Raw genomic sequence first — 144179 nt, forward strand, 5'->3', positions numbered from 1 at the left:
AGAAGCTATTAAAATAATGCTGATAACCTAAGCTTGACAATGAAGGAAAAAATGTTCTGTTATAGCAAAATAAAAAAAAAAAAAACGGGATACAGAAAGCATATTTTTAGAATCACAATTATGTCAAAAAAGGCATACAAAAACTTATGATCACACATATAAAAATATTAAAAATAAATAAACCAAAGTTTAGAGAGGTCTCAAAGTAGGGGAGTGATAATAGCTTTAAAAGGCACTTGACATTTCTACAATAACTATGCATTTACAATTATAGTGGAAATAGCAAATGGGCGCATTGAGTAATGGACAGGTGTGCTATACTCTGAGCCTTGGTCCCTTGCATAAATCTTAGGAAAGCCTTGTGGGTAGGCCATGGGTCAAAGTAGGCACTTTGTTCCTTTCCAGGGGTCCCTCACTCACCTCTGGAACCAGGATGATGTAAGGCTCCTGGATGAACCTGGGTGCCTCATCATTGGCATCTGTCACCAGTATCACAACTTTCTCAGCCACCTGAAGGTCAGAAGTTGGGGCAGGGAGACCCTTTTAGGAGATACAAAAGATGGCCTCTAAACCCCCCAGGTGTATGTTTCATATCTCTATCTCTCCCTCCCTTCCTCTTTTCTTTCCTCCTTCCCTCCTTCCTTCCTCCCTCCTTCTTCCCATCCTTCTTTTGTTTATTCATGCAACAAATATTCTTAAGCAACCTATTAATAACAAGCAATTTGTTCCACCCTAGAGACAGAGGAACTTTTGATGGTACATTCTCAGGGACCACAGTGGCTTAGATATGGGCCGGAATCAGCACATAGAGATACCATTTAGAATGAAAAATGTAACATACGAGTCCCAAAAGCAATGCCCTAAATAGAACCACCCGAGATATTATGTGCCTATGGCCTGTGCCAACATGTCTTTTGTGTTGAAGGCTGCATCCACAGGCCCTGCAAGGAGCCTGAACTGTGGAGCTGGACAGCTGGGAGCTTCTGGGACAGAAGTTCTCAACCCTTCACCACAGAGTTTTCCAGAGAGAAGAGTCAGAAACAAGCCACAGAGTAGGGGTCAATGTGCAGAGCCTAGAGGTGATGGCCACACCGGGAGTTCAGAGTACAAGAGAGTCTGGCTGGATGCTTGGCAGGATGGATGGGAGAGGAGCACCGGGAGAGGCAGATGGCACCTGACAGGGAGGCCTTGCAGGGCAACTTGGATTTCATCCTGAGGGAGATGAGTGCCAGCTGTCAGCGCGTTCACAACTGGAGAGCAGCCAGATCTACATTTCACAGTGAAAGTCATGACAGCACTCCGAATGCGGATTGGGTGGTCAGTTAGCCCCTGAGGCCTGCTGTAATCATGTCAACACTGAAGTGGCTTGCAGAAAGTAGTTGTTGTGGGAGTTGGGGAGAAGAGGGGGAACACCTGGCACCCAGGGCCAAGAGCCAGCAGCGATAGATGCTGGCAGATGGGGAGTGAACAGACAGCTTTGGGAAGATGTAGGTAAGACCCATGTGAAGCGATGCTGAGAGGATTTGATCTCTGCTTGTCTCTTTCCTTTCTTCACCTATGGCCTCACTGTGCCCCTCGAATATGGTCACCTTTATTAGGCTTTCACTGTCCTGGGCTTGCTTTGATCAGGGAGCCCCACAGCTGGAAGAGGAACTTTGCCCCTTTCAGGCTGGGAAACTGTCTGATGAAGGCTGACTCACCAGGTTCAGGCCATCCGAAATGCTGATGATGGCTTCGATCTCATCTTCCCTCTGCGAAGCAAAAAGATTGAGTGAATGTCTAGATTCTGACAAGCTGGGAGCAGCTTAGACTTGAGGTTGTGGTAAGCTGTAGCGCCATCAGAGAAGGCTGTTCTGGGGAACCCAGAAGCTGAACAAGGTGGTGCAAGGCCCATGAAGCTCCCCCTTGCCAGGTTTGGGTCTGCATTTGGGAGCGCTCTGTGGTCCAGATTAGTCCCAGAGGGTTTCTTGTGTCCCCAAGGGATGCTGTCCTGCTAGAAAGAGTGGCAACCCTGCTGTAGCCAAGAGAGAAGTCTTCCTTACTTCGCTTTTCCTCTCCCCTCTCATGTCTCTCTATACCTCTCCATACTCCAGGATTTGGCAATGGTCTGTGTTCATGGTGTCCCAAGTGTTTCCTAAGACTTGGTGGGATCTCTAGGAGGTCACTAGATCCACATGTATGCAAGGCAGTGTGCTGGCAGCAATCTGCCCTCACTGTAAAGTCCTCACCTCAGTGGTGAGTGCTCTTTTTCTCCCCAACCCCCCTTCAACCCCTGCAGCTGACCTGCAGTTTGAAGGTTTTACTGTGGAACCAGAAATCCCAGTAGCCTCACAGCCGAGATCAATTTATGTAGGCAAGTGGGGGGAAAGGAAACCTCATGCTCCAACATTCCGGGGTTCAAAGTGCTCAGAATCAGGGGTGTTTTCCAAAGTCAAATGCACTCACTCTCTCATAATCTGTGGCATTCCCTGTGTTTTGTGGGGCTTCTCCAAGGTCAGGCTTTAAAAATCCACTATGGGGGGTAGGGGGCTCTTTCAAAAATGTCTAAGAGCTTTTTGTTGTTGTTGTTGTTGTTAAATATGTTTAAAGATAAGCACAACTAACAGGTGCCATTGAAAGGATTACCACTCTTCACCCTGGAAGAATGAGGAAGTCTTTGCTAATGAGAGTCAGTCTAGGAGCAGAGCTGCAGTATGGTGGTCACCCTCTCCCTCATGTCCTTTTCCACAAAGAGCAACACAGAGGTATCTGAACACTAAGCCAGCAACAGCCCAATTCTCTCCTACACTTCTTTGTACCTCTCGGTCCAGCTCTTCCACCAGGGTGATGTTTCCAAAATTGGGATCAACAGAAAAGACACTTCTCGTGCTGGGGTCAAAGCTGATGTGGTAGGAGATAGGATCTCCCTCAGGGTCAGTCCCATTTAGGGTGTACACATGCGAACCTGGAAGGAGACAAAGGGAATATCTGGAACCTGGGACCCAACTTTTCTGAAAACAGCGGATGCTCAGAGCCAAAGATTCAATTATTAATATTCGGTGCCAAGGGGCCAGCCCCCAACCAAGCCTCACATCCGCTGCCTGCTTCCTGCTTCCTGCTTCATCTTTATTCCCAGAGCAATCAGATGTTATAATGAGCCACGTTACAGACTGTGATCTGTACTACAGCCTATGGAGAAGGTGTCTAACTGTACTGACGTTCCCTGTCCTGGAATGACTTCTCTCCCAAAAGTTGAAACTGCGGGGGACCCTGGGATCAGGAGCCAAGGAGAGCAACACAGTCATTCAGAGTCTCCTCTTAATGAGGAGACTTTCTTTTCAGGTCTGAATGCAAGCGTATCTGTTCTTCTGCTCACTTCCCAGGAACTACATAAACTGTGACAGAGTAAAGTACAGGGCATCTCAGCTGGTTGAAGTTCCTGGGTTTAAATCCTAGACACAGTAGTCTTGTGCAGGCAAATGTCTTTGCCCAAAGTCACACCCTAAAGAGCAACAAGCACCCGACAACTGTGCTTCTGAGGGAGCCAGGCAACCCTGTGTTTGGGAGACCCCAGCCCAGTCCCCAGGAGAGGTCCAGTTTGGGTCACCATAGCAGCAGTGACCTTCTTTTTTGCCATCACCCTCGGGCATTCAGAGCACAAACAGGGTACCCCCGGGAACCAACACTGTGTGGCATGGGCACGCCATAGGCTCCAGAGGAGTCCCGAGTGGGTAGTTCCACTGAGTTCTGGGAGATTAGTTCCCTCTAGCGAAAACTGTCTCTGGGAGACTGGGATGGCTGCTGTGGTCAAGGCTACTCTCTTACCTACAGGAGTGTCTTCTGGAAGGCTGAACAGGGCCATGTTTCCGTTGGTGCTGCCCACTCCATTGTCAAAGAAGTGAGGGGCAAAGTTGGCCTGGGCTACAAAAAAAAAAAAAAAAAAAAAAAAAAAAAAAAAAAAACAAAGAAAAGGAAAGAAAGAAAAAGAAACCAGAAGGACAAACAGACTCTCAGACACCCCACGGGAGCTTCACACACCAGCAAAGTAACCTGTCTGGGCCCAGCTAATGAAAAGGAGGGCTGGGGTACCGGAGAAGGGTTTGCTTGAGCTAGGATCAAGCTTTTCGGGGCCACATTTTATGGCAGGAGCCTAGAAAAACGGTGAAGGACAATATACCCCTTTAAAGAGCTCAGAGAGGTGCAGTGCACCGGGCCAAGGTCATACTTCCTGCCTTGCCTAAAGGCAGCCAGCAGAGCAAACCCCAGCCTCCCGCTGTGAGTTTGAAGGAGCCAAAAGATCTAGCGGCAGAGCCCCAGTTTGCCAGGATGCTGGCTCTTAGTCTCTGGAGAAGCGCCCAGGAAGCGTCCCATAGTCCCGTCTCGGGGCTGCAAGGCTGCTCCCTGGACAGTGCAGCCTCAGTCCCCGGGTCACCCATCCTCTCTGACCCTCGACACTCACCGAGGTAAATGCGCAGCAGCCCCAGGACCAGGGCGGCTCGTGGGCCGAGCCTCATGTCTCCGAGGACTGGTCGCAAGCCTGGCCACTGCCGAGGCGGGGTGCTGGACCTCGGAGCATGCCCTAGGCGCTAGAGGAGAGCAGAGGCGACGTCGTAGGTGGCTGAGGCGGCGGCGGTGGCAGCGGCAGTAGCGGGAGGGAGGGAGAGCGAGCCGGTGGTGCGAGGGCGCTAAGCGGATGACAGCTTTCTCGTGGATCTACACAGCTGGATGGCTCCGGTCAGACAACTAATGAGACCAATTACTGGAACCGGCTTAGTGAAGCGGGCGGGAGAACCACTTCCCTCCTGCCACGCCCTCTATGCCCTAGCAACCCAGGAGCACCAGGTGCAGAGGTGGAGCTTTGCGCATAGAGGAACTGTGTGCCTGCCCCGTCTACCTTGAGCAAGCTGCAAGAAATTCGGGGTTTCCTGGGATTTGATGTGGCTCTGGCTGCGCACGGATTCTCCCGCGTTGTTTATTAATTCATAACTGTAATTTTGCTACTGCTATGGATTGTAATGTAAATATTTTGTTTGAGGGTAGTAGGTTGGCCAGGGGGGTCGCGGCCCACAGTTTGAGAACCATACAGCTATCTACAACACAAACATGAGATCTAGTCCTGTTTTCAGACACATTTGTATACACACACACCCCATCTGCAAATGAATTTTCTCATCAACGTGTGGGTTTTTTGTTTGTTTGTTTTTGTTTGTTTGTTTGTCTGTTTTCGGATTTTCAAGACAGGGTTACTTTGTATAACCTTGGCAGTGGTGAAATTCTCTCTGTAGACCAGGCTGGCCTCGAACTCATAGAGTTCTCACAGAGGCCGGCCTCTGCATCCCGAGTGTTCTGATCAAGGGCATGTGCCACCTCTTCTCTCCATGTAATTTTATCTGTGCATGTAAATACGCACGTCCATCATGAACAAACAAAAGGAGGTGAGCCAGGCTCTCGAGGCCCTCTCTAGGGATAAAGAAGCAGCATATGCTCACTATGCTATCTCAGGCTCATGGACCTGAAGACTGGAACACAGATACGCTCAGAGATGTGACGGGTATTTTACAGATGGGAAAACTGAGGCTCTTAGAAGTCACCTGATCTCACCCAACATCACATAAATGTATGTGTGACAGAGCCATTGTTTGATCCCCAAGTCTGTCTCAGAAACTCATGCTCCACCTTACCAAGTGGATCACTCCTCTGGGGCCATGGACTCCTTTAGTTCTCATGGAAATTGTATACTTTCTCTAATGACCCTACTGTATCCTCTATGCATGTCTAGGATCTTCAAGGAGCTAACAAAGGAAATATGTGACTTGTAGTCTCAATATTTAAAGTCACTTCTATATGCTTTGTTTTTTTTCTCCAAGTGTGAGTAGCCACGTTCATTTATTGCCATCTGCCCTTTGTGAGCAAAGTTCTTCACTGATGGGTGATGTTGCTGGAAGCCAGTAAGAAGAAGGAACAGGAGGAAGAGGAGGAGGAGAAGGAGGAGGAGGAGGAGGAGGAGGAGGAGGAGGAGGAGGAGGAGGAGGAGGAGGAGGAGGAGGAGGAGGAGGAGAGGGCTGTAGATATAGCTTAGTGGTTAAGAGCACTAGTTGCTCTTCCAGATGTCCTGAGTTCAAGTCTCAGCAACCACAGGGTGGCTCACAACCACCTGTATTAAGATCTGGTGCCCTCTTCTTTTGTGCATGAGAACAGAGCGCTCATGTACGTACAATAAATAAATAATTAAAAATGGTGTGTGTTACCACACCTGCATCTGCCTTGTTAAAAAACAAAAAACAAAAACAAAAATAGGAAAAGAAAGAGCTGCCTGGTCTTTGAGGGGATCAGCATCCACCTCATGGGTGATGGGCTTTGGTGAGGCCTGCCACTGAGCTAAGTTGCAGCTATAAGCCAGACTCTGGATTTCTTTTATTTCTATTTTTATTTTTTTGTCTTAGGGAAAAGATGCATGTGGGCTCAGGGTGGGTGTGGGGAGCAGGTGCCAGATCTTCGCTCCGTTTTGAGTTCATATGGCCTGAGCTGCTCTGGGGCTGGTGTCCCTGCAAGAACTGACCTCCATAGCACTCCTTTGAAGGAAGTAGTTTGGGGCTGGGACATTGCAGTCCCTACCATCCACTGCCCCAGGAGCTGCTCCCCTTCTCCAAGCACCAGTCATGTGCTTCTGTTACTTACTCATCTTGTTTTTTACCAATCTTGTCCCTTACCCCCAGGGATGCTGGGGCTTCATGTCATGTGCTTACCTTGTTGTGCCCATTTCCAGGATGGGATGGGCTCTTTCCTTGGACTCATCTTTCTTTCTCCATTAGACTCAAGTACATGTGTAAAATCTTACATACATGTGTTTCTTTACTTTTTTAAAGGAATAATGGAGGGGAGATGAGGATGAGAGATAGAAGCTATCAGCCCTCCTATTGCCAATAAGATGGGAGTTTCATATACAAGGAGGTCCTGATAGATCAAAAAGAGCCATGAACAGACTGGGAACATTCCTCACTACCCAGGAAGCCTGGGAAGCATGAAACCAATACTGCTGTTTCTGGAGCCTGTTCCTGCATTCTGTACCTCTCACTAGAGCTCACTCTAGCTGCTGTTACTTGCATTCCCTTGTTCTCACCTGCTCTCATTCTCCCTTGTTCTCAAGAAAATACAAGCACACAATGATACTCTGAGTCCTAATTTTCTGCTTTTCCTCTGGCCCACAACACAGTGATTTAGTTGATGAGTTGTGCTCCAATTCTCAAATCTTCCTGCCTTTATACCATCCCAAGACATGCAGGGCCGTACACACACTACACACTTAGACACCACGCAACAGACACCATGTATTGTGGATGACGCACAGCACAGCACATACCACCATGCATAGCTGGGCCTCCCTGTCTAGCTGGGCCTATCTCACCGAGCTCATGCCCCGAGCACTCATCTTCTTTGCTCTACTCTTACACATCACCATCAGTTCACCTTGTGCCTACTACGCAGCGATGCTGACCTCTCAGATGTCCGAGGACCTTGTTCTTTGAGCCTTAGGACCCAATACAGAATCCGATCACTGTTGTCCCTGGGGATGGGTAAGTAGAGGAGGGAGGAAGGGAGGGAAGGAACAATCATGAAAGGAAGGTGGAAAGTTGGCCCATGACAAGATAAAGGCTCTGATTTGCCTGAGCTGATAAGGATGGTCCCCTTATCAGCCCCACATTTCATGGTCCTGCTCTTCTCACCTAGGCCTGAAAATAATGCAGGAATGAGGGCTTCTCACCTCGCTGGGAGGATCCGATTAGAGAAAGCTTTATTGAGACAAGCCTCTTAGACCTGAGCCACCTGTCTCCTCTGTGTTTACTGTAGATGGAAACTGTGCTCCTGGGCCTTTCTAAGCATAGCACTACACAGGGACCCTATAGCTGTCTGTTTGCTCCTGAGTAGATCCTTCCTGTCATTTCTGTTTTACAGAAAATTGAGCTGTCAAGCCTAAGTCATACAGAAAAACCTGGACAAGACTAGGCTCTGTGACCTGGTGTATACAATCCAGTCATCCTTTTCCTTACTGGTCAGATTGTTCTGTGATGAAGGAGTAAAATCCAAGTTTTTCCAGACACTTTTATTTATATAACATTGTATCTCAGACCATGGCAATAACTTTCTTAGTCAAGGATGCTCCATGTGTAGTGTGTATGCTTATTTATTATTTATTATTTTCAGTGTTCTCCTGATGAGTACATTAGGAAGTTACAAAATTTGGTTCAGAGATCATTGATTAAATGCTAAGTATTTGGGATTGTCTGGGGATTCCTGAGATGCTGGAGTCTTGGCTGATCACACTGAGGTCTTGCTACTCTACACTCTAGTCAATTTGGAAGTCTCTAGAGTTGTAGAGCTCACAGATGGAATCTTTGACTTTTACTCTGGAGGAGCCATGAGGATGTATGGGATGAGTCTGGATCATAGAGATTCTGAAGGTTGGTGGCACCACTGGAATGAGGGCTTGGGCTTCTGGAATGTTCCTGGCTGTCTGAAATGAAGCATCCTGGTGTCATAGCTCACTGCTTCCATGAAGGTTGGCAGGGGTCAAGTCAAGGCTCCTGGTCTCTCCATAGCTGGGCATCGAGGTCTCATCTGGTTGGGTCCAGGCTTCAAGAGGCTCCTATATCTGTGGGAGAGCCCCAGGCACAACCCATAACTTGGATGGGGGCTTGCTTCTGCATGGTTTGCAGGGCCTTGTATAGTTTCCTGGGCATGAGTGGCAGCAGACAAGAACAAGGGGCATGGGAAGGCAAAGTGAAGTGGGTAGAACACGGGTGGGACAAGGAGGAAGGCATGATTAAGACTCATACATAAAAATTTAAAGACATCAAATAAGTAGATCTCAGTGCCCTCCCTGGAGCCTAAATAGACCTTTCCTGGCATCAATTAAAATAACACTGAGCAAGTGTTATTTGAGTGAAAATGGAAAGGACTATGAAGTAATGGTGATGAGATTATTTTCCCTCAATGTTTCAAGTTTATTCATGTCTGCATTGTGATGTGGAAATTAATGGCATGGAATCTAGAGCTGAACTGCCTGGATTCAAAGCCTGTAAAGTATTCACTAACTGTCAACTGACAAGACCTTCAACAAGATCCTTGAAACGTCTCTGTTGTTTGACCCTGAATCCATTAAAAAAAAAAAAAAAGGAACCAATAACAGTATCTAATTTTCAGGATATTGTAAAAATTAAAAGTGTTAGCAGATGTAAATGTTTATGAAAAACAAAATTTAAGAATCCTTATTTATCCTCAACCAAATGCATTCGTCACAAATTAGAGCCCATCACTCTATCACAAACATTCAAACAAGCAAATAAACAAATGAAAGTGATTTGCTATGGTGAAAGCCATGCCGATCTGATATGCAAACTCACTGAAAACTGTATTTGCTACTTTCAGTTACCCAAGATGAGGAAGATAGGTTATTGTGAGGCTAATAAACAGAAATACAAGGATCAGGAGACAGGGAACTGTTTCCTTTGATTACACCCCTGGGCAGTGAGGCTGCCAGCTCTGGCCAGAACCTCCTTTCTAGGGTTATGGTTCTGGGCCTATATGTTATATGTCTACTCTAGCATTGCTATCCTGAAACCCTCAAGAAACTCCTCTTTCCCAATGGGTAACCTTTATCACTTCAGTTAAGCCTCCTTGTAAAGACAGAGACAGCTGCATGGTGGGGCACTCAGTCTTCTCTGAGTCTGCCTCTGTGGGTTAACTCATTTTGTTGAGCTTTGAAACTGAGAGTGTGCCACATATCCTTAGGACCTGGGCTTGTCTCAGATATCAGAAGTCTTTCTACAGGGCCTCCCCGGAGCCTCTCTGGTGACCTTGTGACAGGTGGAGAGAAGATAACCTGACAAAGGCTCATAATTTTGATCTGATGGGATCTAAGAAGCTGAGAGTCTAATGTAGGCCAGTGTCTGAGGCCCTTCAATAGCCAACTGTGTCAGTGTATTCAAGTTCCTTTCAAAAGTGCTGCCTGGACAGTGTCACTATGCAGTTTGTAAAACTACTATTAAAAAAATCTCTATCCCTTCTTTAAGTAAGCTGGTAAATGCAGTTACTTCATTTATAGTGTTAACTTTCAAAGATGTTTTTGTTACTTCAACACAGAATCTCAAGCCTTGCATATTGTGTCATTGCATGGGCCTCGCCCAGCAGGTGGACATAAAGCAGAGTTCGGAAAGGTTTTAGGATGAGCAGCAGTCATTCTCAATTTGTCTTTTGTCCCAGACAGCATTAATTTCTCTTCCCGTAGAAAATGGAGAAGGCACTCTCCTGCCAGGCACAGGGGACTAGATTACAGGAACACAAAACATTCTGAAATCCTGCCATTTGATTGCCCAATACCCTGATTCATCTTCTCCTTCCTTCTCTCTGGATTTCAGGGTCTGTCCTGGGAGATGCTGGGTGGAAGCACCACGCCTGGGCAAGCATGTGCTCTGGGTGTTGAGTAATCATCAGCAGTGAAGAGTCAAGAGAGACAAGAGAAGCTGGAGAGAGGAGAGGTTTGCACACACGTATACATACACACACAGGTACATAGATGCATTTACAAATACTACATACATAACACCTATGCTTTATGTAACTCCATACACAAATATATACAATAAATAGGGGTTCTGGGGTGAGTTCAGCTGCCTTGGAAACCCAGCCTCCTCCATTTTGACAGCAAGACAGGTTCACAGGGTGTCATGGGCTTGGCCTGATGCTGTCCGTGTGCCCTGTGGGCATAACCTTACCAACTTCTCAATAACAGCAAGCTGGACCCTGTTGCCACATACTTTCTACAGAGGAGAATTCTCAGGAGCATAAAGCCAGTGAGTGGTGGAGCTGAGCCCCTACCCTGAGGGCGCTTTCCTATGGAAGATTCATCCTCACATTCTGTGGGAAACTTCCCTCCGAAAATGAGGCAGTCTGTTATAGTGCAAGAGCCCCACAGACCCTGGTGTTCAGTTCTATCTTTGAGACTTTCTGAGCCTCAGTTTCCTCATTCTACTTAACTGTGGCAAGGTCTTCCTGGGATGGGGCTTAGGGTTTAAAGGCAACTACGTAGTAAGGGTCCAGAAAAGATGTCTGCTTCTGTCTTCTTGTTTTAAATTACTCATGAATTCCACCAAGAAAGTTTTGAAATATATGCTCAACATAGAATCCATAACTTGGGTCATTCTTCTATTGTCCTGTAGAGTGTGGTGCATGTGTTTATCCAGGCTTCTCTGTACATAGTCTGTATGTGTGTTTATGTACCTAAGTCTGTGTGTGACACATAGGTATATGTTCGTGTGCATGTGGTGTCCATATTTGTGTGTATGCATGTATTTGTCTTTCTATATGTGTGTAGTGTTTGTGATTATATATGTAGTTGGTGATGTGTGTAGTTGTGTTTGTGATCCTAGATGTGTGATATGAGTGTATATAATGTGGTGTGCTTAGGTTTGTGCATGTAGTGTCTATGTTTTTGTGTCATTATGTGTTGTGCATGTGTTTATATTCATGTGCTTGCATGTACATACATGCATCTGTATGGTTGAGTGGGTATGTGTGTAGGGTGTGTGCATGCACCCCTCCTCCCAATTTCTCTTTTCTGCCTTTGTGCATTTGTGCAGGGAGGGGCTAGAGGTGAGGACAGGTTCCAGCAAGCCTTCAGTGGGGAGTCGACATCTCTCTCCCCTACATTTGCACTTTATTTCACAAGCTGCTGTGGGGAGAAGAGCTGCTGGCAGCCAGTGCTCACCCTCCACCTTCCCTAGGCGGGTGCCTCACACTTGCTTATTCACGAGGTGTGTGTGAGAGAAATGCTTATTTTTACCCAGCCCTGACAGGGTGTGATGGCAGTGTGGAGGAGGGGCCTGTCAGCCTCTCAGGGGTACTGAAGTTGGAACTATCTTGGCTTTCTCATTTTGTTCCCCTCTTCATTCACACTACAGTTTTCTCTTGGGAGTCAGGACTCTTGGTAGCTGGTGGTGGGCTTTAGTGCCATAGCTTGGAGGAGCAAGGAGAGCCGTAGCCTTGGACATCCCAGAATTAGCACTAACACTGTGGCGAGCTGAGACACAGGCCCTAAGTTGAAGTCAGACATGTCTGGTCTGAGTTCTGCAGCCTTTCCACTGGGCTCTGCCTGCTCTAAGTGCTCTCTACAAAATCCACAGAAGTCAGCTCTTAGCCAGCAACTCAGAGCTTCAGCCTGCACTGGCCTGGAGTCCTACTGCCGGGGTCTATGTGCTTTTGGATCTGAACCTGGGCCTGTCTTCCTTACAACCCACTTTTCAGTCTCCCAAGTCTGGGAGAGAGAACATTGGCTGTTCCAGGATCATGCTGCTGATGAAGCCCAGCATGGTGTCAAGACTGAGCCTTAATGCACCTACCTACATGTTTGGGTGCTGTCTTGTCTCCTAGGAAGCCAAGTTCTCTGTACCCACAAACTCCACACACTGGCTGGAGACCCTCTTGCAGTTCCTGTCTTAGGTCTATGGGTGGCTATGGTTTGTACTGCTCTAGGCACCTCCTGTCCTGTAGCATCTCTGTCTCTGTTCCTCCTGTTTGCCCATGTCAGACTTTTATGCTTGCTGTTCATTTCTATTCTCCACCATCTGCATTCAGACTCGAAATATTTCCCGTAAGGTCTCCCATGCAGGGATGACTGATTTCCCACACCTCTCCTCTTTTCTTCTCCCTTCCTTCCCTCCCCTCCCCTTCCGTGTCCTTCCCTTCCTTCCCTTTTCTCCCTTTTTCCCTCCTTTCTTCTCCCCTCCTCTCCCTCCTTCTCCTCCCCTCCTTTTTTCTTTTTTCTCTATTTTTTTCCTTTCTTTTCTTTCAATAGGCACTAAACTCAGGGTCCTGAGCTTTCTAGGCAAGTACTCTTGACTGACTGACCCAGCCCTTGAGCCATGACTTCACTGAATATCTCTAGCTGGTCTCAAGATTCACATTCATCTTAGGTTAGCCTCTCTAATTCTGGGATTACTGTGTTCACATGCTTGGTGCCTACACCATTCTTAAGAGCTTTTTCTTAACAGAAAGTGTCCAGTTTTAAATGGTTAAATTGTTGACCCTTCGGAGGACTCTAAACTCTATGTGGCTAAGATGGAATGTGGTCCCTTTCAACTAGCCCTTGACACCAGGTACTGACTGGCCTGCCCCATGGCCATCCTAGAAGTCCTCCCACTTCCAGCCTAGACGGGATGAGGTCACTTACCTTTCTTGGCTGTCGGTTTGTATCTAGGAGCTAGGTGACAGCAGGGCTTGAGTCTTGGGAGCTTGACAAGATTCCTTCTGCCTGAGAAGTAAAGGAGTACAGATCCTTTTTCAGTGGGCCAGGACCACCATGGGCCTGATCTGTATAAGGATGACTTGGAAGAGCTTCTACTCAGAAAATGTGGAGTTCAAAAATATTTGTTAAAAGCTGGGCAGTGGTGGCACACCTCTTTAGTCTTAGCACTCAGTAGACAGAAGCAGGCAGATCTCTGAGTTCAGGGACACCCTGGACTACAGAGAAAGTTCTAAGACAGCCAGGGTTACACAGAGAAACCCTGTGTTGAAAAACAAATCAATCAAACAAACAAACAACAAAAAATATTTCTTAAAAAACAAATAACCACCTCCAACAACAACAACAAACCAGGATGAGGTTGGTGAGGGAGAGAAGAGGTAGCCTATGTCATGTGACTTTCCAGAGCTAAAGTAGATGTTGGAGGTCACTATACACTCTGAATGTTTCCTCCTCATGATGATGTTTGAAAACACTGTGGAAAAATGTCTTTGTGCTTAGACATTAATTCTGACTGGCAATCCAGATCTGTAGTCTAAGAAAACATCCTAAATACAGCAAACCTTTTATATACATAAAGATTTTGTGACTGTATAGTTAATATAGTGTGTTTGAGCACATGAATTCATGAATGAACACTCAGGATGGCAAGTCATGCACACACATGTCTGTTGAGCAATTATATACCCTGAAGCTGCTGGATACAGTCCTAAATGGAGGGAAGGTTTATGGTCAAAGACGTCATTCTCATTTACTTTCCATTAGAATCATATTGGTGACTTTGAAATTGTCCAAAAATAGAGGTCTGATAAGGCAGTGCCGTGGACTGTGCTGAAGAATCTAACCACTGTCTTCCTTATTAGGAGGTACATTTTCACTCCAGAAACTTTGGAGAAAACAAACAAACAAACAAACCAACCAACCAAACAAACAACCAACCAAACAAAAACAAATGTTTCTTGTAACCCTACTTCTCAGAGAGGATACTGTACAGGGCTGAAGTTAATCATCAGTATTTTGGGAAATTAAATATATGGTGAGAGGCTGTTGTTATTTTTTAAATTCGTTATGTCCACTGATTGTTAAAATCATAAAGATTGATATAATAGAGTAGGTAGAAGGAGGTTAAGTAAGAGAAAAGCTCCAATAGCTTTTAGACTGAAGAAAAGCAATAAGGAGATGGAAAGGTGACTCAGGCTTTAAGAGCTCTTGCTGCTCTTCAAGACAGCCCACATTTGCTTCCAAGAACTTAAGTCCAGTGGCCCACAACCACCTGTAATTGCAACAGCAGGGAATCCATCCCTCTCTTCTGGCCCTTGAGGGGATCTGCACATATGTGGCATATCCACACACAGACCCATAAATAAAACCTTACAGGCAGCAGGTATAAATAGTCTTCTCTACAAGGATAAAAAGATCCCAGCCAGGATACAAAGTAAATAAAATGTAATACATGAATAAAAGATCATGTATGTTCCCCATATCTGAACACACATCAGCATCCCACACAATACATCCCCCTATTGTACATACTCATTCCTTCTGCCCATGGAGCCTTCTGTGAAGAGGATTTGAAATACTCAAGTTCAAATAGTCAATTGTCCATTTACTTTGTCCCAAACACAACATAAGTGACAACAGGGTTTTCCTGATTTTCCAGACGAGAATGACTCAGGTGAGTGGCTGAGCCGATTTGTGCTTGCATGGTCTCAGCTTGCAGCTTCATATACGTGTCAGGTCCAAAAGAAACTCCACTTCCCCAAATTCTGTGTGCATGTTTTCCTCAACCAAAGGAGCCATTTCCTTGTTACTTTCAGAAGAAAAGATGGTTGTTTGTGATGCCTATTAGCATACCAAAGCACAGGCTGGCCTCCAGGACTTGTCAGTAGAACAACTACTCCTGCTCCTCTCAGTTCTTCTCATCCTGCTCTTCTACCCTAAACTGCTCTAGCTCATGGGATTCCCTTCCCCAGCTTCTCCTTCCCATTTAACCCTGACATTTCAGCCATGTGCTCTCTCTTTTCTCTTCCTATCTTGCCCCCTCCCTGACTCTCTTGGTTTCCTTTGCCAGAATTCTTTTTGTCTTCTTCTCTCCCTCCTCTCCTTCCTCTCTTCTCTCATGGCCAAGTTTGCTGGCACATTCACTTTTACTACCTCCTCTCTCTGCTCTGGATTGTTCTAGATGACTCTGGCTGTACTTACCTGACATCTACAAGAAAAAGCTTCTCCTTAAATGGTTAAGCAACCTTGAAACAGCCATGTTCTCCATTTATACAACTGGTGCCAAAACCTTCAATTTACACAGTAGGCCCTCAGCATATTTGGGAGCACACAAACCCTATGAGGCCTAACGTCCCCCAAGTTATCTTCTACCTTATTGGGCGCTGTGGCAGATGGAATATCTGCATTGTTCTCTCCAGTGTTCAGGATTGTCTGCCGGGACCCCACCAGTTTCTGTTTGAAGCCTCCCCAGACTATGGAATCAATGATCAGATGCACGTTACCTTCTGAGGAGAGAATGCAGAAGCTGAGGAGCAGCATGCAGAGAAGACTGGAAAGGACTAGAAGTCTCATAGTGAGGTAGCTGGAACCTCACAGCTAAGGCAGGAGTGGCACAACAAAAGGCCTCCCTTTGGCCTCTGGAGACATTTATAGGGTGGCAGAGAGGCGTTACCCAACAGGAAAGGCATGAGCCCTAGAAGTCTCACAAGTACAGTCGGCCCCTCCCAACAAGACAATAAACCAGCTCTTCAAGAAGTCAGCAAGATTAGCTGACTTGTTGCATGGACCTGTAAATGTCTAGCCCTGAGAGCTGTTCTGCGTTGGCCTTAGTGCTTAGAGAAGGAAACTCTTGGACAAGGAAAAGCCACTGTCCAGGGTTGAACGTTAACTTTTAGAGTCAGCAATAACTCCATAGAATTCAGATCTTCCTGATCTCTTGTAAATGTGGCTGGAAAAGGGGCCATAAAACCAAAGGCAAAGCCTTGTGGAGAGCCAAATGGCTTAGGTTTGAATCCTTTGACATTCATCAGCAGTGGTATCTTGAACTTGTCATCATTAAATATCTCTGAGTCGGCTGTCCATATGTGAAGTGGACACAGAGCTGCCTGAGGATATGTTCCAGAAGTCATCTATTCCAAGCTGGCCACTTATAACATTGCTAACTTATGTGGGCACCACAGCTAGTCCCTGGTGGGCAATTGGCAAGGTGATTAAAGAGTGCTATATGTCAGCCCGAGCAAGGCATGACAACTAGGAGAATCTGACTCAAGGAGTAAGGAAGTGTTACACAGTGGCAAGAGGCTAGATCACCTCCTGCCATGTCTCCTGGACCTCTACTGTCCTAGACATGTCCTGCACTGGGATGTGATGCTGTACCTGACCCCAGAGCCTGCTGTGCAGAGAGGTGACTGCCACACCACATAGCTCCACGTCAAAGGCCCGCGAAAGCTGCACAGTCAGTTGTTAACGAACGGGAGAAGGCTGTGCAGGGGTGGAGTACATAGGGTTTGGTACTAGAGTGGGCTGGTATGGTAGATCAGGTGGTGGACTTCCTGGACCACAGAGGAGTTATATTGGACAAGATAAAAAAGGGAGGGCTAGTGTCTTTTGGTTGAGTAGACAGTCGGCTGGATGCTTAGGGCTCCTTTTCTGTTAGGAATGGTCTATTGTCTCTAAGACACATGTCCTAAGCCAAGGGAGTGAATGGAAGGCAGCTTCCTGTGGGGCAGGGCAAACACAATATTGTATGCATGCCTTAGCACGTGCCAGGCCTTGGTCTTGAGGGTAAGAGGAGCCAGGTGAGAGATAGTGAGAAATAGTGGGTGAGCAATTTCTATACACTTTGATGAGCCTTTGCTCAAGTCTGCTCAAATACCCAACTCCTGAGTCAGTTCCTGTTCCTTCTCCCAGGCCGAGCCCAGAAATCTTCTCTCTCAGGCTTTTCTGACACCTGGTGTGGTAATGTTGAAGGTTAACTCCCAGACTTCTCTTTCTTCCCAGGAATAGAGGTCCAGGAGACAAATGGCCTGAATCCAGGGAGCAAAAGCAGTGTAGGACAGACACTGAGCCTGTGGCAGGATTATGATTCATGGGCATCTCTGAGGAGATGTGAACAACACAGGGCTCTGCAATGCCAAGACTGTGCTGGAGTCTAAGGTACATGGCCACCTCTGCCCAGGTCAGGTTGTCATTCTGGAGAGGATTGAAGATAAGGTGTTAATCCTAAGATTTGCTGAGGAAAAACAAATTCCACCATTTTGGATTAAATTTAAAGGAAGCTTTATTAAAAATGAAATACTGGCCAAGAGATGGACTTTAGTCAGGACCATTCCCTGGGATTTTCCAGCTGAATGGCCCTGAGACCATTGTGGCAGTTTATAAAGACTAACTTATAGGCCTCTGAATTTCACCACGGGGTTTTGTTATTTTCCAAGAACTACAACCCCCATTCCAGGAATGGGATTCCAGATGGGGCTTACAAGTTAATTTTTGGGTATTTAAAAGGCTTGGGCATGAGGAGGTAAACTAACAGAGGAGAAACTGGCTACATTACATACGTCCACATCAGAACTTAAGGAATAAAAGACCGAGAAGCCTGCAAATGTTCTTCCAGTCAAGTGCAAGGGACAGTGTGGGAGGCACTTTCTATCCGATTGGGCACGAAGAAGCAGTTGACTCTGGCTTTAGGAGAAGTATGGAATATTAGCAGGTGGGCCAGCCTGCAGGAACTCCCTTCTGGAAGGTTTCTAGAGCCTTCCTGTATCCTGAGATCACTATTATGGTGGGACAGCAACTGTCCTTTGCCCTGATAGGCATACCTTTCCTGTAATAGGGAATAGATGGCTGGTTTCTAACCCAGCAGGTACCGTAGGAGGGTGTCACATTCTAGCCAACTCTCCAGGATATGCCTTGCTGCTGGACACTGGCCCATGGTGCCTACACTTTCCTTGGGGCTCTTTCTGCTGCAGGCTAGAGACACACTTTAGGCTCATGCGCAAAATGGTTCAGAGAGAAAAATCAATGGCCAGGGGACATTTTAACCAGCAGCCTATTCTTTTTATAGATGTGAGAAAATTTACAGTTAGTTCACCCAAAGGAACTAGTTCAGATTCCTGGTTTATGTAGGACTGTAGGTCATGTTAGACCAGTCCTTGCCTCTCTGCCAGCTAAGGTGTTCTTTTTACTCTAATGCTACCTCAAGAGAAGATGAATGTTTCCAACAGTGGCTGCCCCACCTCTCTCCTGGGCACCAGCTCTGGAGTTCTTCCTGAACTCAAACTGTTTAGTGGGTACAGAGATTAGAGGAGAGCTAACCCGAATCTTCTGACCCACTACCTCAGGCTCCCATCATTCTCCTGGGATTTGTCAGCACTCCACCATGGAAACAGAAATGGGCTTTTTGTTATCAGCACAGCCTGCTCCTCATTGCAGGACAAAGCCACAAGGACAATGGGTGGGAGGAATCAACCATTTTGGGGGCTTTTCCTGACAGACACATAACACAGAATTCTCACATTTGTGGGGGTTTGCTAGAAGAATGGATTCCTATGTTGGAATTTTGCCTGCTTTTTAAATGTTCACAAAAAACTACTGAAGCAAATTAAAATAGTACAGGGTATATAACATAAACTCTGAGCTCAGCCTCAGCCCCAGGGACAATCACTCTTCTCAGATTTTCACTTACTTTTAACATTTCAAAGATAACTGCCAACTTCTTAAGAAAAGGAAGAAACACTTTTGGCTTTTTAGAATATTCAAAATCTCATGTTGAGGTGAAAATGAGAAGCATCTTAATGGGGACACCTGTTAGTCTTAAGCATATGCAGTTTTAGTCTGGAAAAACAATACCTAACTTATAATGATTTCCAAAGATGTTGAAAACTTGGCAGCCATCCTGAGAAGAGAGTCTCTGGAGACACACCCAAAACAAGGGTGAGTTTATAAGGAAGGGGTAAAAAAAAAAAAAAAAAACAAAACAAACAAACAAACAAAAAAAAACAAAAAAAAACATTTCAAACCAAATTTGTCATTTCTAAGAACAGCAAGGAAGAAGCTGCCTGAGGCTTCCCCACCCTGTTTGCTCACTTTTTGGGCTGAGTTCCACACCCCAGGCAGCACCTGCCTTTTCTTTATGGACCACGTGGTTGACAAGAAATTACTCTCCCTCCTGTGTCCTTGGCAAACTGCAGAGCAGCAAGTAATGCAGGGTGACAGCAGGTCCCAGGCTCTGGTCTTTCCTCATCCCCACCCACTTGATCCTAGGGAAATGCAAGAAGTCATGGCCTTGCAGTTCTGAGTTTCTCAACTGGAACTGTATTTTTCAGACTCCAAAGCTGTTGTTCTCATCAGAGTTTTAAGGTGCATGCACAGTGGAAGCCCAGCTGATGGTTTTAATAGTTCACAGCTAACCTGAACTGAACTTCCTCATATGCCTTTAGTCTATCCACTTGGTCTTGCCTGCCTGCGGGCTTTGTGCTGCTGATGGCAAGGCTGGTGTGTGTGGTGGGGTTGTGGGGGTGCTCCCTCAATCCATGCCCTTGATGAGGGATTAGCCTCTGCTCTCACTGTTGTGGTGAAACTTCTACTGTTATCTCTCATCTCCCTGACACCAGGTAGTTCTCCCACAGCATTGGTTGTGGAACTACCCTGTCTTTCTATGGAGGCAGCAGTTGGTCAGTTTTTTCCACAGATAAGGTTCCCAAGTGTTGTATTTTCTACCAGCCCACAAAGGCTTGCAGGAAGACTTTTTTTTTCTTCTTCTTCTCTTTCTCTGCTCTTCCATGGTTGCTGCTGATTGGTGTTGAAGGCAGTCTCTGTGCTCTTGATGTAAACAGCCCACCACCATTCACTTCTTTGCTTGAATTTAATGGCTTTAGAGTTCATACATGAGCACATACCACTTTTGTTTCTGTGCCTGGCTTATTTAACACAACACCCAGGTTGTTGCTTTTAGAAGATTTGCCCTTTCAAGTCTAGTAGGATTATGTTGGATATATATATTAGATGTCTGTTGTCCATTCAGCCACTGATGGACACTCAGGTTGATTCTCCACCTTGGCTACTGTGAACAGCTCTGAGATGGATACAGGTGTACAAATATCTTTTCAACATGCTGATTTCACTTAGGTATATAACTAGAAATGGGATGCCTAGCTTTCTTTTCCAATAACCTGTCTCCAAACAGTATACAATCACCACCTATGTTAAAAGATATCTGATGCTTAATAGAAACCTTCTCTTGCTATACCACACACACACACACACCACACACACACTGAGAGAGAGAGACAGACAGACAGACAGACAGAATTTTAGGTCTTCCTTAGTTATAACAGGAGACAGTCAATAATACATGCACATGCTGATTTTGATGAATAAAAGGTAAGGACAAGTAGCGCCCATTTGAGACTTGGCAGAAAGGAGGGGTTGGTCTTGGGTTTTCTCCACTGATAAGGTTCCTGAATGTCGCATTCTCTACCAGCCCACAACGGCTTGCTGGAAGATTTTTCTCTCTCTGCTCTTCCATGGCCACTGCAGGTTGGTATTAAAGCCAGGGTGGCAGCCTCTGTGCTCTTGATGTAAACAGCCCACCTCCATTCACTTCTTTGCTTGAGTTTAATGGCTTTAGAGTTCATACATGAGCACATACCCCTTTTGTTTCTGTGCCAGGCTTATTTCATTTAACAGATAGAGCAGAAATGACAAGTTTCTGCTTAGGACTGAACAGGAAGAAGGCATCTGTTCTGTCCCTTGCTGCTCGGCAGCAGCCTTATCAGGAGAGGTGTCACCTTGCTTCCTCACCACTATACACCATAGAATAGAATGTAGACTCGTGTGTTGCTGCTAGAGATGGGCAGACCTGGGGTAAAGCTAACTCAGCTGGTAGAGTAAAGGTTACAGGTTACAGACAAGGCATGCTGGGCCACGGAGGCTGGAAGGCTTAAGGCTGCTGCTACACTGCTCTTTCTGAACATTTTCCTAGGGGATTCCTATCAAATGTGCCAATGGTTCTCACTCACTCTCCATATGGATTTCCTAAGTTTATTACCCAGGGAATGGAGAGATGGTTCATCAGTTAAGGGCACTGGCTGCTCTTCCAGAAGACGCAGATTTGACTGCCAGTACTTACAAGACAGCTTATAACTCCAGTTCCAAGGAATCTGAAGTGAAAGAGCACAAGGCACACACATGGAAGCAGAACACTCATACACATAAACTACTACCCAGGGGTGATTATACTATACTAAAAAATACTGAACTCTCCCTTTTCTAACCAAATGATTTTCTTTCCTGTCACTCAATTTACTAGTGAAAAAAGGAAAAAAAAAAAAACCCACAAAAAACTAGTTTCTGCAGCTCAGTACTTTTGTTACTGTTGTGCCTGTGTGTATGTGATCACATGCATGCCCATACATCGTAGCCCATGTATAAGCTATGATACCTGTGTGAAGATGAGGGGACAACTTGCCAGAGTTGGTTCTCACCTTCTACCATATGACTCCTAGGAAACAAACTCATGTCATCAAGTTTGTTGCCAGGTGACTTTACCCACAAAGTCATCTTGACACACCTCCCTCAACTTAAACGATTCAGCTGATTATACTTATGTTCTGAGACACCCACAGTGGCATTACTTGACCTTGAGCACAAGTAGAGTCCTGAAGACTTTATAGTTTTCACCATACAGAATTTGGCCAGGGTCCTGTAGTGGAGCTGAGTTCTCTTCTAAGTAGGTCAACACTCCCCACACCTGTAGGGATGAGGCTAGACTTTCTTCTTCCTAGCAAAGTACCAACACCTCTCAGAACTTGTTAAAATTACTATGGATAATCCTTTTTTACTTTCTGGATAATCTTGAGTCATTTAAGTGTTACTTCTTATGATCTATTAACGTATGAGTGTCTTATGGATATACTAATCCCCTGACAGTGGTTCATGAGTCACTCAGGTGTGCTGACATCTGAAGAGTGAGTCAAGCTGTGAAGACCAAGTGTTGTCGATACTTCAGCATTCTCCAGCTCTAGCAAAGGTCTCTGCCTTAAGCACTGTGTGCTTCAAGGTCAGCAAGGCCAACTGCCTTTATTTGACAAGGTCAGATTTCTCCTGGTTACTGGCAATCAGTTGCAAGATTTCAGACTGTTCAGACTGACATGCCTCTGCCCGCTCACTTATTTCCACAGTTGGTACCAAGAATTCCTTCAAGAGCTATTAAACTTTGCTGAGTGTGGTGGTGCATGCCTATAATCCTAGCATTCTGGGAGGCAGAGGCAGGTGGATCTCTGTGAGTTCGAGGCCAGCCTAAGCTACAAAGTGAGTCCAAGATAGCCAAGGCTACACAGGGAAACCCTGTCTTGAAAAACAAAAAAATGATCTGCCGAATTTCATAATCTTGAAAACAGATCGCATCTCAACTTCCAGCCTCAGTCATTCTGCATTGCCAAGATCAATCTATTCAATGTGCTTTCTTGTAATGCTCTCTGAAGCCTCACCCCCTTAAAATAACACATGGGTGGTAAGTGTAGAAGTCAGAGGGACAGGACTCTGTTCTCTCCCTCTATCATGTGAATCCCTGAGATGCAACTCAGATCATCAGGCTCTGTGGCACATTACTTGCTGAGCCATCTCACCTGCCTTCATTAAAAACAGGTAAAGGCAATTATAGATGCAGAAGTATCTCTGGAGTAGGATGTAAAGTGTTGTTGGTTATATGCTCAGGAATGAAATAGCTGGGTCGTGATACTTCTATTTTTAGCTATTAAGAAATCTCTAGACTGATTTCCAGAGTGGCTCTCTGGAAATTTTACCCTTAACAGTGTACAAGGGTGCCCATATCTGAAGAGGCATTTGTCATTTCTATCTTGATTTTGGCAGTTCTGAATGAGGTCTGATTCACAATAGTAGGAAATAGCATGAAGATGTCTACCAACTGTTGAATAAGCAGTACTCAGTAGCATAGAAAAATTATGAAATTTGCAGGTAAATGGAACTAGAAAAACAATACAGAATGGTTAATCAGGGAAAGACAAAAGCTTTGTCTCTTACGTGGATACTTTGAATTTGTTTTATGTTTAACCTGGAGTATGGGGAAACAAGGAAACTGGAAATGAGCCACTGTAACTGGATGCCTTAAGGGAGGGGACAGTAAAATCAGAGGGAATACTAAGTGTGGAAAGGTTCAAGCAGAGGGGTTGAGGAATGAGAAAATATGATTGGAAACATGGCTCCATCAAACTGAAGGGGACATAGCCAACATACATGGCTGTATGGAAACCCATGATTTTGTAACCAAATATAAAAGCCCTATTGAAGTGGAGAGTGGAACAGAGGTTACAGGAAAGGGGGGGAGGGTTCTTGAGATTAAGAGAACATAGGGTGATCAGTGTAAGGAGTGTAGAGGTTTGGTTGCTACCAAAACTAAAGATACATAAAGAAGCCTTATGGAAATCAACAAGTTGGTAAGCAAATATATACAAAAGGACTTTGAACAGAATGAGTAGATAATGCTGCTCCTACAAGACATTTAAATGAAAATTTCAGTGCCAAGCATGGGATCCAAGTTACTGGTCTGACAGGCCCCAGAGGAACCTCAAATAAGCTGATTGCCCACTATAGCTAGATACCCAAACTCTATTGCTCAGGACATACAGAAATCAACATTGAAATGGCCAGAACACACTGACACAATGATAGAAAGTAGTGTGCAGGCTGCTGCTCTCACTTGATGTTGGGCTAGGATACTCACTTGCAGGCAGTACGAGGATATTGGTGCAATGATGGACACGAAGGTTTTGAAGGTAACCAAGTGCTTTCTGATTGAAAATGAGGCCTGTGCCATGGAAGGGATTTTATACTTGGTACTAAAAACCTACTTAGATGCTTTTAAGGCCCTAGAGGATAAAATGTTTCACTAAAATGTCACGCTACCTTCTAGATATGCACGCTAATACAGACTATTGTTGCTTTTAACATTGGTCAGCCAAGCTTCTTTTTGCAGTGGGTAGGGGTTAATGCAGATTCCTAATTCACGAAAGACTGAGTGTAACTGAGCACTCAGTTATGCACTGGTCTTCTATAGCAATCCCCCACCATCCAAGGCTGAGGGAACTTCACAGGCTATGCAAAGAAATGTAGGACAGAGTGCTGTGAAATGCCGACTTCTGAATACGGCCACTACACACATCAACTCAAAGCATATGTGATTACCTGCACAAGATCAAGGCAGGCAAACTTCTAAGTGGGACATGGGGTTCTACCCTCCTGGTTGTTGGTAGTTGATGGCAACTGAGGGCCATTCTCCACCAGGGCCATGTTGGCTGTTGTTACTCATGTGCCTCTGTGGATGGCCACAGAACCATGTATGTATGTGCAGCACCAACTGAATTCCGGGTTATTAATAAGTAAAAAAGGGAGGGAGAGAGCGAGAGCACATAGGCGGTGAGGCACCAGGGGGAAGAATGAGTGGATAATCATGACAAATGTATAAAACTTTCAAAGACTAAACAAACAAAAGAAATCCCCAAGTACAGAATAGACAAATGTGCTCACCATTGCCTGGAACTGAATGTATACACCAGTTTTGTATTTGCATGCCTCCAAGCCTGGCCAAATAAATTAAAAAACCAAAAACCCTGTGATTTTTAAACCATTTGTTTGTTATACCTTAAGATTTCAAATGATAAAAAAAGGTCATTTTTACCTAAAAACTATTATTTTGTATGTTAACTCTCTTCTGTGAGGAAAATACCTACTCACCCAAATACCCAGGATATCAAGATCCAAGAACAGGTTTTTCCATTATCATTTCAGAAACAATACCCAGCTAATCACATTTTATATAACTCACTTTACAGTCTTTATTGTCTCAGCAATGAAGCTAAACACTATAAAATACTACTGTTGAAATAAGATGGCCCTCAGCAGACAAAATGGCTCAATGGGTAAAAGGTGCTTGCTACTTGAGACCCACAGGGCAGAGGGACAGAACTCTTCAAGTTGTCTCCAGATTGTCACATGTCCACATGATACCATGACATGTATGTAATCACACATGTAAAAGAACTCTCATCAATTTCTATTCAACACTGCTGTTGAAATTACTCATTTTTTTAAAGTATATGGAACTGAAAGATTAAATGTTGGGTTTTGAACTGCGACTGAAAACAATAGGCCCTTTAAGATTTCAACTTGACAATGAAACTTCATGGAGACTAAAATAAAGACCAGATTTTTTTACTTCAAGAAAGAAAAATAAACCCAACAGCAACAGCTAAAACCCACAGAATAACCAGCCATTTATGTGTTTATCCTTATCCCCACAGGTGGATGTTGTCTCCATTTTGTAGATAAGAATACTGTGTGTGGGAGGTTAGGTAATTGTTAAGGATCATAAGATGTCAGTCAAAATCCAAATGGGGGTAGGCCATCTAGCCAGCCACAGGTCTCCCCAGAATATAAATATGGCCAAAAATGTTCATTACTAAAAGCCTTCAATTATTACAGTGGTTATTATAACCCGCTAGCGTATAAATGAATGACATAGACACCTGACAGAATTCTAAATAAGCCTTATTTCACCTGGGGCTGGGTAGATATTACCCCCTAAGCTACCTTGTTACCTTTCAGCTCCACATCGTCATTTGCTTTAATCATTCCTATCTGGGTTATTTCCCATCCAGTACTCACATAAATACTTGTACATGCTTTCCCTCTGGATTGCTCCTCTCCAAGCCATTCTCAGAGTTCACTCCTCTTGGCCTACGTTGTTCCTGTCTTACCACACTGCAGTAATGTACTGCACAGCAAAAGCCCAACTTACTTTCTTACCCCAAGACTCCAGTGAGATGAATGTTTTAGGGATAAAAAGTACAGCAATCACCATCTGGCTGAAACTTTTATTTCAGATATAAGCATTCTGTGTACTTTAAAATGATTAAAAGTTATTTATGAATTACTGTAATATTTCTTCAAAATAGAACTGTGTAAATATTCATAGACTTCACTGAAGAACCCCTCACCCCAAATAACTGAACTGTATCAAGAGCTTACAAATGTCACAAGGAAGCTGAGCAATGGTGTGCACAGGACATTTGAAAAGGAGACTAATGAAGTATCTCCCCATTACAATTTTCATTCAAAAATTTCCCAAGGTCAACTAAGTTTGCTGTATTTGTTCATGCTTAACCTGAGAGGGAATGTAGGAAGTAAAACAGTTTTAGAAAAAAAACTGATCCTAATCTTAGCATAAGTCATAAAGAGGCTCTTCTGACAGCTGTCAAAGCTATGATGAGCAAAGCACATACACTTTCAATTAGACACTAAGAAAACACCAATACACCATATATTTGAAAACAAAGAAATCTTATGCTTTGGATGTTATATTGAGTATAATTTTGTTTTGTAGAGACAGGGTTTTTGATGTAGACCAGTTTGGCCTTGAACTCCCAAGGATATACCTGCCTCTGCAGTACTGGGGTTAAAGGCATAACCCACCACTGCCTGGCTTCTTTTAAAAGACTTAAGTAAAACTCACACACATGTAATTCCACAGGGATTTTAGGTATGATTAACTCTCTGGACTAACCTTACAATGAGCAGTTAACACAGAGGCTATTAAAAGCAAAGAAAACGTGTTTTCACTAATACCATATACAGTGCTCACTTGTTTCCACATCTCAGATGTCTCCCATTGGCTGACCACAATCAGTGCTGTCCTAAGCATTCAAAATATGACTGCAGGTGACTTTCTATTTCTCTCTAATCTCTATACCAAAACCTCTGTCCCTTATGATATCACTTAAATATTCTGCAAACTCCCCAAAATGACACACACACATTTGCTAAAATACCTGAAATTCATAACACCAATCAGTTCACACATTTATTAAAGCATTTTAACTTACTCAAGCATGGCAGATGAAAATGTATGTGCGTATCTGAAAGACATGTACTGAGTTTATTTTCTAAAAGAAAAAGCAGGCCTGAAGGGTCACATTACTGAACATTTTAAACACAGTGACAGGTTATCGCCTAAACCTCAAGGAGTTCTGATGATGTAAATGGTAATGACTATCTGCTTCTATTAAACAAGCAAGACATCAGTGAGCAGAGACACCACAAGTGGTCACTTCATTTCTTTCTGTTGCTTCCAGTTGCTAGCATAGTTGCAACTCGCATAAATATATTTAATGTATCCATGTAGATGCTCAACATCCTAAAAAAGAGAATTATAGATGTGATTCTAATAATGACAATCTAGTTCTTAGTACAAAAAAAGGAAAAACAATGCTCATTATTCTTAGTGTTATTAAATGGAAATTAAATATACAATGTTTAAAATGTTAGCTGGGAGTCCTAAATTAGATAACGCTCAGTTTTCCTTCTGGTAGAACCAGTTTTTAAATGGGGAACACAATTTTTACAAAGATTACCTAGCATTTGACATCCTGCTATGAGTACCAAACCTGGGTGTCAGACAATGGAATAACCAAAACAAATCAAAGAAACACACCTTTAAAAACTTGCAAGACACAGTCTGGCATTTTCAAATAAAATATACTCACTTTATGTCCTTTAAGAAAGTTGCTACAAAACTACAAGTGTTATACCAAACTATTACATTATTTTATTTTTAGGTCAAGGAAAGCATAACTAAAAATGTGAGAGACACTCCGAAAGTCTAGGCACTATCTAGGAAGAGAAAGAACACTGTATTACTGAATGCTAACTAAAGTTAAGTGTCTGTCTCTAAAATAAACACAAGAAAAAATATTTTTGAAATTGGTTTTCCCTCCTTAAACATTCTAGTTGTTATGTGCATTCCAACAAGAGGTACTGATAACTGATACCTAAATACTATACTCAATTGCATTGCAATCAGTTTTCTAAGCAGAGAGCGCAGATGATACACAAGTAGCAAAATTTGACCCGCTGGAAGTCCCAGTACTGGTCTTGTGTGCCCTTATTTGGAAATATGGTTTTCAAAGATATGATTATAATGTAAGTTAGAATGAGGTCAGACTAGACTATAGTATGTATGATGGCCTTATTACCAGCAGTGATAAGCAGCTGAGAGACAATATTCTCACTCAGAGCCTTCAAAGTCCCCTACCTTGCTGATTTAGTATTCTGGCCTCGGGCACTAAAGAGAATAAATTTTAAGCCACTTATCTTAAGCTACTTTGTTATGGTAGTACCCTGTGAAGCAAACACACATAACAAAGCAGCCATACCCATGTAACACAGTAGTAACAGCAAGGATTACTTACGAATTGATGGGATCATACTTATGAACTCCATACATTGGTGTTACTTCTGCACGCTTGATTACTTTCTGTGTATCATACAGAAGGAACATGCTGAAAAGAACTAATCCACCATACATTGCCACTGAGTACAGAGTGGCACCAGCTACCGAGGTAGGGGGAAGAAACATAGACCCTGAAACAAGAAAAAAAGAAAAAGGAAAAAAAAAAAAAAAAAAGAACATGAGAGCCATTTCCAAGTCAGTTCGATCATTTCAGAATTATTTAATAAACAGACTAGTTAAACTATAAGTCTAGATTTTATGATGTCAAATAAGCAAAAACCAATCAAACTAGCTTATCTTTTAAACAACTTTTAAAAATAAACCTCAATGCTTCAGGGTACCTAAACTTTTCAAAGCACAGCAGCTTACCCAGTGAAGACACAAAAACAAGACCCAGGCCCACTCCCAGGGGTGCTCCCATGTTCAGAAACTTTTCACTGGGTGCACACATGGCCACAGTAGAGAGGCCTCCCACAATTCCAGCGGTGTACCATGCAGCTCTCAGAAGAAGAGGTCCCCCTAAGATTGTCAGAGGAGCCACCACTGCACCCATCACACCTGGGGAGAGAGAATAATCGAGGCCTTATTAAATATCTACTAGATGACCATGAAAAAGAAAATGTCACTGTGATGGTGTACTTTACGCTAAGCAATGTAAGTAAATTTTACATTTGGGCAGTTCTACCGTAGCTTTCAAGTTATACAATCAGTATCTGCGGCTACACATATTCTCTACCGCATCAACACTGGGCCACAGATCAAATGCGAATAGCAGTCTGCATTTTGAGTAATTTTGTGAAAGTCTATGTAGGCCACTATTTCAACCTGAGGCCACTACTAGATTTCACAATTACTAAAGACAGAACTCAGACAAAACCGATACTAGAAGGTCAAACCAACTGCTGCCCCAAAGAAAAAAACTGAAAGAGAAGTGTGTGACAGAACTCAGAAATGTACAGGTTTCCTAGGCAGACACTGGATTTGCCTCACCTAATGAGGAGCACAGTCTCATTTCAGCCTATAGTAAAAAAACCTCGTCAGGATTTACAAAAGCCTTCCTTAAAAATGACAGGGGAGTCGGGCATAGTGGCACATGCCTTTAATCCCAGCTCTTGGAAGGCAGAGGGAGGCAGATCTCTTTTAACCTGGAGGCCAATCTGGTCTACATAGTGAGTTCCAGGACAGCCAGTGCTGCAATAGTGAGACCCTGTCTTAAATAAACAAAACAACAGAGAAATACTTCAGTGGCATGTTATTGACAATCACCAAACATCAATGCAAACCCTCCAACTAGAAGATTCCAGGATACGAAATTATGTCAATAGAGAAATAATGTATGTTGCTTCTTTTTCACGATGCTGGGAAGCAAGCCAGGACTTTGTGTAGCAAGTGTAATAAACACTGAGCTACATGGTCTGCTGCTGTCTTTTGAGAGAGGGTCTCACTACATTTCTGAGGTGGTCTGTAATTTCCCTGATTTAGCCTCATGAATAGGTATGATTACAGGCCTGTTTCATGAGACCTTGCTCTTGTTTTAAATTACTATTGTATAAGCATGTGTGTGGGATGGAGGTTGGGGATCAGGTACACATACTATGCTATGGAGACCAGAGAACAACTCCGTAATGCTAGTTCTGCTCTATCTTTATGTGGGTATGCTGGGTATTGAAGACAGACTGCCACACTTGTGTAGCAAACCTTATCTGCTGAGACACCTTGCTAGCCTCTCAGCTCTTTTCTTATACATAATTTATCTTACCCCATAACCATATTAAGCTATCTTAATATGAACCTTTAATACCAATACCTTTAAAGCAAAAGTCTCGCAATGATGCACCAACAATAAGTGTATTAAACTGTGTTTTCCAACTGGGCACAGTGGCATATGCCTGTAATCCCAGCAGAAGCTGGCAGATCTCTGTGAGCTTAAGGCCAGCCTGGGCTCCTCAGAGAAATCCTGTACCGAAAAACAACACCCCCCCCAAAAAAAAAAAACAAGAAAGAAATTGTGTTTTCCAAAAATGAGGTTCATGAATCATTATTGCCAACTGAAGGGCTACTCAAAGAGGCCAATATTTAGAAGTCAGAGATGTAAAGAAACTGAAGGAGGACGACTGTTGGACAGTATGGCATACATATTAAAACTGTCTCAAAACTGAACAAAATAAAATTAACCAAATAAATAACATGAGAGTGAATAATGTTCAAGACATTTTAATAAACATACCAGAATGCAGCATCCAAGCCAGATGCTTTGGGCCTGGGTTCTCTTCATATGGTATGGAATGTACCAGTAAACCAGCTCCAATCATGGCTGCAAAGGTCACACCAATTGTCTGGAAGACACATTAAGAGAAACAGATCCTTAAAGGAGAAGCCCACAGATTCAAATACAGTTAATCACTTAGAAGAAAAATAAACCGAATCCTGTCTTTCTCCATTACACTTGGGTTTCTACTTCAAATTCATTTCTACATTATTGACTACATTAGCAAGAGTGCCCTCTGCTGCCACAGACATAATTTTCAACCTGACTTAAGAGCCCATGTTTTGCACTTTCCACGTTCTACAGTTTAGTAATACTGAACTGGTAGGATTGAATAAGCGCTCCAAAATTTCATGCTTCTTTAATTGTGCCCACTGTGCCCTGAGAATGCCTGGTGGTGCACATCTTTATTTCCAGCACTTGCAAGGCAGACGGACCTCTGAATTCAAGACCTGCCTGGTCTACACACTAAGTTCTAGGACAGCCAGGTCCAGATAGAGACCTTGTTCAAGAAAACCAAGGCCAGCCTTGCTAAAAACTGAGTTTTAGGACAGTTAAGGTTGATAGAAAGACACTGTCTCAAACAAACAAATGAAACCAAAACTGAGAGAGAAAGCAAACCAAGAAACAAAAAAACATCTTGGCAGGACAGTGAAATGGGTCAAATGCAAACCTGAGCTCCATCTTCAGAATCCACATATAAGTGGGAAGGAGAGAACCAATTCCATAAAGTTGTCCTCTGACCTCCACATTCAAATAGCATGTATGTCTGTGTCTTAAATACACAGACACATTCACATACCTTTCATACTATCTGACCTACCTTTCCTACTTCCTGACTTAATAAGACTAACTTAATAAACTTATTTCAGAAGTTTCTAGTAAGCAGTTTGCCAAACACCTCTCCTGTTCCAAATGCACTTGAGAGATACTAGGTTTCAAACCTGGGAAAATGGCTAAGGTGCCTATTTAACATATCAAAGCAGACCGTGCTGCCAGTCTCCCTGCATCCCTCAGTTACAGGGCCCTCCAGGCTGGCGTACCCTACTCTCTATCCTGAACTCTCTAGCCCAGGGGCCTTGCTCTTCCCTATATAATCCGGACATTTTGATTAACCACCCTCTCATTGTACGTTGGGCGTCCTGGCTGCTGTACCTGGTTCCCTTCTCTTTTCCCCTTCCCCTCTTCCCAGGGTAATGACCACATTGGACTCTCGCAAGTGTCCTAGCCTCTGACTAGAAGCAATCAAGTTTCCTTCCCACAATACCCCCAATTGCCTTCCTATCTATCTCAGCTCCAAAAACACTCCACTCTTTTTATTCTGTACCATCTACCTAGCTCTATCAACTCTATTTTGGAAGCTATTTTTAGTAGCTGAGAATGGCATTTCGCTGCAGTGATTATGGCCTCACATCAAAGTTTCCTTTCCTTTTTATTTTTTTGTTTTTATTTTTCCAGAGAGCTTTTCTGTGTAGTCCTGGCTGTGCTGGAACTCATTTTGTAGACCAGAGTGGCCTCGAACTCAGAGATCCACTGCCTCTGCTTCCTGAGTGCTGGGATTAAAGGCACACAACACCACTGCCTGGGTCCTTGTAGTCTTTGGTATTCTATTTTTATATACATTTTAATCTTACAGACTACTGTTATGTTTATTATGTTGAGATAATTTTAAATTATTTGCCTTGATTCGAACTGACTTTCCTAGTGAAAACTCACCTTCACTTATTCTTTGCCTTCACAAACCCCTGTGCTAGCACAATCAGATCTGATGGCCATCGACTTTAGACTATGTAAGAGTTCAAATGGCTATTATCATAGTGGTTCTCCTCTTGGTGAGCATAGTGCTTAGACTATGCAATGGCCACATGATCATAATGGTTCTCCTCTTTGAATGCAGAACATAGGAAATACCATGGAGTCTAAACTTAGAGTTCTGGGTTCCTCACTTGCAGGAAACAGTTGTGTTAATTTCTACCTCTTTACTTGCCCAGTCTCATACTCATCATAGTTCGTGCTCTAATGTCATTCTGAAACTCAAGAGGCACAGCTGATGTACCCACTTTGTGTCTCTCCCACATTAGTTCTTAACACTCAAACAGAATCACATTTTCTGCCTGCCACCCCAGTCTCTACAGTAGTCACTGTTTAGGTACTTCGCCTCTGCTTAGAAATAAAAGATACCTTTCTAACCATGTCCTCTCAAACACTTGAAATTTCCCTCAAATGGGACCATAAACTGCTTTCACATTAGGCCTTCCTAGCTCTTCACCTCTGCTCAGCTGTTTGGTCAGACTGTGCTGACCTTGTCCTCTTCTAAAACAAAACATGCTACAAAGTCTGCTCCACAGAACTGCCCTTGATGGTCCAACACAGGGTGGTCTTTCACTGACTTTCTATTTCACTTTCAATTTTCTATTTTTTCACTAAACATCCTATACAGTGAACTCTGGATCTCTTCCGCCACAGAGCAGGAGCAGAACCCATAGCTGAAATCACACAATGGTAGCTGGCAAACCAGCAAAAACTTTAAGAAACATTCACTTAATTAACCAAGTGCCTTGTAGTTCAGGAGTAAGCAGCAACAGCACTATATTAACTAATGTCCTGTAACAGTACAGAAAGCTTGGGATTTGAGGACAGGAATGTCACACTGACCTGCAAGGTGGGTTAGAGGTTATTTTTTAGCCAGTGGGTACAAAACAGAAGTTGTTTGCTAGCTGCAGCTAGACAAGGATGCTCCTAAGCTCAGTTTCCAACTCCTTTCATCCTATTAAGACATATATTTAACAATAAGTGATAGAATATTCTTCCATTTAATGTCCTCTCTCTTTCCCATTATCTATTTTAGCAAATCTTTTTTTTTTCTTCCTTGTATCAAGAACTGAACATTCCACACATTCTAGGCAAGTTCTTTACCACTAAAATATATTAATGATCCTACTTCAGGAAATCTTTCATTTTTGCACACACACACACACACACACACACACACACACGAACACACAAAACAACAAAAACAACCGAACACCCAGTACCGCCTTCCCCACAAAACTAGCAAGTATCTAACTTACCACCCAAGAGCCTCTCATCATGAAGTTCATGAGAGCAGGTGTTCTGGCTACTGCCAAGGCAGACAAAGCTGTTAAACCAATACTCCCTGCTAAGTACATGTAAGTAGAATGAATTCTATCCTTCACATATTGAGGCCAAATTCTGTAAAAAACATGACAAGGTTAGCTTATAGAACTATGGGTGTAAATTTTGAAAAATTATTCATTAGATACGAAAGACTCTGGGATAATCACTTTAATGAACTCAATTTTATTTAAGATGGAAATAATTATTATTTTATGTTTTTGGTTTTTCGAGAAAAGGTTTCTCTCTGTAGCCCTGCCTGTCCTGGAACTCACTCTGGAGATCAGGTTGACCTGCTGGGATTAAAGGTGTGCACTACCATGCCTGGCTATGATAGAAACAGGTATGCACATCTTAGAGCTATTGACGATTAAATAGCATAAGCCATACAATTGATACACATAAATTTTTTTTTCTCCTTGTCTGAATACATAAACTTGATAAAAGATGCTTATTTAGGCTTGAATAAATCTATGACAAATGAATAGAAAAAACTTTATACATTCATGAATATTCACAAATAAGAACCAGACAAGGCATTCTAAAAGTAACTAGAGACTAATGGGAAGAAAACGGGAACCTTACTTGAAGAAAGGATTTTGGTTGTTTAGGGACACTTTACTTACACAGCCTTTTCGATAGCTCCAATCTCATTAGACATTCCCAAGCCATAGTAGCACAGCGCTCCAAGACCAACAGCTGCTCCTCCAGCAACAAACCACCTTCCCATCTGATCAACTGCAAACACAGCACCAAACACAGGCAAAGATCAACATATTCAAGCTAAAGTAAAGTGTGCAGGTAATGATTCAAAATGCTCAGGAGGGGAATTAAATCATAACTATTTCTTCACAGTAGTCACATGGGGGATACAGATACTTCTCAACATTAGGAGACCAGAAAGAAATGTACTCCAGAATCAAACGTACAGGTACCACAAGTATCACTACAAAGAATAGCGGAACATTTTAGTGCAGAGGTCCACACAACTGTTAAAGCACTTGGGAGACTGAGGCCAAAGATCATGAATCTGAGACAGGCAGCTGGGTCTTTATAGCAAGAACATGTCTTAGATAAAATAAATATTTAAAAAAATAAAGGAAAACTGAGAGAGAAATGGTCATCAGTCACTGGATACCATGCCTTGTGTACTAGCCCAGGTGAAGCTTTATGTGACTCTAGAAAAACAAAGAAAAATGCTATTCATGTTTATGTAGTCAACAAAGGGACAGATGCTCTTGCTTTAGAAGGCTGAAAATTTATCAACTCTGAGGCAGGTGTTCATAAAGAACATCTTTGACTTAAATTTGCTCACTAGAGGGGCTGGAGAGGTGGCTTGGTAGTTAAGAACACTCGGCTCTTCCTGAGGTTCTGCAGTCAAGTCCAAACAACCACATGGTGGTTCACAACCATCTACACTGAGATAGGATGCCTTCTTCTAGCATGCAGGCATGCATGGAGATAGAGCACTCATATATATAAAATCTTAAAAAAAAATTAAAAAATGTTATAAAAAAAAAGCATGATTTCTTCTGTGGCCAGGCCTCTAATCAAAAAGAAATGCCAGGTGGGCGGTGATGGCACATGAGTTTAATCCTCTGCACTCAGGGAGGCAGAGGCAGGCAGATCTCTGTGAGTTCAAGGCCAGCCTGGCCTACAGAGGGAGTTCCAGGACAGCCAAGGCTACACACAAAATCCGTCTTTAAAAAAAAAAATGAAGAGAGAGAAAGGAAGGGAAACAAGGAGTGAGGGAGGGAGGGAGGGAGGGAAAGAGGGAGAGAGAGAGAGGAAGAGAGGGAGGGAGAGAGAGAGAGGAATGTCCTGCAAGATACTGATTAGGGATCGCCTCAGCTACAATAGTGACATCTCTAAGACTATTAAGTAGCAGTGCTGTTGTTTAAATAGTTTAGGGAAGATTAACAATCTGGTTTTACAATCTTCAAAGTTAGTATACAAAGTACGAATAAAAATGACTTCTTTAAGGACTGAACTATGGCTCTGTGGTTAAGGGTCCTTTGTTACTCTTTCAGAAGACCCGAGTTCAGTTCCCAGCACTCACTTCAGGTGGCACATAATAACCTATAACTTGAGTCCAGGGGATCAGATGTCTTCTTCTGGCATCTGCACCTGGCAGATACTCAAACAAACAACGTACATGAATGAGTAGCAACTTAAAAAAAGACAGTGCTCATGGATTCTTCTTGGATGGTTAAGCTTTTACTAACATGTTTTAGTAACTTATTTTTAATTTGAGACATTCACAAACAAATGCTTCAATGAAGATTCTAAATAACTTAAACTTCCTGAATAGGCTCTACCACTTTAGAAAATAGTATGAGAATAATTTGGTTTCCTAAAAACAATAAACGCTACTATAATTAGGAGCCATATACTCCAATGCAGAGCATCAATCTTTTTTGGGTTATCAGGTCCCTGAGGATATAAGTGTGACCTTTCTTGGAGAAAATACACATATACATGTTTTAATATATTTTCAGGCAGTTGTTCAAGTTGTTCATGGACTTCTTAGACATACCTACAGGCTTCACATTAAATACTGAATATCTACCTACTTTTAAAGATTTTTTCCATTGATGGTTCCAAAGCTGCATCTTTCAGTTCTTGGCCAGTTTTCCCACGGTAGGTCCTAATTCTTGTCTTGGTAGCATATTCCTGACATTAAAAAAAAAAAAAAAGACACATAACATACAGACCAACAGAATGTCAATAAAAGAGGAGCTTTTAACTCTAACGCAGTATCAGTACAAAAGCTACCTAAAATATTACATGGAAGTAAGCTGTAGGACCTTTCATTTGTGATAAGGAGGGACCGGAATGATGTAAATCAACAGGGAGAAGGCTCACTGGAACCCTTACTGTTGCTTTAGTAAATCACTGTTATGGTAAGTCACTAAAGAGTAAGCTACTAAACTCAGAGAATGACACCAACCAACTAAAAACAAACAAACCCTAAAACAAAGAACCTGGATGGGGCAGAATGCCATATTGAAAAAGCATTCATTACCCTGCTGGGTGTTAAGAGCCATTGGGTCTTCGTGATGGAATTCTTCACAAGTGGAGGGGCCTTGGTGATGAAAGTGGGCTGGAGAACCCTGGAAGGTAGTGTCCGGAGACACACAAACCTTGCGGCCAGCATGGTAGGTGATATACCGGTTTACTAAGCAGATCTGAAATGCTAGGTAGAAAGGTAGAGGGAAAAAAAAATTAATTAAGAAGGGAACAGAGAAGCCAAACAAGTTTCAGTAGGAAAAAGAAAAAAAAAAAAAAATCAGAACAGCGACCTCATTAAATTTTTAATGTTGAATCCTCCCCTTGTCCCTCCTCCTAACTCATGAAATCTTGTTTGGGATGGGTCACCCAATGATATAAATTACAGTTTGGCCACATATATGTAATAGAGAATGAATGTTATTCTGTTAACACAATTATGTTTAGACAAATTTTACAATCATAGCTTTGCCTGAGCTTTATACCATCATTCAGTGAGTAAAAGAATCTGTGTAACGTTTCGGCACAGGAAAAACATCATCCAAAGAAAAGACGAATAACCTTTTGAGGCCACTGTACAAGACTAAAAGATAAAAGACATCAACAAAAGCCAGCCATGTAAATGTCTACTAAATAAGTCGAATATTAACTTCCCTTTAAGATATGACAGACACATTCAAATGAATTTATTCCATTACTATACATTCGATCAGAATAAACGTAATTGCCCAGCCAGGTTTCCCTACTCATTCCGTTGTCCTCAACCACACCTACTTCCACAACATTCTAAAATTGAATTGTCTTCTCAGCTCCACGCTAGATAAATGGTTACGTGAACGTCTTTCTGTAATACTACAAGCACATTTCTGGCCAAAGAGTTGGGATGAATCTCAGGCAAGTGACTATCCTTCCGCGTCTCTTTCCTTACTTGTGAACACAAGAAAATGGGACCAAAACAGTGTTCTGATGGCAATGCTGTGGAACTTTGAAAACCGCCCAAGATTTCTTTTAAAGAATGTAAGGAGAAAGAAGTTTTAACCAACACCTCCACAGTTGAGAACCTCTTTAAAAAGCCCGAGGATCATTCCGTAGCAACTATGGCGTGCACACAACTAACTCTAGGAACCTGACCTTGGGGAAATCACCGCGAGCCCTTCTGCTACTTTCATGCTATTACATCATCTCAACCCGTCGCACCGGCTTCCTGCCCGGGACAGAGACCTAAGTGTCCTTCGGTCGTGCGGGACCTGGACCCCTGAAACGTGCTCCTGTGGGCCAGGTCTGCGCGAACTACCTTCGCCCCGTCCTCGAGCACGGCCGTCAGGGTGCCGGGTCCTTTCCTCTCCCCGCTAGGCCGCAGCCTCCGCGTGGCCGCGCCACCCCACCGCACCCTCACCCCGTCCGCCGGGGCGGCCGCGCAGGTCTCCGGGGAGCTGACTCAGCATCTCCCCGCCCGGGGTGAGCCCGGCCTTCCTTCTCGCCCGCGGCGGCCGGCCAGACCCCGCGCCGTGACGACGCCCGCCGTGACGACGCCCGCCGTGAGGACGGCGATCCCGGGTTCCGCGGGGCAGTACCTCAGCTCCGGCCACCTCCACCGCGGGGCTCCCTTCCGGGCCAGCCGAACTGCGAGCGCACGACCTCCCTCTGCCCGCTCCTCCGCAACCCCGCGGCTCTCTGCGTCACGCAATATCCGGACAAAAGGTAAACAGTACCAACAGCCAATCAGAGCGGGCCTCTGACGGAAGAGCCGGCGCAGGGCGGGAGGCGGGCCTTGGGTCGGAGACTGGACCAATGGAGGTTTGTGGTCGGGAAACGTCACAGTCAGCCTCCATTTTGGATGTGGGCTGCGAAGCCGCCCCCGGCATTTTAGCTCCAGGCAGCGGAATTCTGCCTGCAGATCCCAGGAGAACGGAATTGGGATGGAGCGGCTTGGTGTCGCAGACCTTAAATCCCAGCCCTTAGGAGGCAGAGGCAGGTCCGAGGCTACCCTAGAGTTACTTTCGTTATTGGATTTAGGTTTAACAATAAATTTTCACGTTTAAGTTGGATTTTAATTCTATTTAAGAGTCATCATAAAACACGTTTCACGCTAAGAGTAGTTAGCTCGGGTTAGTTGGATAGTCGCGATGGCCGGCACTAAGAGGTATAACTTGGTCAAACTTTTCGTTAACTGCTTATTTTGTGTCACTGTTGCCTTCATTGGGGCTGTGGCTAGGCAGAGTGTCTTGAGTTAAGTGATAAGTACATACTTATTATTTTCCTTTTACATTACGTAAATTTTAAAGGATTTGAGACCGGCTTAGTGAGTTTTGCATGTGTTCATTTACCACGAGTTAATTATAAAGCCGAGATCAAACCTTTGGTATCTACGGGATGAAAAGTTCTGTGTAAACTTTTTCAGTACTTTTGCTGTTAAGCCAAATGAACTACATGTAAATGTATTAATACAAAATTTTTATGACTGATAATTTTTTATATGTACTGAAAACTGTCTTAAATTTGCGAATTTTTATAAGGTAGATAGTTAAGAAGATGATGCCAATGGTCTACACAGTTTCAGTGCTGCCAGAGTTAAAAAGTGAGACCTTGGAGGAGTGGGGTGAAGTGTCACAATTGAAAACCACACCTTTCTGATTGTTGTAAAAAAAAATTCTTGTCAAATGTGGCAATTTTTGATCAGAACCAGCCTGTTTCTTGAGTCTGCTGTTGATGGTTGGTGAAATCTCGAGGGTTTCATTTCTGAATTTTTTTTTTTTTTGGTTGTTTTGTGATGTTTTAAATTTTGTTTGTTTTCAAGCTTCGGGCTATACTTGAGTAACAGAAGGAGAATGCTTACAAACCACTCTTTCTCTACCATGGGTTTTTGTGAAGGCTGCTGAGATGCTGCAATGGGGAGGTAATTGATTACCGTAAGAGCTTCTTTTATGTTCTTTCTTTACTCCTTTCTCTCTCTCTTTCTTTGTTTCTTTTCGTTGTTTCTTTGTTTCTTTCTTTTTTCTTTCTCTCTCTCTTTCCCTTCCTTCCTTTTTCTTTCTCTCTTTCCCTTCCTTCCTTCCTTTCTTCCTTCCTTCCTTGCTTCCTTCCTTCCTTCCTTCCTTCCTTCCTGCCTGCCTGCCTGCCTGCCTGCCTGCCTGCCTGCCTTTCTTTCTTTCTGTTTATATTTTTTATATTTATATTTTGAGCCATTTATATATTTATATAATATATATATATATTTATAATATATATTTATATTTTAACTTGTGAGTCATTCCTCCAGCCCAAGAGCTATTTCTTGATATACATGAAGGAGTCTTCCGCACCACCATCACCACCAGCTATTGACGGAATCAAAACAAGAACACTTTCAGTGTTGCAGGAAGGACCATCTAAACAATGTGAAAGTAGTTCAGCAAGGCAATTCGTTTTTGTAAAAGTGTGCCACAACCTTCACCAGGATAGGGAGCATACCATACCTGTCCTTCCAGGACAGGAAGTTTTTTATTCTAATATCACAGAGGACTGTGTCTTTTCCCCATAGACTGGTGTCCCATCTCACAGTCTTTCACAATTGGCTAGTTTTAAATGAATTTGTGCAAAGGAATGAAGGAATATGGGAAGGTAGCCTTTTAACTCACACAAACTCTAGAATACTGTGGTCTTTGCATAAACAAAAGTTTTATCCAATAGTGTTGTGGCATAGTATTAAAACAGTTGCATAAAAGTCTTACAAGGAATGTGGGTGGGAACATGATAAAAAGATTTGCACAAAAGTCTTACAAGAAGAACAGATAAAAAGATTTGAATTCTTTGTCAAACAACTTTTACACTGTTTGGCAGAAAAGACTGACTAATAGTTCTTATACTATCTGTATTTCCTGTTAAATATTTGCTGGATGTTCATTTTGAACCAAACACTGTAATAGGGATGATTAGTAACGGAAACATGTGATACTCTTGCCTTTTTAGGCATTCACTTTCTGGTGGAGAAAGAAAACACGCAAGCATAATGTTAGATGCTAACAAGTACTGAGAAGAAAGGTAAAGCCCTAGAGCTCTGCTACTTTAAATAGAATAATTAACAACATGTAAAATTTATGAACCTTTATCGTCTTCTAAGGAATTGTTTATTGTGATTTATGATCATACTGAAAGGGTTAGGCTAACTTTGTAACCTATATGTCCTCTAAAGCCTATAGTTTTGAGTTTTAGGTCCAGGTTAAGCTAAAGCCTCTTAGTACCTTTCCAGAGAGTGAAGGAATATGACCCTATCTGTGAGGACAGATATAAAAAAAGGGGCAAGCAAGCAATGACCTTCACTCAGCAAAAGAATGACCAGACCCTTGTCCTTGAGATAGCGTTTCTTAGCAACAAACCTATACTTCTTCTGAGTAGCTTTTGACCTCCAGCCAAGATCCCGCAGCCCTAATCTTCAAGGATGAGCTAACCACCCCCACCTTAAAGTGCAGCTGCATCCACACTTGGCAGGACTGGCCAAGCTTGAGCACCTAAGACTAACCAATTATCTTACTTTATAGCTTCCTCATCCAATCCTAAATTGCCAAAACTAAAACTTCAAATTTCCCACAATTTTTCTTTTAAAAACCTAAAGGCCTTTGTCTCCCGGTGCCACTCTTTGCTGACCAGCAAGGGTGACCCCGTTGTACAATGGTTAATAAACCTCTTGCTTTTGCAACGAGTCTTGGTCTGGGGGAGTTTCTGGGAAGGGCGCGATTGAACTCCTGAGCTGTGAGACCCCAGGTCTTACAGTACAACCAGGTAAATCTTCACAGACATAATGATTTGCGTGTTATATGGGTAATGAAACAGTTTGACATCAGAGCTCTTACCTCTTTACTGCAAATGACAGGAAAACTTTAGAGAAACCGACACTGAAGAGATTGACTATATAGAACATAGATGGAAGATGGACAATTTAATCTTCAGATCATCACCTAATTTGTATGTCATGAAATTATATTTTTGGAAGGTTAGTTTTCCCTATTTTACTCCTTACATCTATTGGGGAATATCTATCCCGTCTTTTCTCCAGCTCCTGAGTAAAGAACACAGACACTATATTTTATTATTATGCTGTAGGCGCTATGCTGGGCAGGTTCTATGTTGTTACAAAAAAAGAAAATACCAGTCATTTTATTTTACCAATAAACACTTACGAACCAGATGCTGAGGTGAAAACCTGCTAGCGCAGGCAGAGAAAGCACCCAGCTGCCCGTCCTACTGAGCTGACCCCCAGGAAGGAAAAAGCTGCTTCTACTTAGGTCACATCTCAGAAGGAAAAAGCCTTTCCTCTTTCTCCATGATGTTTTAAATACCCTTCAACGCAAGGTCCCTCCTTCCTACTTGCTCCCTGTTTTTTGGTTTCTTGCTCTGCCTTTTGGCCTAGGGTTAACTTTATTTAATCAGATTAACAGAAAACTCTTGGATTGAAGGTGAGCCATACCCTAATCACCTGTTTACAATAAATTGAAAGTTCTAGGATCAAACACTGAGCCATATCACAATTAGAAACAGGTTTTTATCGCTCACAATCTCTGGGTTTACAATGGGATCAAATATACTGCAACAGTTTTAAAATATTCTAATCCTACTACCTTTAAATCCCACATAAAAGCCCATCGCTTGCCAATCTGATGACTCCTGGCAGCTTCTACTCCCATCAGTCTGTCCTCAGGGCATACTTCTCTAGGCCATGTGCTTTTAGTCCATCCTGTCTAATATTGAGTTTCTTCCTCCTCTCTCTTCCTCCTTCTTCTTTGTCCCTCCCGCTGCCTTTGTGGTCCCTCTCCAACTCCAAGGCCTGGAACTTCAGCTCTGCCTACTTCTCTTCTGCCCAGTTACAGGCTGTAAGCAACTTTAACTAGTCAGAGTATATTTGCCACCAAAATTTATACAACATCACTTGGTGTGTGTGATAATGTGCTTGTGTGTGGTGCAGAAAGATCTTAGGGGCCAGTATTTAAGATTTGAATACATAGTAGCAACAGATCAACCCCAACAATTCCCCCTTTTTGTCCAAAAGAAAATGTTCTTTCTCTTACAGTAATAAACTTTGTATAGTAAGAACAAATGTAAGACAGTTTTGAAAACTATCATAATAATTACATTCACAGTGTCCAGTCCATTTGTGTTTGGCAGCTTAGGAGAAAGAACTTTTACTATCTCTCCTGTCTTAGTGAGTTCTGAGTATTGTAGCCAAATCATTTTTGTTACAGTTAGTACTTAATAACCTAAAAGTTCTACCTAGACCTAAAAAGATATTTTTAAAACACTTTTTTAAGTTTTAAACAATTTAATCTTACTTGTGAGACTAATCTGTTTAGTCTTCAACTCCATCAGAGACCTTAGAAGGAATAAATATTGTCTGAGTTTTTAGGAAGTACAGATCAAGCAGCTTCCAAAACAACAGCAAAATGACAGATGCATTTTGCTACCCGGACAGTCACCAAAGTTTTTCAGCAACTGTTGGAGCATCATCTTTAGCCTTCAGTATTTAGCATTGAGTACATAGCAGCACCAACAAATTTGAGTAGTTTATGATAGGCTGGAGGTTTGGGGACAAAGGCAAGATGGCCTGGACCAAGATGCTCTGGCCTTACTCTTCTGACCAGGAGACTGTGCTTGCAAAAGCCTGAACAAAATGATGGGCAAAGATATCTCCCAAGTTCCAGATTCCAAAGTGACTACTGGATCTAAGACCCACCTTCAGGGCCCTGAACTCACCAAATAAAGCTATAACCCTAGTACCTCACTGACATGTCACAATTCTTCCCTTCCCACTCCCCTTTAAGAAGCCCCTACCCCAGCCCAGCCTTGAGACCTCACTGACCTCCTCCTGTGAGTTCAGCGAGCCCGCCCAAGAACTACACCAACAAACCTACCTTTTTACTAGAAATTTGACTCAGATTTATTATGTCAGCCGCAAAGCCATTCAGCTCAGAAACAGGATCTGTTTAGCTCCTTCAATCTTTTCCCTAAACCTTTGTTACCAGCAGAGAAGGGATTATAGCAGTTTCCAAAATAATCACTATCTAAAAGTCAATGACTCAATATTCCTATTAATTAAACCTTATTCTTTGTCTAGAAAGTTTTTAAATCCCTATTTTTCCTTTTCATATTTGGGGCTTGTAATATTAGATATTTTGAAACAGGGAACGACTGCTTACATTGTGAGGAAGATATGCTCTCTTCTGTGGGTGGGGAGAGGTTTAGGGGTTACACCACCACCACCATCAACAACAACAACCAAAAAAAGAAAAAGAAAAAGACAGAAAAGTAATTGTAATGATGCAAACAAAAAATGATGCAGGCTAGAATTCAGGTAGTAGAGGGACAGAGAGGTAATGACAGATGCATTGCTAATCACTGATTGGATATACCGGGTAATCTAATATGCATGGGGGAGTTACTATGAGTAATCACTTTGTTCTGATGTGGTGAATTTGTGTGGATGATTGTATTGTTAATTTGGAGAAAGAACACAGAGAAAGGTACAGATGGCGGGGAAGTACATAAGTTCAAAATGAGTTCTCTACTTCTAAAATGTTAGTGCTAGGGCAAGTGAAAAAACCTGAATTATGAATTCCAATGCTCAATATACAACATAGTTTTTATTACAGGCTACTACTTGGCTCTTTATTGTGGAAAAAACCCCATTTGTGTATACCACATATTCATTAACCATTCATCTGTGGACAGACAAGTAAGCTGATTCCATAATTATTGTGAATAGTGCTGCGGAAAACATAGTGGTACTAGTATCTTTCTTGAATCCATTCTGACTGGGATCCTAGACCCCTTAGTGGTTGGATAGACACAGCAGAAGACTGTGAACACTTAGCTGCATCCTTATCCCTTTGAAATGCTAATCAGTTGTGTTTTTAGAGAACTGGAAAAACACTAGGTTCTTGGGCTTAATTTAAGGTTGGTGACTTTTCCACTAGAGCTGTTCCAAGTTGTAATCTAAGAGAAACCCCAAAGTAAGGATAAATGAGCTTTAATGAGGAGGATCCATATACCTTACAAGAAGGGGCAAGGTGGGTGCACTGAGAAAAGAATAAAGAATTGGTGGCTCGAGTCCTTGTCCGTTGTGGCTTTTGATGAGGTGAGCATAGAAACTGCATTCTGCTCATTATGGACTTGGCTGTGAAACTTGTGCTTCTCTTCTTCCCAGGCCAACTGAGGAAGAAATAAATGCCACATCCTATTACTGTTGGCTTTAGCTTTGTATGGAGTTGGTTGGCCCCTCCAGGGCAAGGATGGATGAGCTTTCTTTCTTTCCTTCTCTCTCTCTCTCTCTCTCTCTCTCTCTCTCTCTCTCTCTCTCTCTCTTTTTGAGACAGGACCTCATGTGGCTGAGGATGACTTTGAACTCCTGATCTTCTTTCAGCTCTCCTGTGCAGAGATTATAGGTATCCATCACCACACCCAGTCTGTTTGCTCCTGTGGATGAAACCTGGAGCTTCCCTACAGGCTAGGCAAGCAGTCTATCAATGTAGTTCATAGCACAGGATGGCTGTCATTGTTTATTTTAAATTTTTTATGTATATGAGGGCTTTGCCTTCATGTATGTATGTGCACTTGGTGCATACATGGTGTTTATGGAGGCCAGAACAGCATAGGGTCTGCTGGTACTAGAGTTACAGCTGTTTGGATAAAATGAGGAAATGACTGCTCCAAGGTTGGGGGGTGTGGTTATTGTAGATATGAGGGAGAGTATAGGCAGAGGCAACTGGAAATATCCAGAGCAGGGAAAGAAAGTAGTACACTGAACATGGCTAGCAAATAACTGGGCCATGAGAGGAGAGAGCAAGGGAGAGGAAGAGAGGAAGAGAGTGTGTGCAGGCCAGGGAGAACAGGAGAGCACATGAGGGAAATGGTGGGGTTATGTGGGAATGAGAAGCTGGGGGAGGGAAGCCCATTAGTTAGGAAAGTTTAGGTTTGAGGGTTGGGTAAGAAGAGGCACAGGTAGTTGTGATGTTGGACACCTGGAGGCCACATGTGCTTTGGTATGCTAATATATACAACAGACAGCTATTGGTCCCTTCAAACAGTGTGAAGGAAATACCTCCTTTGGTAGAGGGGAGAGTGCCAGAAATTGGGGGAGTAGAATTTCCTTGGGATCTGACAGGGTCCTGGTGTCCTTCTAAGTGGAAACGTCTGAGAGTTTTCTCCTGTTCAGGAAACAATAAGATGTTTCCTGTAAAGAGACCTGCCCCAGAGTCCCACCTACTCTGCTACATATGATTTTGGACTTCTAACAACAGAAAATCAAACATACATTTCTGAATAAAATGTTGAGCTATGGTATTTTGTTACAGTATCCTAAGCAAACTAATACATTATTTCTACAAGAACGATTGTAATGCATATCTAATGGGGCCCCTATGAAGGTTAAACAAAATAATGTGAAGTTTATAAACAACAATACATAGTTACCTGATTGACAACCTATTTTATTAGTAATACTAACGTAGTGTCTTTAGTAGGTTTAGATCCTTTTTATTATTTTATTTTTTTCAGCTTCAACCATTTTTCTTGAGGTGACCCAAATAGGCCTCATACATCATGGATGCAGTGTTGTTTGGGACACCTTTCTTTGTACATTCTCTTTGTAATCTGCTTATGTTAATGTCATATCTTCTCTCTCCACCTTCCTGGCATATCATATTGATTAGTGTCTCATTTTAGCAGTTTATAGTGCCTTCTTTACTCGTTTATAGCAGGTGGTTCTGAGCTCATTACACCATAAATATGGATTATATTGTTCCCCCTCCCCCCCAGTGAATTACTTTGTATCTATCCCTGATGAAGTTCACTTGTTATTTTTCGGAATGTCAAACAGGAGACATAAGATTATTTTCATTTTGATACCATGTTTACATGTTACTTTGCTTTTCTTTTTGGAACATAAACACTTATGATCAGAAAGCATGCATTTCATACTATTTTCTACATAATTTTCAAGCATCAAACACTCAGTTTGGAATAAAATAAAAATAATAAAACTGTTTTAGTTTTTAGTTGGCTTTATTGGATGGTTGAGGTACGTGTAGTTGTAAAATACTACCGTCCAGAATCTTTGTTCTGGCCTACACATCAGAACATGAAAGCGCTGTGATACTGTGTTTTTAGGACATGAATAGTAGTGGTTTTACTCAGTGGTCTGTTCTGAATAAGGAAAACATTTAATTGGGGCTTGCTTACAGTTCAGAGGTTTAGTCCATTATCATGGGGGATGCATGGCAGCACATAGGTAGACAGACTTCTATTAGTGCCACTCCCTATGAGCTAGAGACAGACCTAATAGTGCCTCTCCCTATGAGCTTATAGGGGCCATTTGCATTTAGTCCACCACAGTAGTGATGCTGTATTTTATTTATTTATTTATTTATTTTTGAGACAGGGTTTCTCTGTGTAGCCTTGGGTGTCCTGGACTCGCTTTGTAGACCAGGCTGGCCTCAAACTCTGAGCGTTCTGCCTTCCTCTGCCTTCCTGAGTGCAGGTGAGAGACCAAAAGATTAAAAATTAGCAGCTATTATTAATTAAGGCCTGAACTAGGTAAGTAAAGAAGTACGTTGGTGGTGTGTGGGTCCAAGCTGCAGCTTGTAATTTACAATAAAAAGAACCTCATGTATTTACAGCGGAGTCTGTTTATTCCTGGTCTTTTGGGGTTTGGGAACTGGGCAGAACACAGGGATCAAAGGTATGGGGTAACCATGCCTGACTGATATTGTAACTTTTTAGCCGTTCAGACTGTATAATTTTAAATCCAGGCACAGTGGCACTACTGCTTAAGCAAGTGAGATGGGAAGGTTATCTGAGCCCAGGAGTTTCAGACTAACCTGGGCAACATTGTAAACACGCTCCTTAAATAACATTATATAATTTTATTAATAATACAGAAAGTAGGAAAAATAGTTTGATAGTAGATACAGATGGTTTTTGTGGGAGGACATTCCTAGTATTCTGGTCACTTTAAGTTAGTTCTATTGTATACTTTTCTGAGATTGTCCAAGAGGCTTGTCTGTCCCCTATAGAGCACATATCTGAAAGAGTTTAAATAGCTTAATTTGATTTAACTTACTACACAGCTTTTCCAGATGAGCGTGGAAAAGTGCAAAGGTTTGGAGAGGTTTCATGGCAGAGATTATAATGATGTACTCTGGGTCTGGTCTGGCTCAAGATGGAGGTTGAGAAGGAAGGGAGGAAAATGTGGGCAAGATTAGAGGGCTTTGAGTCTGCATGATTTCTGGAGCCAAGTTTGGTGGGTAAATCTTTTAGTCTAAGTACTTACTTGGGAGGCAGAGGCTGGAGGATCTCAAGTTTAAGGCCAACTTGTCCTAGATATTGAATGAAAATGAGGACATGACTGTTCCTAGGTATGGTTGAAGACAGGGTTTTTATTGTAGATATGAAGGAGAGGACAGCCGGAGGCATCTGGATGGGTTGAGACTGAATGGGACCATGAGTTGGGGGCTGGTGAGAGGTGGAAGAGGGGAGAGGGCAAATGCATGAAGAGGTACAGGAGTGGAACCAAGAGAAAGCTTTGCCAAGATGTCTGGGTTTTATGGGAAAGTAGTGAAGCCCAGGGGCTGAAGCAGTTTAGGGTAGGGGGCGAGAGTGTGTTGGGGTTGAGGGGGGGTTCTTGAGAAGTTCTGAGGAGGCTCCAGGGCTCTGGAACAGGTCCTAGCTGAGAGCCCAAGGCCAGCCGCTGCTTTGATATGTTAATAGACACCTCAGCCATTTGTTCCAGGTTTCTTTGAGACCTAGCAGATGTCTCACAAAACAAAACAACAGAAGCAAAAGGTGCCTAGAGCTGGTGATTTCAATGAAAGGAAGTTGTTGTAATTAGAAGCAAAGTAAATTTGAAGTTCATATTTTAGAGGAAGTGATTATTGGTTATGACTATGACCTTAGGGTAAGTGACTTAGCTATTATAGAAGAAAAGAAGCTTGTGACTTGGAGCTCTCAGTATTGGATGAGTGATGAAGCAGAGAACAGTGACAAAAGTAGGCATTGTAGGGACAATTGTGACACCTTGAAAATGTCCACCTTGCAATTGCTAGAACTTGCAAATGTCATCTTCACAGGCACAAGTGATTATGTGAGAAGTCATTGCAAGCTCATCCTTGATTGTCTGGAAGGGGTTAGGCCCATAAGACAGGGAATGTGTGTGTGTGTGTGTTTCTCTGTCTCTGTGTGTGTGTGTAAATTTTATATTTCAGAGCTCAGTTCTGGAAAGGAGTCTGTGACTTCCTTTGTATGACAGGAAACTGATCCCATAGACTGCATGTCGTCCCCCGCCCCTTCTCCTGGCTGCTGCTTAGGTTCAGGTAGTGGGTGTTTTGATATAAATTAAAATGCCATATATAACAGATCTGGAAGAAGAGATTTATTGTGTGGATGTGGGGAGAGAAAGAGACAGTGGGAGAACATAGGAGAAGAGAAAGAGGATCATGGTGGGAGGCTCCCAGTAGAGAAACCAAAGCAGAGAGAGTGAAAGAGGGAGAGGAGGTAGCAGGTTGGTCCTTATATTATCTGGTGTACACCTGAACCATATCAGCCACTCACCTGGCAGTAGCAAGTGATGACATCATAATTGCTAGGCAACCTAGAAGCAGGCTGCCTGTATGCTAACAATGGGAATGTAGAAGGAATGAAGAGTCTTTCCTATGTTTTCAATGGGGTCTGAAAGTCCTGATGTCTTTTTTGTTCTGTTTCTTCTGTGACTTGGTTCAGGTTGAGGATCTAGCATCACCTGTAGAAATATACCCCAGAGTCTAGATTTATAGAGTCTAGAAAGACATGAAAAGAATTTGAGAGGAAAGGGTACGCCTAGTTTCAAAGGGCAAGAGGGAGGGATTCAATGCACAGAGACAGTGCAAATAAAATCTAGGCTAGAAGTCATCTGACAAGTCAGAGACATACACATTCCCTCCCTCTAGGATCATCAGTTCAGGAGGTTCTAAAAGGCAATTAAAAACCTGTTTCCATATTTAAAGCCAGGGCAGATTACAAGTCATTGTGATTTAAATTTGAAGAAAATAAAATATGTCATGATTGTTAAACCCAGTTGATGGAGTGGAGCAGAACCCATTTCACTCAGAGGGAAGGGTAGCCTCCTCTTCATGGTCCAGGAACTGACACTGGAGTGGTAAAAAGGGAAACACAATCCTCATTTTGTGCTTGGCCTTGTAAAAATTACTGTCATGTTAACATAAATGTTGTTTATTGTATTTTGCCTTTTAAAATCAACTGAGTATGAAGAACAGAAGTCTTGATTTTGGTTGCCACAGAGACTGTTGTTGCCAGCCTTAGTGCTGTAGAAGGAAAATGAAGTTGTAGAAACTGGAGGGTTGAGAGAGTGGAAGGGGGAGGGCTAGAGCACCACACCCCTCATTTTGCAAAGGGAAGGAAGACCCCAGTAACATTGGAATAAGGACACTTTTATGTTATTCAGAACTATCGAGGAAGCAGGAGTACAGTTCAAAAAAGCACTGTGGTTGACAGACACGGGCAGTGCTTGTAGCCAGTGTGAGTTCAGTGTAGTTGGAACCTCTGAAAGAGGTTGCCAGGGCAGAGAAGGGTGGAGATTAGGGTTGGGGCAGCCTGTTTCCAGCTAATTCCTCTATATTTAATTTGTTGCCTCCTGTTACTTTAAATGCTGAGAAATTTCAGGATATACTGCAATTAACACTTGCAGTGCTGGTCTTGGGGAAGCAGTGTATCCATATTTTCACCATTTTGCTTTTTAAAAAATTTTTTTGAGAAGGTTTTGCTTAATTTTTCCTCATGTAGGAGGTAATTTAAATCCAAACTCCTTAGAGTAACAAGAGGCAATATAGAGTAGTGGTTAGGAGATGTTAGAGCAAGGATGAAACTTTACTGTGTTTCTATTTCTTAGCCATAAAACTGAGCCAGTAAGAATTGTGGTGATTCTCCAGTGGCCAGTCTGGAGGATGACTTGAGGCAGTCTCTGGGAACCATGCTAGTTGGTGTTCAGGGCCCTGCAGATACTATCATTTGTATCACTTTGCAGTCCAAGATTCTTTATAGTCTGGCTGCAGGACTACCCCCCAAGTACATCTGTCCTTACTTGCAGTTTGAACTGTTTACTTTTCTTTATGCACAAACTATATATTTTTCCCCCATTTTGTCTCCATCCTTCACAGTTAAACTTCTTCAAAGTCCAGTTCCCGTGTGACTTCTGGTAGCTTCTTCTGATCAGCCACACTAGACATACCTTGGAACTCCTCCACAGCAGTTTCTTTCAGTGTCACAAGAATCTCCCCAAGAGCAGGGCCTGTCTCTGACATAAACTCAGTGGCAGCCCCCCTCCCCCCAGGGGAGGTGCAGCCTTACCAGGCTAGAGGAAGATGATGCAGCCAGATCTGATGAGACCTGATAAGCTAGGGTCAGATAGAAGGGGAGGAGAAAGTCCCCTATCAGTGGACTAGGGGGAGGGACATAGGAAGAGAAGAGGGAGGGAGGGTAGGATTGGGAGGAGAAGAGGGAGGGGGCCACAGCCGGGGATACAAATTGAATAAACTGTAATAAAAAATAAATAAAAAAATAATAAAAAAGAAACTGAACTGAGGTCCAGAGATGGTGGGGTGGAAGAAAGCTGACAGCAGCTTTCTTTGATCTGCTTTGTACAGTGGCTGCCTGTTAGTCCTTGAAATTCATCTCCTGTGACTCACCAAGCCTCCACGACTTACACATGTTGACACATCAAATTACGGAAATTTACAGTACAGTCAGAGACATCTTTAGGCCAAACTTAACACTGCAGCAACTCCAAAATTACATTCTATTGTTGTGGACTGGGCATGGGTTTTTCCACTCAGATCAGGTATTCCTGCATGAAAGAGTATTTTGCTTTCAAGTACTTAGCAGAAAGTAAGTAGATATTCTTAAATATTTGAAAACGAAAACAAAGCACATAATGAAGAAACCTATTTAACAACATAAAACTTGATAATATCCTTTCTCTGGCAAACTATTAGGCTTTCTCCTTTTGTAACTGGGTAAGACTTAGAAGTGGCCTTGATGAGAAATCTTGTTTTCCATTGCTTGTAAACCTCTTGTAGCCTATTGTGCAGGCTCCTTAGGCTCTGTTCCCTTTGTTTACTGAATAAAGTCCAGAATTTCCCCACCAAAATGCTGACTCATTTCTTTGTGACAATTGATCCAGTTCAGGGGCTGCTGAGAGCCTGTCTGTGGCAGGCAGAAGTCTTGCTTCTTGTTCCTATAGGTGGTGCTAGCTGAGCATGTTAAAATTCACAGCTAAAAACTAACCTTGTCTGAAAAAAAAAAAAAAAAGCAAATGTCCATTTGCTTTACATTCTTTCTCTCAAGCTTTTTGCTTCATTGTATTTATTTTTCCATAGAGAATATCTCCAAGCAATGTTCTTATAAATACTGTACACAGAGAAACCCTGTCTTAAACAAAAAACCAAACTGAACCAAGCAACCAAAAAGCCCCAAGAATAAAACCAGGTCTGTCAACAAGAGACTATCTTCAGTGTCTTTGGTAATTCCTTCTTAAAGAAAACCAAATGTTAAATAGAACTCTCACATTATTTATAGTGATTCTGAATCTTTTATGTTATAAGATTAGTTGAAAAAAATGTGGTTAAGCACAGAATGCTAATTATTAATGTGGAGTTCTGCCTATTTCAGTATTTCATGTTTTAATTTTTGTGTCAAACCTTCATGCAACCTTTTCATTATACCTAACATTGCCCCTTTTATATTTGCAATTTATTTTTGTATTTTGAGTGTAAACTTTTGATAGGGATTATTCTTTGGGCAGTATTTTATGCTCAGCAAATACTTTATAGAAATATTTAAGGGAAGGATCTTGAGGTTAGGCCTGTGAGTCCCAGACCTTAGCAAAAACTAAACAAAACTAGTAGTGAGGGCTGGAGAAATGGCTTGCCTCACAGTTGTGAGGACTGGACCAGAACCCATGCAAAAAGCCAGGTATGGGGACTGGGGAGATAGATGGCTCAGAATTCTTGCTGCTCTTCCAGGGGACCTGAGTTCTGTTTCCAGGACCCACGTTAGGTGTTTCAAAACAGTTTGTAACTCCAGCTCCAAGAGACCCAATATCCTCTTCTGACCTCTACAGTCACCATGCATGTACACACACACACACACACACACACACACACACACACACAGTGGGGGACCTTTAGGAAATGGATAAAGCCAGGCATTGAGCACATGCTTGTAATCATAGCAAGTATAGAGAGGCGATCCCTGGAAGGTCATGAGCTAACTAGCCTGGTCTACAGGGCAGTGTTATAAGATAGTGAGAAATCCTCTCAAAGAAAAGGTGGAGAAGGCATGTCAGGACTGACACCTGAGGTACTCCAACATCCCACACACCCAAACACATGAACCTGTCCTGTGTGCATATGTATATAGACAAACATACTCTACAAAAATAAATAAACAAGTTCAGTGATATATCCATTCCTCAGGGTTCTTGAGATTCCTGCTTGCACATGTGCAATGCTTGCACACATGCAGTGCCTATATGAAAGAAGTGATCAGGGAATCAAGTTGAGAGAATTATAGACAGTATATGGCATATGACAGTAATTTTTTGGAACCTAAATAATATCTGTGAGCAGGGTAAGTGTTCATTGAAATGGGAACCCTCTGCTTAGAATTCTGTGCTTGGGAAGTCTTCTATTTGTGCTGACTTGAAATTCTTGATAATTTAATATTTTCATTTTTGTACCCGGCCTTTTAAAATATGTGTCAGGTCCTGTTTGGAGAATTACTGACTTTAAAAACAAGTGGCAATGTCAGACCAGAGAATTTAATAGATACCATTCTCTGTGTGATTGTCTTTGGGATTTTGAGATCAGATAAAATGGGGATTCAATAAAAACTTCTCAAAAGTGGACTCTGCACAAGGTCTCTGCCAATGGGACAGAGCAGCTTCCTCTACAGAGTCTCAGTAGAAGACAGCTGAAAATGCACAGTCAACCTACCAAATTTTAATGTGCACCCTTAGAACGCCCAGGCTGAAGACTTTAAATTAAACATTTCTTACCAGTACTCCTATTACTTCTCCCTGTATTGATTTCCTGAGTGAATGTCATATATGCATTTTCTGGAAGGTGGAATACATTTCTTTCGAGTTCTAAGTACGACAGTAAGTAAAGATAGACTTAAATCACCTATGTCTTTAGCCAGGTACAAGGGCAAAGACCAAGCATTGCATTAGAAAATTGGCTGGGTGTTGAAATTTGGAACTGAAACTTGTAACTGTATTCCAAGCATCCTGTATACACAGGATGGTATCAGCTGTTCGCATGTCTGCTCATCAGAAGAAGATACACGAGTCTGTGCTCATAACATATTTTCTTGGAGTGAGCCTGCCTCTAAGTCTTTAAAATTAGATCTGGGGAAAACTGTCTGACACTGTGATGGCTTTGCTTCCTGCTGTGTATACTAGGTGCCTCTTCTGGTGTATTGTACAGGGTTCCAGGCGCTCATTTGTTGCCATTATTTCACACTGTCATTTATTTATTGGGAGATCTGTGTTCCAGAATTTGTATCACACATATTAACAGGGGTTCCTGGAGACAACACCCATCATACCACAGAGTTGGCTCAGCAAGGATTCTGAGAACATGCCCAGATATTTAATGTGATGGAATTCTTGAATTTAGAATAAAACAGAATATTTAGATTCAAATCCTTTTGTGTAGAAATATTTATGTTCTACTCCTCTAGTTTGGGAAGTGGCTGCCACCTTAAGAGGCTCAAATCCTCCAACATGGTGCTTTCAAGGAAGAAAATTATTTACTTGATTGTGAACAATTTCTGGGGGAGAGTCAATCACGAATGTTATGTGCGACTGGTTGGACTTTATCATAGCAATTTTGTGTCTGGTCCTGGCTTTGAATTGCAGGTTGTTCCACTATGCTCTCCAGCACCATGGGAAGAAAAGCTTTCTATTGGATTACAGCCCTCTCTGTCCCTACAATTGCTTGTCTGCTCCTCTGGCTTCTAGTAGCTCTTTTTCTCACTTGAGGAAGGAGTTTTCTATTCTGATACTTCAAGTTGCTATTAAAAAATAGAGAAGTCAACTTTACCTCTACCTCTGTAAGAGAGGAGAAGGAAAATAGATTCAATTAACACTCCTCCTTTCTTTTTAAGGCTTTATTTATTTTTATTTTATATGTATGTATGTTTGCCTGTGTGTATACATGTACATCATGCACATGTGTCTTCAAAGGATGGGGGAGGGTATCAGAACCTGAGTTAAAGATGGTTGTAAGCTGTCATTTAGGTGTTCCATCCCAAACCCAGTTCCTATCCAAGAGCAGCCAGTGCATTGAACCACTGAGCCATCTCTCCAGCACTTCCACATTTATTTTATTTGAGAAACTTTGGTCACGTATATCTGTCTGTATTCATTTTGCTCTTTGCTAAAGTATCAGCTTATAAAGCTTTCATAAAAGGACTTGGGAACCCAAAAGTCAATAGGACTCAAAGAATTGTCAACACTTACACAGAGAGAAATGAACCAGTCTCAGTCAACTCAAATGAGCAGGGTTAACATTTGTCTGCAAAGAAGAGCTACTTCAACTGTTTGTCAAGGCAGAATTCTGTAAGCCATTTTATTTGCCGTCTTCATAGATACCATGTTATTAAAGTCATTCACCTACTGGGAATAGTCTCAAGAAAATTTATTCCCCCATGGGAAATTATGTAAAATTTAGGATGACACATTTGAACTACAGAATATTAATGTAACTTTTCCCAACTGCTAAAAGAGAGAGAGAGAGAGAGAGAGAGAGAGAGAGAGAGAGAGAGAGAGAGACCAAGCCAAAGGAGGAAGTATCTTATGGGGAAGAGAATGGGCACTGGCACCCAGAGTTACAGGCAAGGCAAATATTTGTGACTATTTTAAGGAGTTGGGTAAGGCTATATCACGTATGCATCTATAATTTTCTTACTGTGATGTGTTTGTGTGTGTGTGTGTGTGTCAGAATTTAAACAATTACAATGAGAGAAGGAAGAGCAGAACTATGCATTCTGTGAGTGAGCAGAAAGGTGCCCATTATAGAAATTTAAAATGAATGAGTTCAAATCCCCAAATTCCGTTTTGTGATATGCAACATTATAGGGTGTTACAACCTGCCATATATTTTGTTGTATTTGTTTATTTATTTTTCCTTTTTTGGTTCTTTGTTTTTGTTTTGGCAGTGTCTCACTATGTAGCTACGGCTAGACCAGAATGGTCTTGAATTCACAGAGGTCTGCCAGCCTCTGTCTCTCAAGTGCTGATATTAGAGGCATGAACTGCCAACCTAGGTGGAAGTTTTGACTAAGCTTTTAGTAAAATTGAGTAGACTACTTTGAATTATCTACGCTATGTCATACATCATAACATGAGAACTCAAAGGATTTGGAAATCATGAGGCTTGGGTTTCTAGTCCTATATTAATTAATAATAAATTAGGAAATTGACCATACTCTCTCTGTGTATGTGTAGGGTCAGGGACATGTCTAAATATGGACTAATGGGGTTAGTAGGATGGTTAAGTGGGTAAAGGCACTAGACTGAATCTTATGACTTGAGTTTCATCTCAAAATGTGCATAGTGGAAGGAAAGAACTGACTCCCATGAGGTGTCCTTTGATCTACACACATGCACCATGACACACCCCCATACAAAATAAATGTTTAAAAAAAGGAACAATGTACTATGTTGTTCAGGCTAAGTTATGATCCTCCTGCTTCAGCCTCCTAAATGCTCGACTCAAGGCATGTGTACTACACTTAGCTAGTGACTTCCTATTCCAAGTATCCTGTCTATATGAATTGGGATTCTTCTAAAAAAGAGTTAATCATTCTGTGGACTAATAGGATTACTCTAATGCTGATATGGATGATAGAATGAAAGGAAGGAAGCAAGGCAGCTAGCAGAAAGACTACAGCAGTGGAAAACAAGGACTTGAACATTGGTGGGGCAACAAAGATGCAGGTAATCAATATGAGAAGGACTTAAGAGTTAGAATCAGGAGAATTTGGTAATCACATCAAGCAAGGGAGAGGTCTACCATGCTATCCAGGTTTCTGTCTTGAGGGTAAGGAATGCTGGAATAAGGGTTTTTTGAAGCTAAAGTAAATTTACTTGCAGATATGCAAGTTTGAGGTGACTGGAACATCTAGGGAGGATTGTCTAAGAAACTGACCGTGTGAAAGGTGTAGAAGAAAGACCCAATATAAAATTACAGATCTTTAACCTGTAAATGCATCAGTGGGAGTTGGAATCACATTGCTCAGGAAGATTTGCAGTTTGGTAAGTCCCGCAAGGTAAGAGAAGCCAACATTTAAAGGCAAGGAAAGAGTAAGTCACACAGTGAGAGAATGTAGGCCAAGAGAGGAAGTGTCTCATCGAGGATGGAATACACCCTGGCGCCCAGAGTGTCACCGAAGTCCACATGGGAAAGGGCAACATGAGCAGTATGGCAGCTGTGAACTCTCCGAGGTGTTTAAGTTAGCTGCTTCCCCCTTCCAAGAAGTTGGAATCCTCTGGCATGTTGCTTTTAAATTAACAGTTTCGAGAGGACAGTCAGTCACTAGGCTGTGTGTGGTTGCTGTGAATCTTTCTGCTCTGACAATTGTGTGACTATTTCTGTCTATGAGCTGCAGACTGTCCTGCAGTGCTTGCCTATGGGGATAAGAGGATAGACTGTGTGTACAGACAATCCTTTAACGGATCTGAAGAAGAGGGAAAGGGACAGTGTGCTAGGCTGAAATAATTCCTCATTCATTTACATAGACTATGATTGCAGGTACAACATTTATACCTCAGACATTGGTGGGGCTAATTCCCTAGATATCTCCTCATGCATGTGTTTACTTGTCTGGTCCAGAATCACATCAAGCTTTTCATTTCAATGTTATCTCTCAATTTAGCTTCTTTGGGTGGACCATTCGCCCAAGGGCTCAGTGTGAACAGTGAACCAGTCAGTTCATTTCGTGTGACCAGGCAAAGCAGGAAACTTAGCACCCAGCCTCAAAGACAGTTCACCCTCAGCTGAATGGAGAGAGGATAGCTCAGCTCTAACCTGTCCCCATGAGGGGACAAGCAATTCAGAACACATGCCCTGCTCATACAGGAGCAAGAAGACTATTGCCAGTATATAATATTTCCCAATGTGGAGGCCAGATTTTTCCTTCAGAAACAAAATTGTCTCCTTTATTCTACTTAGAGAAAAGTATGTGCTTCATCCAAGCACAAGAAATTAAACCTGGATTGTGAACTGTTTGAGCTAAAAGCACATGATATTCTGAGAACAGAGTTTGGACTTATAACTATATTTATAAGGGGGATCTTTTCATTATAAAGCAATGTAAATGATTTTGCAAAAATTAGAAAACAAAACTACCTTTAATCCTAGAAACATAGTTACTATACTTTTTGGATATCCTACCATATTTTTTTCACACATCTATATTTTTATACAATTATAATCATGTGGCATATATTGCCTCATTCTTGGCCTTTTCACTTGACTCATGAGCATTATTTTGAATTGTGATGTGGTATTTATAATGATTCTTTTAAATGACTAAAAAATATTCCATGACATACATATGCAGTACATTAATTAAACATGTTTTTGTTATAGGACATTAGTTTGCTTCTGTTTTATCACCATAGTAAATAAGGCTGAATTGGAAAATGTTATATGCTACATGCTGTATCCAGTCCTTTACACACTTTGAATTTCTCTCTTTGTTCTGTCTCTCTTCTTTTTTTCCCCTTAAGTTTCCTTCTTTCCTTCCTTCCTTTTTTTTTCCCTGAGACAGAATCTTGCTTTAGAGCACAGACTTGCCTGAAACTTGCTAGGTTTCTCCCACTGGCACCAAATTTGTTGTGTATCTGCCTCCTGAGTGCTGGGATAACACTGACCAACTGGCCAGGCTTGTTTTCACCAAGTCACAGGCAATTGTATTTTATTGAATATGAAAGTTCTCCCCAACCTAAGGTTCAATACTTGGACCACAGCAGGTGGCACTACTTTGGGAGGCGATGGAAAGTTTAGGAGGTTGGTCTTAGACTGAGGAAGTTCACCCCTGGAGCAGATCCTTGTGGGTATCATGTTCCCAGTTTTTCTGTCTATCCTTTCTGACTGCTATGAGCTCAGTAGTTCTGCCCTATATGTTGCCACTGACCATGGACCCAGAACCAGCAAAGCCACATGACCAAAGGCTGAACCCTCTGAAATGATGAGGCAAGATAAGTCCTTCCTCCCTTATATTATCTGTCAAATATTTTGTCACAACAACAAGACAGTGTCTCATGTGAGGATGAACATCTAAATTACATTTCTTTCTCTTCCTTCTCTCCTGTATCTCATACACACTTATTCATATTGCCTTTTAAAGGAACTTGTTGATTATAATGTCACCAACCAACTGGGTTGCGAATCTAAGATGCAGGATGGAGTTGGGATGATATTTTCACATGGGAGGAGTTGGAAGGGAAGTATAGCAATGTGCAGGAATCTGCTGACAAAACTTTGTGAATCTCAGATTCGGCTCCAAAACTCAAGCTTTAGGTGGAATCTTGAGGGGAGGCACAAATGAAAATTGAAATTAAAAGGGGAAGGCCTAACATAGACACTAAAAAGAGTAAAGAAACATAGGAGGCAGAGAAACTAAAGACGGTGTGAAGCATAAGGCAACTCAGACAGAAGTTCAGCAATGTGTATTAAGGCTACACGTGTGGAATGAAAACATGGAGCGTTTCTAGAATGGACAGTGGGCGTGGCAATCATTTAAATGTGTGTGTTTTCCAGTACATGTAGGTTACTCTCTTAAGCTTTTCATAGATTTTTGTTTTTTTTTTTTTTTTGCATTGCAGCACTAACGGATACTATTATTTCTCCCGTTTTCAACAGACACCACCAAGGCTTAGAGGTGACTTGGTGACTTTCCCAAGTGTCATCACTGTGCTAAGCTCTGGAGCTGGGCTTCAACGCCAAGTATCCTCACACCTGGGTTCTCTCTACTGATCTCTGCTTTCCTGGGCATTCTCATTTTGTGACTACAATGAGGGTACAAATATATCTCACTCATGATTTGGTTTATATTTTTCTGCTTCCTTGTCTTTCTTGACACTTGAATATGACACTTTTAAATATTGGGACATAAATGATAGCTTCATTTACCTACCTGAAAAATGTACCCAGCAGTTGGGGGAGTCTGGACATATTACGGAAAGCAAGTATCTTTTTATTTTCATTTTGTGATGCTTGGGATATAATATAGGGCTAAGTGAGAGCTCTAAAGCTGAAGCAAGTGCTCAGCCCCCGCTCCTTTTGTCATCTGAAACAAGGTTTCCCTGTGTAGACTAGGCTGGACTTGAGCTCACAGAGATCTATCTGCCTCTGCTTCTCCAGTGCTGGGATTAAAGACACCACTTTGATTTCAATTTTTAAATTTAAAAATATTTTGCCTAACACATCCCTAGGTTGTGGCTATTCATTTATTGTAAAATATTCTGTCATAGGTAAAAAAGAAACATAATATAATTTACTAGTCCAGTGTATCCATGAAATCATTTTTCATGTGTGTTCATGAAATCATTTTTCTTCATATATAATCACTATAAAAAATACTGTCTTGCTGGGCAGTGGTAGTGCATGCCTTTAGACCCAGCATTCAGGAGACACAGGCAGGTGGATCTCTGAGTTCAAGCCCAGCGTAGTCTCCAAAGTGAGTTCCAGGACAACCAGGACTACACAGAGAAACCCTGTAAGGCATTTTATTAATTATGATTGATGAGGAAGGCCCCCCCAGCCCCATTGTGGGTGATGCTATCTGGGTTGATGGTCCTGGGTTCTGTAAGAAAGCAGGCTGAATAAGCCATGATGAGCAAGCCAGCAAGCAACACTCCTCCATGGCGGCTGCATCAGCTCATGGCTCCAGATTCCAGCACTGTCTGAGTTCCTGTCCTGGACTCCTTCAGTGATAGACAATGTGGGAGTGCAAGTCAGTAAACCCTTTTATCCACAACCTGCTCTTTGGTCATGGTCTTTCACTGCAGTAATCCTAATCCTATCTGAGGTAGGGGAAGAGGGAGCTGAGGATGAAATCAGGCCCCCTTTCAGGAAGAACAGCTGAAGATGCACCTGGGTTTTATGTGCTTCTAATTCTTGGTTTTGAAATGCAGTGAAAATTTAAATTTTTTTGTTTTGTACTCACAGGCTTCCTGTCTCAGCCTTAAACGTTCTGGGATTTGAGTTGTGTGCCACTAGACCTGGCTATTTTTTCTTTCATCAGGAGTTTTTTAATGCAACTTTTGTGTTTGGGTTAACATCAAAAAGACCTCTGGTTTCATCTTCTATGTGGTAAGACCTTGGAAGATGTTACTTTTATTATTACCACAAAGAAAAGCTGAAAAAAAAAAAACCCGATCTAATCTCATGTTGAATATCTACTAAAGACTTACAATAGCTCTGGCATAGGAAGAGTGATCATCATGAAATAAGTGCACAGTCTTCACACCAAATACTCTCCAGAGGTACATATTTTGCCTGGGGCTTATCCCACTTTAGGGCAGCAAATTCCTTCCACTCTAGCCCTCTTTGACTTTCCTATCTCATCTAACTATATATGTTTTAGTCAGGGAAGGTGGACTCTGAGCTAACTTTTCAGAGAAACGCTTATGAAGCTCATCAAATCTTTCAAAGGGCAACTGAAATATCAGGAAATTAAACCAGATTATAGAACAATCTCCTACTTTTTGTAGGGCTACACAGATAGGGATCAGTGTAGTAAGAACAGATTATAGACCAAAGAGCTACAAATATAGACTCTAAGGAGGAATACTTAGGCAATCTTAGAGTCTGCAAGGGGGCAGAGCAAGGATACTAGGGTAAATTAAAGTTTTGGGAAGCTGTAGCAAATATTAAATAGAACCCAGTATTAGTGTTATTTTTATAAATGTGTGTCACAGTTTTCTTTTAACCGAACTAATACCAAAATAATTGAGACTGGACTATTATATTTGTTTAACAGGCTTTCCAGCACAATAGTGGAGCAATATAAGTCTATATTAACGCTCTAAGCTAGTCTGGCTCCGTTTTTGCCAAAATTCCTGAGATACTTGCACTTTGTGGCTTTCTCTACTCCAGTTGCTCTCTCCTCATGTCTCCTGAACCTCTTTGTCTATGTCTGAATCTTCACTTCCCTTTCCCTCTCTTTTCTTCCCTGCTCAGTGATTGGATGCTAAGCTGCTTTATTGTCTTATCAAGGGACAATTGGGGAGCAAAGTTTAGACAGAGACTCTCAGAACAAGGATTGCAACCAGATATGGGAAGGAACACAGAGATCAGCATTTGGGTCTTTACACAGTGCACAATAACATTCTGCCTTTGCTAAGTACTGCTCAGATGGCTGTAAGCTCTCACATGAAAAGCTCATTCAGCTCACTTCTCTACCTGATTCACTGCATCCAGGTTTCAACATAAAATCGTACCGCATAATAAAGACAAGGGAAATACCCTACATGGTCTGAAAACACCGCTGTCAGAATCAGATTCAAACAGAAAACAGATTTTGGAGTTATTAGAAAATTTCAATTAGCTATGATTATATGCTTTAAAAACTATATTATATTTTATGTGTGTTTGTGTGCACATGGAAATTGGTTTTCTCCTTTTAGATGTGGATCCCAGGGATCAAACTGAAGTTCTCAGGCTGAGCAGTAAGTGCCTTTACTACTGAGACATCTGTCACATAACAAGCGGACAATGTTCAAGAACATCTCAGAATATGAACAGAGCTGGAAACACTAAGAGTCAAAAGGAACTGTTAGAAAATTAAAGACACTATATCAGAAATGAAAAATGCCTTTGATGAACGTCTTCTGAGAATGGACAAAACGAAAGAACCTATAAGCATAGTATTTGTCAATACAAACTTCCAAAATGAAAATACAAAGATATATATATATATATATACACACATATATATGTACTGTTATATAAACATGTAAATACTATTATATAAATATATCAAAACAAAATATGTGTAAAGTGCACATGTCCTATACTATACATATATAATGTATACATACATATTTATACATACTTTTTATATTGTTTTATAGAGATAGAGTTTCTCTGTGTAGCCCTGGCTGTACTGGCACTTACTCTGTAGGGCAGGCTAGTCTCAAACTTAGAGATCCACCTGCCTCGACCTCCCAGGGCTGGGATTAAATGTGTGTGCTGCCACCACCTGTTGAGAAAAATTTTAAAAATTGAGACAAAGAAACAAATAAGAGGACACTTTGGAATTGAGGGTCATTTTGGTAGAGTATTATATATGTGTGACTGGGATTTCAGAAAAAGATATGTCGATTCTCCACTGTTGTAGTAGAGACAGGAACTTCAGAAGATTTTAGCCATTGTAGGGAACATAGAAAGTTTCTCTTTGCTTTTTCTATTCCCTTTAGAATCAGAATAATACCGTGTCATTGTCTAAGGCAGCATATTTGGGAACAGTGTACTGTCATTCCCTGTACAGATCCTCTTTCTTATAAAGTTTCTTATGATCTTATTGCTTTGAACACACTCAGGGCATAGTGTATTATTTCCACTCTAGAGGATGGAAAAACTGTAAAAGGAAGAGAGAAATCATCCTTGTGGAGTGTCTGGAACCCAGGTCTGACTGGTGTGAAATTGCAGGTGAACAGCAGATTCTGTCTGCTGGGAGCTGTGTACTGTGGGTGACATAGCATCTGCATACAGAGGCTTGTAGCAAAAAAGCCTCAGCAGAAGATGGAGGAGGCTGGCAGTTCACAGCTCTCATAGCAATTCTTCTTTCCCTGGCTGCAAACATGGACTTCTGAGCTGAAGTTACAAGTTCAACTATAGCACTCTCCTTTTTCTTTCTACTCTTGCAGTTTTCTTGAAGCCTGGGTCATTTGGTGATTATCTTGAGTTTCTTGGGAACCAGCTTCATTCTGGCCTCAAGAGATGTGTTAGAAATATGACATTCTTGTTCAGAATATCGCTGTCACTGGAGCCTCAGATAAACCTCCATTTTCTTCCATCTGTACTCAAGTTATGATAATGAACAGCAGTCCCAAAGAGTGTTCTGGAACACATCATTAATAGGAGGCAGGATGGCAGGCAGAGAGGTTTTTCTTGAGGTATGATTTGCTCAGAAGTCGGCAGAAGGGGATCTGGTGTCTTGAAGCTTTTGGTTGAGGAAACATTTGATTTCTGTGTTGGATGTTCTGTGGTGGGCTCCTCAGTAACCAGGGCCACTGTTAAAATCACACTTTCCTCATCTAATTCTTCCTCAAAGTGGTTCTTGCCATAAGTGTTCTGTGTGACATTTTCATGCAGGCTTGAGAGAAGACAAAGGCAACAAAGATATGGATGTTTACAGCTCATGCAAATGTTTTCTCTTTTGATTCCTTTTTGACTGGGAAAATTTTATATGACCCTGGGTATATAGGTATATTGAATAGGTATATAAATCAAATACTTACTCATGATGAAACACAGAATATTTTAAAATAATTTTCAGTATATATTAGAAAACCATTTACTAAATATGAAAGCAAATTTGCATAATATTGAGATGATGTATTTGTTTATTTTTACATAAAGAATTAAATCTTGGCTGGATATTTGATAGTGCAGGATGTAGAACATCTGCGTTTTTCAGAGCTGATCATATTTGGGTTTTATAATTGTAAGTACTGAGAATTCTGCTTCACATAAATACACAGTTAAATGGCAAAAAGTATATTAAGACCCATTTCAGACATTGCTGGAAATTTTGTCATAGTCCCAAGCCAAAATTCATTTAATGTATTTTTTTAAATAAAACTCATGTCAGCAACTCGAACTGCAATTTTTAAAATTGAAAATACATGTTTTTTTATACACTACATTCTGATCCTAGTTTCCCATCCCCAAACCACTCCCCACGTCCCCAGCCAGTCAACTCTATATCTTCTTTTTCTTTTTGCTAGAAAACAAGCAGGCAAATTACAAAAACAGGTCAAATAGTTCAGTATAAACAACAAAGAAAATGTGCTAGAAACACATACAGATACTCACAAAAACAAAACCCATAAAAACGCAAAATTGGAATCTATAATAAGCAAAAGACTAGGAAGGTCAAAACACCCAAAATAGCATAATAATAAGACAAAAATTTCCCAAAATACCACTGAGTTCATTTTGTGTTGGCCATCTACTCCTGGGCGTTGGTCTGCCCTTACATGTGGTTTATATTCCTAGTGAGACTCTGTTGAGGAAAACTAACTTTCCCTTTGCTTGTGGTCATCAGTTAGATATAGCTGCTTGGTTAGGTTGGGAGCTTCCACTTCTTCTCTCAGAACTGGCACCACATCTGGCTTGGACATGTGCAGGCCCTGTGCTCAAACAGCAAATTTTAAACTCAACCCACCCAGAAAACTACAACCAAGAGATACACTTATTTAATACTTAGATGGCATGGTAGGTATTCTTGGTTGTCACCTTGAAGACATCTGGAATTACCTAAAATCCAAAAAATGGAGAGCCCACCTGTGAGGAATTCTTACTTAATTTGAAGTAGGTAGATCCTCTTCTAATCCAGACCTTTGAGGCAGGAAGGCACACACCTTCAATCCCAATAGATCTTGAAGTGGGAAGACACCTCTTTAATCTGTATCAAACCTTCCACTGGAAGCCTATATAAAGTCGTGGAAGAAGGAAGCTTTTGTTCTTTACCTGCTTGCCCTCACCTTGCTAGCAAGTCCATGTCTTCTCTGACATTAAAGTCTACTTCTTCCAGATTCCATCCTATACTGAAGACCAGCTGAGACAACCCAGCCCTTGGATGGTGCAACCACTGGATTCTTGGACTTTCCATTTCCAGGCAGCCATTGTTGGATTAGCTGGAATGTAGCCTGAAAGTCATTATAGTAAATCCTCTTTTCATATCTATCTATCTATCTATCTATCTATCTATCTATCTATCTATCTAAGTTCTGTCACTCTAAAGGACCCTGACTGATACAGATGCCAAAAAATCCTGATAGAAAAATGTTAAGTATCTTTGTTTTCCACAATAAAACAATTATGTTTCTATTAAGAGCAGAAGACTTTGTAAGACACTTGACATTTGTAACAGACATTTGTCAAATATGAGCTGAGGTGGTGTTTGGCCAGTACAAAGTGCATGTGTGAGCTGTATTGGGGAAGTCACATGACTTGGCATAGACCAGTACCACCAGGACACCTTGGATTCCTTCCATTTTTGGCCATCATGCATTCAGAAACCTTTTATTGTTGTTTTATTTGTCTCAACTGTCCACACTTTGTTATGTTACCCCATGTGGAAGTAACAACCCAGTTTTGATCTATACTAGAACAGCAGAAAAATTGTTTAAAAATATCATTGTTCTAGAAGTGGAGTTCTCTGGTAGAGCATATGCCTACATGTGCAAGTCCCTGGATTTGATCTTCTGCACTGGAAAATTTTAAATGTAACTTATACTCTAAGATAGAAGATAAAATTAGTTTACATAACATGATCAATTAAAAACAGAGAAAAAGAACAAATGCAGCTAGTAAATTACAGTTATAAACACAGTAGCTGCTAATCCAATTTTGGTAGCTATTCTTGGTTGTCAAAGTGGCTACATCTGGAATTAACTAAAACTGAAATGTTTGGGCATACCTATGACAGATATTTTTTTTTTTAATTAAGTCATTTTAAGTGGAAAGACTCACTTTTAGCCTGGACCTTTTGAGGTGGGGAAATAAACCTTTAATCTAGATCTTTTGAGGTAGGAAGACCCATCTTTAATCTGTGCCACATCTTCTGTTATAAAGATTAGTATTAAAAGGTAGTCTAGATTAAGGACACAGAAGAAGGAAGCTTGCTCTCTGCATGCTTGCTCTTGCTCTTCCTAAACAAGTCTGTTTCTTCACTGGCATTAGAGCACACTTCTTTGGGATTCTGGTGTATACTGAATACCTGCTGAAATATCCATCCTTGTGGATTGAACCACTACTTGATTTTTGTTCCTTCTGTTGGGAGACAACCATTAGCTGGACTACAGCATGTAAGCCATACTAATAAATCCCCTTTATATATGCATTCTATAAGTTTTACTGCTCTAAGGAACCCTGATTAATACACCAACCATCACTTTAAATATAGATAATTTTTAAAAAGATTTATTTATTTTATTTATATGAGTGTTCTATCTGTATTTACATCTGCCAGAAGAGGGAATCAGTTCACATTATAGATGATTGTGAGCCACCAAGTGGTCACCGGGAATTGAACTCATGACCTTTGGAATAGCAGACAGTGCTCTTAACCACTGAGCCATCTCTCCAGCCCTAAATATAGGTAATTTTAACATCTAAAAGAAAAAAAATGTTTTCAGAGCAGAGGGTGAAGTAAGAAATAAGATTCAAATATATATTGTTTATAATTAATCCACTTTATTAAATGACAGGTTCAAAGTAAAGTTACAAAGACAGTATTAAAAGGTAGTTGTGAACATATTTTCAGGATGCTGGGGACATACAGCAGGAGGCAAATAACAAAGGCTTTTGCAAAGTTGTGTGTGTGTGTGTGTGCATGTGTAAGAAGAGCTTATTCTGTGCAAACTTGATGATCTAAGTTTGATTCTTGGAACCTATATAAAGGTAAGAAGGGAAGAACCAACTCCACAAAGTTGTCCTCTTCCTCTACATGCATGCAGTGTCATACCTGTCCCCCACTCTAACATCATACATACAATAATAAAATACACACACACACACACACACACACACACGCACACACACGCACACACACAAGGGACAAAACTAACCAGAAGCTCTGGAGGTGTGATCCAGCATTCTGTGTTTATCAAGGCTTCCAGGAGATTCTCACGTTCACTCGGGTTTGAGAACCTCTACTGTCAAGGATTCTTAAGTGAGTTTTGTCATGGATCACCTTCTGGACATTTTCTAGGTATTTATTTTCGTATGTATGTTCGTTGACACTGCTGACAATGTAGGAATGCATTTATTTTCCTAATCAAAATACAGCCTTCTAGGAAGATCTACATCTTACTATCTCTGGATCCCTAAAGCCCTATTTTTAGAAGGTTGGTTCAATATCAGCTTGTTATCAGTGGTCACTGTAACACAACCCAGACTTACTGGTCAGTCTGCATTTTAGCATGATCCCTGTATTTAGCGACTTGAGCAACTGGGTAATGAAGCCACTCATTAAAGAGCAAGCATTGCTGAGTGTGGCGGAACGTGCCGCTAATCCTAACGCTGTGGAGGCAGAGGCTGGGGACTGCTAGAAGCTCAACTCCAGCTATGTGAGTTACAGACTAGTCAGCATTACACAGTGAGAGCCTGTTTCAAAAACTACCCCCCCCCGCAACAAACATTGAGAATTGGAAATGAAACAAAACAACCCCCTACCCTCCTCACAAGCCTCATTTACTTTTTATCAAGAGTGTTCTAAGATCCACTTGGGGTTACTTAAAAGGATTATGATACCTCTAGGGAAAGAAAGTTTCCTTCTAAGGGAAGAAGTATGTAGCTAGAGCTGAAGAGATGGTTGGGAGGCTTAGAAGAGTTTGCGACTCAAGTTTCAGTCCTCGTCTTTCCTCCTGGGATTTCATAAAGATTTGAGCAAGAAGTATGTGTGCAGTAGATGAAGACTGACATGATCAGTGAGCAAGGTGGGACCAGGGCTGCAGCTCATTAGGGCAGCAATTGCTGAATGTGCACAAAGCCCTGGGTTAGATTCCTAGCATCACAAAAACCAACCCCAAACTAAGAGCAGGGCCTTGAATTGAGCATAGAAGCACAGGAGCCAGCCTGTTGTGCAATGTTGTTACTATGAGTATGGGTCATGGGAATTTTAGGACCTTAGCTCCTGGGGGTGGGGGTTCTTCTCAGATCCTAGGGACAGTAACTGCATTCAGATACGGCCAGTGTTTTCACAGACACAGCTAAGGTGTAACTGCAAACTTTAATAAAGAGTGAGTCCAGTGAAAAATGAAAAAAAAAATGTGTTTTTATTTATGTGTGTCTTTGTCATTGTGTTTATATTGTGTGCATGTTTCCACAAAAGCCAGATGAGGGCTCAGATCCCTTGGACTTAGAGTCACAGATGTTAGCAAGACATCCATCTTCAGTGCTGGGTCACCAACTCAGTCCTCACAGTAAAACAGCAATCGCTCTGAACTGCTGGGCCATTTCTCCAGCCCTGAAAACCAATTAGTTTTGCTTAGGTCCCCATTAGCTCCAATAGCACGTGAAGGGCAGGGGAAGCTCCTATTCTCTTTCAAGAACAGCTTTGGGTTCTACCACTGATCATTGTTTTTAAATCCTTGGTTACCGTAGATAAGTATTTAGAATTGTTTTTCCTGAAAAGCTGGGGTGTAGCTCAGGACATATATGCATAGTACATGCAAGGTCCCAGGCTGCTCCTGCAGCACCACACAAACAAACAAAGCCCTGAAGCCCAGGAAACAACTACGGCAGAACAGGGTTCTGACTCCCTTGTGCACACCCAGTCAGTTATCTATTTCTCTTCTTGGTTTTCTTTATTTTGGAAAATACAAATTTCGTTAGTATTTTCTTGAAATAAGTCATTGGGGTCAGCATATTTGTTAGGTTCTCTGTACATCCCCAGTTCAGCCTTCTTGAAAATAGAGCTTGTAATGAGTTGAACTCCCGACTACTATGGCTTTCAGCTTTTCTCTCATGTTACCAGTTTCCCCCTAAGAACACTGTATTTGCTCTTCAGGACTTTGGCTGTGTACTTTATTTCCTCTGTGGAAGGACCCAGGTAAAGTTTAAATCACAGTTAATTGATAGAGGCCAAAGAAGAAGATAGAAAAATTTAATTAGTTTTCCTGCGAAGTAATGTGTATTAATCTGACTTTCTACACTAGAGACTAACATATCTTAACTTAAGGTGCATACAGAATGTTCTGTTTAAATACACAGGGTCTGAGTTCATTCTCTTAGCTTATTTTCTGTCTAGACAGAGAAGAGAATCAAATCCCTTTTAAATTATAAAATTGTTCTGTGATTAGATATCATGCCTGTCTCCTGAGGTATGCAGGGAACTTCATAAATTGTTAACGCCTATTAATACTTGGTTTATTCAGGACGAAGGGAACAGCTGCTTCTGGTGGATCCTGCTACAGTCCTCAGCCCAGCAGTTTCCAGGGCCATGTGGGGTGAATGTTTACGCAAAACATGCAGAATCCTCCTACCCTCCACCCCACACTGGTACTGTAAGCACTTAAGGGTCAGGTCTTTCTGCTTTAGTTATTTCTCCAAGTGCCAGGAGCTTATCTCATAGGTATCAAATGAGAAATATAAAGGCATTAATGGCTTCATTGCAGTGAACAGTCAGCTGCGAAAGGGAGTTAGTGAGGATTCTTTATTTCTGCTTGGGCCATTTTTGTAGTTTGGCTATTATTTCGGGGTGTCTTCTAAGAGTTCATGAGTTTAGACCCTTAATGCCTGGACTGTGCTTGAGAGTTGACAAAGTTTTAAGAAGTGGGCCTTGGTGGAGATGGTCTCAGAATGGTAGTTTTTTTTTTTTTTTTTTTTTTTTTTTTTGAGACCCTGAGTTGGGTTCTCATGAAAACAAGTTATAAGAGCAAGCACAGTCCCCAAACTACTGTCTGGCTTTCTGTCTCAGCGTGTGATTGCTTTCACATGTGTTGCCACAGACTAAGTCTTCACTCTGGCACTAATCGTTAGGGCTATCTGATCTCAGACATTCAACACCTAGAACTATGATAACAATATTCCTCTTTTTAATAACATTAACAAGCCTCAGGTATTTCCTTACAGTAAGGAAATTGGGAATAATATTTTCTCCTGTCTGGAGTAAGCTTTATCACTTACAATTCCAATGAGCTCATCAGGCTCCTTTTATTGTTTCTTACTCTTCTCGAGCCTCATGCACTGTTGTTTCTCTCTGGCTTTTTACTTTTGATTCTATGTTTTTGTATCAGTTCCCACTGTGGGTGCAGCTCAAAGGAAGACAAGCTACTTGTTTTTTTTTTTTTTTTTTTACTTGATTATTATTTGCTGGGGGGTGGGGGCGGCAGGGGCAGAGAGGGGCATCCGGGCCCCGAGAAGTTCAGCGCACAGCGTGGCTTGCTGAGGAAGTGGCACAGTGAATTGACAAGCTACTTGTTCACTTGCTGGATTCTACAGAGTTATCTCTAGCACAAGATCATGGTTGATTAAGATATGCCTATAAATAAGCCAAGACTACACAGAGAAACTCTGTCTTGAGAAACTTGCCTATGACCATTGAATGAACACCTTGGAGAGCCTCCCATGTGCTAGGCAAGGAATTTAGATATTGAATGGGACATACAGAATCTCTGCCCGTATGAACCCTCCACACACCTTACCTAAACCTTTCCATAACCTCCTGTGTACATACTATTTTTAAATTCACTTCAGGTATAACCAATGTGCTTGAGGAGTCTCAGCTCTTCAAGAATTTAATAAAACATTTTTTTTCCTCTTCCTAAACACTGTTAACTTTTTCCTCTGGCAAGAGTGTCTCCTTTACATTTCTTTTCAATTTTATAGACCTTTAGGGGGCTGGAAATATGGCTTAGTATTATAAGAGCACTTAAAGCTCTTCCCGAGTCTGGTTACCAACACCCAAATCAGGCAATTCACAACTGCCTGTAATTCCAACTCAAGGAGGAATTGGCTTCTGTAAGGATTGGCACAATATGACATGCACACGCATAATACACTCACGCACACACCGAAGAAAGAGAGAAACAGAGACACAGAGAGAGGGAGACAGAGAGAGACAGAGAGAGAGAGGAGAGAGAACTAGGTCCTTCTGTGTAGCCCTGGGTGTCCTAGAATTCACTATGTAGACCAGGCTGGCCTTGAACTCACAGAGATCCACTTGCCTCTACCTCCTGAATTCTGGGATTAAAGGTGAACACCACAATGCCCAGCATAAATTTTTCTTTCTTTTGTGGCCACTGTTTGTGATTAAACAAACACACCCCAGGATGATGGCTAAGGTTTCTTTCTCTGCCTTACCTGCATGTTGGCAATGCTGAAGACATAAGGAACCTGAATTGGTTTCTGCTGTCAGGGAATTTGAAGCAAAGGAATTGGTCTGACATCTCGGGGTTTAAAAACCTCCAGGTCACTTGCTTTACTTATTGAGACAGGGTCTCTCTACAGAGCCCTGGCTGCCCTGGAACCGATTACAAAGACCCTGGCCTCCAAATCACACAGAGCTCCACCTGCTGCTTCCTCTTGAGTGCTGAGATTAAAGGCATGCACCACTATGCCTAGCTATCCAGCTAACTTTACTGTGCAGTCAGGGCTGAGTACTTTGCTCTGAGGGTCTGGAGGGGAAGTTGGAACAGCTGTTTTCCAGTAAGTTACCTCAGTTGTCTCTTATCCTTCCCCTGCCATGACTTGACTGTATACTGAAGGCTGCTTTTTTCTATACTGCTTACCACCATTGGCCTTCCTTGTCTCCAGACTCAGAGGGGACAGGAGCCATCCAACAGACCCAGTGACATTTAACAATAGTTGGTTTGTTCTAAACTGTGACCTAGATGTTCTGTGATAAGCCTGAGGTTAGTTCTAACAGCATCTGGTTTCAGTGGCCCTGAATTCTGTGGTCTGTGAACACTGCCAGGCATTCTCTTTGTGTCTCTCAGGGCTCAGGAACTGGATAGGGGCCAGTCAAAGCCCCTTCCTGACTATCCTGCTGCCAGCCCCAGTGTTCAGGCAGAGATCTACATATGTGGTAAAAACTCTTCCTGAGACCTATGTTTTAAAATTATTCACTTCTTTATTGTATGTGTGTGCTCCAATGACACAGCATGAATGTGACATTCACAGGACAATTTGTAGGGCTCATTTCCTACCCTGGGGTCTTGGAGATTGGACTCAGATCATCAGGTATTGCAGCAAGTGTCTTTTACCACTTGAGCCATCTTGCTGATCCCAGTCCTGAGACCTTTCACCCTGCATACTTTATGTAGGACTTTCTTGGGAACCTGTCTGCTCAGCTTCAGAAAATAGAGCTGGTTGATTCAGGGAAGAGCTTGCTTTCTCCAAAGGTTCCTAAACCTTCCCACACTGGACTTTCTTTCCTTCTTTTCCTCGTGGGACATGTGTTGGAGGAGAGTGGTGATCATGGAAGGCAGTTGTGGTTTAAATAACCTCTCTCAGCAAATTCAGACTTGTTGGTTGCTGCACTGAACTTTGAACTCACCATTCAGGGCTTTTGGTGCTGTTTGAAGTTAGTTTAGCTGTCAGCTTGAAACCCAGTCATAGGAATAAAAGATAACTCTTCGACAAAGTTTATATATATATATAAAACATACCAGTGGTCTGAATGTTTTAGAAACATGGCTTCCTATGCAGACATGCAGGGAGGTGAGACCTGTGGAATGGTTGACTTGCAAGTGTTCTGCTTTTATGACTGGATTGCCTACTTCATGCATTAAAAAAAAAATCACTGGATTTACGGTTCCTAAGATGTGGCCTTGTTATGGTATTATTTTTTTCTGGTGCAACTGCTCTATCTTGTTATATACTGATCTTTGCCCTGTTATGATGCATCAGGAAGTACGCCCAGGTCAGATGCTGGTGCCATGCTCCTTGACCTACCCATCTCCAGGATTATGAGCCAAGCAAACCTCCATTTTTAAAAATTGTTTAGCTGGTAGTCTTGTGTTAAAGTAACATAACACTGACGGAGGTACAGAGAATAGAATGGCAGGCCTGTGGTTACCAACAATGTCAGTAGAGCAGTATTTGTTCTCAGAAGAACTGAAAGCTCAGCCCTGCTTCTCTCTTATCATGTTTCTGGATGAGTGGATCTGAAGTGAAGCTGGTATTGCTTCTTGATCTATCAACTTTTGAAGAAAAATTGTTTTTATATTTAAACAAATTTTAGTAGGTTTATCCTATATTATGTCTATATGAGTGAGTATATACTGTGTGTGTCTTTCTGCTTCAGGGATAGCTCACTCAGGATGATCCTTTCACGATCCTACCAATATTTTACCTGCAAATTTCATGATTTCCTTGTTCTTCATTGCTGAGTAATATTCCATTGTGTAGATGTACTACAATTTCTGTATCCATTCTTTATTTGAGGGGTATCTGGGTTGTTTCCAGCTTCTGGCTATTACAAATAAAGCTGCTACAAACATGGTTATAATTCTTAAACAAATATGGTTTTGAAGAAAAAAGAATATAAAATTTAGGCAAGCTGAAAACCAATCATGAGAAAATTTCTGCTTGTGACAGCGTGAAGAATTCCATTCTTCCATGTCTGCAATTAGTGGGGATGTAAGCCTTGATCCTATTTACTGCTTTTGTTGCTACATTGAGAACGTTCCAGAAGACTCTATATTATATAATTTTACATCTTTTCTGGTGCTGAGAAATACTAGTTTATGAGCTCTTCTGTGTTTTTTGAGAATGTCTCACACTTCCCACTATTGGGAGCCAGTGAGATGGCTTGGTGGGTGACAGCATTGCCACCAAGACAAACTGTTTAAGCTGGATCCCTGGAAGCCATGCGATGGAAGGACAGAACTGACTTCTGCAGTTTCTGATTGCTTCAAGCTATCCTCTGAACTCTACATTGTGGGTGTTCCTTTCCCCAAATTAACAATGTAATATAACAAAAATATCCATGATTGGGCTGCAACTTAGTGGTAGAGCACTTGCCTAGCATACATTGGGCCCTGGGTTCAAATCTCAGCACTGCAAGATTTTTTAAAAAAGGGTAAAGTGAGTGTGAAGATGTGTGAATGATGCATATAAAGATACGTGGGTTGTGGTGTAGTGGACAACTCAGTGAGTACAAAAGTAAGATGGAAAAAAAGGGAAAAGAGTATTTCAAGTCCCTTGAAACAATGAATACCTTAAAGAGAAGTTTTATTTACTTATTTTTGATGAGTTTTCTGTTATTATTCCATGGTAAGTAAAATGTATTTGCCCCTTATGCCTTTATAGTGGGACAGGGAAGATGAAGAAGGAGAGGGCATACATATAATCTTGAACTCAGTTATTTGTATTTGTTTTAAACATTGACACAAAATTGTATGTCTTCATGGAGATACCGTATATGTGGAGATAACACAGCAGTACATATATGCAATGAGTAATGATAAGATCAATGTAGCTGGCATTCCATCATCCTGATCTTTTATAATTTGTTAGTATCTCTATCCATATTTTGAAATGAACAATTGTTGTCCATCATACCTGTATTCACCTTTAATCTACCTAAAAATGTATTCTTCTTTTTGGGGGGGGGAGTTATACAAGACTATCCTTTAAGTTAAACTGCCATCATCTTTATGGGTTCAGCTGTGCCTATTTGCAAAAGATCAACCTTGCTGGGATTGTTGACTGTTGACTTTTCCTAACTGAAGGAAGTGTAGGGAAGTCCACAGGGCCATCAACAGAGTGTCCAGCCATTGTTTTCAACAAGTTGTATGCAGCTCTGGTTCCAGAATTAATTGTGTATGGCCTTAGGGTTAGAAAATATAAATATACCCCAAGAGAACAAAAACAAAGAGCTGAATAAAATAACATTGAGAAATTCAATAAAGGGATAGAATTGCTGAAGAAAACCCAAACTGAAATGAAAAGGTCATTATGCCAAATAAAAGCTTTCCAACAAGCTCCTTGCATGATGCACACCTATAATCCCAGCACTCAGGGAGGCAGAGGCAGGTGGATTTCTGTTAGTTCGAGGACAGGCTGGTCTACAAAGTGAGTTCAGGACAGCCAAGGCTACACAGAGACACCCTGTCTCAAAAAAACCCCTGCAAAAAAAAAAGTGCTCTCTAATAGAATGGATCATGTGGAAAAGAGAATATCAAGGCTGGCAGACAAAGTAGAGGAATTACTCATTAAAAAGTCAGTGTGAAGCTTAAAAAATATTGGCAGAACACAGCAGAACTTTGGTATAACAAGAACAGACCTAACATTTAAATTATGGGCATAGAAGAAAGAAAAATATCATATCAAAGATATAAAGAATATTTTACATAAATTTATAGAAGAAAATTTCCCAAACCTAGAGAAAGAAATACCCATCCAAGTACAAGAGGCCTACAGAACACAATATAGACAGGACTAGGAAAGAAACTTCTCATGATATGCTATAGTTAAAAATACTGAAGACAGAATGAAGAAAGGCTACTGAAAGCAGCAAGAGAAAAAGCTTAGGTCGCTTTCGAAGAAAGGTTCATGTAGGTGACAACAGATCATTCTATAGAAACTTCTAAATCCGAAAGTGCTTGGAAAGATGTAATCCCAGTTGTGAAAGACCACAACTGCCAATCCCAACTATTACACCAAGAAAAATCATCCACTAAATTTGAAGGAAGATAAAAACTTTCCACAACAATAGCAGATCATAGGAAGTGTGACAACTAAAGCAGCTATCTACAGGATACTAGAAGGAATAATTTATATTGAGAAGAATAAATGCATTCAATGGGCTACAGGGGATAAAAAAACCAATATCATACATGCATGAAGGAGGCATTGGGAAAAGAGGAGGTGGCAGAAGGCATAATAAAAAAAAAGATTTGTCTTAGGTTTTCTATTGCTGTGAAGAGATACCATGACCATGGCCACTTTTATATTGAAAACATTTAACTGGGGCTGGCTTACAGTTTTAGAGGTTTAGTTCATTATTTTCATGGCAGGAAGTATGGCAGCATGTAGGTAGACATTGTGCTGAAGGAGCTGACAATTCTACATCTGGATCAGCAGGCAGCATGAAGTGAATGAGACACACTTCCTCCAACAAAGCCACACCTACTCTATCAAGTTCACAGCTTCTAACAGTGCCACGGTTTATGGGCCTATCAGGATCATTTTTATTCCACCCCCACAAGATTAATGTGGATTCTATATGGGAATTTATGATTTTCCAGCCCCTTATTTCTTAACTTGTAGAGGATGGTAAAACACTGACATGAGAAGAGGGGCTGAGACTAAAGGTTGAGGTAGAAATGGGGGATGAAGAGAAGAGGGAAGGGGCTGAGCTAGTGAAAAGTAAGGATATAAAAGAGCCTCCACTAATTTCTGAGCTTATTACAAAATATAATATATAAAAATGTAGTTTGAGCAATGGTACCTAGAATGGGTGGACCATGTTGCTCCCATTTCATTATTAAGTGAAAAATCTCAGTGTGAGGCTTGGGATATCTACCTATGAGTTACTATGGTCAGGGGCCTTAGAGGGACCCAAAACAACATTGCCTATTGCTATTGCTCTTGGTTGTCCACCCTAATTTATAAGACTCTATTGCTGAAGACACCACTCACTTTTGGTGTAAGATAGAGAGAAAACCACCTCGACTGACCGGGAGACTCTCACTGATGGCTACCTTTCATAGTGCTGGAAAGATGCTATGGAGATTACTGGGGGAGAAAAGACATCAGTACCTTCATGCTTCAGTACTCACCTGCCTGGCAAGATGCGCTCAATGGTGAAATAGCAGTATGGGGGGTAGCCAGACACTTTCTAACTGGGTATGAGGCCTGATCCCTGGAAGGATTTCATGCCTGGTACTGGAAACCTGGTTATGGGTGGAAAGATCATAGGCCTTACAGGGGGAAATCTACAGCTCTTGCTTTGCTAAATAATCATGTTGTGAAGCTGTCTTCAAAATAGGTATGTATAATCCCCATAGATTTACTTAACTGTCTTAACTTTGATCAGAACAGTTTCATGCCGGGAGCCAAAGCTATCTACTAAAGCCAAAGTCAAACAGTGAGCCAAAGCTATCTAGTGAAGACAAAGGTATCTATGGAAGCCAAAGTCAATTAGTGAGCCAAGGCTATCTACGGAAGCCAAAGTCAAAGCTAACTAGTGGAGACAAAGGTAGTTACTGAAGCCAAAGCCAAGTAGAGAGTAAAGGTCATTTAGTGGAGACCTAAAGCTATGTAGTGAAAGAGTTATCTAGACCCTAAATCATGGGTGATAGATTGTGAGGACATCCTTTGTTAGAGCATCTGTACGATATCTTAAGAGAACATCCTTATGGTATCTTGCAGGTACAATAGTTAACCCATGAAAGCACTCTTCCTATTTCCTGCAGCAGTAGATTAACCTTCCCCTTTTCCTGCCTTCTCCCTATATAAGTTGGGTAAAAATTTCTAATAAACGGAAGCCTTGATCAGATGAACAGACTTGGCTTTCATTTCTTGCGTCTCTTGTTCCTTTTTTCCCCATTCCTTCCAATCTCTCCACCTTAGGAACCCCGTTGAAGCCCCGCAGGCCGTGGCAGTTTCATTTTGCAGTGGATAGTGGTTAACACTGTCTGACAACCAAACAAAGTGTCCAGTCTAAGTAGCTGTGAGTGCTCAGCTGTGGACAAATTGCCCGTGTTAACCTCTTCCCTTTGGGTGCTTGGGGAGCATCACAGAAGTGGTGGACAGACTGTATGATCTGTCAGATGAAGAGTGTTGTGAAATGCTAAAGCTTCTGGGCATGACATGGCTGTTGCATATATCAACTCACAGCAGTTGTGGTTACCTGGTAATACCTGCATAAAATAATGCAGCTAAATCTAGCAAGGGTAAGCATGGGTAGGTAAGGGGACCCCGAGGCTCCATCCTAGTGTAGAAACTATTGGCAGTTGACAGCTGCTGAGTAAGGAAGAGTCACTACTCTTTGGGGTGTGGTCACTGATAGGTTGCCCATGCTTTGGTGGATGGCCTCACATTTGTGAGCATATAGGCAGCACTATGGCATTGAGGGACTTATTAACAGTGATAAAAGTGGAGAGCCCGAAGTTTGGAGGGAGATGGGGTAGGAAGTGGTAGGTAGAGTTGGAAGGAGGTGGTGGGGGATGGAAATGATCAAAACACATTGCATAAATGCACGTACCTTTCAAAGAATAAATAAAAGATAAAGTTATTTTTGAAAAATACCTGCCATCTCTATCTGGCCACCTGCTCATAGATAAACACACACACACCTATCCCAAAACAACAACAACGATCCAATACTATTATTTTAATTTAAGATGCTGTTTTCCTATAAATAAATTTTTGTGGTTTTCTAGTCATTAGCCACCTCTAGTACCCTCTGTTTCTCTCCACATTATTAATGTGTGTGTGTGTGGGTGTGTATGTGTGAATATGCTGTACACATGTTTGTGTGTATGTGTGTGAACATGTGTGGGTGTGTGTATTGAAACCAAAGGTTGACATTTTTCTCTTTTACCTTAGGTTTTATAGCAGAGTCTCTCACTGAACCCAGAACTAACCGATTTGGTTAGATTGGATAGCCATAAACATCAGAGCTCTTCTTGTTTCTACACCTCTAGTGCTGGAGCTGCAGCTATGTACCGTAGTGCTGACTTTTTGCCATACGAGCTGGGAATCTGACCCATGATGGTATGGAAAGCACTTAACTGACTGACACATGTCCCCAGATCCTCTGTCATTTCTGTTATTTCAACAACGGTTTCCTCTATGCAGCTCATGGTAGTCTTAAACAAGTCCCAAATCAGCCTCAATCTCCCAGGCTGATTTTGGACTTGTATTTCTTCTGCCTCAGGCTCCAGAATGCTGGAACTACAGCTGTGTGTCCACCACAATCACTCTCCATGGTTTCTTTGTTGTTGCTTTCACAGTGCCCATTACCAAGCAAATTGTCACCATAGGGAGCCAGGAGTTCGGAGAGAAGAACTTTGGTGTGTACGTGATAGGAAACAGGGCTTTACCTCCCCACTATCAAAACGTGAAAGGTACATAGATCTGGGCAGACAAAATAGGAGATAAAGCAAAAAAGATTGCAATGTGCTCACACAACCATCAAATGGCCAGCCACTTGTAAAAACTGCCATATATAGTTCCTAATTGCTTTTGATTTATAGTCTAGCATTCTTTTTTAACTTTGCAAAAATACTTTGATAGTCATTAAGCTTTGATTTAAAGTGATATTATTTCCACCTGCATGGAGGGCTATTCCTTCTTGGAAGGCTTGTTAGCAATTATATATGTAAATCTATGCACACTTTCTTTTGATACAGTCTCTTGGGAAAAATTACACCACAAAATTATTAATGTACATGAAAACAACAGTTAAAATTCCCAGAGGATAAATGAGGCATTGAATATCTTTACATATTTTAAGGCATCCACCAATATCACTGGAAGGTGGTAGGGATGGAGAAAGAATATTAAAATAATAATTTGCCCTATTAAGCTTTTTATGAAATGTGATCAGTGAGTATCTTAACATCATACCAGAAGAATAATAAGAAGGTGTATTATAGAATTCCCCACAGCATGGTGGAGCTAAGACTGTCTTAGTTTGGGTTTATTGCTGTGAAGAGTCACCATGACAAAGGCAACAATTATAAAGGAAAACATTTAATTGGGCCTGGCTTGCACATTCACAGTTTTTGTCTATTATCATCATGGTGAGAAGCATGGCAGCATCCAGTTATACATGGTGCTATGAAAGAAGCTGAGAGTTCTACATCTTGATCCCCAAGCAGCAGAAGGGGACTGGGTGCCACATTGGGCATGGTTTGACCATAGGAGACCTCAAAACCTGCCCTCACAGTTAGTCACTCCCTCCAACAAGGCCACACCTTCTAATAGTGCCACTCACTCTGGGCCAACCATTCAAACACATGAGTCTATGGGGTCTTTCCTATTTAAAGCACCACATTACTGCAAGCTCTTTGTTCTGTTTGCTGTGATGCTTATGTAGCACACATTTTCTTGTGTGAAGTGGCACGAATAACTTTTCTTTTATTTAAATTAAATTTTTATTTTTTTAATATTAGTTACAGTTTACAAACTTTGTATCCCAGTTGTATCCCACTCCCTCATTCCCTCCTAACCCCACCCTCCCTCCCTCATCTTCTCCCTGCCCCTTTCCAAGTCCCCTGATAGGGGAGGTCCTCCTTCCCTTCCATCTGACCCCAGCTTATCAGGTTTCTTCAGGACTGGCTGCAATTGTCCTCCTCTGTGGCCTAGCATGGCTGCTCTTCTCTCCGGGGGGGGGGGGTTTCAAAGAGTCCACCACTGAGTTCATGTCAGAAATAGTCCCTGTTCCTCTTACTAGGGTAGCCACTTGGATAATGAGCTGCCATGGGCTATGAACAATGCCATGTTTCATTATCAGACATCATGAATTATAAATTTGAGCAGAGGTTCTAGGTTATATCCATACATGGTCCTTGGTTGAATTTCAGTCTCATAAAAGACCCCTGGGCCCAGATATATTTCATCCTTGTGGAGCTCCTGTCCTCCCCAAGTCATACTAACTCCCTCTTATTTCATATGCAGAGTTCCCTGCACTCTGCCGAAAGTTTGGTTATGAGTCTCAGCATCTGCACAGCTAGGTAGAGTCTTTCAGAGGCCCTCTGCAGTAGGCTCCTTCCAATGTCCATCCCATTTGTCTTTCTAAGTGAGGATTGATCATCTTACCCAGGGTCCTCTTTCTTGTTTATCTTCTTTAGGTGTACAGATTTTAGTATGTTTATCCTATCATATAGGTCTAGTACCCACTTATAAGTGAATACATACCATGTGTGTTTTTCTGCTTCTGGGATACCTCAATCAGGATGATCTTTTCTAGATCCCACCATTTCCTGCAAATTTCATGATTTCCTTGGTTTTAATAGCTGGGTAGTATTCCATTGTGTAAAAGTACTGCAATTTCTGTATCCATTCATCCATACATTTGGGTTGTTTCCAGATTCTGGCTATTACAAATAAAGCTGCTACAAATATGGTTGAGCAAATGTCCTTATTGTGTACTTAAGCATCTTTTGGATATATGCCTAGTAATGGTATAGCTAGATCTTGAGGAAGCTCTATTTCTAACTGTTTGAGAAAGTACCAGATTGATTTCCAAAGTGGTTATACAAGTTTATATTCCCACCAGCAGTGGAGGAGGGTTCCCTTTTCTCCACAACCTCTCCAGCATGTGTTGTCAGTTGAGTTTTTGATCTTAGCCATTTTGATGGGTATAAGGTGAAATATCAGGGTTGTTTTGATTTGCATCTTTCTGATGGCTAAGGACGTTGAGCATTTCTTTAAGTATTTCTCTGCCATTCTATATTCCTCTACAGAGAATTTTCTGTTTAACTTCATACCCCATTTTTAATTGGATTGCTTGATTTATTGCTTTTAACTTCTTTAGTTCTTTAGTTCTGGATATCAGCCCTCTGTCAGATATAGGGTTACTATAACTTTGTTTTCTTGTTTTGAATCAAATATTCACTTTCCTTTTTTTTTTTCAAAACACATGAGGATCTTTTTATTACAAATTATTACAAGCTGCAGCTTGGGCTCACACCCCCCACCGCCAAAGCTGTGAGAGCTGAGAGCCTCGTGCTCAGTTTAGTTGGGTAATTTAAAGATTCTGGTCCCTCTCAGCATGCTCAAAGCAGGGGTGCTTTCTGCCTGGCAAGCATCTATTGGTCGAAACACCAAAAGGATGTTGTGTTTTGAATTGATTTACTATAGGAAGGTCCCCAAACCATTAATGATCTGGTGTCCCTAGGTGGACAGGCCATTTTCCTAGCAACTATGTCTCTAGTGGGCAGGAAAAGAATGCAGTAAGACTAGTTCTTCCCCTCAGGGAATTAAGGCTGGACATCTCTCCATTTGGCTGGCCTTAGTTCAGGCCTATGTTTTAAACTTTAAAATAATAGCCACTGATTTTTAATCCTTTGGTCTCTCATTCCCCCTTCCCATGATCATTTGAAGACTCAATCTTGGGTCTTCCAGATATGACCCCTTGTATCCTACAGATTTACCTTTCCACAATGGGATCTGAGTACCATTAGCTATATTGCTCTCAAGCATTCCTTCATGACAGCCATCAATCGATTTAAAATGCAAGGCCCAAAGGTATAAATCAAAATGAGTAGGATTCCCTTTAGGGTGGATATAGGGGTAGTAAGCCAAGGAGAATGATTACACCAGGATTTAAACCATCCTCTGGAATTTTTTCTCTCTAAGGTCTCTCCAGGCTTTTAGTCCAGTTGCTGCAATGCTAGTTCCTATTCTAGCTAAGCAGATCTTCAAGATAATAGCTAATGTCAGGGAACTTCTTTTGACTTAGCATTTCAGTTTGCTAGGTGGGATTTTGGGCTGAGGATCTCATCTTCTGAAATTACTTCAGTGTTAACAATAGGACCATTGACATCAGGGGCTAGGAAGGTTGACATGCCAGTCAATCACTCTTCATTTTTAATTCCTCCTTCTCCTCTAGTTTCTTCGTTTGTTTGTTTTTGTTTTTGTTTTTTTGTTGCTCTTATTTGAGACAGGGTCTCTCTGTGGAGTCCTGGCTGTCTTGGAACTCACTCTGTAGATCAGACTAGCCTCCAACTCAGAGATCTTCCTGCCTATGTCTCCCAAGTGCTGTAATTAATGGCATGTACCACTACAAATATTCTCCATTTTCTTGTACTGTTTCAACACTTTTCATTATCAGACATCATGAATTATAATCATATTCCCCTTCTTCCTCCTCCTTTTCCTAGTCTGTTTTTTCTTGACATAGGCTCTGGGATGTAGCCTCAGGCTGGGTTCTCCACCCTCCTCCTTTAACCACCTGATTTTTGTGATTACAGGTGTGCACCCATTGTATCTAGCTTACAATCTAACTTCTAAACACTAAGCATTCTAAAGATTGTTGGGATGAAAATTTTAAAGTTAAATTAACTTGTTAAATATATTTTCAGGAACTCCTTGGTGTTGGAATGTCTTTTTTGAAGATGGGAGACACACAGAGAGAAACAGATGTAGAAGAACAGACTCAGAAAGAAGCTGAAGTAAAGATCTTAGAGTAAAATACAGAAGAATTTCTCTTTCTGGAGAGATCAAGGAATACTTGCCCAGGTGGGAAGCTCTGCTGAGATAGATAGATAGATAGATAGATAGATAGATAGATAGATAGATAGATAGATAAAGTGGGCTCTTAGTGATGAAATTTCAATAGAAAACAGGACATTTCAAGGCTAAGACTGTAACAGAAAAATGATTCCATTAGTAAGAAAAATTGCAAAGAGAGATGATGGAGGTGTATGGCTTGTTCTGATCCCCACACTATGGAGTAGCCATTCTCTAGCTTGTCTTCCACTGGCAGGATAGCCTTTTACCAAAACAACACAGTTAGGACCAGGAACAGATGGAACAGCATATGAAACTGGCTTCTATGGCTTCAGTATTGTGCCATGAGGCTTCTGACAGAGGCAGGTCACACCTGAGCAACAGTGGATATGGTTCAAGATGTAGAAGGTGATTATTTGTCAATTATTTCATGGTTTAGACTGGATCATGATGTAGATCCAGAGAAAATGATGTAGAGAAAAGTCTTATGTAAGGCAGAGTGTAAGTGGCACCAAATGTGGACAGCATCTGTAGCAGTGCCGCACGGCACTGTGCACGCGTAACTGTGGGGTGAGCATCCCCAGTGCACACAGCTTGAGGGCACCATAGAGCGCCTGTGTGTTTGTCATGAGTGAGTGAGTTTGCCATGCCCAGCTCTCCAACCTGTCAATACTGAGACTGTGATCCTGGTCTTCCAGAGTCAAGAAGTACAGCTCAGGAGTCTTTTTAGGAGGCTTCAAGACTCTCCTCTCAGTCTTGTGTGGCACCAGTGTGGCCATTCTCCTGCTGACATCCTCATGAGAAGTCTCTCTTATGCCTGACCTCAGAGCAGAGCAGCACATATGAGTTGGGGTTTCCTCCTGGCCTCCCATGCTTCTCTGAGAAGGCAGGACTGTCCCCTGTCTCTGCTGTTGCTGATATTACTTGATCCAGCTTGAGTTGTCATACACAGGAACTGAGAGCTGCTTGGCTCTGCACCTCCTAGTGGAGTGATTCCTAAAAGGGGCAAAGCTGCTCCCCTCTCACTCTGGTAGATGATCAGACCCACAATCACACCTCCTCTGAGTATACACACACACACACACACACACACACACACACACACACACACACCACACCCCTCACTACATCTTCAATCCAGGTCCTTTTCTCTTCTAAAACAACCCATGTGGATCTTTTCTCAGCTATTTTATCTCTCCTGGGTGCTGGGAGAGACGCACTTTCCTGACTCTTTCTTCTTTCCTCATGTTTTTGGTGCCAGATACACCCATAGGGCTGTGGGTCCACAAAATACCCCATGTTACTCAGCTTTGTGTAGATGTAATCAAATACCCAAGAAAACAATTTACAGGGGAGGAATTATTTGCCTGATGTTTTCAGAGGTTCTATGCATAGTCATTTGGTTGGTTCTGTTGATTCTAGACACTCAGCGAGGCAGAACAGAAAAGAGGTCAGGGCATATTCTATATAAGGCAACTTTTTTTTTTTCCCTAAGTATTTTTGATGTGTGTTTGGTTGAATCTATGGATTTGGCGATGGATATTGAAGGCTACTTGTACATTAATGCCAGTTTCTTGTTGAAGGTCACTCTTGATCCTTTTCTGCAAAGGCTAGTCATATCCTGGTTCCTATGGTCTGTGAGAAAAAAGTCTTTTGCTCAGACTGTATAGTGAGTTCCCTAGGGATATGGGTGCCATTCACATGGCATGTGTCTATAGCTGGTACCTTCTCTCTGTATTACCACACTACAGTATAGGTGTTCTAAATACAATGCTTTTGCCTGACATACAGTCTCAAGCCAGGACAGTGTCTTGCTCATTACGTTGATTTATTCACTCTTTGGTAAGTTGATAAATGGAGGGACCACAAGAACAAAGTGAACATTAGAAGCTTTGGTGAGCCTGGGCTGTGGGGATCGTGTTCCTCATTCTAGGCTTGTAAATATAGATATCCATAGCAGCCCACACATTCTCTTGTAAAAGTGCTGCTTGCACAGCGTGCCCGCTTTGAAACTGCAGGATAGAGTGGTTTTTAATATGGCTGGACAGCAGCACAAGGTTCACGGTTGCTCATTTTTCAAGGGCAATTTCAAAGCCTGGCAGCTGTACTGGCTCAAGTTCACTGGGCATATTTTATTGCAAGGGAAGATGCCTGTGACTACTGTTGAAAAGATAAGGCAAGCCCAGTATGGGCTTCCCCAGGAAGCTCAGCTCATGTGCTCTCACCAATATGTTATAACTGCTCAGCTGGAATGGTCAGGAGTCTTTACTCATTAGCTACTTCTGGGGCCATCAACATACTCAGTCTATGCTGAGGCTTCAGTATAAGATGGACGTACTCACTCTGGCTATTGTGTTTATTAGCATGATTTTTTTGAGGGTTTATACTTTGGGAAATTTATTTTATTTTGGGATGAAAGCCTATGTAGGTATCAATGTAATATACCATCAGATCATCTTAGACACATCCTTTATCTGATTTTTGTTTGTTTGTGACAGGGTTTTACTGTGTAACAGCCCTGGATGTCCTGAAGTTGCTTTGTAGACCAGGCTGGCTTCTAACTCACACAGATCTCCCTGCCTCTACCTCCCCGAGTGCTGGGATCAAAGGCGTGTGCCACTGCACCTGGCTTTATCTGATATTTTTATGCATCTAGAATTTTAAGAAAATGAGACTCAAGAAACCTTAGCTTGAGCTGGAAATTAGATTTTAGCATATAACCGAGGGTCCAAGAAACTCAAATGGAGACAAGGACAAATTCCAAATTGAATTGGTGATAAATTGGTAGAAATGAATAGACACATTCGTGAGCCTGCAATCAGGTCTTTAAACAGAGGGCCTGATTACATAAATTCAACTCATCTCAGGAATCAGCACCAAGTTCAGAAGCTGGAAGGATCAATGCTGTTGGAAATGAGACGTCATAAATCAAGCATGATCCAATATTAATGAAAATCCTGGCTCGGGTTGGAGAGGTCATGTGTGAGCAGTGATAGCAAGAGGGCATTAGCAAAACACCTTCCTTTCAGTGCAAAGCATCCTTGCATTCAGGCTTGAGATCTGGCACCCCGAAAGCAAGTCTGCAAATGCAGTCTACACTGCAGGACAAAGAAGAGGCTTTCTTTCAAGGAGGCAGGGCAATAGCAACATGGTACTGTTAGCTCCTGGCAGAGCAGTTGGTTTCATCATTGCTGTTCTTCGAAGAGCTAGAAGGGGGTGTAAAAGCCTTGGTTCTCTTACTCAGTTCAGAAGGCTCAGTGTAGAAATCACAAAATTGCTGGAAAAATTATGTGCAGTACTCCCGTGCAAGTCTCTACCCTTGAACACACAGCAAACTTTGAAACCCATCAGGCATTCTTTTTCTTATTTGTGAATGGACAAATGTGGTCTGATCTGGCCAGTTCCTCATAGTTGTATCTTTCCTTTTTCACTTAGCTTTTCAGTTCAAAGCCATTGTAATTCTTCAGGTATTTCATTGACAGTAAAACCCACAGGTTCTGGCACAAGCATGAATAAAGGGTAAATAATCTTGAAAAACACAATCTAGAATATATATTGAAAGCTAATTAACCACAAAGCATAGTAACTTCTAGTACTAGTAAGAATTAAATTCAGCTATAGACAAGAGAAAAGCTTCATTTAACTATGGTTTCAAAAGATTTTAATCTGTATGTCTTATACTAGAGAAACTTAGCATGTAGGCAGCTTGGGGATTATCAGTAACTCAAGCTATTTCTACCTTGTGGCTCTGCTGTCCCATGGCTTGAGGTGGCTTTTTAGGCTCCAGCCTCTGTGTTCACATTCCAGCAAGCAGAAATGAGGAAAAGACTGAGATGGGTAGGCATCTTTTCGGAGGCTTCACATCATATTTGGTCTTACCTTGAACTTTGTCCTGTGACTGCACTGAGAATTAGGTGTGGCTGGGAAGTACAATATTTTAGATAGCTCAGTTCAAAATGGAGGATAAGCAAAGACAGAAACAAAACAACAACAACAAAAAACTTTCCTGGGTTTGAAACCCATGGCCTTCCATATCTGAGGCAAGTTCTTCTGGTGTGTTCCATGCCCTGCCCTACTGCAGGAACTCTGTGGCTAAGGAGGAGGAGAAAGAGCTGCTTCTTTCACTTGTCTTTTTCTTTGTTCTTTAGCAGATGCAGTCAATTGTATGGTGTCACACACCTGAGGAGTGTTGACGGTGACAGAGGATGGGTTCCTCTGTTTTACGACAGTCGTACAGATTTTTTTTTTCTTTTATAAATTAGAAACTCTAAGTTTAGAGACACAAAGCACGTGCTCTGAGATCACCCAGTAAATGCTAGAGACAGGACTGGAGGATGGCTCAGTCTGACTCACAGCAAAGTCCCATTCTTCCCCTCCCTCCTCCATCAGCAAGCTGTTGTGAGCAGATGGGAAAGGTCAGTAGGGAAGTCACTTACAGGTCACATAACTGTGAGGCCATCTAGTGTCTTCATGTATGTGCCATAGCGCTTGCTTTTATAAGGGATGATGCTGATTGTCTATGCAATAGTCTTCTCTGGTTCCTGACAGGTCAGGCCAAGGTCCAGCCCATGGGTCCAGTTTAGGAGTTAGTTTCTCACCAGGAGAAGCTTCCCTGGGATGCTGAAGACCAAAGCAATGAGGGATTTTTTCAAGTGTTATGACAGAGGATATTGTTTTTATTATGATGAAAAGTGGTTAATCTTCCAGACCTTGCTTTGATAACCGCTGTAGCTTTGCTTCTTTCTCCAATATATTTTTGCAAGATTTATCTTTTTCACTGTTTCCATAGAGAAGTGATGGAGGAAAGACTTCCTTAATTTTAATGAACTTTATTCAGCTAAAATCTGGGATGGACTTCATCATGAAGAAACCAGAAAAATTCAAAACACATTTCCATTTTAATAGCTGGTAAAACACCCAAGTTATAGACAGGAGTGCACTGCTTTTTGATCAAAGCAGTACATGGGATCTGAAAAACAAACAAACAAAACAGGAGGAGGACCCTGGTGAGGACTTCTGGGGATGTGGAAGTACGCTTGTTTGTTTGCTTGACAGCTCCCTTTGTCCACAAGGCTCATTTATTCTATGTGTTAGAAATGTATGATGTCACAAGGCTTCAGGGTGCCAAAGAACAGTGTCCCGGCTAAGGGCTACGTACATTTGAAGGAACACAGGCTTTAGATTATAGGCTTGAGTTGTTGAGTAGCTACGTTTGTTGTACCCTGGCTTGTGACCTTAGATTAGTTTTTATACACCATCCTCAATGGCATCCAGTCCTGTTATGTAGAGATTTCAGAAAGGATATGTATAGCTACACATGTAAACATCCTAAAATGAGTACTTCATTGATAAAGAGCTTAAGATACCAAGTGTCACGATAGGGCACATCATAGAACAAAGGACAGTGATTCCATTGAAGACACGCAGTAGTTCTCTTAGGCATTTTATATCAGTTGTCTAATGCCATGTAACAAACCACTCTGAACTGAATCATTAACATCAGGATTGTTATTCTGCAGGGCAGGGCAGAATAAGGATGGCTCCTGTTGCTTCACAATCACTTCTGTGGTTTTGTGTGACAGGGGCTTGGCCTCCTCAGACACTGAATGGCATAATTCATATGGTAGCATTTCTTTTGTGATAACAGGAATGCTAAAGGCTGGCCAGGTGCCTTACCCCACATGGAGACCAGGCTGGCCTCAACAGTCTGCCTGCCTCTCCCTCCCAAGAGCTGGGATTAAAGGTGTGTGCCACTTCTAGCTTCCTCCTAGGTCCTTGAACATCTAGATCTGGAATCATTTCTTCTGTCCTCTGCTAGCAAGAGAAAGCCCATATAGCCTAGGTTCAAGAAGGGACAAAGCTTTGTTGGTTTCCTTGTGGTGGCTCCTGTCCCTTCCAGGTCCTTCTTTCCCCTCTCTTAAAAAAAAGAAAAAAACAAAACAAAACAACCCCCTCCCCAACAACTCCCTGTGCTCTGCCCAAACTTTGGCTATGAGCCTCAGCATCTGCTTTGATCCCCTGTTGGGTGGATCCTTTCCAAGGACCTTTATGGTAGACTCCCACCCTGTTCCCTCTCTTTTCCCACTTCTGATGTCTATCCTGTTTGCCAGTCTCAATGAAATTTAATCATCCTCTCTAGGATCTTCCTTGTTGTTTAGTTTCTTTAGGTCTGTAGATTTTAGTATGATTATTTTATGGGGCTCTGCAGAGACTGATGTACCAACCAAGGACGATGCATGGATAGGACCTAGACCCCTTGCTCAGATGTAGCCCATAAGCAGCTCAGTCTCCTTGTGGGTTCCCAAGTAAGGGGAGCAGCAGCTGCCTCTGTCATAAAGTCGATTGCCTGCTTCTTGATCACTTGCCCCTGGCAGGACACAGAGGACTGTCCTGATGAGACTTGATAAGCTATGGTCAGATGGCAGAGAGGAGAACTCTCCCTTTCAATGGACTAGGGAAAAGGGATGGGGGGAAGTGGGAGGGAGAATGAGACTGGGAAGAGATGAGGGAGGGGGCTACAATTGGGATATAAAATTAATAAATTGTAATAAATAAAACAAAATAAAAACTCTTTAGCATACCTTTCTTATATTAAAAAAAAAGAACGGACAAAGCTGTTGCCTCTTGGTGAGAGAAGAATTTATGGTCATCCTTTATCTGTGACAACCATGACAACCACATTAACTACCTCTCTCCAGGGTGTCTTGAACAGGATCAATGAATGCAGGAAGTTGTAGGAAGATGTGGTACTGCCCCTGCCAGAAAAGAAGCAGGGCCACTGACAATCCAGAAGCAGATCTGGGACACAGGGATGAGGTGGAACACTCCTGAGCACTTTTCTAGGTATGATACTTTTGTGAAACACATTAAAGTACTGTGATAATGTGATGATTGTTGAGGCTGTCATGATGGACAGAGACCTGAGGAGGTAGTTTAAAAGTAACAGCTTGAAACATACAGAACTCTATTGGTGAACCTTCCTTGTTTTTTCATATTTTACACATAACAATGCACACCCCTCTTTTCCTCTCTACCTTCTGGCTCATTCTGAGTATCCACTTCCTTGGATTTTTCTACGGAACAAGTAAAAGTATGTATACAAAGCCTAACATAAAATGCCAGTTATGGGATAAACACTCACTAAATGCAAACCTTTTATTGTTGCTGACAGACTCAACAAAGGTTTTTCTTTTCTTTATGTAGTTTACAATGAGGAGTCTCTTGAATCAGCAATTCAAGTAGGTTTTAAGTAATAGATGCAGCAATTAAGAGAATTTATGCTTGCAGGCTCCACCCTGAATTGATTCACTTGACTGCCTACCTGTACAACTCAATCCAGTCCAACCAATTCATTTCATTGTAAAATTCCCTTTATGGTATAACATGTCACAAAAGAGCCACAGTTTGGTTTAGTTTTTATTATCACATGAACAGTTGGGCTTCTTACATCCCCATTTTATAGAACAGTCATTCAAGACTGAGAGAAACTCAGTTATTTGCTCTAGATCATACCATTAGTGAGAGGTACAAGTGACATTTGAATCAGGATATGTGTGATTTCAAAGCTTGCGTGTGCTTCACAACACCACCCCACCAGCTCTTCAGCATGTTGCACTGACAAGTTATCTTTGCTTCTGGCTTCAGTTTTCAAGCTTGTGATGCAGTATGGCTTCGTTTTGAAAGATAGGACCAATAGACTAGGGAAAGAGTGAGTGTAGGCTGCTGACAGCTGGCATTGTCTATTTTATTCTTTGTGACTGGATTAGTATTGGAGTCGCTGAGTAGTGCTGAATACATGTTTGCTGAAAGAATATACAAACGTGTTATAAAGCATAACACCCTTGGTGTATTTGGGGCATAGTTTCATTTAATATGGGGATGATACTTTTTCATGTTGATTTGGAGTTGTAGTTAATTTGTGGACTGGTTTTTGTTGTCTCCAGTAAGAATTAGTATTTTTAATGCTTTTAACATTAGGTAAAATTAACTTCAGAATGAGAAACAATTATGTTCATGGAGACAGTACATGTTAAAGTGTCTGGTTATCTATAGATAAATGTGAGGTGAGGCTTTGTCCTTATTGCTGGTGAAGGGGATCTGAACAAGCCAGTCTGAACTATGCTGCTTTGGGATACATGGAGTTTTGAGCAAAAAGCTCATGAGACTCAACAGATGCAGACAGAGACTTTTGAGCGTCTGTATTTTGTAAGAGCAAAAATTTGTAAGAGCTAAATACTGCAATAAATCCCCTATCTAGGGGGAGTTTTATGGTTGTGAAGGCTTTTCTTGGCTGTTAACTTCATTACATTTGAAATTAACTATAATCCAAGTGGCTGAGTACACTTATGAAGGATTTTTCTTATTAAATCATTTGAGGAAGGAAGATGTACCTTTAATGTGGCCCACACCTTCTGGTGACAGTCTATATATAAAACATGGAAGAAGAAAGGTTTTGCTTTTCACCGGCTTGTCCTCACTCTTGATGTCACTGGCATTAGAACCTACATATATAGAATTCTAGAGTATAATGAAGACTAGCCAAGACATCCAGCCTCATGGACAGGACAACTACTGGATTTCAGGACCTTTTGAAATCCAGATGGTAGACAGCCATTGTTGGATTAGCTGGACCATAGCCTGAAAGCCAATCTAATAAATCCTATATATATGTAATGAACATATATATGTATATGTATATATATGTATGTATACACACACACACACACACACACACACACACACACACATATATATATATATATATTCCTTATAAAAGTTCTGTTCCTCTAGAGAATCCTAACTAATACACTGGCCATGAAGAAGATGGAAATTCAAATTCAGCATTAAAACCTGCTTTCATAGTTAAGTTTACTTAATAATCATCCCTTCTATGACTCTCCCATTTTGCTTTACCCCTCCTAGACATGCTTCCTTTGTTTCATAATTTTCTCATACATTTATTACTGTTTGTTGAAATGGCATATAAGCCTCTTGTCCTAATAACTCACTTGTAGTTTTCACTTTATTTCTGTGAGGCTATCCATATGTGTATGAAAGGTAATTTTCTCCTATGAATATGTCTATTGTCATTTTAATTTGTAGGGCTCTATCTTCAAACATAAGAAGATACAAAACAGAGAAAACTTCTAAAGAAACTTAATGGTCTATTACCATAACTTTTGGGCCATGAAACTCAAAGACTTAAGATCAGAAAAATGCAGAACATATATAAAGATATGTTTAATGGATTAATCGTTTTCTAATCTCATTTTAATTTATATGATTTATAATCATTTTAGATTTGTCCTGATATGCAATTACCCTCTAGGAGCACATGAGCTATGTGACAGGGGCAGCCATCCCTTTTGCTTCTGCCTCTATTAAAGCCTTAAACTGCCAGCTCTGGCAGTCCTCAAAAGTATTTTTTTTCTTGTTCCTCACTCATCTCCTTCCACCTTCTTTTGTTCTACTTGTGAACAAAAAAAACAGGGCTAGTAACCCTGTTTGGTATCATCGTACTTTTGCAGCAAACTGTTTGTTACTTATTTATTTACTTATTTTTTATTGAAAGCTTTGTGATGATTTAATATAAGGTGTCAATCAACTTTTAATTGCTTTGACAAAATATGTGAAAGAAATCATCATCATAACTGTTTATATTGATTGTCAACTTGATAGACTCTAGACTCACCCTGAAGATCAATCTCTGGGCATGTTTGTGTGGGAGCTTTTAAGACTGAGTTAACTGAGGTGACAGCCTCAAACTGTGGACAGCCACATTTCATGGACTGGAGTCCTAGACAGAACAGAAAGAGGAGAAGGCTAACTGAGTGCCAGCATGCCCCTTCCTCTGCTTCCTGACTGCAGATGCAGTGTAACAAGCTGCCTCACGCTCTGCCACCAAGACTTTGCCAGCATGGACTATACTTGTGAATTGTGATCCACAATGAACCCTTCCTTCTTAAGTTGCTATTGTCAGGTATTTTGCCCAGCAGTGACAAAGTGACTTAATACAAACTTAAAGGAATTAACGTTTATTTTGGCCCATGGACCTAGATGCTTCACCCATGGCTTTTAGGCTTTATAGAAAGGCAGAGTTCTCATGGCAGAAGGACATGGTGGAACAAAGTTGCTCATTTCATGTAGGCCAGAAAGCAGGGGTAGGGGAAGGTACTGGGGAACAAGACACATCCCATCTCATAATAACCAATTCAGCCATGAACTCCTAAACTGTGCGATCAAGGAAATGGCTAACCCACTGATTTTTTTTTATCATATTCCATAGACCAGGAGAAAGCCATAGATTCAGCAGTTATTACGGTGTTGGGATTGTGCATGGAGCCACGCTCTGCCCTTTGGCCTCAAAGGGACTAGTTTCTGTCCTAAAGGCAAAAGTCAGAGTCTTCTTTTTGTTGTTGTTTTGCTTTCTATGGTTTCGTTTACCTATTGTCAATCTCTGACATTAAATGGCACATCTCGTGGATGAATAATTCATGATCTCCAAGTGGCGTGACGTACTGTGCTGAGTGTGGCAGAATCCCTGTGCCATCTAACCTCATCCCAGCTGGGATGTGACGCATCTGTTTTTCAGGTGTTTTGTTGTACAAGCATTTTTTGCTTGTTGGTCTATTGTTACGTTGGCTGTCGTCGTACCACAGTGCTCATGATCATGTGACCCTTCTTTTACTTAAATGGCACCAAACTCAACAGTAGAGATGGAAGCAATATCATTACAGAGTATTGTTACAGTTATTGTGTTTTATTAGTAATCGATTTGTTAATTTTCTTTTGTGCTAATTCATAAATTAAACTTTAAGTCTGTGCTTACACAAAAATCCCACATAATATATGCAGAGGTCAGTATTATCTATACTTTCAGATGACCACTGGAAATTATAAGTGTATTCCATATGAATAAAAGGGGACTGGTATAAACTGATCCCATCTCATGATTCCTAAATTTCCATTATATAACCTCTTCAAATCTCTTTCTATATTTCTTCTTCAACAGGGTTGTTTTTATGCTTTGTGCCATTGGTGACACTGTTACAGACAAATGTGTACAGACATGGGTTTCCTTAGCCACTCAGGGGGACAACTTTGGCATATTATGAATTAACCTCTAAACATACACATATTGAAGTGCACTGGTAGCCTTGCAAGGAGAGGGGTTTATTCCACTCAGCATCTGAAAAGTTACTCCTCATTTCTCTTTTTGATTCCTCAGTTCCAGTCCAGATGTCTTATGCTTGAAAACCTCTATGATTGCTGTTCCTTCCACTCCATCTGTCTCCTATCACTGATTTCTCTCTTCTCTTCTCTCCTCTGTTTCCAGCCCTTTTTCAGTCTCCTCCTCACATCTGGGTTCTCCATTCCAGATTTCTTTATTGCTATTTCAGTTTATTCTCTTCCACAGTTTGTGGCCCCACTTTTAATACTCATTCAGCAAAATCAAAGATTCTCCTCGGTACCCATTGTTCTTGGTACTCAGAGTTTGCAAATGCCCACCAAAGAACTATTTTTTCTTTTTAGGATAATGTCTTTCACATCTTTCCCCCTTACTGCCAAATACTAGATTCACATATTACTGAATGAATTGATGAGCAGCATGAAAATTTATCTGTACAATTTAATCCCCCTAAGTCTACACTTTGGCTTTACCTGTTTTTCCTTTAGCCTGAAGTGACACATTTTTAATGTAAAATAACCAGTTGACATATCACTGGCACCCTGGAATCGGGCTGGGGAAGAACTTGCCGAAATATTCGCTCTGATGATTGAATCCTTTACTTCACAATCCTCATTTGTGTCTCCTGTGGCAGACAAGTCAACATTTCCCTCCACAGGGCTTAGGGCAGAGTATGTAAAAATATGGAAAAACCCACTGTGGTGGGAATAGTGCTATTTACCTTGACCATGCTGTAGAAAGGTGATTCCTTCCTGTCTGAGAGATCATGTGAGACCATTTGACAAGGGGCAATGAGAAGCCAGTAGGAAGTGATGCACAGCATGCAAGAGCTTGAACAGTCATGTATGATACTCCATGTTTGATTCTCCATGTTCAAGAAGCATGTGTGAAGAACAATTCATTATCAGCCTTCAACTCGGAGAAACTCAAACTTTCTATACCGTTTCTCCCCAGTGCTACATTAGACATATAGAGTGAGTGAGAAATATATGCTTGCATTCCACACTGAGCTAGGGGAATAGCACTCTTGTTATTCTGACTGATACCGCCACTAAAATTGGCTTTGCCAGGGTGAATACTTATCTGCTAAGTAATTTGATAGACTCACATTTTCAAATCTTCTGAGGCATATATAAATATATAGGAAAGAGTATTTTTCCAACATGTTCCTGGCTGACCTGAGAGCTTTGTTTACAAAGAATAAATTTGCTTTGGGATTTCTTTCTTTCTTTTTCTTTTTCTTTTTCTTTTTCTTTTTCTTTTTCTTTTTCTTTTTCTCATACCATCCTTTCTCAGAAAGTAGTGACCGTAGAGACCCGTGAGTGTGATCTCTGGACACAGGATGAGCTTTGTGGAAAGAGAACAGCAAACAACCAGTTTTGGTCCCCTCCTTCATACAGATGTGATTTCTGTTTCTCTCCATTCAACAGCCTTTCAAATAAAAAGTCTTAGCTCTCCACTGTATATACTCACCCAGCCTTCTTTGTAAGTTAGAAATATGCTTGGAGGTACTGCAGTTGCGTAGTAAATGATAGATGTTTTCCTTATAAAGAATGCCCTTCATCAACACTTTGGGTAGTTGCTTGTGTTGAGGTACCTCGTCGAAGGCTTATAATCTGTGGTGCCCATTGAAGCTTCCATATGGAGAACAGCAGGGCCCACTCTGAACCTGATAGAAGTGATAATGAGAAGCTAAACTCTGAAACCCTGTGTATTACTCTCTCAGTTATTCCAGTGGACAGAAGAAGTATAGCAGTTATTCTAATTGGTAATCTGGTTGTTAGTCTTTAGAAAAAAAAAAATAAAGGCGGAAGTTACAAATAACACCTGCTCCAGTGGCCAGGTATAAGCAAATTATTAACAATCCATGCAGTCTGGTAGGTATGTTTTTTTTTTTCTTCTGTCCACTACAGATTAAACCTTAGAGATATTTGTTATTGGAGAAAGGAAAACTATAAACAAACACATACTTGCAGACATCAGCAAGCAACTGTACTTTTTATTCATTTAAAGAAATATCCTGGAGAAATTAATCTTACTAAGATATAATTACCATATTGAAAAACTGAAACATTGTTAGCATTATTATCATTATTATTTTGAGACAGGCTCTTATGTTATAGCCCAGGCTGCTTTCACAGCTGAGATCCTTCTGCCTCATCCTCCTCAGGGCTGGGATTATAGTTACATGCCATCACAGCTGGCTTGAAATATCTTTGTAAAGTGGGTTTTAAAATGTTTTATAAACACCATTCATTCATTTAAATGAGTATGTTAAATACCTGTTATGTAGAGAGTACTTTGAAAGAACTTGGAAAATAATGACTGAATGAGTCGATTTAGCTTCATTAAGATATTTACATAATCTGGGGGACTGCAGACAAGTAAATCAGATGCCGTGACTATGAGTTTGCTCAGAATGTTTGCACAACATTCTGCTAGAAAGAAATGTAAACACTCAACCTAGACAGATGCATCAGAGGTGGTGTTTCCTCACCTGAATTTTAAACAGAGCAACTAGGACATATGTAAACAGGAAGGAGGATGTGTGGAAAGGTCTACAAGTGAGTGACAATGTGCTGGATTGTAAACCTTTCATAGCAGAGTGAACATTCAAGATAAAGAGTTATGGGAGGCATGCTGGAACAGGCGGTGAGAGGTTTGAGGGCTTTATTGGATACCCAAATAAAAACGGGGCCATAGACTTATGCATCCAATTTAGATGCATGTATAACATATGTGCATGCACATATATTGAGTTCCAAGGAGAGTTTTCATATGTATATACACTCATTTACACAATAATCCTATAGAACCAGGATAACATCATTTAAATAATGACTACATAACTGTCATCAGAGAAGCTTCACTCAGCAACTGATGGAAACACATGAAGAGACCCACGGCCAAACATTGAACAGAGCTTGGGGAATCCTGTGGAAGAGGAAGAGGGAGAATTGAAAGAGCCAGAGTGGTCAGGACACCACAAGAAAATCTAAGGAATCAACTAATCTGGGGGAATAGGGGCTCACAGAGACTGAACTGCCAACCAGAGAGCATGCATGGAACGGATGTAGGCCCTTTGCACATATGTAACAGTTGTGCAGCTGAGTCTTCATGTGGGAATCTGAAACTGAGAGCAGGGACTATCTCTGTCTCCATTGCTTGCCTTTGGATCCCTCTCCCCTAACTGGGCTGCCTCCTGTAGCCTCAAAAGAAGACACACCTAGTCTTATTGCAACTTGATATGGCAAGATGGGTTGATACCCATGGGGGGGGGCTTCCCTTTTCTGAGGACAAGGGGAGAAGAAGTGGATGGGGGAAGGCAGGAGATGTGAGGGAGGGCCTGGGAGGAGAGGAGGAAGGAGAAGCTGTGAGCAGGATGTAAATTAAGTTAATTAATTAGTTAATATAATAATAATAGATAATGAATGCCAATTAAAACAAATAAAAGGAGCAGTTGAACCTTCAGAGCTGAGCTGTTAAAGACTGAGGACGTGATTCTTTCTGTTAAGTCAGTTTTGAAATTTAGACAAACCCTTTGTTACTATTTGAATATATCCCTCAAAAGTTCATGGTTTGGAAACCCAATTCTTGAGTTCATGTGACTGGTCTTTGGAGATGAGGTCTTTGGGAGGTAGTTAGGACTTTGAGGATAGGGTACCCATGACTGTATGGGTGCGTTATGACAAGAGAAGGGAGGTTTGAGCCAGTGCAGCTGCTCTTCTGGCTCAGTGATGCCCTCTGTAATTGTTACTATAGCTACAGCATGCAGCATGCAGCATGAAGCCTTCATCTGTATCTGAGCAGCTGCTGGTCATTCTCTTGGACTTTATAGTCTACAGAATTATAAATAAAATAAACTTTTATTTTATATAAGTCATCCAGTACATAACATTCAAATATAGTAACAAAAAAACAACCAAGGCATCATTCTATTGAAAACAGTGTGAAATACTAATAACAAAGAACACTATCCCTGCCCCAAGAAGCATAGCCGGTGTGGATTCTGTGTCACATGTGTGTCAGTAGGTAGCAGAGAGGAGAAAGGCTAGGCCTGTGCTCAGTGTTCTGATCTATGAACATCTGAGTGATTTGCAGCCTAACATTTCCTGAGAAAACAAGCTTGAGATGACCACCAGTCTGGCTGGACCAGGAGCAAGCTGGAGACTAAATGAACCCCATCTGGGACAGCCAGATCCAGGTGGGAGTGAGCCTGAGACAAATGACCCTTGCAAAGGGCCTCTCGGCAAGCAGGGTGAGGACTGGTGCCATGTGTCTGGATAGGGACCTGGCTGGAGATGACCACCAGTCTGGCACCAGAATGCACAAGCAGAGCAGAGCACTCCTGAAACCACTCTTGAGATGGCCCTAGACACTCACAAATCCTAGGTGCCACTAAGAGGAGCAAGTAAGTGGAGGAGAAATGGAAACAGAAATGTTGGCACAATGAAGAGAAGCAGAACTAGATACTTAGGGGTAGGGAGAAAAGCCTTATGTGAATAGCCTATGATGCCACCTGGGACCATGGTGGAGTCCTGGCTTATGCTGCCAGGGGACCATGTCTGGGTCTGTGGCCCTGTAACCATGGTAACCAGGGGTCTGTTACCATCAAAAGCTAGACAGACATCCCTGCTCTGGGCTTCTGTCCCAGGACACAGGTTTGTGCAGATCTGGCCCCACCTCTCTCATGGGCATCATGGGGCATGAGAGCAGAATAGCTGACCCCAACCCTAGCCAGCTGCAGCACTTCGAAAAGCAGGCCATGCACATTGAGGGAGTTGCGGTTGAGCTGATCCTGAGGATAAGGGCATGGGAGAACTGGCTCTACCACCGTTCCAGTATGGTGGCATAGATGAGGGAAAAATACCCTCCTTCTCCCTTGCCCCTCACCACCTGCAGGAGGTGGGAGACCTAACCCTGGGATCATGAGAACAGGAGAGCAGTGCCTGCCCCTCACCTGCTGCAGCTCTTGGGAGAGCAGTCCTTGCACCTCTCATGGGCAGCACAGTAAAGCTGATCCTGGTGGTGGGGGTATGGGCAAGCTGGCCCGCAGGTGTTAGTGTGGGGGAGTTGTTTCTGCCACTTGTCTATTGTGAGGTGGCATGGGTGAGGGATAAATGCCTTCTCCTTTTGCCCCTTGCCCCCTACAACAGGCTATAGAGTGATCCCTGGGGTTATAAGAGCAGGAGAACTGTCCCTGTCCCTCACCTGCTACAGCAGTCAGAAGAATGGTCCCTGCACTTAACCTGGGCAGCACAGTAGAGCTGGCCCTGAATGTAGGGGTTGCAGGTGAGCTGGCCCCAAGGGCATGAGAGCAGGAGAGCTGACCCTTCCTATTGCCTATTGGGTGGTGGTGTGGATCAAGAAGAGATACCCTGCTCTCCTCCCTTGTCCCTTGCCATCTATGGAAGGCACAAGATCTGGCCCTGGGAGAACTGGCCATTTCCCTCACAGGCTGCAACACACGGGAGAGAGCAGGCCCTGTTTGAGGGGGTTGCTGGTGAGCCACCTAAAGACCTGAGAGAGGGGGAGCTGATGAGCTGACCAGCTCATAGACCTGTCACGCCCAGATTCGGGGCTTTGAATTGGCCCAGCCCAAAATCTACCCCATGCTGAAGTGCATGAAAAGACCAAGTCCTACAGATCTGAAACAACAGAATCTCCATGACACAGGGTAACAACAAAATATCTGAGAGGAGTCTCAGTGAGGTATTGATATTGTAGCAGTATTGATATCTCAGTGAGGTATTGATATTGTACAGTATTGATAGAGTAGCAGAAGCCAGAGGCCTCGTGCAATACCAATGACTCATTGCAATGAACATTTGCAAGTAAGTAAGTGTGGACAAAATGGTGTCTGTGGGACATGCTGTGACATACTACAGCTTCCACAAGGGGATTTTTTTTTCTTTTGTGGGGGGAGGTTGCTAGGGTGGAGGGTGCATAGGAGGGGAGGTGGAGGTGAGTAGGATTGGGGTACATGAAGTGAAATTCAAAAGAACCAATAAATTTTTTTTAAAGAGCATTGCCAATTTGGTAGCATTGAAGCCTTCCTCACCATGAGGAAGAAGGCTTGAACTTAGAAAGGTAAGAAGTTTATCATCATTTGGCCATGGTGCTTTAGTCCTGTGATGGTATTATGGATGAGGGCATGGCGGAGAAAGCCTCAGGAAACAGAAAGAAAGAACAGGAAGTCGAAGCTAGAGTTTCGCTGTTACTCTCAGGGAGCATGCTCACCATGATTTAACACATTCTACTGATCTTACCTCCTAAAGGTTCCATCACTTTCCAATAATTACATGGTTACGCACCTATTTCAGATACAAACTACAACCAAGGGAATCTCTACAGGGGACAGAGAAATGGGAAATCCCAAAAAGAGATACAGGATTTAAACATACATATTTAAAAATGGAATAACAAAAATATTTCTGTTTTTTATTTTTATATACATCATAAAAACTTGCAAATAAATACATCTAACACACACACCCAAATTAGCAGGACAAGAAGTCTACACCTACATTAACTTCCATATATTTAGATTAGGCACTTGGGACAGAAGCAGTGGAGCATCACATTAAATTTTATGTTTTTAGTGTTGAAGATAATCTATGCATGTATCTACCAACAAAACCAAAACTTTGCATTTGATGCATTCTATGCTGGAATTAGAAAAAGAAAAACAATTACATTTATGTTATCTTCTATAAATCACATGTATTGCTAAAACTTGTGAATAGAAAGGTGGAAATTGGCAATTCAGGATACAGAAGGAATGATTGCCTGTAAGATGTCCTTGAGTCAGCCAGACTGTGAAAGCATGAGGTTGAGAGATGCCTGAGGACAATGTATCCATAGTAACAGGTGAGGCAGATTGGTAAACACAGGGACAGAATACTATGGAAACTCTATTTGTTTTAATGTTTTGTCGGAGAATAAAAATAAGCTGATAGGAAGTCAAAGATGTGAAGGTTTGCCGTGGTAAGAAAGAACATAAAATGCCTCAGTGGATGATGGTGATGGGGTAGAGAAATGTGGTAGGTTCACTCTAGATCAGAATCTGAATTCAAGTCAGGTTGATTGTGTGTTTTTCTCCAGCACTGGTGAGCTGTGTGGGTGCAGGTAGTGTATGTACAGAATCATACATAGGATTGTTTTTGTCAGGTGAATAGTGTGAGAGAGAGGTACAAAGATGGACTGTGCAAGGGAGGGAAGAAAGGAAGGAGTATAAGTTGAGTAAGCACACAAGCAAACAAGCAATCAATCAAGAGAAGTCATATGGGGTTAGGCACAGTGGAGTGGGTCAGGGGACTGAAATTCCTAGCAGGGATTCTGAGACTTGCACAGAGGTTCTGTGACTTTATTGGATAAATCACCCCTCTCTCTGTGTGTGTCTCTCTCTCTGTCTCTGTCTCCTCTCTTTTTCTCTTTTCAGCATTTCAAATACTGACACCTCTGATAACAGGGATGATACTTGCTACGGCCTGCTATAGTTTCTGACAAGGTCTGCTTCTCCGCCTCTGCCCCAAATCTCCATTTCTCATTTCCAGTGCTTATTCACTAGTCTTCTGCTCTGCTGTTCCACCTGTTTCCCTTGAGCAGCCCAGACAAGCTCATACCCATGAGCCTTTGCATTTGATGCTTGCTCTTTCAGGAACAACCTTCTTCTGCACAGCAGCATGGTTCAATCTTGTGCTCCTAAGGTACCTTCTGTGCCTGGCCACCATTATTAAAAGCAGATGACTTTCCCAAAATTTCTTAACCCTCTTTCTGACTTTATTTTCCCCTAAAGCACCTATGATACATTAATTATATAAAGTATAATGAGACCATATACTCTAACTTACACACTATAACTGTAAAAATCTTTTATACATTGCTTAGAAAAAATATACCTCAGATCCCAAGACATTAAAAATGTAGGATATTAAAATAAGTATATGCTATTAACTGTAAGCAACATATAAATATAAATAACATTTACAGTAAGTCCCATTTGTTAACATTGACCTTGATACATAGGAATATGAATAATTTTAATCTATTAACAAAATTAAGTATTTTGAAAACCATTTTGAGAACTCTTGTATGATGAGCAATACCTGGCATATAATGATTTTTTTTAGAGAGAGGATGTAGGTCATGTGAGATTTTAAAGGTTATTCCTGTTTCCTGGGCAAGTCCTTTCCTTCCTCTCTGCTTCCTGTCTGCCATGAGGCAAACCACCTTGCCAACTCTAGCCCAGAAACAATGGAGTCAAGTGACCAAGGACTGAGATCTCTAAAACTGTGATCCAGAAAAAAAATTCCTGTTCTGTAAACTGTCTGTCTCAGGTGATTTGTTACAGCTACAAAAATTCTGAATGTAAGAGTAGGATTTGAGAGAGTGAAAAGTGGCTGTTTCACTTGACACAGGTGAGCTCACCGAGTATGTGTGGGGGTGATCTAATACCGAGTATGTGTGGGTGTTCCGATTGCATTTCTCAGGGAAGAGACAGTAAGTTAGCTTAGGATATGCAGCAGAGAGCAAGAAGGATATTTACTCCATTGCCAGGCTCAGTGGTAGGAAGCATGGCTGTGAGATCAACAGCCCTGGAGGGTCACAGAGGAAGTAAATTTTTGAGGAGTAAAAGTCTCAATAAAGCATGAAAGTAAAAGAAATTCTCCAGGAAGATTATTAAAATAGAGACTTTTTATTTTCCTGACATCTTGTGCATGCGACTCTGTGGTCCTTAAAGAACAGCTTTCTGAAGTTGGGGGAAAATTACTGCTCTGCAGAGGTTTGAGAAGGGGAAAACCTGGCTATGAGGGATGAGGAAACCTTGGGATTGCTAGAGGCACCTCTTCATTCTGGAATAAGTGCACAGCCTCCCTCAGGGATTGTTTTGAGGTAATCATTGTTCTTAATTCCTGTTGAAGAGGAAGAAACTGAGATGCAGGGGGTGAAGGAACTTGTACCAACCAGAAAACATTCTAAAACTCACGTGAAAGCATCAACCTGCCCTGACAGAACAGACCTATGCCTGGACCACAGTGGGCTCAAGAAAGTGCTCAAGCATAAGAGTTTATGATGGCATCTCTTTTTCACCAAAATAAAGTCTTGTAAAATTGAAAAGAAAATTTATTTACTGAGCAAAGAATAGGTCTTCAATATTTGTTAATTATATTTAACTGAAAATTTCCTAATCTCTCTCTGTGTCTCTCTCTGTCTATCTGTCTGTCTCTCTATTTTGGTGTGCTTGCCTTATTATTATTATTATTATTATTATTATTATTATTATTATTTGAGAGAGAGTTCAGCTAGACTAGCTGATCAGCAATACCCTGGAATCCACATGTCTCTCTATTCTATCTGCACTGAGGTTACTAGAGATATCATTACTGCAGTCAGTCTTTTTGTATGTGCTGGAAAATCTGAACTCAGGTCTTCATGCTTGTGCACTAAGTATGCTACTCCTTTATTCATTTCCACAGCCCCTTCATAGGCTCAAAAACATGCTCCTTGAACAACTTGATGATGTATTTTCAGTCCTGTTTACAGAGATGAGGAAGCTGATGTTCAGAGAAGCAGGACACTTGACTTAAAACCTTTACTGTTTCTATCATATCAAGCCATGACATTGTGGGCATTTTTTACCCTGGGATAGCTGTATTCACAGTGCAGCATGTAGAGGCCATGTGAAGGTTATAGGTATTACTAAGAGAGGGTAATTTAGTTCCAAATAGAGTCCTTGGACTGGCTTGAGAATACATTCATTGCTTTCAAGATGATGACATTGAAGGGAAGTGTCCTTTATTATGTTTTACTTTTTATATACAAAAAGAAAACTTTTTTGAGGCTCTATTTTATATACTACTATTTACTTTACTGCTCACAGACTGCTATGTTTGAAAAGGCCCTTTCTTAAGACCTCCCTTCCCACTGAGCAATTAGTTCAGGGCTTTATGTCTGGGAAGTAATGGTATATGCCAGTTACTCTGAGTGAAAAAAAAATCTTCTTACACTCCACTTAAGCAAACTTTTCTGCAGTTCCTTCTCACAATTTCACTTCTTTAAAGTTGACATGCATGGGAAAGGTCTTTATCATATTGGTGAATTATATTTAGGACATCCCTATTTGCTTTGGTTTTAAAACCATCCAAACAGATAGGAAAGTGAATGTCTGGTTATTTATTACAGTTTGGATGTGGTTTCTTCTGTCTTTGCTGGCTGCATCTTCCCCTACGTCTTAGCACAACTCTATAGGGAGATGTTTGGCTCTTTAAACTATCTGCCCATCAAACCAGAAGCCAGGAGCCAGAGCCCAGAGCTGTTCAGAAGATGTCTTTATTTAGGAATTCTCTAGCAGATGATTCATTCTGCCATGGGTAGCTGCTCCAATAGAGCCTAGACTTCCGATAGTGAAACAGCACTACTCTTAGCTCTGTGGAACTGAAAGCTGAATCTTTGGACTGATTCACTCTAGAGGATATTATATTCACAAGACAGTGTTTCCATTACTGATGTAGGAAGTGATATAGCTCAGCACAGGGACACCAGATTCACGGAGAGGCCAGCCCTGACTACAACTGTCAGGCTCGCTAGAGTCTTTGTTCCTACTGGAACATTTTGCCTATTGCTTAAAAAAGCCCAGCTAAGTGTTCTCTGCTCTCCAGAGTACATGATGGAGGCCGTACAAGCAGGCTGGTAGCCAGAGCTAACTGAAGACAAATCTTACTTTCAGCCTTAATTGGAGATGCTTCTCTTTGCAGTGACTCACGGCTGCTCAAGGTGCTAAGAGTAGACGGTGACTGAGCGCTGTCCCCAAACAAGACATTTATACCACCCTCTTAAAGGTCACAAAAGCCTTCAAAGAGGAAGGGAGAAAGACATAAGAGCTTGAAGGTAGAGAGAAGAGCTAAAATGCCATCTTTCGGGCATGACTAGGATGTTGCAATCATTAAATCACTTCATCTATGTTTACCAGTACTGGTCTGCATGATTGAACCTGTTTACAATCATGCATAGATGGGAAGGGGCCTCATGGGGCTCTATTCCTCCTTTTTGAATTATTGGACCCGGGAGATTCAGGAAGATAGAAAGTCATTGTCTTCAGTTGTGTATCCATAGGTGTGTCCACAAGACTCCAATCCATAGTAAAAAACCCACAGCCACACAGACAGCCCAGATTAAATTAAGTGAATCAAAAAAAAAAATAAATTAAGTGAATCATAATATAGCACCAGAAAGGGATTAGTAGAGAGGTATAGGAGTTGGTAGGGGTGGAAGGAAGGTAAGAGGCAGTGTGTGTGTGTGTGTGGGGGGGGAGTAATCAGAATGCATTATATGTGTCTATTGTCAAAAAATTAATTAATAGATGATCAAACTATGTACAATACTCCTTTGATCAGCTCTATCCACTTAGAATATACTTCCAATGATGCCTTTCTTTTTGACAAACACATAAACCCATGAGGCATTCCTTCAATCAGCACACAGAACACAGTTCTTAACCCTAAAGATGGCTTCATGCCACATTGTTGCCCAGCAGCTATCTTCTCCTCTGGTCCCAGGCAATCTGGTGTCCTTACAGGCTAATTAGCATTTCTAAAAATGTATGTAAATAAGACCATGAAATCAGTGTGCACTCTTCTGTATTTTATTTTATTTTTTTTTATGTAAGACAATGATATTGAGATAACACACACACACACACACACACACACACACACATTCCTCCTTCTGTTTGGTTTTTATTCCTTTGTTCTTCTTTCTGTTTTGGGGACATTTGAATGAATTATTTAGAATTCTGTTTGTATCTGTCTCCTAGTTTACACACTATATCTGTGTTATTTTTTGGTTATATCCCTAGGTATAAGACTCCACCTCTGGGCACATTCTCACTTCCAAAGCTGCCTGTGCTTTCTGTTAAACTTACTGGAGCTGGAACGAGAAAGCAGTCCTTTGGCTGGCTCAGGTAGGCTTGGCCAATAGAGGGCACTAGAGGGTTGCAGTCTGTGGCAAAGCCAATATTCTGGCTCTTGGGATCTTCCCATTGTAGGGCTGCCAGTGTAACAGCATGCAGAAGGTTCAGGGGCCCTCAGCCGCAGAGAATGTTTCTGCCAAGGGCATTTCCCTGCTGCCTACCTCAGGCCCTCTGGTGCCCTAGTAGGCCACATCCTGTGCACCATCTGCAGCTAGCTTGCATACCTTGGTGAGTTTCTTAGCCCTCCAGCGGCTTTCTCCACAGACCTCTGTACTGCACATATGCCAGCAAATTTCTTTGCTTCTGGGAAGGAACTATGCTCCTGTGGTGGCCACAGTGCATCTAATGAGGTCTTAATCTCAGCCTCAGAGGGAGAAGGGCTCTTTCGAGTTCTTACCAGTTTTTTGTGTGATCTCTATAATCACTACTTCCTGAGTTTGCTATGCCTTAAAGTCACCTTTAGGTATTTCCAAAGTTAAAACACATTTTACTAATCGCTAACTTTTTTCTATTACATTTCTCTCTTTAGAAAACTAGTATCTACCATTTGTTTACACCTTGGTTGACATAATAACCTTAGCTGTTTACAGCAAATACAGTATTTACAGAGAATATAACCATCCATCTTTATGCTTGTCATATATGGCAGTGTTGTATCTACTTAATTGAAGGAGCACTTTATTTACTTATGTATTTACCCAGGCTCTCCATCCTCAATGTTTGCCAGCTCCACTTCTTTCAGGCTTAGAGAAGGTTGCTTAGTATATCTCAGTTTACAGGCATGCTTTTGTCTCATGAACCTAGATCTTTATTTGCTGTCTGTACTTGTTTCAATGCTGCCTTCATCTTTGAGGAATATTTTTAGGTATAGAACAGTGTTTTGCTGTGGCCTATGGCTTTGGATAAGAGAGATTTAAAGCCAGTAAGGTGTTGAGAGACATTTCAGCTGGTAAAGGAGATTTCCACCACACATGATGACCTGAATTAAAACCAAAGGATGAAAGAAGAAAACTGAATTCCACAAATTGTCCTCTGACTTCTCTGTGTGTGCACACAAATTAATACACATGCACACAAAATAAATAAATAAATAAATAAAAATTTTTTAGTAGCTATGAACCACCCAAGTACATTTTCCTTAAATAGAAGGGTTTTTCTCCCAAGAAGCATGTGCATTCATTAAAAGGACTGCAATTAAGTAAAAATTCTATACAAATACAATATATACCTTCATTCAAGAAAGCAAGGAAGAAATAGTTTATGGTACATAGACCAGTTGGATGATTCTATCAACCTACTTCTCTGGCCAAATACATATTTTTGTGACTAGTGAAATGTTGAAGTCAGTTCTGCATATGCCAGCAACCGTACCATCCTAACATTCAGTCACATGACAAACATCTGTTTCCAAAGAAATAATGTGACATAGTATTTGATTCACAAGCACTGAAGTGATGGGTTTACTGGCTCCTTGTCAGTGTTTCAGCTAGTCATTCTACTGTCCCATCAAGATCACCCTTTGGTTGCTGATGTTTTGAATATTTGTTATTTTGGGTTCTTTATGGTTAATAATTGAATACACTTGCCATTTCTGAGAGTGCCATGGCCAGCTCCATATCTTGGTTATTTACAAGTACCACTAGAATGGCTTTTTTTCAGCCCACTTCCTTCATGGCATCTAACTGATTAGAAGTGCTGACTGTGTCTGAGTTATGGCTATTAACTACATAGACAACTGCATCTGTGTTTTAGTTGAAACATCTCCAGTGTAACCCAATGCTTGTCTATCCTACTAAGTCCCAAACTTGGAGTTAAGATTTTTATACATCACATTAAGTCTCATAGTAGCAATAGTAGTAATGACTTCTGCAATATGTGATCCAGCATCATCTAATGCCCATATTAAATCTTTATTCCTCTGTTTCTACAGTGGCTGGAGAAACACATCAGAAAAAACAGCATACACAAAAAACCATCAGTCCTGTTGTACCTAGATCTCGAGACCCCAAAAGACACCCAGAAGTCGAATCTGCATGAGGATCTTTTTATTACAAGCTTGAGCCCAGGTTGCAGCAACCTCCCTGGTGAAGAGGAGCAAAGCAGTATAGGGGAACAAGATTTTTAAAGGGAAAAACTGCTAGCTGGGAGTCACATGCCTAGACAGTACGTGATTGGATAAGGGAAAATGACTTTTGAAATGATTGGTTTACTTTAGGTGCCAAGACCATAAATGGTTCTGGCTGGTCATCTGGGCTGGTTTCCTAGCAACTGTATCTCTAGTGGGCAGGAAAAGAATTCAGTAAGGCTAGTTCCTCCCCTGAAGGTGGCTGGACATGTCTCCACCTGGCTGGCCTTTGTTCAGGCCTGTGTTTTACACTTTAAACCAATATCCCCCAAAACTAATATTTAATTTTTTGGTCTTTTAGTCTTGCCAGCTGAACATCAGAGGCAGGCCAGACACCATCACCTCCTACCACCTCAATCTCCATGTCTAAAGCCTGTTCAGCCAGTAGCCTCTATGTCATACCTGCTTGTTTAGTTTTATTTCTATTTGTAAGGCTTAGAGCAGTGTTTCTTGAATGTGTAGATTTTTGTCTTCCAAGCAACCCCAGTCAGCCCCTGGTCCCTTCTGGAAGTGGGACAGAAATGGAAGGAGTGCTTATTGGAAGTGATGCCAGCCACAATGACTTAAATATTTTCATGCTGTCTCTCTTTTATCCTGTTTCTGTAGGCAAATTAGGCTGAGATTGTCTCACAAATGAATTGGCTGTGTTGATCTCCTTTCTCAATCTTTTATGTCATTTCTTTTTAAGTTGGATACTTTTCCTTTATGGTCATTGACTCTTTTATTTGATTTATTTTGACATTAAGCTCATCCAAAAGATTAGTCATTTTCAGATACATCTCAGTTTTCATTTCTAAAATTTCCGTTTGGTTCTTTTTGTATTTTCTATTCTTTGGTGACACGTTCTTTTATTGGGAGACCATTTCCTTCACCTCACTGAGTGTAGTTATAATAGCTGGGCTTAAGTCCCAGTCTCAGTCCAATTTCCAGCCCCTGTCTTCAAAGTGAAATATTTGCATTGCTCTTGCTATTTGTGGCCTCAAAGCATCAGTGACTGACTGGGCAGAGCTCTACTGAAAGGTGGGTCTCTCTTTTTGTTTGTTTTTTGTTTTGTTTTTATGTTATTTGGAGTGCCCCTCAACTTCCAGAGGAATTGAAAGCCTTAGCTCCTTTTCCCCTTTGAACAGAAAAATGACAGATTTTTCTCTCAGTAGTTCCTAGATCACCACTGGATCAGAGCCACAGAGGTAGAGAACTCACCTTGTACCAAGCCCATCTTGCAAATTTTGGCTTTCTAGTAAATTCTGGCACTTTTTGTTCTCTCTGCAGAGACTTCAGTTACTATTTTAATATTATGGGCAAGGTTTATATTAGTCATTTTCCAGAGGTTCAGTCTGAAGGGAAATTATGCTTCCTTTTCCAGAGGCAGACTCTCTTACCTGCTACTTTTTATTATCTGGGTAAAGGGTATGAATCTCACACTATGAAAACAGTTGAATGGGAACATGAGCATCTGTCTTCTATAATTTAATTTTATTTCTACATGGAGCTCCCAACCTCAGGCTTGTTTTGCAGTCCAGGGTCATGTGACACATCATAAGCATTGATTCAAATGAGTCACTATGGAGTCATCTCTTGTTCCTGTGCATGTGGCCCTATTAAATCATTTGGCTTTCTGCTGGTCTTAACTGTATTAGTATGGCCACCTAGTTTCCAGATACTGAGAAAGACAAGCTGCCATTTTCTTTCCAGCATCTTCAGTTCCCTGGTGGTACCACGGAGACGGAGACCTAAGCCTCTCCTCTCTTCAGACCTCCAGATCTCTTTCTTCTCACATCCTTCTCTGAGTCTAGCTTCCTTGGTTTACGTTTGAACATTTTCTTCTTTCAAGTTTCTTGGTGTTACACTATTATTTTCCTGCAATGTCTTGAGAGAACCAGGCAACAGTCAACAGTCCCAGGAACTAGGCCATAGGTCATCAATTCTAGGAAGAAGACAACGGAGTCCCCTATCTAAGGAACAGCCTGGAGGTAACCAAAAGCATGGGAAGGTATCTTATCTCAGGGTGGGGCATCTGTGCTGGGCAGTCCACTGACATGGTAGTAGAACTTTCATGTCACAGAAATACCTAATATTCTTGAGGTCTATAGATAGCTTGTTCAATGTTAGTTAGCCACAATCACCTTGTAACAATCTTGCCATTGGTGAATGGCACCAAATTGTGTAACTGCTAAGCTGTAATTTCCCAAAGCTCACTGCAAGCCAATAAAAATCCTGCTCTCCCTGAGCTCCAGGCTCTATATTCTATGCTGCTGCATTGGTGACAGTGTGGGCCCCAATTCGAGCTTGTAATAAAAGACCCTACTGCATTTGCATCAGAATCAGCTCCTTAGTGGCCGTTGGGGTCTGTGAGACTTGGACATAACAGTCTGATGTTTTCTTTAAAAGTTTGGCTTCTGGAACATCATAGCCAGAAAGATATATGAGTTACTTTTGTGTCTGCCATGTTAAATGCTTCCTCTGAGGTTATGAGTTCAGAGCTGGCCAATAGCTTGCATAAAGAAGGAGAGAGGCCATGCAAAGAGAAAACATGAAGAGAAAAATCCCACAGCTTGATATTGTACACTATGGTTCAGAGAAGAAAACATTTTGTTCATCTCTGAGATGGAAGGTTTAGGTCAAAGAGACTTGAACCTGGGAACCTCAATTTTCCTGAGGAAACCTCCATTTACCCAGTCGTTAGCAGTAACTAAAAAGGTTTTGTTTTGTATCTGTCATCTAAGGAAATTGAGGCCAACTTTGGTTACAGAGGTGTGTAAGCTTAGAGGCCCTTAAAAGCAGACTCTAGATGTAGAAATCTGAAAATCTCCACACGACACCTCAGAGGAGAATCTGAAGGAACAGATGAATGGACTATTCCCATTGGGCAGGTAAGAGTCAGTGACCTATCAAGATTTCCCAAGAGCAAGGTTTGACTCAGTAGAGTAGCATGGCACAATCTGTTCCAACAGCTCATCAACATTGGCCAAGGGCACAGTTGCTTGTAGCAGACATGGTTTACCTAGCTAGGATTTCATAGACAAGCAAGCATCAGGGGGAGGGAGAGAAACTGTGCTGGTGGAGGGAAAATCTTATCCAAGGGAGAAGAAGGTTCTTGATGAAGGGTTTGGATGTAGGTTGGTGAGAGGTTATGCCAACCAGAGGTGAAGACTCACCAATAAGCTGGTGTTGGATGTAGGAATGTAGCCATCAATTAGCCAGGAAAGGGAAGTCCCAAAACCAGGGAAAGGGGAGGAATCCTACCTTCTGAGATAGGCAATAGGTACATTACTTATCTGGAGCCCAATTGACCTGAGAGGTGGATTCAGGTGGATTTTGTGCAGCTTACAAGAATCCCTTTTAAGTTTTACAAAGAAGATAAAACTTTAGACATGTTAGCATTACAATTGTTATTTGCAGTGAAATATACATTGTAGAAGAGGCAGTAGACACACACATTTGTGTTAACAGCATAAGCATTCTTTAAGGTGAGCTCTGAAAAAGAAGCCTTTCATGAAATAGAAGTGAGTACAAAAGCTCACTTGATCTTAACCTTTAGTATGATTACACATTATGGAGATTTAAAGAAGATTTAAAATCTTGAGCTCTGAACGATGATAGTGGGTGGTATAGTGGAATGTTTTTGTATTAGAGTTAGGTTAATAAATCAGAGCTCTATTGATAAAGGTCAACGATCTGGACAGTCAATATAACAGTAGCCAGGGCCATTAATCCAGAATTCTTTACTTTAGCCTCCAGAAGACATTTTGGACAAGGGCAAAAAGCAGCCACATTCTTAACTAAAGTATCACAAGAACAACTTCTGGGCCACTTGCTAATATTCTTATCCTCTGAAGCAACTTGAACCAGACACCCAAGTTCAAATCACCTGCAGCATTACTATCTTCCATGATCCTACTAGGATGGCCCATTAATTCCCACTTAAAGTGTCCAATCACTTTTCTAGTTCAAAGTTCCAAAGTGTTCAATATTTCTCCAAAGAAAAGCATGGTCCAGCCTATGACAGCAATGCCTTAGGCCCTGGTAATAACTTCTATCTTAGTCGTTGTTCTATTGCTGTGAAGAGACATCGTGATTACAGAAACTCTATTAAAGGCAAACATTTAATTGGGGCTGGCTTACAGTTTCAGAGTCTTAGTCCATTATTATCATGATGCGAAGCATGGCAACATGCAGGCAGACATGGTGCTGGAGAAGGAGCTATTTATCTTGTCAGCAAGGCAGCTGGAAGAGAGAGACACTGGTCCTGGCTAGTGCATTTGAAACCCCAAAGCCCACCCCCAGTGACACACTTTCTTTAACAAAACCACACCTCCTAATCCCTGTCAACTAGTGCCACTCCCTAATGACTAAGCATGCAAATATATAAAGGTAAGGGGACCATTCCTATTCAAACCACCACAACGGGAGCATTTTTATGTTCTTTGCATATGGAAAAAGGCATTACTCATTTCTAGTGAACTCAGCTGTCAGAAGGACTAGCTGGTACCTAATACTTAGTATCTTCCAGTAAACTCCTCAAACATCTGTAAGCCACCTTATCCAGGTGAATGGATGGACCTAAAAAAAGACTATGTTGAGTGAGTTAATTCAGACCCTGGAAGACCTTTCATGTCTTCTTTCTCATTTGAGGTTTATAGATCCAAATCTCCAGATATAAATATAGCTACAACCCCTTCATCAAAGACACATTTCTTCACGAGAATTGAAGACCGTTAACAGAAAGCCACAGCTGGATGCAGTGCAGATATCAATGGAACATGAGGAGCTCAGTCCCACTGGCTACATCTACACCATTGGTTCTGTATCTGTGGCTCAGGGAACATCTAGTAGAAGGTGTGGAAATATTTAAGAGCCACAGTACCAGGAAGTGTGCTGGGAAAGACTCTTCTAGAAATGGTTATGTAAACAAACTGGAACAGGGGTAACATCAATAGGCACGCTGACACAAAGAAGGAAAATATCTAGGGTCCCACGCCCAGACAAAGAACTATGGGCAACTAATGATTGCTGAGAGAGGGAGAATTAGCCTTTCCCAGGAACGAGTCTCCAGTTGGCTTTCCAATACAAGGTGGTCATCCTGAAAGCAGAAGCACAAAACATTAAAAAACAATCCCAGAAGGCTGTATTTATATATTTGTGTATACTTAACACACACCCAAATGTAACAATAATAATCAAAGGAAAGGGGCTATCAATTTGAAAGTGGAGGCATGGAAGGAGTTGGAAGGAAGGGATTTGAGGGGAGTTGGAGGGAGGAAAGGGAAGAGGAAAAGTGATGTAATTATGTTTTAATTAAAATGCATAAGAAACTTGTACCATGGCACACACCCTCTATCTCAGATTAAAGATTCAGGTTCAACCAGGGAAATAAGGCTAAGAGGACTTCAGAGAAGGGCAGATGGCTTGTGAATTCTATATGAGGTCTATAAAGGGTGACATAGGCTGAGGAATATCAGCCAAGTTGTAAAGCAAGCCCCAGATCTCATTGGTCTCTCCCTGAAGAGATGAGGGGAAAAAATGGTGGAAATGAGATTATGAGAGGAGGTTATGTTGGGTGGTTCCATCTGCAGATCATGGAGATCAAGAGCCACAGGACAAAGATGCTGAAGACTGGAACCTTGACTTCATGAAGATGCCTAGCTTTTGGGCAAGAGGTTTTTGGTCAATAAAGAACTTTTAATTTGCTTTCTTTGTGTAAGATCTTGTAGGAAATGCTGAGATAAAAGAGGAAATTCTTATTTCACACTCAGTTTTCAAAATATTGTTAAATTTTCTCACTCCATCTCTCCTTGTCTCCCCCCTCCACACCTGCATATGCACATGCGCATGCACGCGTGCACACACACACACACACACACACACACACACACACACACACCAACACAGACTGTATTAAAGGAAAATTTTCCAGAAGATTATATAAAATGGATTTTGAAGGTTTTGTTTGATATTGAAAGCTGAGCTTTCTTTGAAAAATTATTCATCTTTTCTGTGCTTCAGTCATATTATCAGTAAAAATAAAATGATATTACTGTTAGTGTGAGGATGAAAAATGAGAGCTTTTGTGTTCAGTTTAGAACAGTAGTTATGTTCTTAATAGCTGTTATCTATTTACTGTTATTTTGTGGAGCTGGGAATATTGGGTACCAGCTGTTTGCAAGGCCAGTAATGGGCACTTATGAGTAATTTTGCCGAGATAAGTACACTTGAATTCAATGACAAGAGAAACAGAGGGGAAGGAGTCAGTGGGAAAGCTGAGTTTGGCTTTAAAAGGAGGCTCTGAGAACCTAATGAGAGTCCAAGGTCTCAATCTGGAGAGGAAGCACATCTGGGCTTTCCTGTGCAAAAAGCTGGCATCAGGGCTTACATATGGGCTCAGAGTGCCCCAGAAGATGGGTGTCTGAGGACTTAAGTAGGAGGGTGACTTGCCACTAAACAACTTGGTGTAAAGTTTATTGGACAACAGCTTACATTTCTTTTGCCTATAGTCAAGCCTTGGTATGGCCTGTAGTTTGGCTGTGCTAAAAATGGCCAGTAAAACCCGAGTTTGACTAGCAACAGCAACTCTGCAGCAACTCCCGTTATTTTAAACATGGCACCTACTGAGTGTATAAGTGAAGTTTATTACACACTGTATTCACATACATCCCATGAAGGAGCCACATTATTTCTACTTTCCAGATGAGAATGTTAAGCACCAAGGAATTGTTTCAGAAGATGACAGGTTAATAAGAGATATGTTATATTTCTGTTCTTCATGGGGCTTCTAAAAGGTGAAGTAGCACAAACATGAAAGAGAGAGACAGACAGAGATAGAGAGAGAGAGAGAAAGAGACAGAGAGACAAAGAGAGGGATTGAGGAAGAGAGGGAGAGAGAGTTCAGAATAATGGAATTCTAAGAAACAACTTTGATCTGGCAGCCAGGGAGCAAGAGGAAGGGAATGGAAAGAAGGACAACTGTGAACAGAACTGGGTATCCAGTTTGGTGTGCCTCTCAGCAGATGTTGAATGTAAGTGATCATTAGATAGAGAAAAGGAGAGAGGGTCAACTCTCAGTTGCTGACACTCAGGCACTGAGAGCCATCCTGGCCTTTCAACTAGCAGTCTTTTTGCTGATTAGCTGCTGTGTGGCCCGTCTGTGCAGCTGCATCAGCTCACCTTCACATTCAAGGGATGAAACCCATCATCCCAGGGCCGAAGAAGTTAGCTTGGTCAAAATTACTACAAAGAGGCTTGTAAATCTCCAGCTCTGCATTTGCCTAGTCAATTAACAAAAATAGTCCTGGTCATAAATAATTCTTCCTTGATGCAGACAACTGTCTGGTTAAGGGAAGCTCTATTTTTCTTATTCTACTGAGGACCAGGAAAGAGAGCCTGAATAAGTTAACACACTCAAAGTTAAGAACATGTTGTATGTATGAGCCATTGTGGTTTCATCTTTCGGTATAAGTTAGCCCTCAATATCTCAGGGTACCACTTCTTCAGATTCAACCAAGTATAGACCATAGATACTTAAATGTGCTAAAGATATACACATTGTTCTCATCATTATTTCCTAAACAATATAGTTTAAAGCCAGTCGTAAGTCATTTACATGGCACAAGGCATTATAAGTAGTCTAGAGGTGGTTAAAAACCTACCAAAGTCTATGCACAGATGATCTGCAAATACTGTGTCATGTTACATGAGCAACTTGTGCATTCCCAAAATTTAGGGTGTCCTGAAACCAACCCACCAAGGATATTGCAGGACAGTTCTATTTGAGAGTGGAGATGATCATATTGGCACTGATTCTTTTATTACTTGAATTGTAGACTTTCTGCTTGCATTTTGCTATGCCTGTCACAAGCCTTACTTAGTTTCAGTGTGTTTTTTTTAAAATATGAGTTTTCCATGCACACAAAAGAGACAAAAGGTGGAAAGCTGCTAAAACAGCCTCAGAACTTTCCCAGCATTGTTCAATGATTAAATAGGAGGAGAAGTCCCTGAAATTTCCATTTCAATCAAGTTTCCCATTAAGTAAGAGATTGACTTATTCCCCAGTTTAAACTCTTGAAGACAGCAGGTCACTGTGTTATAGGTAGCAATAAGTAATTAGTCCTATGACAATAGAGAATCTTCACCAATTTTTGAAGTGAATATCTTTGTAAAGGTCTAGTGATAAGAAGATAAAAACAGACTCAGACTGTAACTGGGCTTCAGTGGTAACAGTCTAGAGTCATGAGAGTTTTATTGTGATCAGTTAAGACAATGTCCATGAGGAGTAGAACAGTTTCTCCATTTGGGCATTGAAATGTTTTTGCAGGAACTGCTTTGGGGAAGTCTTTCAGAGGATGCTAGTTGAACCCAAACCATGGTTCTGACTACTTCTGGTGGCATAGGAGCTCAGCTTTTCCCAAGTTTTGTCAAAGTGATTCTTGATTTTTCATGGCCTGAATTAAGCTAAAGATGGTTAGTCTGAATTTCAAGGGGTTGTTCTAAATGTCAGTAGATTTGAGAGAAGGAAATCTAGGTTGCTGTGTCTTGAAAGCTGCTGGGATCAAGGGGGAGTTTAGATACAGGTTGTGGATGGTAAGCAAGGTAGTGTGGCATCTGAGAACTTCAGCCCTTCACAGTTGTATTCTTTTGAAAAACCAGGGGTCCCAGAAGCCTTTCCTGATGCTTGGCATAGAAATATCCACATATATGCAGACAAAACTTTGCATATCTACTTCTAAAGATGTAGAGTGGAATGTCTTTCTGTGTCTGTTATGGGTAACCATAATCAAGAAATAAAACTCTGTCCAAAGACGATTTGGATAGATAATTCCAGGGAAGACAAAGGTCCTGAAAACTCAACTCTGTGGCATTATAAACTTCATGCCCATCTGCTGTGGTTTCAGTACTTACCTCCTAGAATTTACATGCTTAAATTTGCATCCCCAAATTAATATGGTTATGTTGTTTGATTTTTTTTGGGAGGTAACCAGGGTTGGATAGGATCATGAAAATGGAGCTGCTATGGTGGCATTTTATAAGAAGAAGTAGAGATTTGAGCTTGTCTTCCTTTGTGGTGCCCTCTGCCGTGTAATAATATAGCAAGAAGGCCCTCATTAAGCTGCCTACTCCATAGCATGTAGACTTAGGTGAAATAAACCTATGTTATTTATAAATTACTTACTTTCAGGTATTTTACTACAAGAACTGAAAATGGTACAAGATAGTGCCACTATCTCCTGTGTTGACTTACCATGGCTGCCGACCCACGTTGTCATTGCTGCCTAAAATCTAGGCATTGGTGAACTTCCAACCCAAATTCTTGATTAGGCTTGATTAGGAGATTATAGGACATTTGAGAGCAGAAGTGTTTGTTAGCTGTACCATTTTTGCCGCTATCCACTGAAGCCTCAAGAAAGAGAAGTTGTCTGTTATTATCATTATCCCCTTCCCCCCCCCCGCCCCATGGCCAGCCCCTCAGCCTTGCCCTACGGAACTCCTGCTTCTTACATGAATAAAACTTTGTGCCCCCAAATAGAAATATCAAAATTGTTCAGGAATTCAGAAAGGAAGTAACCTGATAATCTTTCTGGAGTTTTCTGGGTTACTTCCATGGGAAATCCTGTTTATATGTTCTGAGGCTGGGTTTCCTTTTGAGCTGAAGAGAAGCTCTAGATATCCAGAGTCAGCACTAAAGACAGGAAAGCCTTCCTTTGACTGCACAGACTCAAATAAAGACTTCTTTCATGTTATAGACACTTCTCTCTTTTTACACAAACCCCTTAGTGAAATGCAATGAGTACAAAAAATGAAGGTTCCATTCATTCCAGTGAAGTTAAAGAATAATGAATCTCAAACTATTAATCAAGGAAAATAAATTAGAGAAACAAGGGAAACAATTTGGGGAGAAGAACGGGGTGACAGAGATAAGGTAAAGGACATAGCAAGTAAGAGTGAAGAGCAGGGAGAGCTTGAGAAGCCTGAGCAAGAAAAGAGAAATCAAGAGGCCAGACCTAGTGACGGGTACTCTGCAGCCACTGAGCAATGCCCCTCTGAGCTGCTTCCAGCAGCTTTCCATGCACTTAAATGGTGGAATTTGAGCTCTGGCATGCTAATTAACTGATTAACCAGAATCTGTTCTATAATTGCTATTTATTCTTAATCCTTTGAATGGGAAATATTCTCGTGGCCAGATGGGAAAATGCTGGTAGCCGGAGTGACCGCTCTGTTGTAACCTGCTCACCCAATTATGAACTATGAAGGGGTAAGGGGTCATGTTCCTTGAGGATCTACTTACTAGGACCAGTTACATTTGCTTTAATAATTTCAAACAATAACAGGCATCCTCTGAGTTTGCAAGAAAGGATCAAAGGGACATGCAGTCAGTAAGTGCCTGGGAGGGTCTTGTATCTACTCTTGTTGACATATATCCAAATATTTCCTGATCCCATGTATTCTCTCTAAGGTGACTGTGGACATGATCTCAAAGAATGTTTATTGTGGGAAATTCATTAAACACTAAAAACCACCAAAACCTGTGAGACAGGAGGTGAAATCTCAACTACCCAATCACCCTGATTGATTCACTACTAGAATATTTTTTTTTATTTTTGTTAGATTTCCTTCGATGTCAGTGTATTTAAAACAACTTCCTTTTCAATGTACTATTATTAAAATTTATGTGTATCTGAAAACACGGCGATGAGAACCATCAATTATTTTAGTACATAATTAGAAACCATAAAACAAACTCATTTTGGAGCCATAGAAGCTCAGCTGTGTGAATTCCACGTCAGAAACCGTGTGCAGCACAGTTGACGCCAGAACGAAACAGCCTCATCTGCTTCCTGTGGCTTAGGAAAAGTGCTTGAATATCTATCAGAGACGATGGTCCATAGAAGTTCTCATTGAGAGGAGAGACTCATAACGTTCTTGTCGAGAGTGACGTGGAAAGTTGGCATTTCATAGAAGCCATGAAAATTTGGTCAAATCACTTGATATAAAAATGTGATTTTTGTGGTTTCTACCTAAAATTAAAGAAATAAGTCTGAAAAGTCATGTTTTATGCCAAAGATGCTCATTTGCTATGTTATCTCCAATGATGATTAATTGGCAATAAATTTTAACAAGTTAAGCAGACTGTTAAATAAAATAAAGCTATTGTGCATTGTGATGTAACACAATTGAACATGCTTGATCTGAAATCCAGGTGCCCAGAATGTGAGACTTCCTGAGCACTGACAAGACGCTACAAATGGCATGTTCTGACAGCTCATCGTACACAATCTTACTTCCATGCATAAGCAGCCATAGTGGTGCATGCCTATAAATCCTGATCTTGGGACCAGTGGCAGAAGGATTTAGAGTTCCAGATGAGTCTGTGCTAATCTGCAAGACACTGTCTTAGAAAAATAGAGCAAAAAACTACGTTGCATATGAATGTCCTTCAGATGTGTGTATATGAAATAAATCAGGTTTTTTTTTTTGTTGTTGTTGTTGTTTAGAGTGGTGTACCATCTCCCAAATGTCTCATTTTATGTATGCCAATTTTCTGAAATTCCCAAAGTGTCTCAGATTGGAAATGATCCTGGTTCTAAGTATTTCAAATAAAAAGGCACCCATCCACTGGAGACTGGTGGGCTTACATAAATGAGGGAAAGGAATTTGGAGGGAGGTGGATGTTGACAGGATGGGAGGGCTAGAAGAAGCTCAAATGCATTGTGGGAGGAGTGAGAGCAGTCAGAAGATATTGTATACATGTGCTAATTTGGCAAAGAACAAATTAGCTAATAAAAACCCACCTATAGCTTGGCCTACTGGCTACAGAGAGAATCAAAAGGCACCTGACCTATGGTGTGCAGCTGTTCGCTATCCTGGCCACATGCAGTGTGTTAACAGACTGAAGATGAATGGAATGCTAACAATCATGGTGACTTTGATTTGCTTAGTGCTCACCATCTGCTGTGCTCTGGACACACACTATCCTCTTTCATCTCCCCTGGACTTTGTATTACTGTTACGAATGTTTTCCTCATCTTAAAGAAATTCAGGCTCAGAAATGTTTCTTTGCCCAGGCTAAAAAGCTGGTAAGTGGAAGGTAGCCTTGTGTTGAACTTTGTGACACCAAAGCCTGACTGCACAGCTGTGGTGCCGGTGAAAATTATGTAGAGACAACAATCCTGTGACTCCAGAAACTACAGATTCTGGGGTGCATGGCTTGAAATAAACTTTGAGACTGAAAGATTTATTACCCAAATTGGTTGCCAAAATTTTGACTACCTAAAGCTGGCACCTGAGTTCTTGTTTCATTGCCCTCGGCAGAAAGGACCTCCCTTATCTGAGGTCCATATGCAGCTTGAATTGCCTAAAAGGTTGTATCAAAAGGTAGGCCTCTATCTTGATCTGGGTCAACTAAAGAACTGTCTTAGTTTCTGAACTGTCATAGGGTGGGTGAAAGTCTCCATCAATACTCATTGCAGCCTAGCTTTTCCTCTGGCCAGTTCTGCTTCCCCACTCTTCACAAAGAGTCTCTACAGGACTTCCAGAATGAAGATGTGACCTGGATTTTGTTTTCCCAGGGAGCTAGAACTAAGAAATATATTCTGATAAGAGGTATAGCATTAGTAACCCAAGAGAGGGCAAGGACTAGAAGGAAGGATAGAAACATGGATGCTCTCTGTGCTATTGGATGTAATTATGGCTGGCCCACTGTCTTTTCAAATGCGTTTGTTTAAATGTACATTTCACTTGAACCCAGAGCTCAGTGATTAGGTTGGACCTTTTTCTGTCACCCCAGCACTGTGATTACAATAGTATGAATTCGGGTACTGAGGATCAAACTCAGGTCTTTCTGCTTATACAGCAAGCAGTTCCCCGGTACAGCTACTTCCCCAGCCTCAGCCTTCTGAAACTAAAGACAAAGTAATCAATTCAATTAAAAGATAAACATTGTTCTGATTTACTGGAAGAAGGGAGAGGGAGGAGAGAGGAAATTGCCCAGAACTGTGGCCACTGCAGAACATTTATTTCTTGATTTCTTTCTTTCTTAACTTCCATGTTTCAGAAATCTTGAGTATCTGTGCCTGCTTACACTTGGAATCTGAAGTGTTCAGCAACCTAAAGCCCTTGTCCTATAAGGTATAGCTGGCTAGTCATCTCAATTTCCTTAGCTAGGGAAATTTCTTGATTAGTTGCCCTTCAAGATTTGGAAGGTGGATGCAGGAATCTAGTGAAATATGGGACTCTGAGGAAATAAATAGTGATGCCACCTTTCTGAGATTTATCGCATGCGTGTCTCAGAGTCACCGCTCCTCCTAAAGGAGGAATGCTCTGGGCAATAGTCATAAAGTGAGAGCTTTTCTCTCCCTGCATCCATTCTGCTCCTGGAGAGTCGTCGGCAGGAAGGTCAGCAGCATCCACTGGGGTTTGCCCATGTGGGCTCTGTACAGAGTGGCCCTAAGGACATAGAAACCCAGGGATGCTATCTGGATGCTTTCTAGCACATGGATAAATCTGCTGTGTTTCTTCTGCTCAGATTAAACTAAAATTTCAGCAGAACAAGTCAGCCTGCTTTGCTCCTATTCAAATCACCGCTGCACTGACAGTTCAGTATCTCCTTTCCTCTGGCTTACAATAGCAGCTTTCTGTTGTTCTCCGTGTCCTGATCTCTGTCCTACTCTGTACTCAGATCTCCACCTGATTTCACAGAATCTTCCTAAACTTCATATATGTAATATAACATATATTACAATCTCTTGGTTCAAGCCTTTTAATAGTTTTATACATGTTCAGAACCAAACTGTCTGATCAGGGCACAGAGAAACCCTTACAATCTCTGACTACATCTTTTGATGCTGCCACGAGTTACTTTTTCCAATGCTCCTAGTGTTTTAATCACATTCCCTTCATTGCTTGAAGAGACCCTGCTATCATGCTTCTGGGCTTTTGCAAAGGTTAGAAAATCCTTGGAGGAGCACTCAGCTTACATTGATACCTCTGAGAAACTTAAAACATTGTTTTCTGTGTAACCCTGAATAGTCTTTACATGTTACAGTTTTTTATACATATGAGTTATTGGAAGGATTGGGGGAAAAGGAATTCTCAATTCACTTGCCAGCATCTATTCCCAGAACCATACTAGGTGTACCTTGGCGAAAGAAGAAAAAAAAATGCTACTTTTGATCCCAGAACCATGCTGTCACATATCTCTGCTGAATGGGCACCAGTACCCTCTGCTTATATGTAACTCAACTTGTTCATCTAAGTTAAGTATGGATGCATTTGATTGGTAGAAACAAAGCCATGTGTCTACCTTCTAAAAGCAAGGGGAAAGGAACCATTTCCCATTTTGATTCTGTGTTGAGACATCACAATTCAAAGTGTGCACATCTATCAAAATGTGAGGGTTTTTAAAACATGAGTTGCCGTGAATGACAGCTCGACTGAGTCTCTCTGTTCAAAATTACAGTGTCTTTTCTTTTTTGTTGTTGTTGGTATCTTTGTACAGATGTCTTAGAATGGTGCTCATCCTGACTAACTTAGGTACTAGGTTGAAAACATAGCTCATGCCCCTTAGTAGCAGAGCACAGTGAAGCACGGTTGTTCATCTGCCTCATTGCTTGGCTGACTGTTGGCTGCCACAGTATCATGCCACTCAGCGTCATGATACCATACTAGGTATCTCCAACACAGGGATGTTTTGAAGCATTTTTTTAAAACATAGTTCTTATTGTTTCTGCACCACGTATCACTATTCTCTAAGTATTAGTGAAGGTGAATGGTGGGCTACCATAGCCTCGGGCCCAAACTGCTGCAGCCCATGCTTACAGACAAAGTTTTATTTGCAGTGTAGACCTATCCATTCAGTCATGTATTGCTTATGGTGTCTTCTGTGTGTCGTCTCATATCTATGAGGGCAGTTTTGTATTTACTATGACCTGCAAAGTCTAAGGTATTTATTATCTGCCCTTTAAAGAAAAATTTATGAGGTCCTTTTCTGCATCAAGGGTTGAACAGTCTGCACATGTGTGCTTTTTTTTCTTAAGTCATGAATTCCTGTGAAAATAATATCGTCCTCTTTCTATATCCATGGCTGGAGATATAAAGTGTCTGGAAGGTCAGTCTTCTTTTGATGATCACGGGAAGAAAAGAGCTGTGAGAGTTTCCCTCTTGAGCAGTTGCCTTTGTCAGTTGCACAAGGTGGCAATCCAGTCTTAAAAATAGCATCCAGTATGTTTGCTGTGGAAAGCATTAAACCAAACCTTCAAAACTTAAGTTGCAAAAATCAGACATTAAATGACATTTCAAGTCTAGCTGCCACGAGCAAGAATATGGATTCTTTGCGTGTGTTCAATGTCTCTTTATACTGCAGGGGCTACAATAAATGAAAGTGGGCTTCAGCAAATGATGGGACTGGGGGAGTCTACCTTTAGTGCTCTTTGCCCTCTCACCACTCCTGTCTTTTTGCATAGCATATTTGTGCTGGAAGGATCACACACATTTATGTATTTAATGCCCAAAGCTACTCATTGTGGTTTATTATCTCTAATAGTGAAGGTGAATGGTGGGCTACCATAGCCTCGGGCCCAAACTGCGGCAGCCCATGTTTACAGACAAAGTTTTATTTGCAGTGTAGACCTATCCATTCAGTCATGTATTGCTTATGATGTCTTCTGTGTGTTGTCTCATATCTATGAGGGCAGTTTTGTATTTACTATGACCTGCAAGGTCTATGGTATTTATTATCTGCCCTTTAAAGAAAAATTTATTAGGTCCTTTTCTAAGCCTCTAGGGCACAGGTATTCTGTGAAATTTTTTATGTGTGTCAGGACTTGAAATCAGGTCTCTCTCATCTCCTCCCGTGTCCCTCTCCAAGTCCACTGATAGGGGAGGTCCTCCTCCCCTTCCATCTTACCCTAGCTTATCAGTTCCCATCAGGACTGGCTGAATTGTCCTCCTTTGTGGCCTGGCAAAGCTGTTCTCCCCTCAGGGTGAGGTGGTCAAAGAGCCAGCCACTGAAGAACAAGTGTTCTTAATCACCGAGCCAGCTCTCCAGATCCTGTACCTTGGTTTTTAAATTAATGAACAATTCTTATGTTCTATGTAGTGTTCTCAAACAAACTTCTTAGTCACCATTTTGTGAATGGCTTAGATGGTGAAAGGTGGTTTCATACAAATAGCTGTTGCCTTGCAGGGTATGACCAGAAGGCTGGTCTTACTGGAGGCGCCCAGCCAGAGCATCTACACAGTTTCTGCATTAGGGAAACCACAAAGTAGTCAGGAATTTTATATGGTTCCTCAAGGCCCTCAGAATTCTAAGAGGACAGAAGGTGAAATCCAAGAAGACATAGGTGCTGCACTGTAGACATGCCAGTAGGAGGTGGGCACCCCACAGTCACCTACTCTGCATTTTGACCAGCTGTAGATCTCTGAGTAGTCTCTGTCTGTTGCAAAAAGAAGCTTCTTTGATGAGGGGTCATAACTACATTTATCAGTGGGCATAAGGATAGATATTTAGAATACAGTTAGACATTATATCGGCTTACAGAAATAGCAGTAATAGGTTCTCCCCTAGGGTCTACAGCTTCTCCAGCCATGAGTAGTTGTCTAGATTAGAGTACCAGGCATGAGGTTCCCCCCATTGAGTGGTTCTGAAGTCCAATGAAATAGCTCTTGGTTACTCACAAGATAAATGTTTTACTATTGCACTACTGGGAATATCTTGCATGGTCAGTCATTGCTGTGGTTCATAGGCTTCTTACTGCATCAGACTATTGATTGCTTTTCTCCATTGGTGGACAGCACCTTCTGCTACTATGAGATCTAGTTCTCAGGGAGGAAGCTTCCAGGTCAGTTCCAGCTTGATAACTCCAAGTCTTATGTCTGAAGTGTGTGGTGTGTTAGGAAACATTGTTAAAAAGGTGTGGTCTTCGTGGCTTTAGGGGTGATAGGCAGGACAGGATGGAGGAGGGCGAGTCTTAATCACTCACTTGGAGTCAGGCCACATCTAGCATGTAAATCTGTATTTAGTATAGAAACAAAGGGGAGTGTGTTAGAGGGTGGTCCACAGGAGTTACAGTGAGACAGTGGATAGACAAATCTTTCTCAGCATCAGATGGGGGAGGGGAGATAAATTAAGTTCTGTCTCTCTCTGCTTCACACTCTCTCCTTTCTCCTCCTTCTCAAAGTCATCTCATCACCAGGACAGTGTTGTGAAAAGGGCATCTTTGAAGAAAACCCTGAACAACACTTTTTAAAGAAGATAAAGCAAATCCAATTTGTTGAGATGTTTCTGCTGTGCTCAGACATAAATCACATTATTGCATTTTATCAGCAGATTGGTGGGCAGTTTAACAGCCGAAGACTGAGAACAAAATGAAAAGGGCTTCTTCTGTCTTCAAAGAATACATTGTTTCATACAGGCTGCTGGACAGTCAGTCAGGTCTGTGCAGAGAAACACAGAGATGACGTAATTTGGGGCAGATGGAGAGGGAGAGTTTTCAGAGAATAAGATGGGTTGATAGCAGTTGGTATGGGGGGGGTCTTCTCTTTCACTGGGTGCTGTGTAGCACGTAAGTGCTTGCGCACAAAGGGACCCAAAGCTGCTGCCTCAGTTAGGGTTTTTGTTGCTGTGATGAAACATCATGACCCAAAAGCAAGTTGGGAAGAAAAGGGTTTATTCAGCTTTTCATTTCTATATTGCCGTTCATCACTGCAGAGAAGTCAGGACAGGAACTCAAACAGGGCCGGAACGTGGAAGCAGGAGGTGATGCAGAGCCACGGAGGCAGTGCTGCCTACTGGCTTCCTTCCCCTGACTTGCTCAGCCTGCTTTCCTATAGGACCCAGGACCAGCTCAGGGGTGGTACCGCCCTCAGTGGTCTGGACCTTCTCCCTTACTGATCACTACTGAAAAAATGCCTTACAGCTGGATCTCATGGAGACATTTCCTCAACTGAATCTCCTTCCCCTCTGATGACTCTAGCTTGTGTCAAGTTGGCACACAAACCCAGCCAGTACAGCTACTATTGTGTCCAATGTTCCAGTGGTGCCTCTCACTGAAGGGACCATTTAGGGTTGCATGGTAGTTCAGAGTTCAGGTATATGACTATGGCTGATTTTGCTTCATCCATAAGCCAAATGGGATAATAATTAGTTGTCTCAACTGGTTATTATGAGAATAAGGTAAGGCAATTTGTAGAATGTACTCAGGTGAGGTGAGAGGATTGCTGTGAGTTTGAGGGCAGTCTGGCTTCTATAATATGTTCTTGTTTCAAAACCAAACTAGTACTCAGAATTCTGATGTGAAGCATGATGTTCTGTCATAGCTACCCATATTTTATTTGTTTTATTTCATATACAGACACACATATGTATGAACTTTTACAGTCATGTCCTACCCTTATTGCTATCACGTGACAGAATTAAGCCATGGATGTAATCCATCACTATGTTTCAGTCATACATATACCACCCTGCTGGTGGGAGACATATGTAATTCATAAGCAGAAAACCTTGCCACTGAAATAACTATGGGGCCTCCTAGGTATTCACTATTCCTGCAGATGTGAAGACCAGGTACAACCGTCACTGATGCATCAAAGCCCTCATGATGGAGCTACAGCATCATCTCTCCACAGAAGAACTAGTTGTCCTTGAACTAATTACGGTGGGTGTAAAAGTGCGAGAAGTCCCTTGGCTTGGGACACACACAACTTTTTGATGAACCCAGGAAACTTTTGTTGCCATTACTTTAATTTCCTGTATACGCTCCAAGCCTACCTTTCCAAAGTTTTCCATATGTATTTTTATGTGTTTGTCTCCTCTGCTAGGTATTTAATTCCTCAAATATTAATAAAAATATTAGAAAATGTTACTAATATTAATCTAGTTATGGTATTAATGTTGGTGTCTTTTAGCCTTCTCAGTATCCAGCACATGATCTGACTTAAAGATGCTTTCAGCAAGAATAGACAGACCCTTTTTGAACAAGATACATAATCATCTTGGGGAAATGGAACCATTTTTGTGGCCTCTCCAAGTCTTCACTTATGTATTTTTCCTGACATATGTTAGACCATATTTACCAGCTTGATAAACAAAATATTCTGATGCATGGTTATTGTAATTCTGATTATATCCAGATCTGTGTTCTGACCTTCATGTAGCTATGTGGGTTTGGGTGCTGCATTTCTGCTTAGATATGCAGTGAGAAAACAGACACTATCCAATGTTCAGACATGGCAATTGCTTCTTATGTTTTCTTTCTGGCTTCTCCATCTCAGCAAATGGTGCTACCATTGTGCTTAAAGCACAAATGTAAGAGTTGTCATTTCATTTCCCTTCTGGTCAATATGAAGTCCACCAGCAAAGTTTTCAGTACTGTGTCTGATTGCTTCTCACCCTTACCACTACCTCAGCCATGGTTAACTCCTTGACCATGATATCACCCTTTATTTGTATGAATAGTAAACTTACGTCCTAAATAATTTCTGTGTTTTTACTACCTTCTTTTTTTTTTTTCAATGCAGTTTATTCAGGAACCTTGAACAATCATCTGACCCTGGGGAAAGCCAGCCCACAGCTTAAATAGCCTCTGGGTAGCCAACCCCAGCGTGCCACGTGGGCAATGCAGATAGGTCCACATACATGGAAGCAAGCCAGATCCTCAGCCTTAGCCAAATGTGGAGTTGTTCGTGACAGAGAGCACTCACCATCAGGAAGGTGGAAGGCGGAAACCAGCTCCATCTTTAAGGCGCGGCATTACGCAGCTCTCTACAGTTCCCCCTTTTTGTTTTAGACGCATCAGGCAAGAGTAGAGGTCTGATCTCTGATATTAGAAATAAATTGGGACTTTGTACCGATGTTCATTTAGGTGTCATCCACCCAAAGAGCATCAGACCCGTCTGATACCTTTTTCTCAGAGGCGGGACCTGGGGCATCAACCCGCATGCAATCAGACATGCTCTTCTCTGGGTCGAAAGCGGCTGACCCTGAGTGCAGTGCTTAGCCTCGCATCCTGAGCATAACATTTTAGCTTTTTATGGTAGCCAACCATGCTTGGAGAGACTGTCCTGCTTCAATGGCTGTAAAGGCCTGAATGATCATGGCTGCATTATGCTGTTGTGAGACTCTAATCTTGCATATACACCACAGGCAAACTAAGGAGACCAACACCAGAAGGCCTGCTAACGCTCCCATGCCCGTCCATTCCTTCAGATGATTCATGGCTGAAGCAATCCATGGTGATAATCCTGTGGCTAGTCCTGTGTCCACTCTGGTAGAATTTACTGTGATAATGGCCACTCTCAGCTGTTCCATCGTAGTATCGAATTTTCCAGTCCAATTACCTAAAATATAGCTAGACAATTGTTTAGACAGATTTGCAGCACAGGAAAAATTCTCATGTTGTATGCTAGTGACACAAAGTCCAGCATACTTTCATTGACAGCCTGGTTGAGCCATTTGCCATAGGGTATCAATTTGCTCCTGCACGAGGTCAATCCTCTGATTGAACACCATCAAGCCTCCTTTTAGTTGAGCATTAATTCCTTTTTGTACATCTAAGGCATGAGCTACATTGGCTAAAAGATTATTCAGGGTCTGAGCAGTCTGCACAGTATGACTCATGGCTAATGCCACGGTGGTAGCTCCAACAGCCACCAATGAGATGGCAGTAACAGTGGCGGCTGTAGTTCCAAGATCCCTTTTCTGTCTGAAGAGAGTCATAGCGTGAGGGGCATCAATGGGCACAGGCACCCAGCGAGGCATGCGAGTAACCAGGGCATACCTAAATTCACTAGCATTCCAGCATTGGGCAAAAAAGCAAGTATCATCACCACAATTACTTGGCACTATCTGGCTAATAATGAATAAAAATGGGGGATATAAACAAACAGGTGTGGGCTTATAGGAAATATGAGAAGCCTTAACCCCCTCGTTGGAACATCTTGCATCAGTTCTAGAACGAGCAGTGGTGGTGTCCGAGGTCTGAGTAGGTTCAGGAGACCATTGCCCCCAGGGGCGAGACATGCTCCATGTAAATTGACTAACTCCATGTTTTTCTCCACGTTTGAAAGTCATTTAAGGTTCTTAAATTATTCCCCCCCCCTTTTTTATTTTTCCTCAATTACACTTTATTCATTCTGCATCCCCCTATAAGCCCCTCGCTCCTCCCCTCCCAATCCCACCCTCGCTCCTCCCTCTGCATGCATGCCATTCCCCAAGTCCACTGATAGGGGAGGTTCTCCTCTCCTTTCTGATCTTAGTCCATCAGTTCACATCAAAAGTGGCTGCATTGTCCTCTACTATGGCCTGGTAAGGCTGCTCCCCCCAGGGGGAGGTGATCAAAGAGCAGGCCAATCAGATTATGTCAGAGGCAGTCCCTCTTCACATTACTATGTAACCCAATTGGACTCTGAACTGCCCTGGGCTACATCTGTGCAGGGGTTCTGGGTTATCTCCAAGAATAGACCTTGGTTGGAGTATGAGTCTCTGGGAAGTTCCCTGTGTTCAAATTTTCTTGTTCTGTTGCTCTCCTTGTGAAGACCCTGTCCTCTCCAGCTCTTACTATTTCCCAGTTCTTACCTAAAATTCCATTCACTCTGCCCAACACTTGCCCATCAGGCTCAGCTTCTGCTTTGATAGTCTGTAGGGCAGAGGCTTTCAAAGGCCCTCTGTGGTAGGTTCCTAGGTTGTTCCCTGTTTTCTTCTTCTTCTGATGTCCATCCTCTTTGCCTTTCCGGATGGGGATTGGACATTTGAGTTAGGGTCCTCTCTTTTGCTTAGTTTCTTTAGATGCACAGGTTATAGTGGGTTTGTCCTATGTTGTATGTCTATATGAGTGAGTATATACCATGTGTGTCTTTTTGCTTCTGGGACAACTCACTCAGGATGATCCTTTCCAGATCCCACCATTTACCTGCAAATTTCATGATTTCCTTATTTTTCATTGCTGAGTAACATTCCATTGTGTAGATGTACCACATTTCTGCATCCATTCTTCAGTTGAGGGGCATCTGGGTTGTTTCCAGCTTCTGGCTATTACAAATAAAGCTGCTACAAACATGGTTGAGCAAATGTCCTTTTTGTGTACTTGAGCCTCTTTTGGATATATGCCTAGGAGTGGTATGGGTGGATCATGGGGAAACACTATTCTTAGTTGTCTGAGAAAGCACCAGATTGATTTCCAGAGTGGTTGTACAAGTTTACATTCCCACCAGCAGTGGAGAAGGGTTCCCCTTTCTTCACAACCTCTCCAGCATGTGTTGTCTCTTGAGTTTTTGATTTTAGCCATTCTGATGGGTGTAAGATGAAATCTCAGGGTCGTTTTGATTTGCATTTCCCTAATGGCTAGTGAGGTTGAACATTTCTTTAAGTGCTTCTCTGCCATTCGGTATTCCTCTACAGAGAATTCTCTGTTTAGCTCTGTTCCCCATTTTTTAAGTGGATTACTTGGTTTGCTGCTTTTCAGCTTCTTTAGTTCTTTATATATACTGGATGTGAGTCCTCTGTCAGATAAAGGGTTGGTGAAGATTCTTTCCCAATCTGTAGGCAGTCGCTTTGTTTTGGTGATGGTCTCCTTTGCTTTGCAGAAGCTTTTCAGTTTCATGAGGTCCCATTTATTGATTGTTGCTGTTAGAGCCTGTGCTGTTGGTGTTCTGTTCAGGAAGTTTTCTCCTGTACCAATGAGTTCTAGGGTATTCCCCACTTTTTTTCTAGCCGATATAATGTGTCAGGTTTTATGTTGAGGTCTTTGATCCACTTGGACTTCAGTTTTGTGCAGGGTGATAAGTATGGATCTATTTTCATTTTTCTACATGTAGACATCCAGTTGGACCAGCACCATTTGTTGAAGATGCTATCTTTTTTCCATTGTATGGTTTTGGCACCTTTGTCAAAGATCAGGTGTCCATAAGTGTGTGGGTTTATTTCTGGGTCCTCTGTTCGGTTCCATTGATCCACTATTCTGTTATTATGCCAGTACCATGCAGTTTTTAAAACTGTTGCTCTATAGTACAACTTAAGATCAGGGATGGAGATACCGCCAGAAGATCTTTTATTGTAGAGGATTGTTTTAGCAATTCTGGGTTTCTTGTTATTCCATATGAAGTTGAGAATTTTTCTTTCCAGGTCTGTAAAGAATTGTGTTGGTAATTTGATGGGAATTGCATTGAATCTGTAGATTGCTTTTGGTAAAATGGCCATTTTTACTATGTTAATCCTGCCAAGCCATGAACATGGGAGATCTTTCCATCTTCTCATATCTTCTTCTAATTCTTTCTTCAGAGACTTGAAATTTTTTTCATACAAGTCTTTGACTTCCTTGGTTAGGGTTACTCCGAAGTACCTTATGTCATTTGTGTCTATTGTGAAGGGTGTTGTTTCCCTAATTTCTTTCTCAGCCCTTTTGTCATTTGTATATAGGAGGGCTACTGATTTTTTTGAGTTAATTTTGTATCCAGCCACTTTGCTGAAGGTGTTTATCAGCTGTAGGAGTTCCCTGGTAGAGTTTTTGGGGTCACTCACGTATACTATCATATCATCTGCAAATAGTGATAATTTGACTTCTTCCTTTCCAATTTGTATCCCCTTGATCTCCTTCAACTGTCTTATTGCTCTAGCAAGGACTTCCAGAACTATGTTGAAGAGATATGGAGAGAGTGGGCAGCCTTGTCTTGTCCCTGATTTCAGTGGGATTGCTTTAAGTTTGTCTCCATTCAGTTTGATGTTGGCTATAGGTTTGCTGTATATCGCCTTTACTATGTTTAGATATGTGCCTTGTATCCCTGATTTCTCCAATACTTTAAACATGAATGGATGTTGGATTTTGTCAAATGCTTTTTCAGCATCTAGGGAGATTATCATGTGGTTTTTTTCTTTCAGTTTCTTAATATGGTGGATCACATTGATGGATTTCCGTATATTGAACCACCCCTGCATACCTGGGATGAAGTCTACTTGGTCATGGTGGATGATATCTTTGATGTGTTCTTGTATTTGGTTTGCGAGTATTTTGTTGAGTATTTTTGCATCAATGTTCATAAGGGAGATTGGCCTGAAGTTCTCTTTTTTTGTTGGGTCTTTGTGATGTTTAGGTACCAAGGTGACTGTGGCTTCATAGAATGAGTTTGGTAATGTTGCTTTTGTTTCGATTTTGTGGAATAGTTTGAAGAGAACTGGAGTTAGCTCTTTTTTGAATGTTTGGTAGAATTCTGTGCTGAAACCATCAGGTCCTGGGCTTTTTTTGGATGGGAGACTTTTGATGACTGCTCCTATTTCCTTGGGAGATATAGGACTATTTATTTGATTTACCTGGTCCTGATTTAGCTTTGGTAAGTGGAATCGATCAAGAAAATTGTCCATTTCATTTAAATTTTCAAATTTTGTTGCATATAGACTTTTGAAGTAAGTCCTAACGATTGCTTGGATTTCCTCAGTGTCTGTAGTTATGTCCCCCTTTTCATTTCTGATTTTGTTGATTTGGATGGTGTCTCGCTGCCTTTTAGTTAGCTTGGCTAAGGGTTTGTCTATCTTGTTGGATTTTCTCAAAGAACCAGCTCTTGGTTTCATTGATTCTTTGAATTGTTTTATTTGTTTCTAATTGATTGATTTCAGCCCTGAGTTTGATTATTTCCAGCTGTCTGCTCCTTCTTGGTGTGTCTGCTTTTTCTTTTTCTAGGGTTTTTAAGTGAGCCATTAAGTTGCTTGAATGCGCTGTCTCAAATTTCTTCTTGAAGGCACTTAGTGCTATGAACTTTCCTCTTAGCACTGCTTTCATTGTGTCCCACAAGTTTGGGTATGTTGTGTCTTCATTTTCATTGCGTTCTAGGAAGATTTTAATTTCTTTCTTTATTTCTTCCCTGACCGAGCTGTCTTTTAGTAGCAAGTTGTTCAGTTTCCATGTATGTGTAGGCTTTTTGCTATTTTTGTTCTTACTGAGGTCCAGCTTTATTCCATGGTGATCTGACAGGATACAAGGGATTATTTCAATCTTCTTGTATCTGTTGAGGCTTGCTTTGTGACCAACTATGTGGTCTATTTTGGAGAAGGTTCCATGAGGTGCTGAGAAGAAGGTAAAGTCTTTTGTGTTTGGGTGTAAGGTTCTGTAAATGTCTGTTAGGTCCATTTGATTCATGACCTCTGTTAGAGATATTGTTTCTTTGTTTAATTTCTGTTTAGTTGATCTGTCCTTTGTTGAGAGTGGGGTGTTGAAGTCTCCCACTATTAGTGTGTGGGGATCTATGTGTGGTTTAAGTTTTATCAACGTTTCTTTCACAAATGTGGGTGCCCTTGTATTTGGGGCATAGATGTTCAGGATTGTGATGTCTTCTTGGTGGAATTTTCCCTTGATGAGTATGAAGTGTCCTTCCCCATCTCTTTTGATTAATTTTGGTTGAAAGACTATTTTATCAGATATTAGAATGGCTACTCCTGCTTGCTTCTTGCGTCCATTTGCTTGAAAAGCTGTCTTCCATCCCTTTACCCTCAGGTAATGTCTATCTTTTTGACTTAGGTGTGTTTCTTGTATACAACAGATTGCTGGGTTTTGTTTACGCATCCATTCTGTTAGTCTGTGTCTTTATATTGGAGAATTAAGTCCATTGATATTTGAGAGAGATTAATGACCAGTGGCTGTTAGATCCTTTGAATTTGATGTTGGCTGTGGTCATCAGGTTGTGTGCTTGGTTGCTTTTTGTTTTACTGTAGTGGGGTTATTTATTTTCTGTGTTTTCTTGAATGTAGCTAGCTTTCTTGGGTTGTATTTTCCCTTCCAGTGTCTTCTGTAATGCTGGATTTGTTTGTAGGTATTGTTGAAATTTGTTTTTGTCATTGAATATCTTGTTTTCTCTGTTTATGAGGACTGAGAGTTTTGTAGGGTATAGTAGCCTGGGCTGACATCTGTGTTCTCTTAGGGTCTGCATGATATCAGTCCAGGCCCTTCTGGCTTTCATAGTCTCTGTTGAAAAGTCAGGTGTGATTCTAATGGGTTTGCCATTATATGTTACTTGGCCTTTTTCTCTTGCAGCTTTTAGTATTTTTTCTTTGTTCTGTATACTTATGGTTTTGATTATTATGTGGCGGGAGGATTTTCTCTTCTGGTCTAATTTATTGGGTGTTCTATAGGCCTCTTGTATTCTTTATTGGTCTCTCCTTTAAGTTGGGGAAATTTTCTTCAATGATTTTGTTGAAAATATTTTCTGGGCCTTGGTGCAGGGAATCTTCTTTTTCCTCTATTCCTATTATTCTTAGGTTTTGTCTTTTTATGTTGTCTTGAATTTCTTGGACGGTCTGTGTCAGGAATTTTTTAGATTTAACATTTTCTTTGACAGATACATCTATTTCTTCCTTTGTATCTTCCACACCTGAGATTCTTTCTTCCATTTCTTGTATCCTATTGGTTATGCTAACCTCTGTAGTTCCTGCTTTCTTCCCTAAGTTCTTTCTCTCCACAATTTCTTCCATTTGTGTTTTTTTTTTTAATTTTTCCAATTCTATCTTCAAGTCTTGAGCTATTTTGCTGGTTTCCTTCCCCTGTCTGACTGTATTTTTATGTTTTTCCGTCAATTCCTTCAGCTGTTTGTTTGAACAATCCACTGTTTCTTTTATTTCATTCAGTGATTTAAGCATTTCCTCTCTAAAGGCCACAGACTGTTTGGCTGCAGCTTCCTGTATTTCTTCACGGATGGCCATAATCTCCTTGTCTTTAATTTCCTCCATTTCTTTACAGATAGCCATGATCTGTTTGTTTTTATCTTCCTCTAATTCTTTTTGTATTTTATTTGTTTCCTCTGTTATCTTCTTCATGAGCATAGATGTTAGGTCATCTCCTTGAATTTCATTTATGCTGGGGTGTCTAGGGCTCTTTGCCCCTGGATAACTGGGTTCTGGAGATGCCATTTGCTCTGGCTTTTGTTGGTTGGACTTTTACGCTGTCCTCTACCCATTGGGCTATCTTAGTTGTTTGAATTTAGTTTCTGGTTGTTCCTGGACTCTTGTAGTGGAGAGAATCCCTTTGGCAGGAAGATGGTTTTTCCTGAAGGAAGCCTTTCCAACTTTTTGGGTATAGTCACTGGATGTCCGGTGTTTTTCAGGAGTTGCTACAGCTCAACTCAGGCATAGAGACCTGGGTAGTAACTGTGGTCCTGATTAGTCGAGAGGGCTCTCCTCTCACTGGGAGAAGTCCTGGAGACACAGTTGCCCTTCTTCTGGGTTTCTTGCTGTAAATTTAGTGATCAACTGCTGTAACCTGTGTGTCCCGTGGTTTGGTCGGTTTTATTAGGGATAACTGGTTGCCCCTTGGAGCAGTATCTGGGGGGTTGATCTCAGGGTTCCCGGTCTTTTGTAGGTCTGAGGCTGGGGCTCTGTGCCCCAGAACCCAAGAGGTAATTTGTGGCGGGTGAGTACTGCTCTGGTGTCTTGGGGTGCACAGTTCTGCCTGTAAGGTGTATTTGGTACAATGCAGGCCTCTGGGCTGGTGGAGCGTGCGCCCGCCTGCTAGTCTGCAGAAGCTGAGTTCCCGATCACTCTGTGCTCCCTGTTTGGGCCCAGATCTGTGATGGCTGGGCGTACTCACCTGTCTGCGATCTGCAGGGTGCTAGACTTTCCCTAGGTGACCCCAGCAGCACGGTTTCTTCCTTCCCTGTAGGATCCTCTCTGGACAGGGGTTCCCAGTCCCTGTTGTACTGGTGCGCACAGCTTGTCTGTACAGCTGAGCAGAGCGCGCAGATCTCTGCGCGGCAGGAGCTCAGTTGTGTTGGCGGTGGGTACCCGCCGTCCTAGCGACCTTCCGGGGATAGACTGGGTGACCCGTGATCAGTCTGGCAGGTTTGCTTCCCAGTGGGGTCCCCCGAGGCTGGGACTCCCAGCCTCAGGCACCCTTGTGCTCACGGATCAGCCTGGGAAAGTGTTTGGGACACGGACGCTTGCGGCTCCAGCCCGGAGACACAAAGCCCGCGTTACCCGGGATTTCTTCCAGGTTCTGGCTGGGTAGCCGTGAGTGGACCCGACCGATTCCCACACCGTGGGAGCCTCCCCTCACCTGGGAAGCATGATTGATGTAGTTTCAGGGCCCAGAGTTCAGTCTGCTGGTATCTGCACGGCGAGTGCTGTCCTGCTTCTCAAACTCGGTGCTCTCCCGGCGCCGCCATCTTGGCTCCCCCCTTTACTACCTTCTTATACATAAAACTTTTATTTTATGTCTACGAGTGTTTGCTTGCATGCATGTATGAACATATCATGTACCTGCCTGGTACTGAAAAAGGACAGAAGAGGGCATCAGATTCCCTGGAACCAGAGTTATAGATAATCATGAGATCCCTGATAGCAACCAAACCCATTTTCTGTACAAGTGAAGCAAGTGCTCTTAAATGTTTTTTTGTTGTTGTTGTTGTTTTTTTTTTTTTTTTTTTTTTTTTTTTTTTTTTTTTTTTGCCTTTCAGGATCTCAGCTACTCTTGAGAGCCTTTCAGAACAATGATGGATGTACTGGAATGGTAAGCTCTTCCAGCTTAAAGCCCAGGAAAAGGAAAAGCCCTATAAGAGGAGCATGTGTATATATGTGTGATGTCTAATCTCAGTTGTCAACTTGATAAGATATAGAATCTCATGGGGAAACTGTTCTGTACGAATGCCTCAGGGGGATAATTGTGACCAGATTTGTTGAACTTGGAAGACCTGCCCATTGGGAGTGGCACCATTCCTTGGGCTGGGAAACTGGACTGTATAAGATGGAGGAAGTGAGCATTCATCACTTCTTGATTGCAGGTGCAAAGTGATCAGCTGACTCCTCGAGCTCCTCCTACCTTGATGGACTGTACCCTTGAACTGTGACCTTTCTTTCCTTAAGTTGTTTTGTCAGCTCTTGTAGCAAAAGAAAAAAAAATAACACATAGACAATAGGTGTATGCTCTCTTCTCTCAGGAGCTCAGTGCTGGGGAAGCAAGAAAGTTTAAGAGAGAGCATGGAGTGTAAAAGGAGCAACCATTAGTTGGTGGGAAGAAGTTTATCCTGGCGTTGATCTGGCAGGGAGGTGGCCATTACTGCCTACCCTGAATCAATCAGAAAGGCTGTTGGAATAGCTTGTCCATTCATCAGGCCTGTAGTGTTTTATTGAGCAACTAACACTGCCCATTTACTTCATATAGGTTCAACAATTCTATCCTTTCGGTGGTGTCAAAGATATGCTAGTAGGTACAACATTAGATGGCAAAAAGAATGAGTTTAAGTATTTGACCTATCCTCTCACTTTGCATGAGCACCCTAGCTCTTCCAGCAAACCCCACATTTCTGGCTGTGTAGACTGGGAAGTGTTTGTTGAATGGACATTTTTTTTTTCCTTTGTTTTTCTTTGACTTTTGTTTTTTGGATACAGGGGTGCTCTGTGTAGCCTTGGCTGTCCTGGGCTTTCTTTATAAGACCAGCCTGGTCTTGAACTCACAGAGATCTGCCTGCATCTGCTTCCCTGAGTGATGGAATTACAGGCATGTGCCACCACACCAGGCTGTGTCCTTGAGACTCGTAAAGACTGATTATAGAACATCCAAAGGAAGGACTAGTGAGTATTTAAGAGGCTAAGATGTGTCAGAGATGATGAGCTCTTCTTATACCCACCATGGATCTACTTTGAGATCTCGATAAGCATAGTATGGTCTCTTTATTTGCAGCACAGTAGCTTCATGAATTTCTACAGCTTCTCATTGTACCCCTGTGTACACAGATCCCTGAACTCTTCCAATTGGAGATAATGTGACAGACTGATCCTCTTATAGCGAAGATAAAATACAAAGACAGCCTCAGATTTCCTAGCTGCAGACCTCAGCTTAATGTAGATAAACCCCAGGCCAAACATGAACTTCCTGTTTTCACAGTATATTTAATTGAGAGCTGTGGCTTATTTTGTTCCCTGAGCTAAATTGGCATCGGTACAAATAAAAATTGTGCAAAACCATAGCTTCAGGCTTAGGTAACTGCCAAAAGAAGGGAGTGAAATGTGTTATAAAACCACAGGATTGAGCTATTTTTCTTTATGATTATTCTCCCATTTCTCGGTCTTTCCTGGGTGCAGAACCCACAGCCAATGCCAATTCTATGTAATCTACATGGAGCCACTATACAGGGAACTCATCCTCTCCTGCCCTCCTTTTTTGGTACCATTATCAGCTTTCAGTCAATGTACACAGTGTGTCCTGACCTACAAGAAAGGCGTTCACTCATATCTTCTTTAGGTGACAGCTATGTCTGCTTTCTTCTCTTTGGACACTTGCTAGAACCTGGAGCAAAATGTATAATGCCTCTTTAATACACGGATGTGTAACGTGGACCAGGCCAAGCCATTTAGGTGAAAGGCTTAAAGGCCCTCAAATAATCATAGGCATTAAGTAAAAATATCTTCTAGAATTTTGTGCCTGGAGTTGCATATTTGTCTGAAAACTGTTCTTTTATTTTTCTGGCAATCGAGATTGCTGGAAAGTTTGAATCTCAGAAATAGGAGGGTTTTAGAAGTCATCTTAGTTGAATATATGTTTGATAAATGAGTATCATTTTCCCCAGTATTTATTTTCTTATATGTTTGTTTGTTGATTTATTGTACAACACTGAGGCTCACATCTAGGGCTTTGTGCATGTTAGGCAAGAGCTCTGTCTTTGAGTTGTACCCCAGATATTTTCCCCAGCTTTTTTGCTTGAAAAGCCAACCCCACAACAAAGAAGTTTTCTTTTCAGAAAATCCTTGCACCATAATAGAAGTAGTAAATGAAATCTGCAAATCTTTTTCTATCTGGGATGCTTAAAATTGCTGGGGGAGTCTGCTGTGCCCATCTCAGCTACGCTGTTTTACATGTTTCAGGCTCACCGGTGTTTCTGCAGCATTCTGCCTCAAAGGCCACACTGTGACAGTTCACCTGCAGAGGGAGGACTCTTTGATATTCATGTGCTGTGGCCCTTCCTTTCTGACAGCCCTTCCCAGAGGGCCCTGGGATGCTTGGGTGTGCTGCACACTTTTGTTCTGCAAACAGTCAAGAATCATGAGCAAACTGCTTGCCTGCATCTGAATGAAGTCTTTTCCTAGGACAATGTGCAATGCTCTGTGACTGTACTATACCTTTTCTGACCAGCAGTGATAAGCCTCAGAGGAAGCCAAGCCAAGCCATAGAGAGAAAGCCTGTGGGTCTTGAAAAATGATCTAGCCCTCTTCTCATTTTCTTCTTCTTCCCCCTCATTCCTCTTCCTAAACCAGAGTACTTGAACAAGTAGTGTGCAGAGAAACAGCCAAGCTAGACATCTTTAAAGCTTGCCCTTTGTAAATTATCACCATCTGTAGTCACAATGCAGTGAGGACATGGGGCACACGCTTCTGGCTGCTCTCAGCACTCAGTCCCAGGAGGCTTCAGGCAAAGGAGAAACACTCTCTTGAGTGCTGGCAAGGGCAGACAAATGGCTGTTGAAATTGCTGAGATGTGAACTGATCCCAGCAGCTGTTCAGGCCTTCGGAGGGCTGTTCAGAATGTGCTGGACTTTCTGATCAAGCTGTTCTGCTACTGCTACTGGCATTCTCAAAGCTGCCTGTCTGACTTGTGGTCTTGTGACATTTAAATAGCTATGAAGGCCATCTGTACATAGGCCTGTGTTTTATGCTCATCAGAGCCCATGTAAGGTATGGACTATCGTTAATTGTTGCTTTGTAAGTTGGACAAAAACAAAACAGAATAACAAACAAAACAAAACAAACAAACAAACAAAGAAGGATAAATGACATGGTACAATGCAAACTCAGTAATTGACAGGAAACCCCCATTGCCTCGTGAGCTGGCTCGGCTTTTCTGTTCATTCATGCAGCTCACTGTCGTCGGTTCTTTTCTAGCATACAAGTCAATGGTTCTCAAACTTAGGTGTGTGTGAGAATCACTGGGAACTCTTGGTGAAGCACAAGCAACTCTTTACCACCCTCAGGCTTTCTGAGGTATTGGGTGAGCTTTCAGAATTTTCATTTGTAACAAGGACTTCCAATACCAATGCCAGCCAGCATCACACTGGAATGTAGATACACATCTATAATGCATCTTTTCTCCTAGTCTCTGTAAGCTATTGAAAGCTAATGTGTTTAGTGTTCAGCTTAAAAGAGGAAAGGGAACACATCCTAAACCTCACAATTACATGGGTGAATATGAGGGTGTGGAGAGCCAAGACTCAAATGGGATTTAGAGAAGGCATAGATAGAGTGGACTTAGAAAAACAGAAGGTTTTATGGTTGAGAGAAAATATTGGAAAGGTGAAATAAATAACTGCCCTCCAATCTGTCTCACCACTTAGAGTAGGTAAGGAGCACTGTGGATTGGGGGAGAGAGAGCTGTACAAGTAGGTGTCAAAGCAGTTTGATATTAGTGGAACCTGTAGAAAATAGCAGCAAGCTTGTGCTAGATATGGCCCTGGAACGGTGGACAAACTCTAGAGAAGAAATGGCAAGAAGTCCTAATAGCAGCAGATTATTAGAGCTGTGAGTAGAAATACACCTTGAGCCTGGCATGAAGACCATGTGACCAGGGTGACCCAAGGTCCACTCACATGAGCCAGTCAGGGTGATGGGAATCTCCACTTGCATAGATGACATTGAGAACCTGGGATTCTACCTGTCTTGCTGCTTTGGTACAACAGAAGTCCCTTGGAGATTATGCTGTCTTATATTCAGCCTAAGCTGGATCATAACAAAGTTAAAGCATTTCAGCTTAAGTATTGTGTTCTGTCCCCAGGCTCATGGCACCTCCTAATTGGTAGTGCAATTTTTGGAAACTTGTAGAACATTTGCGATGTGGGTCTGCCTAACAGAAGAGAGGTATTTGAAGGTCACACCTGCTCTGGTTTTGGCTATATACTGACTCCTGGTTTGTGTCATGTGGACAAATATTGCCAAGTGTTCCAGCCACCATGTGTTCCTGCTCCTGTGGAAGAAGTCACTCTGCCATGCTGTCTTCATTACGCTGGACTGTAGCATCTAAAGCCACGAGCTGAAATACATCTTTCCTCCATAAGCTGCTTCTGACAGGTATATTCAATTATATGAGAAGTTATGTGGTGTATGTGTGTGTGTGTGTGTGTGTGTGTGTGTATGTGTGTATGTATTTTGACACCTAAGTTTTGAATTGAGACTAAAGCTTGGGACATTCATAAATTTTATGTGAGGGCCATATGGAAACGATAATGAAGTGGGCAGTGAGTAATTCTCAGTCAAGGTCACCTTCCAGAGGTGTAAGACTTGAGCTAGAAGATGATAGATAAATGTATGTTTAACATGTTATAGATAAAGACATAAGATTAATGGTATTTTTATTTTAACACGATTTTGCAAATACTTTTTCCAATTACAGGATTTTCCAGGACTATAAGCAGAGACTTACTGAGAAATTACAAGAGATTCATTTTACATGTGACACCATTCTCCTCTTTCAAACAATTTTACACGTTGTTAGTGCCAAGATCAAGTCCTCTTTCTTGAACACTTGGCTGGCAGGCTCAGGCCAGCTGTTTAGAAAGACTGTCAGTCTTGAACATTTTCAGTCATACAACACACAGGCTTCTCCTCTGATTGATGGGCTTCAGTTATGTAAATCCTCTTGGACTGATGGCTCTGTGAATGTTTCACTGAGCAGATGCTCTCTGGACAGGAGCAGGCAGGGTTCCACTACTTTAAAAACATTTGTGTACATGGGTGTCTTATTGCCTGTAAGTATGTGGGCCAAATGTGTGCAGTGCCACATAGAACAGAAGGCATTTTATCCCCTGGACCTAAAGTCATAGGTAGTTGTGATCTGCCCTGTGGGTCCTGGAACTAGGTCCTCTGGAAGAGCATCAAGTCCTCTTAACCACTGAACCACCTCTCCAGCCCAAGCCTACTTTCTTACTTTAAGTTTACCCAATGATTTTTAATTTTTAATTTTAATTTTAATTTTTGGCTTTTTATAGCCTTGACAGTCCTGGACTCGCTTTGTAGACCTGGCTGGCCTCGAATTCACAGAGATCTACCTGCCTCTGCCTTCTTGAGTGCTGGGATTACAAGCATGTGCCACTGTGCCTGGCTTACTGAATGATTTTTTTTTCTTTTAATTTTTATTAATTACACTTTGTTCACTTTGTATCCCCCCATAAATCCCCCTTCTCCCCTCCCAATTTCACCTTCCTCTCCCTTTTCCACGCATGTCCCTCCCCAAGTCTGCTGATAGGGGAGGTCTTCCTCTCCTTCCTTCTGATCCTAGTCTATCAGATCACACCAGGAGTGGCCGCATTGTCTTCCTCTGTGGCCTGGTAAGGCTGCTCCTCCATCAGGGTGAGGTGATCAAAGATCAGGCCAATCAGTTCATGCTAGAGGCAGTCCCTGTTCCCATTACTATGGAACCCACTTGGACACTAAACTGCCACGGGCTACATCTGTGCAGGGGTTCTAGGTTATCTCCATGCATGGTACTCGGTTGGAGTATGAGTCTCAGGAAAGACCCTTGTGCTCAGATTTTTTGGTTCTGTTGCTCTCCTTGTGGAGCTCCTGTCCTCTCCAGATCTATTTCCCACTTCTTTCATATTACTAAATGATTTTTAAGAAGATATTGAAACTGCTCCAATTCTTATGCAGACATTATTGTAAGCATGTATAATAGATATTAATATTATTCCCACTCTATATATGAAAACACTTAGCATTCATGAGTTAAAAGCGTTGAAGAGGATCACCAGAGCATATACATGTGTATGTATAGAAGGATGTATGTGTGAAACAAGAGCCCAGTGTGCTGGCTAGTTTTATGTCAGCTTGATACAGGCTAGAGTCATTGGAAAGGAGAAAATTTCAATTGAGAAAATGTCTCCGTAAGATCCAGCTATAGGGCATTTTTGAAATTAGTGATTGATGGGGGAGTGCCCATTGTGGGTGATGCTACCTCTGGGTTGGTGGTCCTGAGTTCTATAAGAAAGCAGACACAGCAAGCCATGATA

The 144179-nt window shown here is 41.7% G+C and overlaps 3 protein-coding genes, 1 long non-coding RNA gene and 1 other non-coding gene across 6 annotated transcripts in view; 2 read left to right on the forward strand and 3 right to left on the reverse strand.

Annotated features, from left to right (window-relative positions):
• The window catches only part of Cdhr1 (cadherin related family member 1), a 19334-nt gene extending 14476 nt beyond the window's left edge, over positions 1-4858 (reverse strand). The window contains exons 1-5 of the mRNA XM_021645213.2: positions 4439-4858; positions 3805-3900; positions 2799-2944; positions 1701-1751; positions 421-510 (exon numbers count right to left, since the gene is read on the reverse strand). Coding sequence (XP_021500888.1) covers positions 421-510; positions 1701-1751; positions 2799-2944; positions 3805-3900; positions 4439-4493 — 438 coding nt within the window. The 5' untranslated portion in view covers positions 4494-4858. The remainder of the gene's footprint in view (positions 1-420; positions 511-1700; positions 1752-2798; positions 2945-3804; positions 3901-4438) is intronic.
• Positions 4859-8085: 3227 nt separating this feature from the next.
• Gpr15lg (G protein-coupled receptor 15 ligand) lies at positions 8086-15918 on the reverse strand. Its single transcript, XM_021645273.2, has 3 exons — positions 15781-15918; positions 13205-13285; positions 8086-8709 (listed from the first exon to the last, which is right to left on the reverse strand). The coding sequence occupies exons 1-3, from the start codon at positions 15848-15850 to the stop codon at positions 8624-8626; spliced, it is 237 nt and encodes a 78-aa protein (XP_021500948.1). The 5' UTR covers positions 15851-15918; the 3' UTR covers positions 8086-8623.
• A 10237-nt stretch (positions 15919-26155) lies between these two features.
• On the reverse strand, positions 26156-38710 carry Ghitm (growth hormone inducible transmembrane protein). Of its 2 annotated transcripts, none has more exons than XM_021645190.2 (9): positions 38568-38710; positions 37010-37180; positions 36558-36657; positions 34611-34722; positions 33921-34062; positions 30811-30919; positions 28953-29141; positions 28543-28714; positions 26156-27488 (listed from the first exon to the last, which is right to left on the reverse strand). In XM_021645190.2, exons 2-9 carry the CDS (start codon positions 37139-37141, stop codon positions 27404-27406), a joined length of 1041 nt encoding a protein of 346 aa, XP_021500865.1. In that variant the 5' UTR covers positions 37142-37180; positions 38568-38710; the 3' UTR covers positions 26156-27403. The 2 variants fall into 2 exon arrangements, with proteins under 2 accessions (XP_021500865.1, XP_021500874.1); XM_021645199.2 differs by lacking the exon at positions 38568-38710 and adding an exon at positions 38390-38536.
• A 188-nt stretch (positions 38711-38898) lies between these two features.
• LOC132656417 (uncharacterized) lies at positions 38899-111450 on the forward strand. The gene is made up of 4 exons (XR_009594163.1): positions 38899-39136; positions 39791-39889; positions 106991-107095; positions 109035-111450. It is a non-coding gene; the product is annotated as an uncharacterized LOC132656417 (long non-coding RNA).
• LOC132656694 (small nucleolar RNA SNORA17) lies at positions 99112-99243 on the forward strand. The gene has a single exon (XR_009594409.1). It is a non-coding gene; the product is annotated as a small nucleolar RNA SNORA17 (small nucleolar RNA).
• Positions 111451-144179: the final 32729 nt, after the last annotated feature.

Source organism: Meriones unguiculatus, chromosome 9 (assembly GCF_030254825.1).
Source record: "Meriones unguiculatus strain TT.TT164.6M chromosome 9, Bangor_MerUng_6.1, whole genome shotgun sequence".
NCBI lineage: Eukaryota > Metazoa > Chordata > Mammalia > Rodentia > Muridae > Meriones > Meriones unguiculatus.

Bases quoted from the DNA above. Each gene is read 5' to 3' on its own strand.
- Gpr15lg (XM_021645273.2), bottom strand. From the start codon at position 15,850: ATGAGACTTCTAGTCCTTTCCAGTCTTCTCTGCATGCTGCTCCTCAGC. The intron at 13,286-15,780 runs GTAACGTGCATC...TTTACTTCTCAG, and splicing joins CTGCATTCTCTCCTCAGAAG to GCAGAAGGAATCTTGTCAAG. The intron at 8,710-13,204 runs GTAAGTGACCTC...ACTCATGCCCAG, and splicing joins CAAACCGACAGCCAAGAAAG to GAAACTATACAAGGCCCTGC.
- Ghitm (XM_021645190.2), bottom strand. From the start codon at position 37,141: ATGCTGGCCGCAAGGTTTGTGTGTCTCCGGACACTACCTTCCAGGGTT. The intron at 30,920-33,920 runs GTAAGTTAGATA...TGTGTCTTCCAG, and splicing joins TGATGAGAGGCTCTTGGGTG to ACAATTGGTGTGACCTTTGC. The intron at 28,715-28,952 runs GTAAGCTGCTGT...TTCTTGTTTCAG, and splicing joins TGTTTTTGTGTCTTCACTGG to GGTCTATGTTTCTTCCCCCT.